The following is a 144,179-nucleotide window of genomic DNA, read 5'->3' as shown; positions in this document are numbered from 1 at the left end:
TTTGCGAATGCAACAGGAAAGGGAATGACTAGTAGTGGTACAAGATACCCTCCACCACACACCATATGATGGCCTGCGAAGTAAGCATATAGATGTAAGTTTAATCTACCTATAAAGCGTCAGTCCATACATTTATAGGCACACGAAAGTCATGGAAGAATGTTTTCTCTTAATTATTGAGAAAATAAAAGATCGAACTTTGCTGCTAATTGTCTGTCAGTGGAAATCTTCCTATTAGCCCCTAATTTTCCTGTTGCAGTCACTTTGTGAGAGGTTGTAATATAAAATACTTAGAAAAAACGGTATAGCGCTCGCATCTCAACTCATCTTTCGTCACACTATCGCTTACCTGCCGTATTCTCACGAATCGTCCAGGCTTCGATATATAGCATTTGAATCCACATCATTTCGACGAGTAAGAGATGTCGCCCACCAGGTTACAGACACCTGCTGATTCTCTCGAAATCCCATCACGTTCCAACAGCACTGTTCCATTAGGTGGAGGGCTGACTGGCAGAGAGCTATCACAACGAGAAAATGGCACACTAACGCACGGGAGGAAATTCATAACCATGTGCCGCGCGGGATTAGCCGAGCGGTCAAAGGCGCTGCAGTCATAGACAGTGCGGCTGGTCCCTGCAGAGGTTCGAGTCCCCCCTCGGGCATGGGTGAATGTGTTTGACCTTAGGATAATTTAGGTAAGCTTACGGACTGATGACCTTAGCAGTTAAGTCCCATAAGATTTCACACACATTTGAACATATTTGAACATAACCATATAAATATACATGAGCTGCACAAAGAAATTCAGATGGATAATACCTACAATCCACTCACATCGAATGACTAATAGTAAATATCCCGTGTGTACATACCTAATTCCTTCATCGTATTCCTATGATTAGCACCTTAGAAAGGCGACAGTGTAATGGTGTCCGAGTCTTCATTGAAAGCACAGTGCCTCTCTCCCCATTATTTTTGTAACACGTAACTGAATAAAACTACGAACTATACAAACTTTGCTAACGTCTCCTGATAGAGAACTCAGTAAGATTTTATCGCATCTCACTCTTTTGATATATGGGGAAACAAATACCGTCTGCATCTTGGCATCAACCGTATGTGGTGGTCGCATTAAATATACATGTATTGGTCCACTGGAGCAGGCGACCAGCGATCGAAGTCACTTCAGCGATCGAAGTCACTTCCAGGAACCTGTGTAAAGCTTTGTTGCCTATACTGGTGGAAGAGCAATGAACTACCAAATGAACAAAATACTACGACCAATACTTACCAATACACTGGCTTTTCAGGTCTATAGTGTTACGCTTTCTGATAGAAATGCTGTCTCCGTTCAACCACGTAATAGTGTTGGATCCTTAAGACGTTTAATAATTACAGTAACTGTGGCACTGTGGCACTCTCATCTCTCGAAACGACTCACCTATTTCGAACCTATCTGCTTAGAATCCGCAGCTCATGGTCTTGCGGTAGCGTTCTCGCTCCCCGCACATGGGGTCCTGGGTTCGATTCCCGGTGGGGTCAGGGATTGTTCCTGCCTCGAGATGACTGGGTGTTGTTGTGTCGTCTTTATCATCATGATTCAACCCCATTACGGTCGGAGGAAGGCAATGGCAATCCAGCTCCGCTAGGACTTTGATTAGTATGGCGGTGCGGCTCTCCCGCATCGTCCCCTGTGCTCCTTGGAGTATGGAACCTCATCTTCATTATCGTCATCCGCTAAGGACCCCGTACAGCAAAACTCCAGCGTGGGCTTAGTCTCTCCGCATCTTGTCACTGTTCCTCTATGTATGCCCCAACCTCCCTGCAGCATTGTCCATGTTACCATTCCAGTTGAAGTCGGAACTCAGTGGAAGTCAGATAGCGATATATCTAAGACCTTCTGCAGCCCATGGAGAAATGGGCTGAGCTGAGCTAATGTGATAGGGCCATGTTTTGATTACTGGGGGCAAATGAGAACATGTTGCCATAACTCCACCAACTGTGTACAGTCTTAAGGACAGCACCAAATGAAGTTTTCTCCAGCAACATGTATTAGGTCTTAAAACACCGAAACAGTCCTACACAGTGTCAAACACATGATCAGTTTTGTAGCTGTATGTTGCAGCCCCCCAGTTGGTAATACAACACTCTTTAGCTAAGGACACTTTATAAAAATCTATAAGGTTGCTGATTACTTTGGGGTTACAGCAGAGCTTGTGATCTGACAAATATTAATTTATTATACTACATTTGGTGGTCCTCAGCATTAGACATTCTGTTTCAGCCATCTTATTCCTGTCGACGAAAATTGACTGTTTCCCTGGATCTCAGTGCATCCATGTCAGCTTTTTCTCAGATTCCTTTTGGTGCCACATACTTGTCCAGATGTACAAGAATTTTCCTGCACCAAGCAGAAGGCATTCTCCCTTAATTTCACCATATTTCAGCGTATTCTTCCTCAATTTGCGAGGGTGGGAGTACCTCATATATTATTCAAGAGTTGGAGCATTAATCAGCCTTTTTTTTTTCATTGTGGTGAGATATTTTGAGAGAATCTACACAGGGCGAGTGAGATGATGATGATAATAAAATCAACTATATTATCCACTTTATAATTTGATACACATTGTACACATGGTATTTACAACTTCTCGGTGCTGTTCCTTGAGATACTTTGTATATGATGAGGTATTTGTCTGCTTTAAGAGAGTTCGAAAGTGGAGAGGCATCCTGTGACAAAGGTAGAGCATGCTCTTAGCTCTCTGTCATGAGCAAAAAATGAGTTTAATATTCTAGTCTTGTGATGCAGGACGTGGCAGATAAGAACCGATTTTTCTATCTTAGGAGGGAATACTTAGAGGAAATATAGCCCATGTCATAGTGTTGTAAAGGATTTTTACAAAAAGTAACGGCACTTAAGCGACATGAAAATGCATGTATGGTCAGATTTCTTCTATCTTCGAAAATAATTCTTATAAACTGGGAGTAATCTACATTTCATGTGAGAAATTCGAAGTTATTGATAAAACAACATCCCCAATTCGGATTTTGTGTACTGAAGAGTCTATGTCAGGGACGGGGCTGCAGTTAGCCGAGTCAGGCTGCATTGCCCCACAGCTGGCAGTGGCAGTGCTCTGGCAGCAGTGAGTAGTGGATTAGCATGGCTGGTGATGGGTGGCAGCTCCCTGACTGGCTGACTCTTCAGGTACACAATACACCTGGTAGATGTCTATGGACTAGACTGGAGGTGTTTTCTTTTTTGTCTTGAGACACTAAGTTCAGGTAAGATAATGACTGCTACATTCATAAAAAAAAATTAACGTAAAATATATTTCAGATGTTTCTGTTGGCTATGATGTGGCTTACAACTCATAAATAGGTATAAGTGTGTTTCATACTGAAATGGTGTTGCTGCAGGAGTTCTGTATATGGGATAGGCTGTTGCGTGTGCAGTGGGACAGTGGGTAGATGGTCAAATATTATTATTACCCATCCTTATGTTCCTTACAGCAGTGGCTACTCCCCTGTACTTCAGTGATAGCTTACTGTCCTATTATTATTTCCCATATAGGACCATTGGCCAGACTGCCTGCAGCAACTCTCCAGTGATAGACTAATGGCAAAAATATCCACTCCACATCCAGCAGCTAGTGATGAAACTCGATGGAGCTACTGTCTAGTGCTCAATGAAATGCAGCTCAAATTGTTTAAATAAGCAATATACCGCAATGCATACAAAATAATAAAGATTTACATCCATTCTATCCAGCAGCCCAGCACAGACTGAGGCCTTTTCCTGCCAGTTACCAGACAGTGAGGGGAGGAGGTAGGTGGGAGGAGAGTGGGGTTGGAGTTGGGATGGCAAACAGTGCCCTCTGGTGGTGGTGTTCTGAACTAGGTCAGTTGGTGTGACCTCAAGATGAAAACATAAAATTTTAGATTCCAATAAATTTGAATTTCCCAGGCTACTGTATTGGATTATGTTATGTGAGAGGAGGGGTAGGGAGTTTCCTGACAGGCACCCATGTGCCATCTGTGGAAAATCCATGATGTCATCAGTGGTTTGTGATAGTTGATTGATGGATTAATTAATTTGTGTAATTAATTTTCTATCAATTTGATATCAAAATTGTACCAGAACTGGCTTTATTCCACTACTCACAACCATATAGAGAGAGCGAAATTACAGCAATGGGCACACCTCTCCACCTTACTGCATTCAACAACTCAGCCATCACAGTATACTATATTGAACATGGGGTAAGAGCTGACCTGGGCTACAGTCGAAAGATCATATGGGGGTTATTGAGTGAATATGGACAGTGAGTTGGTCACAGGTAAAATGGACAAAACTGCTACCAATAACATTACAGTACCGAAAAATTCTATTGTGCTGGTGGCCAGACAAGTCGTTACCGGCTGCATAGGTAAAATACTGTGTACCACAGTGCACCACAATAAGACAACACACAGCCAAACAGTCTCTCAATGACAGAGGTGACTCGCACCCAACTGTTTTCCATGACAAAATCAGAATTTGAGGAAATTTTACAAATGGGTATCATACGCATATCCAACCGCCCATGGGGATCACCTTTACACCTAATGAGAAGAAAGATGCCACATGCTAAGACTATCATGTTTTGAATGCACACATCGCTCCTCACTGCTAGCCCATCCCCACTTTATACGATTTTACGAATGTATGAAACGGGTCTACCACTTTTAGCTTGATTAACTGTAAAGAAACTTATTACAGATTCCTGTGGCAGAAGTATATGTTCTCAAGGCCGAAGTGATAATATGCTTTGATTTTTTCGAATGCCTACGCATGCCATTTGGTCTATAAAAAATGCTGCCCAGTCTTGGCAGTGAAGTGCTACAAGGACTGCATTTCTGTTTCGTCTGTCTACACGATATTTTGGTGTTTTCCAGGACATCAGTATGACATCAGAGACACCTCACAGCAGTGTTCGACAGGATACAAGAATACAGTTTGATAATGAATTAAACAAATTGTGTTCTGCGCTAAAAACAAGTATCATTCCTTGGATACATGGTTTCTGTGGCCAGCATTTGTCCACTCAGAGAGAAGATGAGTTGCATAAAAACATTCCACGCCCAAAGAATTTTCAGAAGCTAAGAAAATTCCTACGAATTGTTAATTTCTACAGCCGACAGGTGCCAGGAGCAGCAGACACACAGATACCGCTGACAACTGCACTGACAGCTAGCAACGCCAAAAGCCAAAACCTCCTGCCATGGATGTCAGCGATGCAACACGCCTTTCAAATGGTAAAGGTCAGCTTACAGAAAGTAGTTCTCTTGTCTCACCTAGTCCATAATGTGCCTTTAGCAGTAGTGCTATAGTCCTAGCGCTCCATCAATGTCTATGGCAATGAGATGCAGTGAAATGATCACATGGCATTAATGGCCGGGAGTCCCTACCTGGGGAAGTTTGACCACCAAGTTGCAAGTCTTTTCAGATGACGCCACACTGGGCGACTTGCGTGGCGATGTTGATGAAATGATGATGAGGAAACACAACACGCAGTCACCGAGGGGAGGAAATATCCCACACGGCCTGTTATCAAACCCAGGCCCTCTTCACGGCCATCAGATGTGCTGACCACTTAGCTAAGGGAGCAGACTGTAGAGGAGTTTTGGAACCCATTAGATTTTTTGTCGCAGAAAGTGACAGATGTACAGGCCAATTGGAGTGCTCACAACAGAGAGCTGCCTGCCATCTATGAAGCTGTGTGGCACTTCTGCCCTTATGAAGAAGCCAGATCATTTGTAGTCTATACGGACCATAAACACCTGCGTTCGCCTTGTTTCAGAAACTTGATTATTCTCTCCGAAAATTTCGCCAACTAGAGTTCATTGGGAAATTTACGACAGATTTAAAACACATGGGAGGAGCAGAAAATTTAGTTGCTGAATTTTTCTCCAGGACTGATGCCATCTCTTGAACGATAAAATAGAATCATAATATTTTGAAGAATCAGCCTCAGTTGTGCAAATTTTCTGGTCTTCATCAGGTTTCCGCTAAATTAATCTAGCCCTCTTCAGAAGCATAAAATTACTATAACATGCCAGAGTAAGGCATAGTAAACATTAAAATTAAAACCTATAGTACCGTGGTACCATGTCGAATTAAAACCACTTAACTTAAATCCAGCCCCGGCACCTCTTCACCACGCGCCCGGTTGGCAGCAGCAACTACGTTGCCTCTGCTGGTGAAGAGATGCCAGATGTCAGTTGCTGACGGGGCTGCAATATGCTAAAAATTCTTAAATTAGAATCAGCTCATTTAAAAACAAGTCACAGGCAAGCAGCTACAGGAGTATTACGTAGCAATTCCAGTGATCTTCCGCTCACAACAAATACAGTTAATAAGTACCAAAGGCCTTATTTGGTTTGAAGTATCTCGATCCTCAACCACACCTTTCGTGTCTGAAATTCTATATCAGGCAGTATTTGACAACGTTCGTAACGTCGTCCATCCCAGGGCATAAACCACCATTAAGCCAACGACATGGAAATGTGTGTGGCCCAGCTTCAACAAATACTGTCAACAGTAGTTGAAAACACGAGTCTCATGTTAACAGCGTGAAGTTGGCAAATGTATACCCAAGCCAGTGGGAGAATTTCCAGGAGCAATAGCCAATTTTTCCTATGAACACATAGATCTTGCGAGGCTTGGTTTCGCCATCACAGGGGTATGTATAGAGGTATACAAGGTTACTACACTGAAGAGCCAAAAAACTGGTACACCTACCAAGTACCCTGTACGGCCCCTGCGAGCAAGTGGAAGTGCCGCAACACAACGAAGCATGAACGTCTCAAGTAGTTCTGGAGGGAATTGACACCATGAATCCTGCAGGGCTGTCTGTAAATACATAAGAGTGGGAGGGGGTGAAGACCTCTTCTGAACAGTACGTTGCAAGGCATCCCAGATATGCTCAATAATGTTCATGTCTGGAGAGTTTGGTGGCCAGCGGAAGCGTTGAAACTCAGAAGAGTGTTGCTGGAGCCATTCTGTAGAAATTCTGAACGTTTGAGGTGTCACATTGTCCTGCTGTAATTGTCCAAGTCCGCTGGAATGCACAATGGATAAGATTGGATGCAGGTGATCAGACAGGATGCTTACGTTCGTGTCACCTGTCAGAGTCGTATCTAGACGTAGCAGAGGTCCCAGATCACACCAACTGAACACGCCCCATACCATTGCAGAGCCTACACCAGCTTGAACAGTCCCCTGTTGACAGGCAGGGTCCATGGATTCATGAGGTTGTCTCCATACCCGTACATCTCCATCCGCTCGATATAATCTGAAACGAGACTCGTTCGACCAGGCAACATGTTTCCAGTCATCACCAATCCAATGTCGGTGTTGACGGGCCCAGATAAGGTGAAAAGCTTCGTGTCGTGAAGTCATCAAGGTTAGAGGAGTGGGCTTTCGGCTCCGAAAGCACATATTGATTATGTTTCGATTAATGGTTCACACGCTGACACTTGTTGATAGCCCAGCGTTGAAATCTGCAGCAAATTGCGGAAGGGTTGCACTTCTGTCACACTGAACGATTTTCTTCAGCCGTCTTTGGTGCTGTTCTTGCAGGATCTCTTTCCGTCCGAGACAGTGTGGAGATTTAATGTTTTACTGGATTTCTGATATACACGGTACACTTGTGAAATGGTCATACAGGAAAATCGCAACTTCATCGCTACTTCGGAGGTGCTGTGTCTCATCGCTCGTGCGCCTACTGTAACGCCACGTTTAAACTCACTTAAATCTTGATAAACTGCCATTGTAGCAGAAGTAACTGATCTAACAACTGGGCGAGACACTTGTCATATATAGGCGTTGCCGACCGCAGCGTCATATACTGCCAGTTTACATATCTTTGTATTTGAATACGCATGCCTATACCAGTTTCTTTGGCGCTTCAGTGTGTACATTCACTGTAGCTACATTAATTAATATATTGTCCCAAAACTCAACGCGCATATGGCAAAAAAGTTTTGCACTGTTGCAGCCGCACTTCAGATTTCTGTCACAAGAGCGCAATAGTAAGGAGCTTGGCAAGATGGCGACAGGCGCGGGAGTCGTGTATGTTGAGGGCGAAATGCATTTACATCAGTCTGCCATACCAGTACAACTACACTTCAGAAAGAAGTTCAACAGAGATGCGCCAACTCTTTATGGCGATGGTACGGATGGTTTGAAGTTTCAGGATGCCTCTGCAAGAGGTAATCAACGAGTCGGCCTGCAGTAAATGAAGAATCAGTTGATCACATGATCGTGAGTTTCGCACGTAGTCCACAGAAGTCGACGAAGAGAGCAACTAGGAAGGTGAACAAACCACAACCGACCGTTTGAAGATTTTAAGGACTAGACTGAAACTGAAGACTTCCGCTTGCAGGCGCTACAAAACCTGACTCTCTATGATGAACTCAGACGCTTTGAATTTTCGTTACAGTAGCAACGACTTACAAAAGAAGATGAGTTTTGTGAGAAACTCAACTTCAGAGATGAAGCTACATCTTTTTCGTGAGTGGCACAGTGAACAGGAACAATCGCTACAGGACTTGTGCTTTTGGACATGCTGGAAAACTGACTCATACCACAACTGGAGACCGACAGTGTGGACTTCACTCCCTTAAATTTCGAGTGTGTAACGTTCAGCTCTCGTTAGAGTAAGCCGAAAGACTGGCACTCCAGCACTCGTTTCGTCCTTTTAAATTCTCGGATCGTGCCAATGCGCATGCGGCCACAAACACTCAAACCCAAAGACGATGATCGGCGGCAAAGAAAGTACAATATGCATAAATTAGAGCTGTGGCTACGCGACAGATCAACGTGGGATGTTGACGTATCACTCTGAGCTGCACTGTCGCGACGGCCGGCAAGGGTGGCCGAGCGGTTCTAGGCGCTACAGTCTGGAACCGCGCGACCGCTACGGTCGCAGGTTCGAATCCTGCCTCGGGCATGGATGCGTGTGATGTCCTTAGGTTAGTTAGGTTTAAGTAGTTCTCAGTTCTAGGGGACTGATGACCACAGTAGTTAAGTCCCATAGTGCTCAGAGCCATCTGAACCATTTTGAACTGTCGCGACGTCTTTGTAAATTTATTACAGAAAGCGCTGCATTCCATGACTTACCAAAGCTGAAGCAGCTATCTGTATTAATTAAATTCGTCGCTAAGGGATTTCAGTTGCCTCTTGCACCATCGAGTCCCAGAGAGATGAAGCAGACGCTAAAACTTCGAAGTTCTTGTACCACATATAGCAACCAATTCGAGAGGGCTCTGCTACAGCCGACTTATTGGGCTGTAGAAGCCGGATGTACCTGCAATGTTCCATACATCTTTCATGGACCGTATGAGTCGTCTGTCCGATGTGTGAAAGGCAACATTCACAGGGTATCTGTAAACCCTAGCCTTCCCGAGCATCAAATCATCTTTATTGGGAACCAAGATTGCTGCTTTCTTCGGCGGAGGACGAAAAACAGCTTTTACTTGGTGCTTGCTGTGGATACATCGTGTTTTTGACGATGTGCTTCCAATATTTGGCAGGAAAGCCATGGATTTAAATATTTCTGTGTCTTCTTCTGCATTGCTTATGGCAACTTTTGGTCTCCTTCGTAGCACCTTATGTGTCTGCTGTGGAGAATACCCATCTGCTTCAGTGCAGAAGCTCGTCCTGCAGACTGCTCTCGTCACCAATGATGTATACTCTGTGAAATAAAATGCTGAGAACACCCACTGTACGCGCAGGATGGTGCCAGCTGTTTTCACATAAATATAAATCTGTATGTGACAGTTTCTGATATTGTGCAACATCTTTGCGCCAAACTAAAACTTTCAAAAGTGGAAGGTATAACTGCTTATCAGTTTCCATTGTGAACTGGATTTGTGCATGAATGGAAAGATTCACGATGTGGAATTCATCTACCAACAGAATGGTGCTCCACCAGCTTCCATAATGAAGTTCGTGAAGTGTTAAACAGGAAACTGAGAAGCTGATGGTGCGGTCGTGGTGGGATTGATGTTCAGTAATTCATGTCATGACCCCCATGCTTTCCCGATCTAACTCCATGCGATTTTTTGTGTGTGGTTGTGTGAAAGATTAGTGTTTACGTCTGCTCTTTCAACAAGTCTACCAGAATTGCGAGCCTGCGTCAAAAGTGCTTTTGAACAGATTGATACGGACATGCTGCGCCGAACTTGGGAAGAGCTCTGATTATCGATTTAATATCTGCAGAGTGAGTACGGGGACTTGTATTTACGGTTACTCATAGTTGCACTCGACGGGTTAAGGCGACAGCATTTAATGACATCTCAGTGGAAACAACAGCAAGAACCTTTTTAACAACATGGATTTCCCATTTCGGCTGTCCAGCTCAGGCTAGTAAGGATCAAGGACGGTAGTCTGCGTCGACGCTGTTCCTCGAACTGCCCAAGTTGTGGGTGTTCCAACACCACCATATGACCAGCTACCATTTTGCAAGCACCGGGTTGAGCGCTGATAGAGGACGCTAAAAGCAGCGCTTGTGTGCCAAGAGAACAACTGGACCACCACGGTGCCACTGGTCTTACTGGAGCTCCACACAGCTTCCAGACGAGACTGGAGCATCGAAAGCGGAAATAGTTTATGTAGAGACATTACTCCTGCTGCCTCAGTTTTCTTCGGCATGATAATTGTCGGTTGAACCAGAGCTTCCAATTTTACTGCAACAAGTCAATATCAAAACCTCGTAGCTACTCCCTTCGCCTGCATACTATAGGGAAAAACAAAGAACTTCCGTCCGCAAAGACCTTAAAACGTGCTTGCAAGTGATGATAACGACAGATGCTGTGTGCACACCCTTACAACGACCATTCTCTGGGCATTTCCAAGTACTTAAATGTGATGAACGTATTTGTTTTCTAAATACGCCACGCAAACAAACTCGTGATGAACGTACTTTGCAAATAATGTGCAGTGACATAAAACTAACGGCGACACTCGAACGGGTCAAGCTGGCGTATTTGCTGGCACTTGTGCATACCGGCAGAAAACGTGAGATTCCACATCAGCGACTTCAAGCCAACCCAGTAGTTGGCCTGGTCACCTAGTGTCGCGCTTGCCTCAACAAACTAACTCTCAGGGAGAACCAGACACCAAGACGTTACCCTAGAGCAGGCCGACGGGTGCGTTATAAATACTCGCACATTCCGGGAGCTCTGCGCTACCGCGGGAGGGAAGGGGACGGGAGAGGAAGGGGGGGCGGGAGGGGCATCGACTTTCAACAATGATTGAAAGTGTATATATTGTCCTTTGGTCTACCGACCCCACTTTGCTGATGTTACGTTTCCTATTTGTTTTCTAAGTAGTTTGTGTGTGTGACTTACCGTTATCGAATTGTCATTTCCCAGACCCGAAAATAAAATCAGTTTATTTGTTTCAGAGTATTAGTGAGTTATTACTGTCTGTATGATGAAACAACTCTGACGGTTTCGATATTGCCGAAATGAAATTTTCACTCTGTAGCGGAGTGTGCGCTGGTATGAAGCTTTCTGGCAGATTAAAACTGTGTGCTGGACAGAGACTCGAATTCGGGACCTTTGCCTTTCACGCGCAAGTGCTTTACCATCCTTTTTTTAATAAAAAAATGTCTCGTTTTTTTTTCGTTATGGTTCGTTGCGTTTGCTCGGCGCGGATGCCCAGTGACACCCATTCAAGTCCCTCGTTGACCCATTCACTCAATTTTTTTGTTACAGAGGGCAGCTAACACCATCTGAGCTACCCAAGCACGACTCAGCATGACCCGTCCTCACAGCTTTACTTACGCCAGTACGCCAGTACCTCGTCTACATTCGCAGGAGATCTTCTTTGAACTTTGAAAGGTAGGAGACGAGGTGCTGGCGGAAGTAAAGCTATGAGGTCGTGTCATGAGTTGTGCTTGGGTAGCTCAGATGGTAGAGCACTTGCCCGCGAAACGCAAAAGTTCCAAGTTCGAGTCTCGGTCCAGGACACAGGTTTAATTTGCCAGGAAGTTTCGGTTTAGATGTTGTGCCATCATCTCGGTATTAAAATATCAATTATTAAGCACTTGTCACATCATTTATCCATATGTCATGTGATTAATAACTGATCTTTTCACACAGAGATCACAGTACAATAACGAAATTGTTAATAATGAAAGACTGTTACTACACTTGGGTGTCACACATTTCAAAACATACGTTACCTCTGTTGGAAATTGCCTGCAAAAAATGTTAAAAATTTCATACGATATAAACTTGGTATGACCATGCAGTTTTGTCTGTCTATTAATCACTGCGACATAAAACTGCGCAGCTTAGATATTTGAGTAAGCCGTTTTTATTATACTTTACTCTGTCCCTATCGGTACAATTAATTTTTTAACATCCTGCTATGCCGCTACCATTCTTCCAGTCTCTTTTTCGCCAATTTTTCAACAATCGTGTTTACCCTATCCTAAGATCTGCACTGCTTCGAAAACATCTTCTTGAATTTCATGTTAATATCCACTACTAGTAGAGCTCTCTCACTGAATAATACTTTCCACACTCGCGTAAATTTAATAGCACCCTTGATCCCCCTTCTCGAGTAACATTTCTTATTAAAAACAAAATTCTTTTACTTCTACTTCGCCTTCGCCAGCTTTGAAATTTAGCGTTTCACTATTTCACAACACTCTTCCTTACTCTCATCGTTAATGGGTGTAACATGATTTATTTTTTGTACTAAGAAACTCTCCATCAAAATGTTTCTTACTATCGACAAGAAGGTCCATGCGTCCTAAGAACATCAGCACTGCTATCTGTTGCCCTAACACTGTTCTAACATTTTCTTCACTGACCACACTCGGCTTATGGTAGAGTGGTATTAAGGTGCTGGCAGTTGCATGGGCCATTTGGATTCTGGTTCTCTCCAGTGCTGAGGGACGCGTAATTAAGGAACCTCAACATGAACTCTACGATCTAGGTACTGGTACAAATGCCCAGTTTGATTCACAATCCCAAGAACGAGAGAATAGGACAGTAGCTTAAAGTACTATGCCTGTTTTTTTAACAACTCTTGCAAACTTTTAAATGTGAATACGTTGCAATGGCTTGCTAAAAATTTCATGAACCCATGATAGACAATTTTCTGGCTGGGTTCCATAAATGATGCTCTTGGAAAGGCCTTACTAAACGAGGTACGGGACTGCACTGCTGAACTCTGACGAACCTCACAACCGCTTAAAAGTACAGGCTTGGACTGCCAACCTTAGTGATATATAGGTCGATATAAAAGAAACGAAACATTGTATTACTGAGGACCTTTTGGTCATGATGTATTAGTATGTGGCTGCTTTAACATTCTGAACTTTGTCCTTAAACAATATATCAAGTCAATGGCACCAGGAGAACAATTTACTGCAGACGTGTTACGGTCTCCCCTGGACAAAGCTGCCTCCGAGGTCTCACATAAAAGGAAAGAAACAGACGTTTGCAAATCAGTGTTCGCGCCAAGCACGTTCAGTTAGTGGTGGTCGAAACCAAGGAGAACCCATCAGAGCCCACATATTGCTATATATCCTTCCTGGCCTAGCATGTGGGTTAGTCCTCTCGGTTATTGAGAATGCATGACCCGGTTTCAGGAGGAAGGATGAAGGGGATTTTGTCAAGCCTGGAGATGATAGATCAGTGTTTCTCCAATCCATCTAAGTAGTTTGCAATCGGCACCCACTATGTTGACTTACGAGTAAGCGACTTTCCCGTAGAAGCAGTTGTTTCCAACCGATAGGAAACATACTTGAGAGAAGTGCTAGTAGGGAGTAGGAGTGAGACTAAGAAATGACCGATGGAAGTGTGTGCGTTCTGCGTCTGCTGACAGCCCTCGTGGGTGCAGAGAATGTCATAAACCCGGTGGAATGGTGGTGATGTGTAAAAAGCGTTGTTCGTGTCTAATCAGGGCTAAGTGACCCTTCTTTATCTGAAATGTTAGTTTTTTGAGGACGTTCTCATCAAGTTACACATTTTGCCAATTAGTGAAGCGCAATGGCAGTAACAACGGGGCTTCTGGTCAGGTAAGCACACGGTCATCCTGTTCGACAACGCTGGATCTGCCATCATATGGGGAGAAGTGGGAACACTTAATGGACCCACGAACATAGTCGAATAAGATCGTTTTGACGGTACAGGTGCTATGGTGGCTTCTGTATACATAAATGATTTGGTGGACAAGGTGGACAGCAATCTGCGGTTGTTTGCTGATGATGCCGTGATGTACGATACGTTATCGACGCTGAGTGACTGTAGGAAAATACAAGACAACTTAGACAAAATTTTGGTATTGTGAATCGCAGCTAGCCCAAAATGTGGAAAAATGTAAGTTAATGCGAATGAGTAGGATGATGAAACCTCTATTGTTCGGGTACGGTATAACTAGTGTCCTGCTTGAAACAGTCAAGTCGTTTGAATGTCTGAGCGAACGTTGCAAAGCGATATGAGGTGGAACGAGCATGTGAGAACTGTGGTAGGGAAGGTGGATGGTCAACTTCGGTTTATTGGGAGAATTTTAGGAAAGAGTGGTTCACATATAAAGGAGACCGCATACAGAACGCTGGTACGCCCTATTCTTCAGTACTGCTCGAGTGTTTGGGATCCGTACCAGATCAGACTGAAGGAAGACATCGAAGCAATTCAGATGCGGGCCGCTAGATATGTTACCGGTAGGTAACACTTAAGTGTTACGGAGATGCTTCAGAACGCAAATGGAAATCACTGGAGGGAACGCGACGTTCTTTTCGAGACACATTGTTGAAAAATTTATAGAAACGGCATTTGGAGCTGACTGCCGAGCGGTTCTACTGCCACCAACATACATTGCGCGTAAGGACAACGATCATGAGGTACGAGAAATTCGGGCTCATACGGAGACATACATACAGGTGTTTCTCCCTCGCTCTATTTTCGAGTGGGACAGGAATGGAAATGATAAGTAGTGGTACAGGGTACCTTCAGCCACGCACCGTGCGATGGCTTGCGGAGTATCTATGTGGATGTAGATATGGATGTGTGAGGAGCACAGTGTTCCTTGGGCCTACAGCCATCCACACACTTGCGCGCGGTACATTCACCTGTCAACGTTATTGTGACGCTGTACTCCTTCCCCATTTGGTGTCCCTGTAGGGATAATTTGCCCATGACTTCATTGTTATGGATGACAAAGCGGAACCGCATCGAACAGAGCAGTTAGAGGAACTCAAAGAAGGAGAGAATTTTTAGCGAATGGACTGGCCAACCCTTTCCCCCGACTTCAGATCCGTCGGCCACTTATGGAATACGTTGGGGAGACGTATTTCAGCCCGCCCGTATGCACCAAAAACCTTCCAGCAGTTGTCAACCCTGCTGGTGGAGTAATGTGTTGCCTTGCAGTAACAACTCCTTACCAACCTTCTGGCCAGCTTGGGAGCACTTCGCAGAGCATGCGCTGCCGGCCTGGTGTCACTTACCCTAGTAAGAATAGTGACCCACGTTTTGCAGTGTCCAGTGGCCATCGTGAATCTCGGTGACTTCAGTGTAAGTATTGTCTTTGAATAAAAGTGTCGTATCTGTTACTCATATTGCGTATTTCTTTCTCTTACCTTCTGTACTACGCTGTAGCACTTCCTTCTATGTATGGTCCAAGATTAATCGAGACATGTTTGCTGGCAGTGAGACATAGCGCAAAAGTTACTTTTATGTTTTGCACACCAGTGTATTGTACGCAATACCATATGACTTCGTGAGCAGGTTACTTTTCAGTACCTGTGTAGCAGAATGTTATTTACCCTCTCGTGCTGTATTCAAGACGTCTTTTGGAGTGACACATGAGTGTAAAATCCCCCTGTTGTGTGGTCAACACCAGATAATATCCGTTGCGTTACAATTATGGCTCGCGGGTAACCCGAGAAGAGAGCAACAAAACTGGCTCTTTGAACGTAAATAGGAGAATTGTGTCGTCCCATACAGTATGCAACAGACTGCACACAAGTATCCGGACACACCCGCTAACATACGTTTTCATATTAAGTGCATTGTGCTGCCACTTACTGTCAGGTAGCTCATATCAGCGACATCAACAGTCATTAGACATTGTGACAGAGCAGAGTGTGGCGCTCCGCGCAACTCACGGACTTCGAACGTTGTCAGATGATTGGCGAGATTTCCACACTCCCAAACATGGCTAGATCTGCTGTTTCCGATGTGACAGTGATGTGGAAACGTGAAGCAACACGTACGGCACAAAAGCGTACAAGCCGACCTCGTCTGTTGACTGACAGAGACCGCCGACAGTTGAAGAGGGTCGTAATGTGTAATAGACAGACATCTATCCAGACCACCACACAGGAATTCCAAACTGCATCAGGATTCACTGCAAGGACTATGACAGGCGGGAGGTGAGAAAACAGATTTCATGGCCGAGCGGCTGCTCATAAGCGCACATCACGCCGGTGAATGCCAAACGACGCTTCGCTTGGTGTAAGGAGCGTAAACATTGGGCGATTGAACAGTGTGGAGTGACGAATCACGGTATACAATGTGGCAATCCGATGGCAGAGTGTAGGGATGGCAAATGCCCGGTTACCGTCATTTGCCGGCGTGTGTAGTGCCAACAGTAAAATCAGGCGGCGGTGGTGTTACGGTGTGGTTGTGTTTTTCATAGAGGGGGCTTGCACCCCTTGTTGTTTTGCGTGACACTATCACAGCACAGGCCTACATTGATGTTTTAAGCACCTTCTTGCTTCCCACTGTTGAAGAGCAATTCGGGGATGGCGACTGAATCTTTCAACACGAACGAGCACCTGTACATAATGCACGGCCTGTGTAGGAGTGGTTACCCGACAATAAGATCCCTGTAATTGACTGGCCTGCACAGTGTCCTGACCTGATCCTATAGAACACGTCTGGCATGTTTTGGAACTCCGGCTTCGTACCAGGTCTCACCGACCGACATCGATACGTCTCCTCAGTGCAGAACCCCGTGAAGAATGGGCTGCCATTCACCAAGAAATCTTCCAGCACCTGATTCAACGTATACCTGCGAGAGTGGAAGCTGTCACCAAGGCTAAGGGCGGGCCAACACCATATTTAATTCCAGCTTTACCGATGGAGGACGCCACGAACTCGTAAGTCATTTTCAGCCATGTGCCCGGATGCTTTTGATCACATAGTGTAAACTTAGCGGTTTATGTCCGTACGCTATGCCATCAGTTCGTTTTTGTACGTTTATAAGATTTATTCTCTGAACCAAGAATTAATTTGCAAGCCATTACAGGCCCATCATCAGATGGAGGTGTTACAGGAACGTCATCCGGACCGTGTTCGGGTATACGCTAGGTCGTGGTGCGGCGAAAATAACAAACATTCATTTAGCAAAATGGTGCGTATGGTGCATATAGTGCATGAAAAGAATAAACTCCCCAGCGCAGAGATTTGGGAAAATGGCGTCCACTTCTCTTCATCGAAGAGTGCAGAACTCGTCTGGCAGCTGATAACTTCGTAGAAGAGTGTGTAGGCCACTCTCGGACGGAGCTACGACAGGGAAAAAAGAATCGCTTCTCCACTTTTGACAAGCTAAATGACTAGTTTCATTTTAAAATGATGCATACACAATACAATCACTCGTAACTTTTAATTTCAGATATCAGCAGGTGCTTTCACCCATATAATAAAAGTATCACCAGGACTCAATTTACCCATACGTCTTGATGTAATACATAATAGTTTATCAACAGGAACACTTGCAGTAGGTTTAACAGAATATATCCACAGAGCTTCATTCAATAACAAAGTGTTGTAAGCTACAATATCACGAGGTGACTCACGCACCAAGATGGTAATTGTATTGGCGCTGTCCGAATCACAGGAACAACAACAATAGTAACCAGTTCTTAACACCATCAACATCAACTGAAGTTCAAGCAAAGTCAAACTTGGATCCGAGACACACAGCAGGCCTAGAGAACAATTGTTGACGGTTTGCACAACCAGTTGAAACACATAATTTAAGTTCAACACGATACAGTTGTTTATAAACTGTTGGACGCTAGCGATAGCCACGACGAATGTGATGGCGGGGGAGAGTGGTTGAACAGCCGGCTTTTGGACTCGTATCACGTACAGGCACTGAACACCTCACATCGATATTGAGCGTAATTTGAGGGGTGAGCAGTATTGGTACAAGACCCTCCAACATATTGTTCAGCCTTACAACCAGTATCTCGCCGATGAACTCGTATTTCAGGACGATAATGAACGATCACGCCGTACCCACCTCGTGAATGAATACATTCTCCAGGAGGCAGGGACCAACCCAGTAGAGTGGCCTTTGGTATCAACTAATAGGATCCCGATTGATCACGCTTGTGACGAATTAAAACTTTTCGTTTCAGGAATCCTCCTCGAACACCGAATGACCTCAGCTGGGCAACGTCGAAGAACAGAACAAGGGTGGGCAACGACGTTTTCACTGTCTTGTTCATTGTGGACAGCATACCAAGGAAGAACATCGAACAGTACACGACGTGGAGGAACAAGGGTTGAATGTTAACTGGCAGCGGATTTTTGATTTCACGGATCTTGTGTACGTCGAAGCTGCCTTATTTTGGTTATCGTGATGTTTATGTCTCGCATTTTTTCCCTTGAGACTTACTCTTTAATTCCTTGCTTCCCTCTAATCTGAATTTACAGCCGTTCGCAAACAAGCAGGTAGCGCAGTACTTTCGTTATGGGAAGTTTATATTGCCTGTCAAAAATAGTCCTTCACTTTACTTTTTACACATTACGATAACCGAACAAATCCGAGGTGTTCGAACTTCGACTTTATCTGACTAAATAAACGTAACAGAACACGTCTGTCTAGCTTAGGTCGCTGGCAACGCGGCGTTGGAGTTGCGACTAGGCATTTCGTATCCCGTTAGCAGAAGAAAGTTTAGAAACCGATATTTCTCGTCATAATGGAGGAGGTGATGGCGTACCGTTCCTCAGGATGATATTGTGCCCCAGTACCTTGAACTAAACAGACCTTTCTGCAATACCTCAAATAACCAAGGCCAATTATAATTTACATCCAGTCTCCATCTAATTCATTAGAAACAGGTGTCTAGTTTACTTGGACTAGTGGTCAGAAGAAAACCGACAGATTCATTTTTTAAAACACCGTCCTAGCAACTGACTTAATTGATTTAGAAAAACCATCAGAAAGGTAATTCAGAACGGCCCCATTCCACCAGCATACGAGACTGATTTCTTAAAAAGTATACCATATCGTTCGTTAGTGCGTCTTGGAATGAGAGCATGTGAATGTTGATTCTGTGGTGCTGTGAGAAAGGAGTGGGCAATATGACGGGCGTGAATTTCAGCATGCCCTTAAACACGCGTCACAATCGATTGCAGCTTTGTGATTCGAACTAATGCGTAGAAACTAGCTGGTGTACGCTATCCTACACCAGAAGCTTCACTACATATACTTAACTACAAAAGAGCACAAAAGAGGATTATTTTTAGGAAGTCTACGGTTTTCAGACATTTTACGTTGGTTCCGTGCTACAGCGTGCACTTGCGTGATATGATGTCGCTTATGAAAAGGAGAAGGAAGAGACGGGATCGGATGGGGAGGGGGGGGGGGGAGGGGAAGAAAAAGAGGGGGAGAGATGATTAATGGAGAGAGCGCTGGAGACTGAATATATAATTTAAGTCTCGCTGTAAAGTTTTAAACTTCTTTTGTTTGTTTTGCCCTTCAGTACTAAGTCTGTATGACTCCATAAAAGCTTCCAACCAAATTTATACCAGAGAGTGAATATAACTTCGTTCTGTATCGTTTTTGTTCCCTCGTTTTGGATATCTTTTTACAAAGACAAAGCAGAGTTGACGCAAAGGATCTTATCCTTCAACACGCTTACTTCGCTCTTTGTACCGCCTAGCTAAATGCTCTGCCACTGCAGAAAAAGATACAGCTGGGAGCCTCGGCGCTACATAAACGCAGCGTCCTTTGTAAACCTGATACATCGCGTCTTCAATAGACTCTCGAATTCCTGTCGTGCCTGATCGCACGCTGAAACTTCCAAACCGCATGCTGCACAAAGTACTGAGGTATTCTCCATGTAGCGCTCAAACGAATACCTCCACAATCGAACGAAGTTGACAAATCAGTGACTGTGATAACAACCGGATTGTGAGGCACCTAAGATAGTAATATGCAGAGTAAAAGAATTTAACAGTAATATAGGAGAGAGTGCTTACGACCCACAACTCAAGTCTTTAAAATGTTGCAAACTTAAAGTAAGATGAACTTCTCGCCTTGAATGATGAACCTTGGTCCTTGTTTTGGGGGAAGAGAAGGACAGAGCTGTTTCTGTAGGCAACATAGTGCTAGGTCTTTCAGTAGAGAGGTGGTAATAATCTCGTCTCGTATTTGAGAAGAGCAGGTAGCAAATTCCCGTGTGGACATTCGAAATAAGCTTTTCAATTATTTCCCTAAACGACTTCTGCAATAACAGGTAAATACCTTACATAGGTCGCCAAAACGCCAAAGCCATCTTCCCTAAACCATCCTGCAACTGACTTATAGCTGTGAATCTAATGATCTAGACATTGGCGAATCTAGAAGGGCGTGCTGAAAAGTAACGCCTCCGAATTTTTTATGTGAAAACTCTTAAAGCTTTTTATATAAAACAAACGTTATTAACTTTCTATTTATTTATTCCTCATGTCTACGTATTTCTTTCTCAAGTTAGTCACCCTGGCGACGAACACATTTCTCGCAACGAGAGACCAGTTTGTTGATCCTGTCAGTGTAGAATGTTGGGCGCTGTTGACGAGCCTCAACCTCACCTCTGCTTGCGCCACTTCATTACTATCAAAGGGAAGTCCTCGAAGGTGTTCTTTAAGCTTTGGAAACAGATGAAAATCGGATGGAGCCAAGTTGAAACTATGTGGGGGGTGACTGATGACAGTGAACCCAGGGCGTCGGAATGTTGCAGGCGTCGCGGAGCTCGTGCGTGGCCTAGCATTTTCATGCTGAAGGTGAGGACGCTCCATGTATGTGTGAACTCTTCGAATTCGAAACTCGGCTACAGTACGCTGTTTCTCATGTACTGACATAGTTATGTTACACACCGCCTTTTTATATGCTACGATTCTGAGCCTGCTAGTGGCAGGGTGCTGCAAATTTGTTGGCATGAAGAACAAAGATGTATAATGTTAATAACGTTTGTTTTATTTTAAAAGAGTTTCTGTAGGGGGTATGGGCAATTAAGAGCTTTCACATAAAAATTTCGGAGGCATTACTTTTCAGCACGCCATTGAAGATCTTTTTGTCTCGTATACGCCCCTACTACCCTCTTTGCTTTCCTTTTAGGGCTGAATCAGTAAATGACAAATATTTTTTCATCCGATTTTTACATCCCGTAGATCATTAGCTAAGTGTTATTTTGAACATAAATTGCGCCGCGTTAAAAGATAGGAAAAAACAGAAAAAACAACGCACGCATACTTCATTTATTCAGATTGGTGCTGCATGATTAAAATCACCTTAGAACATGCATATCGAAAAGGTACTGGGACAGGAAACGACCTGATGGTTTGGATAATACTCATCGTTCTTCGACTGAGTTGTCAAATACCAACACAGTTTAACGCTGTTGTGGGTCGCATAGACGAAGTAGGTCGCCCACAATGAAAAGCTCCAATTGCATATACTAAAACTCGCAGTCCACCTCTCCGAGATGGCTGTTTACCAGGATAGGGAGTAGAGGAACAAATATTTGCGTTGATTAGCTCCGCAGAAAGCACTCTCTGAGGAAGAAAAAAGGTTCTTATCAATATCCGCTAATCCCACGCCAGAACTGGGGTGACTGTTGACCTTGTTCTGGCAATCGCCGGCTCAGAAGTAATCCACATTGTCAACAACACTACGTGAGCCAACGTATATTTCTGAAATACGTAAAGCACATGTTATAGCGCAAGGCAGTTTATAGACGTACTGTAATGTTTCGTTCCTCCTCAGCTTTAAGATTCAATTAAGTCTAACGAAGAAGGTATAGATAACGTTTTCGGAAATCCAGAAAATCGGAATTTTCCTATCCATCTGCAGGTGTCAATTGCGTATTATAATGTTTAACACAAGTGGATTTTCCGGAGTGTGTGCAGATTTCCTTCCACGAAGTTTTCGAGATTATAATATCCAGCAACGGCTTAGAATGTCCATCAATAGCCCACTTTGTATCAGCGCAATAGTACTGCAGTGAAGTTTCACTATTAACGTTTCGCAGTGGTAAGCTGCTTCAGTTATCTTTTCTGCTTGCACTAGAGTGTCCATAGATGTTTATTCAACTACGAAGCTCTGGACACGTGCGTAATTTATGAACGGGAGACAACTACATACTTCTACATGTACATTTACGTACATACCTTCGAATCCACTCAAGTGCATGGGAAAGGATACTTACCAATGCTCCACATATTGGTATTCCTTTCAGTTCCATTCGCGTACGGAGCGCGAGGGTAATGGTTTTTTTAATGCTTTTCTGCGTGCTGTTATTAGTCTAATTTCGTCTTCGCGATCCCTGCGTGCGGTTGGTTGAGAGTGTAGTAGTATCCTTCTAGATTCCTCACTTAATGATGATTTACTAAACTGCGTAAGTAGGCTTTCGCGGGATAATTGGCACCTATCTTCAAACACCTAGTTTTCCAGCATATAAGTTGCGCTCTTTCATGCGTCAAACAGATTTGTGACCACTTGTGCTGCCCTTCTTCGTGTTCATTCAGTATCCTCTGTTAGTACTATCTGGTGTGGGTTCCACGCAAATGAGCGATTGAGACAAACAGGCGTTTTGTGCTCCATTTGCTTTGTAGACAAATCGCATGTCCAGTAAAGATACAAATGAACCCACATCTGCCACGTGCTTTACCACATCTGCCTCTGGGATCATTCCATTTGATTTCATACTTCCACGAACTGCTACAGCCAAATATTTTTATGAGTTAACTGACTCCAGCTGTAACTCATTTATACTGCAGTCACAGGATAACACTTTTCTATACTTTGTGAAGTACATTATTTTACATTTCTATACATTTAAAGTGAGGTACTACTCTTTGCACTACTCTGAAAAAGTTTATCAAGGTCTGACTGCAATTTTGTGCAATTTTGCTCATAGCACTTGATTACAAGTAACTGCAACATCTGTGAAAAATCTGCCGCTACTGTTATAATTGTTTGCTAGGTCATTAAATCACAACATGAACATCAAAGGTTCCATTACATATGCTTGAGGCACACATAAACTTGTTTCAGATGAGTTTTCATTTATGGTAACCCACTGCGTCTGCCTATTCAAGAAAGCCTCAATCCAGTACAAAATTTATTGTGTACTCTATATGACCTTAACTTCGCAAATAAATGTTGGTATGGTGCTGAATTAAACGCCTTCTTTCATTTAAGAGACACTGCATCCTTCTAACTGCCTTGACCCATAGTTTTGACGAAGTAGTGTACGAAAAGAATGAGTTGGGATTCCCATCACCAGTGTTTCCGAAACAATGCTAATTGGCATGAAGGAGATCACTCTCTTCAATATTCCTCAGTACGTCTGATCTCAGAATATTCTGTAAAAGTCTAAAAGAAATGGACGTCAGATGCATTGGATGGCAGTTTTTTGGATCAGTTTCATTATCAATTTCGTAGACAAATAAGACCAGTGCTTTCTTTCAGCCACTGGTTATAGGTTTTATTGAGAGGACCTGCAGTATTTACGATTAAAATGGGAGCTATGCCGCTAAAAATTCTTTACCAAGTATGACAGATATTCAATCGAATGCTATATACCTGTTCCGTTTTAGTGATTTCAGCTGTTACTCGATGCCAGTGACACTAATACCTATGGTGTCACATGAGAATTAAACATTAGCAGACTCTTGGATTTTCATTTGTAAAAGATCGATTTCAACTTGAACTCAGTATTACTCCTTTCCCTTTGCTACACTCATTTTCGGTTCCTGTGTCATATAAGAATACCTGTGCAGTAGGAGACAACACCTCAGATCAGTTGGTAAGATGGATGAGTGGGGTACCTTCAGTTCTCCCTGGTCCCTGCCTCCTCACTACAAGACCTTTAAGACATACTAACGAGTCACCACTCACAGTCTAGCTGATAAGCAGTAATGAAGTAATACATTCTTTATCTTCTAGAGAGGAGACAGCGTCCATCGAAGAAGAAACTGCTTGACGTTTCTTTGGTATCTCTGGTACATAACTCTCGGCAGTTCGTTCAACATACCAATTAGCAACAGTTTCCATTACTTAACAGCTCACAGTGATACTTGCTGCTTACGAACAGCAACTAATTCATCCTGCTTCCAAAGACAGTTTCACAGTTGGGCTGCATTACGCCTCGTCCAGGGCTTACCTGTAGAGTAAACAAATAACTTTAATTTAATCTCCCTGAACACTTTTAATTTCAGTATCTGATACGTTACAATGATTACAAGTTCCCTTTAAGAACTGAAGCTACTTTACACAGAAAAGTGGACAGAGTCTGAAATGTGCCCTTCGAAAAATTTATACACGACTGTGCTTAAACTGACACACAATAGTTTTTAGCGCAACGCAATCTGACTTTCAATAATCCCTACAAAAAAATGGCCCTGACTAACATTAACCTATATGTTTCACAAATCACTTACCTCACAAAAATCTTCGTTACTCGAACTATTGCAATACAGCGAGCTCCACTACTGCCAGCTAACTAAAAGATTCAAACTACGGAAGTCGCTAACTACTGATAGGCTCAGTTAGCAAATGGAAGATTTTAATAGAGAACAAACAATGTATTTACCTTTATAGTCATAATAGATATATCAGTTCATGACACCAATTCTTACAAATTTCAAAACTCCGCCATCTCTATCCCCACGTCCACCACTCATGGCGGCTCACCTCCAACTGCGCAACGCTACACGCTGTTAGCATCCAGCTGCCGCTGCCCAACACTACAATGGCAGACAACAATGCAAAACCAGCCACAGACTGCACACGGCACAGCCAGTGATTTTTCATACAGAGCGCTACGTGGCGTTACCAATAAGAAAACGTAAACAGCCTACTTACATAGCCTCCATGCTCCCCACAAAAAAATTTACAAATTGTTTTGGGCAGTGGCCAATACAGATTTGAAAATTTTTTTCACAATTATGATTACAATAGCAAAGAAATCAAATGCACACACTTATTGATACAATGTTGGTCAAAAGCTAAAATTTTCTCACAGTCCATATAGACAGTCCTGATCATTCATCACAGTAAAATAGTAGTGTTTTTCTCAAAGACTGAGCAATATAAGAAAATGCACACAGAAGTAATCGATTTCCATGCAGTCTTGAAGAAGTAGTGTTGTCCTTCCAACAGAAAGACAGTGCTGACTCTTGACATGCAGACAGGTAATGGGCCACAACAGAGCAAACCCACAGCAGAGTCAGTCGAAGTTTTCAAGAATATTGGTAGGTAGTTAGTCACAGACTAGACCCATTGTAGTCCTGGTAGAGATTACGGTATTGGTGGGCCACCAGAGGTGCAGACCCACTGCAGTCCTTGTAGAAATAATGGTATCGGTGGGTCATCAAAGGTGTAGACCCACTGTAGTCCTTGTAGAGATGGCCAGCAGCCATCTGTATGACTGTGCAGGTGCACAATCACCATTGAAGAGTCTTGCGGATAATATAGCAAGTCCATAACCACCACTTGTGCACTCACAAAAATTGTTTTTGAAATGTCCTTACAACCAGCAATGCTGTTATCCAGTCCCATACTGAATTATTAACACACGTGCAAACACTATCAGTCCCAACTTCTCACATATTGTCCATATACTATGACCAACAGAAACGTGTGCAGTGAAATGTAATTTACAAGTTACTTAATTTGATGAACTGGTGTCAATTACAATTTTATAACATAAGAATACAATAACAAAGGTACAAAATACATCATTAAAGAACATAACAATACAGATAACATTAGCACTAGTACAGGCTTTACAAAAGAATCGAAATAGCAAATACATCAGTGTTACAAAATTACGACATAAGTACATACATAAAAGATCAGAATAACTTTTGAAACATCAACTTCACACATGAGCATTAAAACAGAACAGAATAAATAATTTCTAAACATATTTACAAAGAAAACGACATATTATTAATGCAAATTATATTTGAGGATAACAGTATTCCTCATCACAGTGAATGTAGCTGAATATTAGAAAATTCTACAACATAAGTCTTATCAGATGAACATATTAAGACAGGAAGAACATAAATACACAAGGGTACACAAACACATAGTGGGATAACACAAGGAAAGGGCAGGGTTTGTTTTACTGCAGTATTTTGCAAACAAAACTTTCTTTACTTCTCAGAGATCTCCTTTCGTTCTTCATTATTTCCAAAAAGTCCTATCTATACCCGCTTTCTGTACTTTTCTCATATAACCTCTCAGTACATTTCTTCAAATTCATTGCAACTCATTCTCTTATATAGGTTACCCCCTCTTAAGCTAACTTAAATCTACTGAGCTCAGATGCTTAACTAAGCGACGAGGCAATGTAGCAGCACAAAACAATTTACACAAAAAGCAATGATAAAAAAATGGAAATTGGCAAAAAAAGGCAGCAATATTACAACTAATATAAGGCAATGTGCAGCAAACAAGAAAAATAAATCAGTAATAAAATTGGCTTAACCCAGTAATACAAAGTGACATTCAGTAGCACTATGAATGGCAAACAGCCGCAGCAAATGCTATAACTTATACCTAAAATTGACAAAGCTCAAGCAGAAAAAATGTTACACTAAAGACAAGAATGCAGATAAGGACAATGTCTATTCACATCTTAATGTCTATGCAATTAAAGTGGTACACCACAAAAACTAATGCCACAACAAATTGCCAAGTACTTGAAAAGAAAATTATATATATACAGTTACTGTTATTAGTCGCTTCTTATTGCTCTTTCCATTCCAAGAGCTCCTTTTTCGAAGAATGTGGATCATAAAATAATTATTTAATAGATCTGTCGACAGAAAGTGTTCATATTAGCAAATGCATTTAATTTTATAAAACCAATGCTGCAACACAGCTGGAAAACAGATATCAAATGAAATAAGCAACTATAGACAAAGCATAAAAATATCATTCAATAGTCATGTGACATTTCATAAGTTAGTAGAATTCTCTCAACTCTCGTAGAAAGACGTTTGTTATAATCAGGTGTCAGATGTAAGTATCTTTCTCAGTAATGAGCGTGTCGTATTTGCGGTGCTTTCTACAAAGGAATGTCAATAGCGAGGATAATGGCCTCCTTTTTTTCACCTGTGCCTCTGAAAGGCACACACTAATGGCTTTCTTTTGTCAGGTGGTTGTCGCGCAGCTGGGTGCCCACGACGCATTACGTGCAGGTGGTCACTTAACTGTCTTATCGAAATATTTACGACACCAGTTTCTGCTACAGTGGCAGTCTCATATAAAAAAATTCACAGGTCAAGAATTTGCGTTACACATCAGTAGAAACAAAATCCTATTGATATAACAGTGTCCGAAAAATTTTCGTCGGCATTGTAATACATTCACGCATTTACATACATTTCATAACTCTTAAAGTGCGATTCTTGGTTTCCAACAACCTTTTTCACAAACCAGAGACCCTAACCTCTACTCATTATTTCTTACCTTATTCGTCGACTCTTCTTCAATATTCCATCATAACAGATAAGTAGCATAATCAAATAACTCATATAGCATCAGCTTATTGATCATAAACATACCGCAACAGCATAATACACATAGTTATCGTAATAATAACATCATAACACCTCAGTCAAATCTCAAAAACGTCATAGCTTTCTGCAATAATTTCAAAACATAAAACAAATTCTCTGCTCATGTCAAAAGTGTCATCTGCCTCAAACGTACTCTAAAAATCGTCATCCCATACCAAATACATCATTCATAGCTCTCATAGTATCACAATGGTTCTGAAAAAATATGAACAGTTCATAAAGTACAGACAAATACAATTTCATAAGTGTGAAGTTATCCAACTGTGTAATTACGTAAACATCTGTCACTGATGTAGTAAAAAAAAAAGTTTGTCTCTCAGTTAAGTTATCAGATAGCTGTGTAATTTATGTGTTAGAGAAATATGGTACCGATGTGTAAAGTTGTATAAGTAAATACCATATTAGCTAGGGCTCCTTGTGCTTGCCAAACACATGGTACACAAAGTAAGCGTGTACCTCCCTGAGGATTCATGTAATTATACCCTCAGGTGTTACAGATTACAGCAATGGAATGAAATGTATCACGAAAAACTTTCTTTATAATTCAACAATCTTCAAAAAATAAATGGTTTAAGTACCAAATTAATCATTCAAATGCGTGCCCTGTAGTGCTGAACTTGCGTTTTGCTGTAAGATAATTCTGTGGAACTGTCGTAGTTGTCGTCCTCTGTAAACAAACTTCTGCTGAAGTCAATGTACTTACCTCATCATAAACGAAAGTGAAATGCTTTCCGTATAGATATCGTAGTTATTACATACCTTACCGTGATCAATAAAGTACTATAATGTAACGTATTGTTGTGCTACGGAAAAGGCTGTCTCATTGTAGCTATACCACAAAAGTTACTAGTAAAACATGTTTTCCTTTCCAGAAGAATTCAGAAAACTGTGCAGATATAAAACAGAAACACCGCAAAAGCAACATTGTAAATTGTCACTCATTAGTAGCGTCGTGAGATAATCGTGTAGCTGTCACATAAACTAACCACTGTGTCATCTGGTATCTCACAGAAAGTGCTTTAAATCCAGAATGTATTTTCAAGTAAACCAAAATGTTGCATTATTTGCAATAGTAATGTATTAGTGTCTGGAATCTGTTTTTCTATGCTTTTTGGCAGTGCATTTTCACCGGCAACATTTACATTTTGACAGGCAGAAAATGTGTCTTGACTCATTTGAGAAAACGGTGAGGAACCATAACCTGAATTTACAGTATTTGCAAGAATTTGTCCTGTCATTTCGGAATCCTGAGGCGAGCTGTTGCCAACCGATCGATCGATAATGCTTCCCTGTTCACTAATTGTTTCACTGTGTAAACCATTGTTTGTAGCCCACTCCATTTCCCTATGTACAATTACCAAATTACTACGTTGAACATTAGTTAATTCATTACATGGTGGCGCTAACACACTGCTTTCGTCTTCACTGTCATTTCTCAGTTTACTTTGGAGCCTAGTACTACGTTTTTCACACGCCATTATAGTCACAATATTTCACACGACAACACAGAAAAGCACAATTTGAAGAGCAAAATAAGAAAACACATTAACATAGCACTGAAAATAATAACTAGTTAATTGCAAGCGCAGCTGCGAAATACTTTGTGCAAAACTACATGCATGCCACAACTATTTTACTGTACAACAATGAAAGACTGCAACTATAAAGGAAATTCTCTCTATGATTATGCGCCAGCAATAAACAAAAGCTACACTAATTACACAAACTACAAGGAAAACATCAGAAGATTCCAGTGAGGTATCCTTGGCTAAGGTTCGACATATGAAACGTCCCCTTAGAAAAATTATACACGACTGGTCTATGTGAAACGCCCTCTTTGAACAATTATACACGAATGTGCTTAAACTGACACACAATAGTTTTTAGCGCAACGCAATCTGACTTTCAATAATCCCTACAAGAGAATGACCCTGACTAACATTAACCTATATGTTTCACAAATCACTTACCTCACAAAAATCTTCGTTACTCGAACTACTGCAATACAGCGAGCGCCACTACTGCCAGCTAACTAAAAGATTCAACCTAGGGAAGTCACTAACTACTGATAGGCACAGTTAGCAAATGAAAGATTTTAATAGAGAACAAACAATGTATTTACCTTTATAGTCATAATAGATATATCAGTTCATGACACCAATTCTTACAAATTTCAAAACTCTGCCATCTCTCTCCCCACGTCCACCACTGCTGTCGGCTCATCTCCAACTGCGCAACGCTACGTGCTGTTAGCATCCAGCTGCCGCTGCCCAACACTACAATGGCAGATAACAATGCAAACCAGCCACAGACTGCACACGGCACAGCCAGTGATTTTTCATACAGAGCGCTACGTGGCGTTACCAATAAGAAAACCTAAACAGCCTACTTACAAGTCATAACAATAAAAAATCGGTCATAAAATTTAATGATTTGCTGAAGTTAACTTCGTGTCTCGAAATTTCGTCATGGTTATGCTCACTAACAGACTCGAATAATAATGGCAACATTTGTGGTAAATTACAGCAAACATACATTACCGTTGAAGGAAGACTCTAAATGGAACTCGGTGGGACAGTAACAACATGCGCAAAACACAATATTACACCAGAGCACTCTGCCCAGCCACGTTATTATTATACTTGGCCTTCTATGGCCGTTGTGGGAAACATGCGGTGACCATGGTAAACAAATACAGCGATGATTAAGGAAACCCGTCACAATGTGAATGCTTTCATGACATTTGCACATGTACAATGAAATGGTTCAGCATGTCCTCGTGAAGTATCACGATGAACACTTGCGATAAGGCGACCGAAGGCCCTCACCACTAGTTTCAATAATACTCTGGCTGACTACTATTCCTTCAGAGCAATATTGACTTTTGAGCACACACTGTCAAACTCCGACTTAGAACCAACAATTAAAAAAGTTAAACGAGGAGGGGGGGAGTGGAAATATTGCACCAATCATTTAAGTACATCAACATCTACGTCTACATTTATACTCCGCAAGCTACCCAAGGTGTGTGGCGGAGGGCACTTTACGCGCCACTGTCATTACCTCCCTTTCCTGTTCCAGTCGCGTATGGTTTGCGAGAAGAACACTTGTCTGAAAGCCTCTGTGCCCGCTCGAATCTCTCTAATTTTACATACGAGATCCCCTCGGGAGGTATAAGTAGGGGGAAGCAATATATTCGATACGTCATCCAGAAACGCACCCTCTCGAAACCTGGCGAGCAAGCTACACCGCGATGCAGAGCGCCTCTTTTGCAGAGTCGGCCACTTGAGGTTGTTAAACATCTCCGTAACGCTATCACGGTTACCAAATAACCCTGTGACGAAACGCGCCGCTCTCTTTGGATCTTCTCTATCTCCTCCATCAACCCGATCTCGTACGGATCCCACACTGATGAACAATACTTAAGTATAGGTCGAACGAGTGTTTTGTAAGCCACCTCCTTTGTTGATGGACTACATTTTCTAAGGGCTCTCCCAATGAATCTCAACCTGGTACCCTTTTTACCAACAATTAATTTTATATGATTATTCCACTTCAAATCGTTCCGCACTCATACTCCCAGATATTTTACAGAAGTAACTGATATCAGTCTTTGTTCCGCTATCATATAATCATACAATAAAGGATCCTTCTTTCTATGTATTCGCAATACATTACATTTTTCTATGTTAAGGGTCAGTTGCCACTCCCTGTACCAAGTGCCTATACGGTGCAGATCTTCCTGCATTTCGCTACAATTTTCCAATTCTGCAACTTCTCTGTATACTACAGCATCATCCACGAAAAGCCGCATGGAACTTCCGACACTATCTACTAGGTCATTTATATATATTGTGAAAAGCAATGGTCCCATAACACTCCCCTGTAGCACGCCAGAGGTTACTTTAACGTCTGTAGACGTCTGTCCATTGATAACAACATGCTGTGTTCTGTTTGCTAAAAACTCTTCAATCCAGCCACATAGCTGGTCTGATATTCCGTAGGCTCTTACTTTGTTTATCAGGCGACAGTGCGGAACTCTATCGAACGCCTTCCGGAAGTCAAGAAAGATAGCATCTACCTGGGAGCCTGTATCTAATGTTTTCTGGGTCAGCTGCACTGTTACAAGGGAAACGATTTAACGAAAAGATACTGCTGTCAAAGTTTGCACAGTACAAATTTCTGCTCGAGACGAAATGTGAAACTTACGCGTTGGCATGTCTGCAATAAATTAAGGCGAAGTCAACGTGTGAACGTCCAACTTCCGCTGTTACGCACTTGTTCCATGAGGGAAGATGTGATACGCACGTTTTACAAAACAAATTACTTGCCGAATTTGCGCTCGACTACAGAAAACCTAAATTTTTATTTGTGGGGTCTGAATGTGAAAGGACGATCCTGGGAATAAACTTCTAACGTTGAGAAGATTTAAGTACTCCAGAAGAAATCTTCTTTCAGAAAACATAGCATCATATTGAATACGTTTTCTGTATTTATGATATTTTCCCGTCGCTTCACCATATACTTTATATTTAAAATTTAAAAGCTATAACTCAATATTTTCTATCTACATTTATTTCCCTTTTCAGCCTATATTCGGTTTACCGTTCTATCTTCAGATCGATAAGCAAGTTGGGCAGTCAGAACTTGGTATTTTGTTCCTTTACGTCAATATTTTTGTAAATGATAATCCTAGACGACTAGTGAGCCGTACCAACTAAGAAATTTAGTTAGAATGTATTGTCGATTAACCAATTAATATAGAATTTAGTGTATTATTTGAAACAAAGGTTTTCCGTGTGATCTGATGCATGTATCAGCCTCGATCTTTTCCCACCCTTTGCTACGTTTCTTATTTCTAAAAAACTGATCACCCATTATCCTCTATTCCCTGTTCCAGCGTATAACTTCTCGCGTTTACTGCTCTTTTCAGTAAAAAGTTAACTGCTTTCGGGTGACACTGCTACGCTTGTAAGGCGCCCATACCCCTATCCGTTAGATAACAAAGACAATGAAATCTTAAGTCCAACAACTAGAAAATAAGGCAGTCCGTTTCGAGTTACAGCCGAAACGAGATGGGAAAAGTACATCTACTGCCAAAAATGACAACCTACTCAATATCATGTAAAATAATCTTCGGAATATTGCACACCAAGCCACAACAAAACTGAATCAGCAAACCACAGGTACACGTAATTGATAAGCAAGCATGAAACATTTGAAACAGCATAATATCAGCAGAGGAAATAGTTTCAGATTACTTTAATGGCACCAAATACTTTCCAGTTTTAAGAATGATGATCTTTAGCAATTATTTAATTGTTGAACCAGTTCAGTAAGCATTAAATCAAATTCTAATTCCTGCTACTTTATCAGTATTGTAAAAATTTTGTGGCTCAATTTCATTATAATTTTGTGGGATATTTCGTTAAATTAAAGAAAGTCGGGTAGTAATTAGGAATAAGTACAGGATTGTATCCCAGGACATAATGACATGGAGATAATTACGGACACAAACTGCAACATTATAATTACGGGTAACACAATCCTGTTGTCCAAGTGTAACCAAAAAATTCACTGGGACTGCATTTTACATCTAAGCGGTGTAGATTATAAAAAAAAAAGCGGTAATTCATATTCATTGCCCGGCTGGAATATTCCTTCTCGAATTGAAAATCGTCAGTTATGTTACAACCACTGCGAAAGACAGCGTTTTCCATTGCTTCTTTAAAATCCTCTTTTTACTGTTTTGTTGGTAATGATTTCAGTCAACGACTTGTATATTGTGGAGAGAGGATTATACGTCTGTAATCTTTTGCGTCTTAACAGTCTCCTTTCTCGTTCAACAGAATAGCTTTTCTCCTCAGATACTCTGTAAATAATTTTATAGTTTGCTTTTGTATGACTTCATCTCCTAGTTCAGTCATTTGCAATGAAATTCTGTACTCCCTTCACACCTTTCTGGGCACATAGTTCATCGACATTTACTTCCAGAATATCGTTGTTTTCATTGTTAACTATTTGTGTTTGTAATTCGGCTCTTGAGCTAAACACACATTTTTTTAAAAATCTTATAATGTATCTACAATTTTTCCCTCTGTTTCTGATTTCTGTGGCGTTTGCTATCTTAAATGATGAAATGTTTACACAACACAAATATTTCTTTTAGTTTCTTGCTTCAATTATTTTTATTCTTAAATTTTCGTTACATAAAGTCAAATCCCTTCGAAGACATTTACGAATGGCTTTGTTTAATTCATCATTATCCAGCGTATTCACATTATTGTTTACTCGACGCTCTTGCTTCTCATGAATAATCGCCTTGTTCTGTTTGAGGTTTTTTTTCGTTACTAATGTGTTTAACTTTCTTAATCTACCTACTCTGGAATAAATGGCCATAATCTAAAATGTGAGTCTTATAAAATGACTAACAACAAGGCTCACTCCAGACATTGCAGAGTAACAACTGACGACATATTTGTATTAAATCATGTATTAGATGAACAAGAGAGTACAATAAAGAAACGAATGCTTCTGGTGTGGGTGTATAAAAAGCTTCCAACAGCGTAGCTACGCAGTGTCGAGAATCGAACCGGAAATCTTCAGATTGGGAGCAGAATTTGTTAACTAGTATACCAAAGAGCCTCGCTATACCTCTGTTGTCTATACTCTGTAACAGTTTTAGCAGAAGAGCATCTTCTACCCTCCCACTGTCGTTTTGTTGAGATATTTAACTCTCTTACATTGTTTCAATCGTTGCGGTTTCTAAACTCGCCCTCGAGCGCGCGCTCTCTCTCTGTATCTCCCCCCCCCCCCCTCCTCTCTCTCTCTCTTTCCTCTGTCTCTCTCTCTCTCCTTGCCCTTCCTTTTATCTGTCTGTCTCTCCGTCTCTCTCTCTCTCTCTCTCTCTCTCTCTGTATGTGTGTGTGTGTGTGTGTGTGTGAGAGAGAGAGAGACAGAGAGAGAGAGAGAGAGAGAGAGAGAGAGAGAGAGAAGAAAGATGGTTAGGGGGACAGGGAGGTAGAGAAACAGGATGTGTTCGTGCGACTTTAGCAGTTACAACTTGCCCCACTCGTACAGTGAATTTTCGAACAAGGAACAATAATTAAAATTCACGACACTTAATAACAGTGACTGTTGAACTTAGATTGAGCTGGCAGTTTACCGTGTCCTAAATACCGCTACCTCTGTACCGTCCACGGAAAAGACGTCGTTTAGAGTAGCCCGCGGTGTTAGCTCTGAAGACAGGGACTTGAGTGTGACGCTAATGGACACGCCGCTGAGCGCCTTACACACACACATGAACAGGGCATAACGTTAGCCAGACCCGGATCGAATTTGCGACGACTTTGATCACATAGTGTACCTCCACCAAAACTATCCAGCTATGCCAGCTCGAGTGGGAACTCAATATAATAAACCACGCACACATTAACATTGGATTTGCACTGTCACAGAATAATCTGTAGACACTAAGAGCCGCCAACCACCGCGCCAGCATCACTTGTATGCCACACATCTATACCATATTTAAAAATGTTGACAGTACTCACAAAGACACAACTTTCTAAAGTAGCCTATGGTCTTTCTCAGGGTTCCAGCTATCTACATACCAAATGCCACTTGAATCGGTACAAAGATGGAGTCGTGAAAACGTAACAGAATGAGTTACTTCCGCAGTTAGTATGGAAGTACGGGTTAAACACGTCGAGAACTGAATAAGCATTGCACTGATTATGTAGAATCAGGTTACGTAGAAAATATCAATCAATAATAGCATTTTCACAAAAATGATAAAAGTTCAAAAGAGAAAGAGCAATCAACTTCATGAAATAATAAATAATTTTCTTTAATTTGCGTTACATTCTTCATATCAGTAAATATCTAGTACAACACACTTTGGTAATTAGCCTGTTTTCTTCGCCAATTTTCAAGCTATCTCACGCTAAATTTCATGAAATCGGTTTAGCGGTATAGTTGTGAAAAGTAACAGACAGAATTACTTTCGCTTTATGGAAGTATGGATTGGCATGGATTAAACTCGTTGAGGATTGTATGAACATTGTATTCCAGCAGTTACCCACGACTGTGCTTGCGTATCAGTAAAGTGAAATGAAGTGTGCATATGCCTTTATTGGCCAGGAGGTCCCCGTTGTGATGTTCGGGAGCTTGGTGCAAGTCTTTTTATTTGACGCCACTTCGGTGACTCGCACGTCGATGATGATAAAATGATGATGATGTCATTATTATGGATTATGTGTCTGTTGCAGTTTTGTCGTGTAGGCCAAGACCGAAATATTTCCTCAGTGGCCAGAAATCTTAACTGTACTGCCAGTCTGTGTCAGAAAATAAACGCAAGCTACTTACTGGAAGAGACTCCCACTATGAAACTTTGTGTTATATATATATATATATATATATATATATATATATATATATATATATATATATATATATTTGCTTTAGGGACTGCCGCATGTCTGTATATTGGCGGTAATTGTCTTTTTCACTCATAGTGAACAGCTTCGAAAACAGCCTCCGCTTTTGTTGAATGAAATTACGAAAGGAATTTCGATTTTGAAACTTATGTGATGATGTATGTTACTTTAAAGCGGCGATAGGCAATACAATTAGGATGTTGTGCTTGCAGAAACTAACGTTAGACTCTCTACTTTAACTATAGTGAATTTAAAAACGAAAATGTGATGGAGATTCAATTAACGACTAACTTCAACGACAGGGATAACCAACCTTTTAGCTTACCTATTTTTGGGACGCACATAATGTACTTAACACTATCTATAACCACTGCAAAAAAAAGAGAGAGAGAGAGAGGAAGAGGAAGGAGGAGGAGGACGAGGAAGAGGAGGAGGAGAACGATCAGAGCTGGAAAAGACAAGCCAATGTTTAATGTTGTTATCAAAAATCTCTAAAATTTCTTGACCGATTTACTTCGAAATTTTACAAGATATTCTAATACATGTACGGAGGAACAGAGGCTACATACATTTTTAATATATGAGGTACATAAATATATATGTATAGTATGTAATTGGAAACGTTGTTGGAGAAAATTTCGAAAATTATTTACCGATTTACTTCAAATTTTTACATGACACTCTTTTAAACGTTCGGACGGACAGGCGCTACATATTTCTTTGATAGTTATTGTACACAAACACACAAATAAAATCTACACTATTGTATAAAGACACGTCGTTGTTTAAGGTTGTTATCAAAAATCTGGAAAGTTCTTGACCGATTCACCTCAGGTTTTTACACGATATTCTAATAAACAGTTGGACCGACTTAGGCCATATATATAAAGGAGAAATATTAGCAAAAATCTAGAGTAGTTCTTTAACGATTCACTTCAAATATTTATCTAATGCGCGATGCGCTAATAAGTGTTCGGGCAGACATAAGCTATGTTTATAAGAGGGAAATGTTGTTAGCTAAAACCCTGAAAAGTTATTTGCCAATTAACTTCTAAGTTTTGGACGATACTCTAATAAACTTTCAGACAGACAAAAGCTACATATTTTTAAACAGCAATGTGCAGATATTCGATCACAATAGACTATGATCATTAAAATTCTGTACCATGCTGTGCTGTGAAAATAAGACTACCTTGCAGTCAGTTTTTACTACGATAGTAGAGCACATTAAAACTACGCAAAATGCTCTAGTCACAGATCCAGCAGCGGGAGAGGTCTCTCATATACATGACAGTGATCCCCACTGATTTGCTCATTAATTTCAAGTAACTTAAATTCGCATCAAGGTTTTGTTGTCAATAACAATAAAGCAAGCACAAGGTCAGCGAGAGGGGGGTGGGGTATACATGCACAGGAAGGGGAGGAATGGACAGAAAGAGGGGAAGCAGAACGAAATGAGATTAGGACGTATATCCATTTCCCTTACATGTTTAGCAACTGCAAAGCAGGGCCAGGTTCGCTAGTTTTGTATTTTATAAGTAATTCCAATTCTTAAAATTGTAAGTAGGCTGTTTAGGTTTTTTTATTGGTAACACCACCTCTGTATGAAAATCACTGGCTGTGCTGTTTGCAGTCTGTGGCTGGTTGGCATTGTTGTAATACTCGCCATTGTAGCGTTGGGCAGTTGGCTGTTACCGGCGCGTAGCGTTGCGCAGTTGGAGGCGAGCCGCCAGCAGTGGTGGATGTGGGGAGAGAGATGGAAGAGTTTTGAAATTTGTAAGAATGGATGTCATGAACTGCTCTATATACATTATGACTTTTGATGATATTAAGATAAATACATTGTTTGTTCTCTATTAAAATCTTTCATTTGCTAACTATGCCTATCAGTAGCTAGTGCCTTCCGTAGTTTGAATCTTTTATTTAGTTGGCAGTAGTGGCGCTCGCTGTATTGCAGTAGTTCGAATAACGAAGATTTTTGTCAGGTAAGTGATTTGTGAAAGGTATAGGTTAATGTTAGGCAGGGCCATTCTTTTGTAGGGATTTTTGAAAGTCAGATTGCGTTGCGCTAAAAAATACTGTGTGTCAGTTTAAGCACAGTCTTGTATAATTTTTCAAAGGGGACGTTTCAAAATTAATGTGACATTTGACTGAATTTGGGAAACTAATGAATTAATATCACATTCGAAGTGGTAGCAATTCTCAGGATATTCTCAAAACGCCCATCTGAGATGTTGGTTCTATTTTTATCTGTGCTGTGCTTTACTCTAAAGTAACTGTTCACAAGTGTTCGTGCTTCCAGAGATGACATACATAATGCATGACTGTCCAGCAAGCGATATTTGTCCTTGGGCAGGCATGATTTGTAAAAATCCAACAGAGATATATGACCAAATTGTTCTTTTCATTAAATGTGCATTCCACTTGGAACTCTACTGGCAACGTATTTACGTTGTTTGTAAAAGGTGTCGCATAAATACAAAGAGTTTGATAGTTTTTTCGAAAATCCTGAAATGGATTTTCAAATTCTTGCATCACACCGAAAAGTATGGCTGCGTATTTCATTCCGTCTTTAGGATTGTGTTTGGCAAACGTGTTGAAATGAAAAATATTACTCCATGAAGTTTTGGGATTGCAGCCAGATAACATCAACTTCTTGTCACGATATGAGGGCTGACAGCCACTCAGCCATCTTGAGGTGAGTGTTTTGCATTGGGGATTGCTATTTTTCTGTGGGAGAATGCGGTACAGCGTCACCGGTTTAGAGGGTCTAACTGTCTTGGTGTAGGAGCAAAATTTTTGTATCTTTAATGACATCAGTGCATTGCATGTTGAAGGTGTGGCAGTAGGACTGGAAGCCCCGCGTCACCCTCCAACGGTCAGAGTTCAAATTTGTCGGTAAGAAGTGACACAACTACACTGTTAGTTATAGTGGTGGCCGTACCAAAGATTTCACATAATGAGTGGCCGTATCAAAACTGTAGCATTATTAGTGGCCATACGAGGGATGTCGTTAGCCATGACCCTAATCCAAGTCCTCGAGGATGTTAAGAGGAACAGAGTGCCTGCCCCAGCGCGGGGAGTCGTGGTACCAATGTGTTGCAAGCCAATGACCGAGTCGAGCAGGACGTTTACTTTGTCGTACAGCCGCCTCGCCTTCTCTCGATTGGTCGTCTTTGGAGGGACAATGTTCGTCTCCTCGTGCAGGATAACAATCCTCGTGAGTGGGACGGGGGGAGGGGCCGCATGTAGGTTGCACTGAGGCACCATATTCTGCAGACGCTAGAGGCACTAATCGTGGAGCATAGGTGAGGGGAGGGTAGACAACCATTTGGTACGTACGATATTGCAGTGCCTGAGTTGTTCCGTATTACAATGCAAAGTTCCTTCGGACAGGCATGCAATCATGCAGGAGCAGGCACTGCGGCGACTACAGCCGTTATGGAATACATGAAACGTTTTTCCAGCACAACTTTTCATGGTCGTCGTTCCATTATGCATCTGATGGTTGTTCATATTTGCAACTGCGAATACATTTCATGTGTACCATTCGGTACAGTAGGAACTTGGTGTCTTAGGTTGAAGTCCCTACTGGTAAGGAGCGGGTAAAATGGTTTTATCAGCTTCACCTAGATTTGGGTGACTATTTCGCATGACGGTGGAAAAACAGTTTCTTATCCACCCGGACTTGTCGGTATTTGGTGTCCGCCCCCGGTAGCTGAGTGGTGCCGGCACGGTAACTCAGCGTGTTCGGTCAGAGGGTTAGCTGCCCTCTGTAATAAAAAAACTGAGTTAATGGATCAACGACGAAGTGAAACGGGTGTCTAGCGACGTCCGCCCCGAGCAGATACAACGAACGAAAACGATCAAAATGAGATTTTTTTTTTAAAAAAAAGTGGTCAGCGCGACGGACTGTTAATCCTAAGGGCCCGGGTTCGATTCCTGGCTGGGTCGGAGATTTTCTCCGCTCAGGGACTGGATGTTGTGTTGTCCTAATATTGCCTAGGTGACGGGCAATATTATACCTATCTCTTCTCTATTCAATTCCTTCTTTCTTTCTAAATATTTAATTCCGTTTTGTTTATTGATATCTCACTTAATTTTGTATTAGTTATAAGTTTTTCTAATGTTTCACAAAAAAAGAAATCAAATGGATGTAAACAAATAGAGCCCGCCTCCACGTGGCGGGACACGGGCAACGGTGTGAGTGGGGACGGGAGCCGGTGTGGTGTTACTTTCAGTCACACCGGACCCTGGACCCAGTCATAGCGGCTAAGTGGCAACATACAACCCACCATAAGATATTAGACGGCAGGTCATAAAAAAATAAGCAGCTAGTGAAAAAAAGTGTCCTAATCATCATCATTTCATCCCCATCGAAGCGCAAGTCGCCGAAGTGGCGTCAACTCGAAAGACTTGCTCCAGGCAAAAGGTCTACTCGACGAGAGGCCCTCGTCACACGACATTTTTTTTTTTTTAGTTATTTGGTGTCCGGGAACTATGGGACCCGGATGCCTGCAATAGTAATGTTGTGGCGGAGAATATGGCGCAGTTTGGTGAAGTAGACTGCCGTAGTTTCGGCGGCATTGAGGATAATCCTGTTGGAACGACACCTGATGACCGTTGCGACCACCAGCCTGTGGAGACGAGCAATGAATAAGCTGGTCTGTGTTGCGGCGCGTCGTATAGAGCGCCGTATCGTCGGCGAATTGCGTCAGTTGGCACTGTGGGATGGCTGGCATATAGTTGACATACATAATAAAGAGCATTTGAGGCAACACACGGCCCTGAGTTTTACTCATCGACAGGTGACGTACAAATCGAGCGTTTTCGTTGCTCAGCAACCAGGAAGGCCTTATCGCGGATGAAATCATCCACGATCTTAACAGAAATCTCTGGGGTGGTCGTCTGTGTCAGGAATTTTGTAAAGTTGTTCCATTAATTTGTTCTGAAAGCGGTGCTGATATTCAAGACCATAAAAGTGGGTTAAAAGCTGTGAGCTATCTGAGGAAGTTAACCTTGCATTACTGAGCAGCTGTTTCACCAGGTATCCAGCCTAGCTTACCAAATTCCCAACCAGACTAACATTAATTATAATCTTTTAGTACTCATCTTACGATATATATATATATATATATATATATATATATATATATATATATACTCCTGGAAATTGAAATAAGAACACCGTGAATTCATTGTCCCCGGAAGGGGAAACTTTATTGACACATTCCTGGGGTCAGATACATCACATGATCACACTGACAGAACCACAGGCACATAGACACAGGCAACAGAGCATGCACAATGTCGGCACTAGTACAGTGTATATCCACCTTTCGCAGCAATGCAGGCTGCTATTCTCCCATGGAGACGATCGTAGAGATGCTAGATGTAGTCCTGTGGAACGGCTTGCCATGCAATTTCCACCTGGCGCCTCAGTTGGACCAGCGTTCGTGCAGGACGTGCAGACCGCGTGAGACGACGCTTCATCCAGTCCCAAACATGCTCCATGGGGGACAGATCCGGAGATCTTGCTGGTCAGGGTAGTTGACTTACACCTTCTAGAGCACGTTGGGTGGCACGGGATACATGCGGACGTGCATTGTCCTGTTGGAACAGCAAGTTCTCTTGCCGGTCTAGGAATGGTAGAACGATGGGTTCGATGACGGTTTGGATGTACTGTGCACTATTCAGTGTCCCCTCGACGATCACCAGAGGTGTACGGCCAGTGTAGGAGATCGCTCCCCACACCATGATGCCAGGTGTTGGCCCTGTGTGCCTTGGTCGTATGCAGTCCTGATTGTGGCTCTCACCTGCACGGCGCCAAACACGCATACGACCATCATTGGCACCAAGGCAGAAGCGACTCTCATCGCTGAAGACGACACATCTCCATTCGTCCCTCCATTCACGCCTGTCGCGACACCACTGGAGGAGGGCTGCACGATGTTGGGGTGTGAGCGGAAGACGGCCTAACGGTGTGCGGGACCGTAGCCCAGCTTCATGGAGACGGTTGCGAATGGTCCTCGCCGATACCCCAGGAGCAACAGTGTCCCTAATTTGCTGGGAAGTGGCGGTGCGGTCCCCTACGGCACTGGGCAGAATCCTACGGTCTTGGCGTGCATCTGTGCGTCGCTGTGGTCCGGTCGCAGGTCGACGGGCACGTGCACCTTCCACCGACCACTGGCGACAACATCGATGTACTGTGGAGACCTCACGCCCCACGTGTTGAGCAATTCGGCGGTGCGTCCACCCGGCCTCCCGCATGCCCACTATACGCCCTCGCTCAAAGTCCGTCAACTGCACATATGGTTCACGTCCACGCTGTCGCGGCATGCTACCAGTGTTAAAGACTGCGATGGAGCTCCGTATGCCACGGCAAACTGGCTGACACTGACGGCGGCGGTGCACAAATGCAGCGCAGCTAACGCCATTCGACGGCCAACACCGCGGTTCCTGGTGTGTCCGCTGTGCCGTGCGTCTGATCATTGCTTGTACAGCCCTCTCGCAGTGTCCGGAGCAAGTATGGTGGGTCTGACACAGCGGCGTCGATGTGTTCTTTTTTCCATTTCCAGGAGTGTATATATAAAGAGACAATCTAAATAAAAAGAAATAAATCAGTTTATATTTGGACATTTATTTTAACATTGATCATTGTTCTGTTAAAATTTCAGCATATTAAACTTGATTCATAGCTTAGCTGGTGCCTTATTTAGGATTGTGGAAAGGTGAGCTTGTAATCTTACGGAACACATCAAATAGGGAGCCAAGATTGGGAGAGTACATACAACACTGCATTCATAAAATAACACACGAAGAACGTTGAAACATATGCAAGAGGAAATTAACCACAACCAACCGATTCAATTTTCACCCAAAGAAGTTACGTTCGTAGCGCAATCCTGTCCGTCATGAAATTACCACACACTGGTATACTAAATTCATACTAACTCTCTGTGAAATCTTCCCGAAAAGAATAGCTGAGGGCTACTTTGATGCTTACACCACAAGCTTTACGTGGTCAACTGGGTTTACACAAAGAGTGTAACTCCACAATAATTTTGATAGTTAAAATAAATTACATCGAAACGCAATTTACAAAAGAAAAACCACGAACTGGTTACTATCGTCTTACTATTATCCTGATGGGTCAAACAATTGCATAAGCACGTGGTACTGGTCTCACAAAGTACACCCCACGTGAGTTGAACATAAAGAAAAGTTGCTATATTGCAAAATATTGCCAAGACGAGACGTTATAATCTCACGCACATTCGCATTTAAGATTGATGATCTTGGTTAGAGTTACTGATCAACACGTGGTTCCACTTTACTCACAAAAAGTAGTGACAAAGCAACTAACAGAAGATACTCTGAACTTCACACTCGACTTACACTGCACTGCAATTTTAAGATAACATTAGATATTTTAGAGCTAAACCTGAAATAAAGGTGACTAAATTTTCAGTTAGGCTGAACTTAAGAAATCCATTGTCCCACGGACTTAGCAGACACGCGCTTAGCCAGAGATCTTACCACTTCAGACGCTCGCCGCGGACAGACTGCCGTGGGTCCCTCCTGAGGGGTGCCTCACAAATACAAACGGAAGTGACCAGAGAGGCAGCTTCCTATACCAACATGACAAGGGACGGTCAGGACCATACTACGAATAGAAACCTCTCTGCTTCTAGAAAGCGTAGCTACCTGTTCCGCCGTTGGTCCTACTGTTCTCTAGCAGACATGCTTGTCTGCTACCATCAAGCATGCAACTAGAAATACATTTGCTCATTCATCCTCTCACACAGAAGGGAAGGGGGATGACAGTATATTGTCATGTACAGTGTATAAAAGAAAGCGGATGTAGGTTCCGTATGAGACTGTGTGACATAAATTACATATAAACTTTGTTTTAAAGTGTAGTAGTGTGTCAGATCGTTCTTGTTTATGTGTAAAAGTAACACGTTTCACTGCTCAGTCTCCTCCCATATAGTCAGAAACACCACAGTAAAATTAGAAGAGGAATTTATGCCGTAAATGACAAAAGATTTAAGAAATTAACATGAAAGGAATCGAACAGAGACATTTCAATTTGTACACGAGATTGTCCTGCGAAATACTGTAGTACGCTTTTTGAGGTCCACAAAAACCTCTGCTCTCGATATGGTGAACTTAATGAGCTTGCTGACGTGTTCTGTGATCCTAATAACTTGAAGTTCGGCTGACAGGTGGGAAGTGAAACCGAACAATTCTGGACGGACTGTCCCAGCCGCTACGATGGACTGAGAAATGCGGTATGGTATTTAAAAGGCTGATGGGCCTGTTATTAGTAATTACCGTAGGATCTTTCAATGTCCTTAAGATTGCTGTGAGTTTTGGCTAGAGGCTGCTAGTTCACAGCGCTATATTTATACCAAAAAATGACGCGAAGACGCTTGAGCAAAGGCAGCTGCTATATGCGCGACCTCTGTCCAGTTTCGCAACCTCTTCGCTTATTGCTCCGTCTATGCAGGCACGTGCGTAGTGTGAAACTACATGCGTGCTCTCTGTTGGAATGCGCATACGCGGATTTAAAATTTAGATGTCAAAATTAATAAAATTAAATGTCGATAGACGTGTCGTTGGTCATAAATCTAGGTGACATTTAACTTTATTAGTTTTCACATCTGAATTTTAAAACCGTGAGTGCGCATGTAGTTCCACATTACGCATGCGCCTGTGCGTCATGGATGGAGTAATATTCAAAGAGGGCGCGAACTCGACAGAGGTCGCTCATGTAGCGACTACCTTTGTGCATGCGTCCTCGCGGCGATGGTTGTTTGTAAGTAGGCTGTTTAGGTTTTTTATATTGGTAACGCCACCTAGCGCTCTGAAAATCACTGGCTGTGCTGTGTACAGTCTGTGGCTAGTTTCCATTGTTGTCTGCCATTGTAGTGTTGGGCAGCTGGATGTTAACAGCGCGTAGCGTTGCGCAGTTGAGGTGAGCCGCCAGCAGTGGTGGATGTGGGGAGAGAGATGGCGGAGTTTTGAAATTTGTAAGAATGGATGTCATGAACTGCTATATATATTATGACTATTAAGGTAAATACATTGTTTGTTCTCTATTAAAATCTTTCATTTGCTAACTATACCTATCAGTAGTTAGTGCCTTCCGTAGTTTGATTCTTTTATTTAGCTGGCAGTAGTGGCGCTCGCTGTATTGCAGTAGTTCGAGTAACGAAGATTTTTGTGAGGTAAGTGATTTGTGAAACGTATAGGTTAATGTTAGTCTGTGCCATTCTTTTGTAGGGATTTTTGAAAGTCAGATTGCGTTGTGCTAAAAATATTGTGTGTCAGTTTAAGCACAGTCATGTATAATTGTTCTAAGGGGACGTTTCATATGTCGACCCTTAGCCGAGGATACCTCACTGGAATCTTCTGATTTTTTCTTGTGTAATTAGTGTAGATTTTGTTTATTGCTAGCACGTAATTGTAGAGAGAATCTCCTTTGTAGTTGTAGTCTTTCATTGTTGTACAGTAAAACAGTTGTGGCATGAATGTAGATTTGCACTAAGTATTTCACAGCTGCGCTTGCAATTAAGTAGATATTGTTTGCTATGTTAATGTGTTTTCTTATTTTGCTCTTCAAATTGTGCTTTTCTGTGTTGTCGTGTGAAATATTGTGACTATAATGGCGTGTGAAAAACGTAATACTAGGCTCCAAAGTAAACTGAGAAATGACAGTGAAGACGAAAGCAGTGTGTTAGCGCCACCATGTAATGAATGAACTAATGTTCAAAGTAGTAATTTGGTAATTGTGCATAGGGAAATGGAGCGGGTTGCAAACAATGGTGTAGGCAGTGAAACAATTAGTGAACAGGGAAGCATTATCGATCGATCGGTCGGCAACAGCTCGCCTCAGGTTTCCGAAATGACGGGACACAATCTTGCAAATACTGTAGATTCACATTTTGCGTCCTCACCGTTTTCTCAAATAAATCAAGGCACATTTTCTGCTTTTCAAAATGCGAATATTGTCAGTTCAAATGCACTGCCGAATAGCACTGAGGAACATGTTTCAGACACCAGTGCACTGTTATTACAGTTCATGCAACAAATGGCACAAAGGCTACAAAAGTTAGACACAACGCTTGAACAAAATCAGAAACAAATGGGACAAAATCTTCAAAAGTTAGAAACAATGGAACAAAACCAGAGACAAACACAGCAAAAGCTTCAAAAGTTAGACACAATGGAACAAAATCTTCAAACGTTAGACACAATGGAACAACACCAGAGACAAACACAGCAACAATAGACACAATGGAACAAAAGGTTCAAAACTTAGACTCAGTGGAACATATGCTTGAACAAACACGTGAAGATTTAACTACTGAGTTTCATAAAATCGAATCGAAATGTCAAAAAGTCTGTAATGACGTAAAAACACAAATTTGTGAGCATTTTCAACCTATTTTTTTTTTTTTTTTTGCGGCGTGAACATGCATTACAGAATCACAAATCAGCCATAAAAGAATTGCAAACTATTGTTCATGAAAATCATGAGACCTTGCAAGCAAAAATTGACTCAGTTGCATCTACCGATTCGGTTGCGCAACTTGCAAAAACTCAAGAAATCTTAAAGGACACAGTAGATACTCTGAAAATTGGTTCAGAAAGACACATGGAGGAAATCAGTTCATTATCAGAGAAAGTAGTTGAACTTTCGGATCAGCTAAATAATTTATCTACGAAGGTAGATGATAATCTGAATGACACAAAACCGGTAGTCTTTAATGACACAGAAGAGTTCGAACAAATTACGAAATTCCAACAAAATCAGAATCGAATTAATACGCAACACCAAAGAGAAATCCGGGAAGTACAAGATCAGCTGACACAGGCAATACAAGAATTACGTATTTCAGAGGACACTCGCGCTCCAATACGGGAAGAGGGACATAGAAATACGGAACAGCCACAAAATAATAACACAGGGCACTTCGAAAATTATGAAAGAAATTGGCAAGGTACACCGAATTTTGAGTTGGAACCGCCGAAACGATGTAACAATGACCGACATGCGACTCGCTGACATGACATTTTGACTATAAGCTGTTCATTACTACACATAAATTCAAAACATTTAAGAATTCTAGCAACGATATTCATCCACAAGCGTGGCTCCATCAATTCTCTCATTGTTTCCTCCTAACTGGTCATTAGAGCACAGATTAGACTTTATGTGTGGCTACTTAGAGAATGAACCAGCTGTAAGAATGCGATAGGTCATTCACGATTGTCACAGTGAAGGAGAATTTTATCATGCCTTCCTCTTAGCATATTGGTCTCAAGCTACACAAGACCGAGTAAAACATAGCATCATTATGATGAAACATTTCGAACAATCTGAATTTTCCAGTCCTGTGAAATATTTTGAAGACATGTTACATAAGAATCAGTATCTTTCACATCCATACAACCCCTCAGAACTCATCCGCATTTGCTTAATCAAATTACCTGAACATTTACGACATATTATTTTGGCAGGACGTTGCAAAGACGACATTGAAGCTTTTCAGGGACTCTTACAAGAATTAGAAATTGACACTGACAATCGCGGAACGTGAAAACAGGAACACAACAATTACAGGTCACATCCGTCGCAATTCCACGATGAAAGAAATAATAACTGGACACGACAAGGCTATTCTCACAACACAAATCGTGACCAAAACAGACACCACCCTTATGACAACCGTTGGCAGAGTAGTAATAATTACAGGGAAAGATCACCTCTCTGCAGTAATGACTATCACAGAGACAGCCATAGAAACAGACAATGTGGGAACAAAAACAGTTATTATCAAGGGAGACAGAATAACTTCAGGCGCAACAGTTCAGTGCGCAGTTACAATTCAGGGAGAAATTCTCCACCACTTAACCGACAAGAAAGAAACTACAGGAAATACCGACATGACGACAGACGACATAATCATAACGACAGGCCTGAATTGCATCAGAACTGGCGAGCTTCAAACAGGGCACGGCCTGCTCGTCAAGGTGAATTTGTAGAAGTTAGGTCTCCAAATCCCAATAACGGCGCGCGCCAACAAAGAGACAGGCAATGACTCGCACCGCAAGCAGCCGCGTGAGCCGGCTGGCTCAGAGAAAAATAACATAGACGCTAACCTTGAGAAAAATTCCAGTATTCTTTACCGACGAATACCGCCTGATAATTGCGTTCAAGTTAAATCCGAGCACTAGGAAGAGTAAAGGATTGTACGACATTTCACATGTAAAACCGTTTATTGAAAGATAATCTGCTTTTTAACTTTGTCTTTGCCATATAACTTTTCACTTTACATTAGTAGTATGCTTTGACACACTTAAGAAATTGTTAACATGCAACAATGTTTGAAGTTAAATATTCAGTCAAGAACCAAGAGAACTTATTCAAACAGAAATTACGAATGCATTGTTATTGTGAACAGAGGGCACAGTGTTACTGTGTGTGTACATTCTTGCTTGTTAGTTGCACGATTACGTAACGACTATAAGGCTTACATACTTAGAACATATACTGTTAATGAGATTTTAATGCAACATTTTGGTTTAGTTGAAAATACATTCTTTAATTGAAGTACTTTCTGTGAGATTAAAGATGACTTAGCATTTGGTTTCTTTGATAGCTACACGATTATATCACGACGCTACTAATGTGTGACACAATTTACATTGTGCTTTTGCGGTATTTCTGTTTTATATGTGCACAGTTTTTCTGAATTCTTCTGGAAAGGAAAACATGTTCTAGTAGTTACTTTTGTGGTATAGCTACAATGAGACAGCCTTTTCCATTGCACAGCAATACGTTACAGCACCGTACTTTCTTCATCACAGCAATAAGCGTAATAACTAAGATATTTATACGCAAAGCATTTCACTTTGGTTTATCATGAGGTAAGTACATTGACTTCTGCAGAACTTAGCTTTCGGAGGACTTTAACTATGACACTTCCACGGAGATTATCTTACAACAAGACGCACAGTTTAGCGCTACAGTACACGTATTTGAGTGATTAATTTTGTACTTAAAACATTTATTTTTAAAGATATTTGAAGTACAATGATACAAAGGTTTTCCGTGATACATTTCATTCCATTGCTGTAATCTGTAACACCTGAGGATATAATTACATTAATCCTCAGGGGGTACACTCTTACTTTGTGTATCATGTGTTTGGCAAGCACAAGGAGCCTTAGCTAATATGGTATTTGCTTATACAATTTTACACATCGGTACCATATTTCTCTAACACAGAATTACACACACTTCACACTTATGAAATTGTATTTTGTCTGTACTTTGTGAAATGTTCAAATTTTTTCGGAACCATTGTGATACTATGAGAGCTCTCAATGCTGTATTTGGTATGAGATCATGATTTTTAAAGTACATTTGAGGTAGATGACACTTTTGACATGAGCAGAGAACTTTTGTAGGTTTTGAAATTATTACAGAAAGCTATGACTTTTTGAGATTCGACTGAGGTGTTATGATGTTATTATTACGACGACGATGTTAATTATGCTGCTGAGGTATGTTTAAGCTGATGCTATATGAGTTATTTGGTTATGCTACATATGTGTTATGATGAAATATTGAAGAAGTGTCGACGAATATGTATATGTGTAACAAGGTAAGGAATAATGAGTAGTGGTTAGGGACTCTGGTTTGTGAAAACGGATGTTGGAAACCGAGAATCGTACTTTAAGAGTTGTGAAATGTGTGTATATGCGTGAATGTATCACTATGCTGGCGAAAATTTTTTGGACACTATTATGTTTAAAGGATTTAGTTTCTACAGATTTGTAACGCAAATTCTTGACGTGTGAAATATTTTTATATGAGACTGTCACTGTAGCGGAAACTGCTGTCGTAAATATTTCGGTAAAAAAGTTAAGTGACCACATGCACGTAATGCGTCGTGGGCACCCAGCTGCGCGACAGACGCCTTGAAAAAAGCCATTAGTGTGTACTTGTCAGAGGCACAGGTGGAGAGAAAAAGAAAAGAGGTCATTATCCTCACTATTGACATTCCTTTGTAGAAAGCATCGTAAATACGACACCCTCAAACTTGAAAACATGATTACAGTGTAGAGTTCTTAATTTATGATATGTACTGAAATGAAATAATGAGAAACGTTTCATGTCTATTGTCTTGCTAGTTGGAAGTTTACTGCATTATGAAATGCCTTATGGCTAGCGAATGACGTTTCACGCCTTGCTTTGCCTATTTTGTTTAATATCTAGCTTCTAGCTGCATTGCAGCATTGGTTAAAATAAAATTTTATAGATGTACTAATATAAATATTTTCTGTCTACAGCTCCAGCATATAATAATAATGTGATATACTTCCAAAAAAATTAGGGAGCAAAAAAAGACATTTCCCTTCACAGGAACAGCATACATAATTTTCTTTTCAAGTACTTTCTATACATTCATGGTGGTGTCTGTTTGTCTTATATATCGTGTCTCCCTACTACTTTCGCGCAACGACGCTCTGAGCGTGTTTTTTAGGGAATTAACTAGTTTGAACCTGGGACCTGTTGCTGGTAAGGAGACGCCAGACCACACATGACATGTAGAATTCAGAAAAGTTCAGTGAGACTAGCGATGATATAACCAAATATTAAATGATCTCAGCGTCAGCTCCACTGCACTCCCTGTAAAAGAATCTTAATACTAACTAAATTTAGTGGAAAGGGTTCAAGGCTTTCCTATTTTTAGTTAGCTGGTAAAATAACGTCGAAAAAGCAGTTAAGTATACCACTGGAAATTTTATTCTACTCACAAAACATCGTTTATAAATTGCAATATAGATAAAAGGAAATGTTTTAATACAGGATGGTAAAAACCAACTGCGTTCAACAAAAATGTGAACGAATATTCCCTAAATGGGTTTCCAAGTTCTACAATAGATCGAAGGATGACCTATGCCATATCACATCTATAATCTAGGTTTAAATTAAGTTTCACAAAAGAGAAAACTATCAAAATGGTCTACAGTGACCCTCAATTATCTTGAATTACTTATCTAACCTGTCGTAAATTACAGTGGCTGATGTGGCTTCTCAATAACTATAAAATAGAAAAATCATCGCGTTTCAGATCTTTACTTCAAATTGCAATTGTGAACACCATGAGTTTTAATTAACGATCGACACTAGTATTACGCAAAAACGGGGTGTAACAGATGAGTCTTCTGCAGTTCTGAGTGAAGCCTTATGCGCTCAAAAATGCGGCATCGCGTGCGTTCATTACCTTGCCGGTGTTTAGGCAGCGTCAGGGCGACAGCGGCCGGCGCAGCAGCCATCCAGCTCGCCGTCTCGGAACCAACTCTCTAACTTCTCCTTACTACAATTTACCGAAGTTAGTTAAAAAAAAACTATCTGGCTATGTTTTCATCTGACCAATCAGGGTCTCAATGTTAACCTTAAGCTCCGCCTACAAAAATTCTGTCTATCCAATGAGAAACGTTATACTTCTCGTGGTGGGGCAATGTTTTTTAAAGTTTGCAACGTAACAGAGACGCTAAAAAGTCTCACGCTAAAACCTGCAGCTGGTGTGGTCCTTTTGGCGTTATCGTGAGATCTATACTGTTCTTCTGGAGGGCTCTATCTTTTAACATGGGCTGGAGGATTGTCCTAATGTAACAGACACGCGAAAAAGTCTCACGCTAAAACCTGCGGGTGGTAGTGGCCCTTTTTGTGTTATCGTAAGATCTATACTGCTTTTCTGGAGGGCTCTAGCTTTTAACATGGGCTGGGGGTGGTCCTTGACGTACCTGAGACGCGAAAAAGCCTCACGCTAAGACGTGCGGGTTGTGTAGTCGTACAGGTAGTCTGGCGGCGTGGGTGTCCAGCCCCTCCCTTATGGTAGGGCCTTCTAGCTTAACACGGTTCTGCTCTCGGCTTCTGTCCTCGTTTCTCCCCTCGGAACTGCGTCTGTCTCGCGGTGGGAAGGTACGACATGCATTTAGGCATTCTTGTGTTAGTCTGTGGTATTCCATTTGCTCACTCGTTACTCGTATTACTTTGGTTAATTTAATGTCACGATTTATTTGGAGCTATGTGACATACTAGTAGAATTGCTTATTATGTCAGGGTTTTCATGGAAGGTGTTGGATTTGCCTGACACTTTACATATCACCACCCTTCGAACTTAATTTTTGTACTGAATTTAGGCAATGATTGAATCGTAGTCTAAGTCAGTCAAAAATTTTCTAATTTATCGAAATTTGTTGCATATTGTTCAGCCACGTTATTCTGTTCTATGCTATGTTGTATTACTAATTTATATTTTTATATTCTTCCACATTATAGTTAAAAATGACAAGAGAAGAATATTTTTATTCTATAATTAATTTTTAATTATTTTCTTTCTCTATTTAAGTGTGAAGTTTGTTTTTTAAGAAGTTTGTTATCGAAAGTGAGGAGTCTTTCACATCGATTTTCTTAGAAATATTGTTTTTATAAATGTAGTAATTAAGTAAAATCTATTCCTAACACATTTTCTAAATATCATGTACAAGTAAAATGTTTTTGTTTCTAGACACACATTTCAACATTGTTACACTAACAAATAAGAATTATTTCCAAGAATTGCTTTGACGAAGAAATATACATACACAAGTATTGAGATATTATCCTAACAAATTTTACAAATGCTAAAAAAAATTGCTTTGACAAAGAAATATACATACACAGGTATGGAGGTTTTATCCTAATAAATGGTACAAATGTTAAAGAAAGGGAAAACATCCAACAAAATAATTTTTTATTCCTTGTTTTTATAAGGAGAAAATAAGTAAAATATAGTTATTCTTTTATTTTTATGAGGAGAAAATAAGTGGCATATTGTTTCTTTATATATTGTCCATTTCAGAACTAATGACTTATTTTTATCGATAGTCTATTTTTTATTTAAGTCCATAGTCAATGACCATTATTTTTCTTTTTTTTTTATTAGCTGTATGGTGTGCTTAACTTATTTAATTTTTCACACGTTTCTTTTGCACAATTCCTACATCACATAATTTGATTTCACACAATTTTATGAATGTTGAAGCATGAGGTTGGCGAATTTTTTTTTTTTTTTTGCACGTAGGTGATGTACTTGAGCGAGATGGATGTAGGCAAGCATTTGATGTACAGCTTCGTTCGTCGTTCCTTGTTGGCTTTGCAAGTATGTGTTGCTGTTGTGGAGGTCCCATAATGGAATGGAGCTGTGAGTGCAAAATCTCGTGGTTTACTGGCTTTGTATGCGTGAAAGTCATCGTTATGTGTCGCTGAAAGCGGTCGTTTTTCGTTGTAATTCTTCACAGACGACTAGTTTACAATAGGATAGGGATTTGGGAAGGTATGTCGTCTATTCTTCACCCATCTTCTTTCTTGGTCTCAATCTTGCGAATCTTCAACTTCTGTTCTTCCCGCTTTTTCTCCGCTTCTTACTTGCTTCTTGGTTCTTCTCTGGGCAGGATATGGAAATATTTATTGATAACTAGTCGCTTTGAAGTTCTCCTCCTAGTAACAGTTTGATAAATTGTTTGGACGCGTCATTTTTAATTTGTGGAAGTTCTTCTTCAGTTTCGTGCATCAGCGTGCTGTTTAATAGCAGTAGTGTGACTTTTACGCATATTTTTTTGCCAGTGGTGGCTTGCCCAAGCGGTCTTCTCGTCCGGCCGTTTTTTGCTCGCTCCGCTCATTTGGGGCTCGGAGACCCTTCCGGCGTTCGCCGTCCCAGCGCCGTCCCGCCGCGTCTCAGCAGGGGTCTGTCACTGTGCGGCTCAGTGTTCCATCCCAGCAAGGTTCCACCTAGCAGGCAAATTTATTTCCCACTTTCGCTACAAGGGCCTTCTGTCCTTTCCCTTCTGTCGAAGCTCCTGCTATATAGGAATCGTGTCTTGTTAATTACGTCCTTTTTTTTCTTGATACATCTCGCGTTGCAACTTGTGGGTCATTGCATCTCTTCCTTGCTGGAGTTTTTACAATGGTTCTTACAAAAAGTTTTACTTATAATCATCTAACATACATCTAGTATCTACTTGTTTTACGCCTACTTAAAAAAAAATTTACAAATTTCGGCGCCCTTTCCATGTTATAATTCTAAGATATTTGGAGTCTTAACGTCTACTCAAGAATCCTCAAATTCGTTTTTTATTTTTGTGTAGTGTTGTGGTGTATAGCATTTTAGTATTTAATGCTGTTAGACTATCTACGCTTTATCCCTTCACCTTAATCTATGGTACTATTGATGTTATTATTGAAACTACTTTCTTTTTCCCACCTTCCTCTCTCTTCATTCTTCTTTCTCCTGGCCATCTTATCTGCAACATAATCTTGAAATATTGTGCTGATTATTTACTAGTAATGAAAGTAATCTTCAAACTTGTACTGAAAGTGTTTAATACTTCCAGTCTTAGGTAAAAATACCTCTGCTTTATCTCGTAAAATACCCTCTAATTCCCTTTCACTGTGTTCCGAAATACCTTGAACTTCTTGCAATTTTTCGTTGATTTCTTTATGGACTTCTAACATGAGTTGAGGCGATTCCTTCTTTTGTGGATACCATTCTAATTCTTCATCCTTTTTATCTCGCATCATTCTTAATTGTTTGTTTATAACTGGTATTTCTTCTAATTTTAGCTTTTGCTCAAAGAGAAGTGTGACTTTCCCGAATGTTACGCTACCTTTCCCCATATCTATTATCGCTCATCTCTCATTTAAAAAATCTGCACCTATAATCAAATCTACAGTTAGTTTAGGTATAATCACGAAGTTGGTTTCGATCTTTTGACCTTGGCACAAAAGAGTTAACCTTGTTTGTCTCGTAACTTCCGCAGCATTGTTTCTAATAGGACCTCTTACTTTAATCTTATGTGTTTTCAGAACTGGCAATTCCTCATTGGCATTACACTGCATGAATAAATTTTCTGAGATCTGAGTCAGTTCACTTCCACTATCAATTACAATATTGACTGGGATATGCTTCACCATAGCCTTCACAACTGGTTGAATTTGAAAGGGTTGGTTCTGTTCTTCTTCTTCTTGCATCAACGAATCCTCCACTGAATCATACATGAGTCTTTTTAGGAATTTCCCTTGTGAATTCGAACTTTCTGTAGGATAAGCTTCGACTGCTACTTCTCTCTCTTTCATTTCCTCTTCTCTATTTCTTCCTTCATTTACGCTTTCTTCTGCATCCTCTACTTTTTCCTCATCCTCGTCTATCTTCTCCTTCTTCGTCGCTACTTCCACATAATCGCATCTAAATGCACTAATTATCGTTTCATAACTTCCTTCATTATATACGTTGGGTTGTGTGCCCACTCGTAAATTATTTTCAACTTCTGTCGACTGTGCATTATCCTCACTGAATTCGCTTTCCCTGGTTTCCATCTCAGATAGCTCTGCAATACTCATTACTTCGTCCTTTCCTCCTACATTCGTTGTGCATGCCTCTGGTAATTCATCTTCCTCGTCAGTATTCTCCCGATTAATTTCGTCCCAACACGGTATTGTTATTTTCTTGTCTTCGTTTTCGTCTGGTCCCTGCGGATTTGTTTCTTCCTTCTTCTCTTCTCGTGATAAGATTTTGACTTCTCTGTTCAAGGTGCTGCAATTGCCCTGCGTCGGTGCGTCATTTTCTTTGGCATGGGCACTTAGCTGTCAATTCGAACTTTTATTGGGGTTTGGTGGTCTTAACTCCACCTCTTCTATCTGTGTTCGCTTTTCTTGTTCAGCTTGTTGATAGTGATTTCTTTGTTGATAATTTGTCGGTCTATTGGTTCTCCAGTATCCGTTCCAGTTGTCGTTATTCCCTCTGTAATAGTTGTTGCCGTTCCTGGGCGAATTATAGTTATTGCCATATTCTCTTCTAAATCCATAACCGGTTCTTTGCTGAAATCTATGGTCGTTTCTTGGTGCGAAGTTATCACGTGGTTCGTAATTATTTTTTCTTCGTACTGTGTCTTGTGGATTCCACTGCTTTTTGCTTTCGTTTTCACGTGCGCTTCGTTTTTTTCTTGCGTCATCTTCCGAAAATATGAACTCTAGTTCCCTTAGAATACCTTTAAATGCTTCGACGTCATTGCCTCCGCGACCTACTAATGATTGCTGGTATTTCAATGGTAGCTTCATCGCTCATAATTTAATCAACTCTCCGTCACTGTATGGTACATCTAAGCATTGATTTTTGTTTGCCATTACTTCGAAAAATTTCACGGGACTCTTCTCTCCTGAATTTTCAAAATATGGGTTCTGTAATAATTCGTACTTCACTCTGTTCTGTGCTTCGCTGGACCAATATCGTGAGAGAAACTTCTCTCTGAAATCTTCGTACGATCGGCATGTCGCTGCAACATCCTGCATGGTTTCTGCGACTGTTCCTGACATGTGTGCACATATAAAGTCTAATTTGTGTGCTAGCGTTCAGTGTTCTGGTAATCCTACTCGGAATTGATCAATAAAAGTTCGTGGATGTAATGAGTTTCCTTTGCGAAAGTGTTGAAATTTTCTGACTGTGAAGAAATGATCGTTGTCGTACTTCGTCATAGTACCATATGAAATTCGCGATTCTTCGCCACTTTTGTTTCTGATCATTTCTCCCGTCGTTCTTTCCTGTTGTGGTAGATCCATTGGATATTGTTCACTGTAACTTTCGCGTACCCACGGTGCAGGCTGTCTGATTTCACATATGCTACTTTCCGCCTGTGATTGGAATCGCAAATGCATAATGTCTTCCTTAATTACTTGTTTTTCCGGTGCTGTTACAGATACGGACGTGGTTGCAGATTCTGTGCTTATTCGATCCTGTTCACTACGCTCTTCAATGGTTTGCAACAACTCTGTTCGCAATTTCTGAAATAGTCGCTTCGTTTGCGCTTCTATTTTGACTATGCGGTTATCATATCTTTTCAGCGCTGCTTTTGTGATACGTTTGTGTAACATACTGTTTTCAACATTTTCACGCGCTGTACCTGCTGCTTGTCTAGTAATTACGTTTATCTGTTTCTTTAGTTTCTTGACTTCTCCCTGGGTGTTGTTACGTAATGTTTTGATCTCGTCCTGAATGTCATTACGCAATGTTTGTACGTCCACTCGTACCTTGTCAATGTCTGTTCTCAATTGATTGTGACCTATTATTAAGTTTCCTATCACTTCTCGAGATTCTTTTGCCTCGTCTTCAATATGACTTAGGTGTAACTGAATTTTTTTGTTTTGTTCTTTAATCTCATGCATTTGTCTCGTGGTTTCCGCATTCTGAATTTTAATTTGGTTCGCAATTTCTTTATTTTGCCTTGTCATGGTTTCCGTAATTTGTTGTAATAATTCTGCCAGATTGGTGAGTCCTATTGCGTTTTCTTCCGACGTCCTACGCTCTGTGTTTTCGCCAAAGTGTTGGTTCGCAGCCGATTGCATTGACCTCTGCTGTGACACGTTTCTACTCGCATTCCTTGTACTCTGTGGTGAGGGAGCTCTGATTACTTGTACTATGGGTTCTACGTATTCAAGACGCAAGTTACAATCGTCATCGACTGTCTCTCTACTTTCCTGCTCCTCTGTCGTATGCTGACCTAGGTTTTCTGTGCCTTGGCGTACATTATCCTCGTTATGGTGCGTTATATGTCCTATTTATCGCGATACTGCATCGTCTGTTGCATTTTCCTCTATTCTCCGTCCATTTTCATACTGGGTCTCTACCTCAATTCGGTCAAGGTCTCGATCTGCCATTGCTAATCTTTCCAAATCCCTTATTTTCTGTTTTAAAAGTAATTCACGCGCCCTACTTCGCGTCAAAATGCGCTCATACAATCCCACGTGTTTCATAAACTTTTTGTTCACATGACTTGACACTACCAAGACTGACAATCCATTCACTTACTTGTTGGGTCAGAACCAACTTGTCAACGATGTATCCGCCACCTGTGCGCTTGCATTGGAGAGAAAACTTAATTCAAACAATTTTCAAATTCATAACTTAATTATGCTATTGCCACTGCTAGACTAATTTCTGTTTAATACTTTTACTATCAATCGATGCAGCTACTGTTTTGACTATGTATAACTTTAGAAATTTTTTCTTACAAAAATTTTTCAACGAGATATATTTCTGACCTAGTTAGGCATGTGGTCGACCTTCAATCATGCTATTTTACCATCCTGCAGGATCGCCATTTTCTAAACATTCATGGTGGTGTCTGTTTGTCTTATATATCATGTCTCCCTACTACTTTCGCGCAACGATGCTCTGAGCGTGTTTTTTAGGGAATTAACTAGTTTGAACCTGGGACCTGTTGCTGGTAAGGAGACGCCAGACCACACATGACATGTAGAATTCAGAAGAGTTCAGTGAGACTAGCGATGATATAACCAAATATTAAATGATCTCAGCGTCAGCTCCACTGCACTCCCTGTAAAAGAATCTTAATACTAACTAAATTTAGTGGAAAGGGTTCAAGGCTTTCCTATTTTTAGTTAGCTGGTAAAATAACGTCGAAAAAGCAGTTAAGTTTACCACTGGAAATTTTATTCTACTCACAAAACATCGTTTATAAATTGCAATATAGATAAAAGGAAATGTTTTAATACAGGATGGTAAAAACCAACTGCGTTCAACAAAAATGTGAACGAATATTCCCTAAATGGGTTTCCAAGTTCTACAATAGATCGAAGGATGACCTATGCCATATCACATCTATAATCTAGGTTTAAATTAAGTTTCACAAAAGAGAAAACTATCAAAATGGTCTACAGTGACCCTCAATTATCTTGAATTACTTATCTAACCTGTCGTAAATTACAGTGGCTGATGTGGCTTCTCAATAACTATAAAATAGAAAAATCATCGCGTTTCAGATCTTTACTTCAAATTGCAATTGTGAACACCATGAGTTTTAATTAACGATCGACACTAGTATTACGCAAAAACGGGGTGTAACAGATGAGTCTTCTGCAGTTCTGAGTGAAGCCTTATGAGCTCAAAAATGCGGCATCGCGTGCGTTCATTACCTTGCCGGTGTTTAGGCAGCGTCAGGGCGACAGCGGCCGGCGCAGCAGCCATCCAGCTCGCCGTCTCGGAACCAACTCTCTAACTTCTCCTTACTACAATTTACCGAAGTTAGTTAAAAAAAAACTATCTGGCTATGTTTTCATCTGACCAATCAGGGTCTCAATGTTAACCTTAAGCTCCGCCTACAAAAATTCTGTCTATCCAATGAGAAACGTTATACTTCTCGTGGTGGGGCAATGTTTTTTAAAGTTTGCAACGTAACAGAGACGCTAAAAAGTCTCACGCTAAAACCTGCAGCTGGTGTGGTCCTTTTGGCGTTATCGTGAGATCTATACTGTTCTTCTGGAGGGCTCTATCTTTTAACATGGGCTGGAGGATTGTCCTAATGTAACAGACACGCGAAAAAGTCTCACGCTAAAACCTGCGGGTGGTAGTGGCCCTTTTTGTGTTATCGTAAGATCTATACTGCTTTTCTGGAAGGCTCTAGCTTTTAACATGGGCTGGGGGTGGTCCTTGATGTACCTGAGACGCGAAAAAGCCTCACGCTAAGACGTGCGGGTTGTGTAGTCGTACAGGTAGTCTGGCGGCGTGGGTGTCCAGCCCCTCCCTTATGGTAGGGCCTTCTAGCTTAACACGGTTCTGCTCTCGGCTTCTGTCCTCGTTTCTCCCCTCGGAACTGCGTCTGCCTCGCGGTGGGAAGGTACGACATGCATTTAGGCATTCTTGTGTTAGTCTGTGGTATTCCATTTGCCCACTCGTTACTCGTATTACTTTGGTTAATTTAATGTTACGATTTATTTGGAGCTATGTGACATACTAGTAGAATTGCTTATTATGTCAGGGTTTTCATGGAAGGTGTTGGATTTGCCTGACACCTTACAACTTGGTAATTTATTTCATAGAATAAGTTTTTGTGGTGCACCACATTAATAATATAGACATTAAGATGTGAATATACATTTCCCGTATCTGCGTTGTTGTCTTTAGTGTACTATTTTTTCTGCTTGTGGGTTTGTCATGTTTAGGTATAAGTTATTAATTTATTGCTGCTTGCTTAGCTTACTTGCATTTTTTTCCATTGCTGTTTGTATTAATTGTTTTGTGCTGCTGCATTGCCTCGTCCCTTAGTTAAGCATTTGAGCTCAGTAGATTTAAGTTAGCTTAAGAGGGGGTAGACTATATAAGAGAATGAGTTGCGATGAATTGGAAAGAATGCATTGAGAAGCTTTAAGAAAATGGTTTTGGCCAAAAAAGTATTTTGAAAGAGGATAGGAACAAAAATTAGGGTTTAGGGACAACAAACAGGTTTAGGTAGGATTTTCTTGGAAATAAATGATGATGTAAGATGATGGAAAATAAATAATGAGGTAAGAAATATGTGAATATATAAATACAGAAAGCATGCTTGGATAGGATTTTTTTTGGCTGGAGCAAATGTTGAAATAGGAGGGACGATCTATGGAATGAAGTTTTGGGTTTGGCTGCAGTACCAAATGTGACACTGAAACGAACCCTGTCCTTTCCTTTTGTGTTATCCCACTATGTGTTTGTGTACCCATGTGTATTTGTTTCCTTCCTATCTCTGTGTACTGATTCATAGAATTTTTTCTCTTCTGATACTAAGCTACATTCATCATGGTGAGGTATACTGTCATCCTCAAATATAATTTGCATTAATAATATGTTATTTACTTCATAAAGATGTTTAGCCATTAATTGTTCTGTTTTGTTTTAATGCTCACGTGTGAAGCTGATGTTTCTTAAGTTATTCTGATCTTTTATGTATTTACTTATGACATAATTCCTGTAACACTGATGTGTATGTTTATTTCTATTCTTTTGTAAAGCCCGTATTACTAGAAATGTTATCTGTATTACTATGTTTTAATGATGTATTTTGTACCTTTGTTATTGTATTCTTATGTTATAAAATTGTAATTGACACCAGTTCATCAAATTAAGTAAGTTGTAAGTTACATTTCACTGCAAACGTTTCTGTTGGTCATAGTATATGGACAATATATGAGAAGAAGAACTCATAGTGTTTGCACGTGTGTTAATAATTCAGTAAGGGACTGGATAACAGCATTGCTGGTTCTAAGGACAATTCCAAAAACTTTGTGAGTGCACAAGTGGTGGTTTATGGACCTGCTATATTCTGCGCAAGACACTTCGATGGTGATTGTGCACCTTCACAGTCGTAACAGATGGCTGCTGGCCATCTCTACAAGGACTACAGTGGGTCTACACCTTTGATGACTCACTAATACCATTATTTCTACAACGACTGCATTGGGTCTGCACCTCTGGTGGCCCACCAATAACATAATCTCTACCAGGACTACAGTGGGTCTGCTCTGTGATGACCTACCTACCAATATTCTTCAACTTCGGCTGACTCTGCTGTGGGTTTGCTCTGTTGTGGCCCATTACCTGTCTGCATGTCAAGCGTCAGCACTGTCTTTCCGTTGGAAGGACAACACTACTTCCTGAAGACTGCATGGAAATCCAATACTTCCGAGTGCATTTTCTTTTATTGCTCAGCCTTTGAGGAAAACACTGCAATTTTACTGTGATGGATGATCAGGACTGTCTTTATGGACTGTGAGAAAATTTTAGCTTTTGAGCAACATTGTATCAATAAGTGTGTGCATTTGATATCTTTGTTATTGTAATTATGAAAAATTTTATCAAATCATTATTGGCCACTGCCCAAAACAATTTGTAAAATTTTTGTGGGGAGCATGGGGGCTATGTAAGTAGGCTGTTTAGGTTTTTTATATTGGTAACGCCACGTAGCGCTCTGAAATCACTGGCTGTGCTAAGTGCAGTCTGTGGCTAGTTTGCATTGTTGGCTGCCAGTGTAGTGTTGGGCAGCTGGATGTTAACAGCGCATAGCGTTGTGCAGTTGGAGGTGAGCCGCCAGCAGTGGTGGATGTGGGGAGAGAGATGGCGGAGTTTTGAAATTTGTAAGAATGGATGTCATGAACTGCTATATATATTATGACTATTAAGGTAAATACATTGTTTGTTCTATATTAAAATCTTCCATTTGCTAACTATACCTATCAGTAGTTAGTGCCTTCCGTAGTTTGAATCTTTTATTTAGCTGGCAGTAGTGGCGCTCGTTGTATTGCAGTAGTTCGAGTAACGAAGATTTTTTGAGGTAAGTGATTTGTGAAAGGTATAGGTTAATGTTAGTCAGGGCCATTTTTTGTAGGGGTTTTTGAAAGTCAGATTGCGTTGCGCTAAAAATATTGTGTGTCAGTTTAAGCATAGTCATGCACAATTTTTCTAAGGGGACGTTTCACGCGGATTTAAAATTTAGATGTCAAAATTAATAAAATTAAATGTCGCTAGACGTGTCGTTGGTCATAAATCTAGGTGATATTTAACTTTATTAGTTTTGACATCTGAATTTTAAAACCGTGAGTGCGCATGTAGTTCCACATTACGCATGCGCCTGTGCGTCATGGATGGAGTAATATTCAAAGAGGGCGCGAACTCGACAGAGGTCGCTCATGTAGCGACTACCTTTGTGCATGCGTCCTCGCGCCGATGGTTGTTGGTTGTTTTGTGGAAGCGAAGTCATCGGTCTCATCGGATTAGAGAAGGACGGGGAAGGACGTCGGCTTTGCCCTTTGAAAGGAACCATCCCGACATTTGCCTGGAGCGATTTAGGGAAATCACGGGAAACCTAAATCTGGATGGCAGGACGCGGGATTGAACCGTCGTCCTCCCGAATGTGAGTCCAGTGTCTAACCACTGCGCCACCTCGCTCGGTCCTCGCGCCGATTTTTGGTATAAAAGTACTGGTATGAAGTAGAGTACCGGTGTGAAGTAGCAGTCTCCAGTACAAAACACTGTCCTGAAAATGGCTGAATGATTGTCAGCCGAAATAGCTTGGTAAGAAATCGATGTGCCTACCTTGAAGAGTCCTGTTTAAGTAACCTAAATGAACAGCCGAATCTACCAAAAATGCTAAATCTGCCACCCAGTTGCCGTCCTCAAACTCTGGAACATATTTTGCTTTTGATATCTTGAACGATTTTATTTCTTTAATTGTGCTATAAAATCTTTTTAACTTCTGGCTTCGACTGAGCCACCTTATTTCTGTAATATTTACGATGTCACCATACTCAGCACCCGTAATTGTGACGAATTTCTGGAACTGGTGATGATTCAATCCACTAGCGACTATAAAATTCAGTCTTCACGACGATTTGTATAAGGTGAACCATTTTTAAAGCTTTTCCGCATAAATTTTCTTGTTATATTATGCGATAGTATTTTATCAAATGAGAGTTACACACTTTACATAATTGCCAATCATGTGAACAGCTGTCTGATGATGAACTTGCCAGTTCGAAACCGGTTACGGCGCTATTTACCTAAATAAATAGCAGTATTAATAGGGGCTGGTTGCTGTCTTCTTCTTTGTAAGATTTAACGTATGTTAATTGTATACAGCCACGGTTTCACCATGTCAGTTCTAGACAAAATAGCAGGAGCAAGCATGTTTTCAGCACCAGAAATACATTCACCGTGCACGTTTCTATTGTACAGAGTTCCAAACACAATTCTTGCAAATTTTAAGAGGTCGAAACTACTACTTTTTACATAAAATAAAACATTGATTAAGTCTGACAAAAATGATTTACAGGTTGCTGTAGCGGTACATTGTTCCTATACCACATGTACAGTGTTCCTGATGGCGCTAGCATCACAGCGCGGTGTGACTGAAGTTAAAATGCCACAGGAATTAGAGAATGCGAAATAACATATTTGCTTCAAACTGAATTGAGAGAAAGGCGTTAAGTAATATATAACCCTCACCAGTGAAATTTTAAAAATCAGTGTCTAGAACTGATCATACGTGCATCCTCTGTGGTATTTCCTTTATAGTGCACCACAGCGCCCCATCTCTCATCAGCTAGAAAGTTATCAAAACAATTTTTTATGTCTGTGTGCAGGCGTTCCTTTCGTGAGACGTTATGGAGAACAATACGATATTAAATTGACAGAATCGACAGCAATACACGAGTAATGCTACCTCACATTAGCCACGACTACAAATTGATAAACACCATCGACGTAGGAAGCAGGAACTCAGCGCAACACAAAACTCCTTTCCTCATCCCGGATACATGCAAGCCAAATGACCCAACTTAAATCGATTAATATTTTACCAAAGGAATTAAATTGTGTGCCATACCGTGAAACTTTTGTCTGCGCTATAACTGATAAGCCAAAACATTATGAACACTGCTCACCGTGACGTTGGATGCCGTCTGGTGGCGTTGCGGGCACGCGACGTGGTAAAAAAAGTATGTAAGTGGGGCAGACACGGACAAGGATCACCCTAGCAAAAATATGGGCTGCAAATGTGGAAATCCGTTGAAATAAGAGAGTCTGACAAAGGGCGGATTATTATCATGCAGAGCCTGTGAACGCATATCTCGAAAACAGCGAAGATTGTCGAATGTTCACGTGCTACTGTCGTGAGCATCTATGCAAAGACGTAGAAGGACAGTTAAGATCCTTAGACGCCAGAATGGCATCTGGCCCAGACAGTACCCCGTAATATTTTATGTGGCTATGCTACAAATATAGCACCATTCTTATCCGTCATCTATCAGAGATCATTGGAACGGCGGAAAGTTCCACGGGACTGTGAAACGGTACAATAGTTTCCGCTCTATAAGCATCAGGTTTCGCTGCTCGCTCGCACCGGGAAATACACACCTGGAAATTGAAATAAGAACACCGTGAATTCATTGTCCCAGGAAGGGGAAACTTTATTGACACATTCCTGGGGTCAGATACATCACATGATCACACTGACAGAACCACAGGCACATCGACACAGGCAACAGAGCATGCACAATGTCGGCACTAGTACAGTGTATATCCACCTTTCGCAGCAATGCAGGCTGCTATTCTCCCATGGAGACGATCGTAGAGATGCTGGATGTAGTCCTGTGGAACGGCTTGCCATGCCATTTCCACCTGGCGCCTCAGTTGGACCAGCGTTCGTGCTGGACGTGCAGACCGCGTGAGACGACGCTTCATCCAGTCCCAAACATGCTCAATGGGGGACAGATCCGGAGATCTTGCTGGCCAGGGTAGTTGACTTACACTTCTAGAGCACGTTGGGTGGCACGGGATACATGCGGACGTGCATTGTCCTGTTGGAACAGCAAGTTCCCTTGCCGGTCTAGGAATGGTAGAACGATGGGTTCGATGACGGTTTGGATGTACCATGCACTATTCAGTGTCCCCTCGACGATCACCAGAGGTGTACGGCCAGTGTAGGAGATCGCTCCCCACACCATGATGCCAGGTGTTGGCCCTGTGTGCCTCGGTCCTATGCAGTCCTGATTGTGGCGCTCACCTGCACGGCGCCAAACACGCATACGACCATCATTGGCACCAAGGCAGAAGCGACTCTCATCGCTGAAGACGACACGTCACCATTCGTCCCTCCATTCACGCCTGTCGCGACACCACTGGAGGCGGGCTGCACGATGTTGGGGCGTGAGCGGAAGACGGCCTAACGGTGTGCGGGACCGTAGCCCAGCTTCATGGAGACGGTTGCGAATGGTCCTCGCCGATACCCCAGGAGCAACAGTGTCCCTAATTTGCTGGGAAGTGGCGGTGCGGTCCCCTACGGCACTGCGTAGGATCCTACGGTCTTGGCGTGCATCCGTGCGTCGCTGCGGTCCGGTCCCAGGTCGACGGGCACGTGCACCTTCCGCCGACCACTGGCGACAACATCGATGTACTGTGGAGACCTCACGCCCCACGTGTTGAGCAATTCGGCGGTACGTCCACCTGGCCTCCCACATGCCCACTGTACGCCCTCGCCCAAAGTCCGTCAACTGCACATACGGTTCACGTCCACGCTGTCGCGGCATGCTACCAGGGTTAAAGACTGCGATGCAGCTCCGTATGCCACGACAAACTGGTTGACACTGACGGCGGCGGTGCACAAATGCAGCGCAGCTAGCGCCATTCGACGGCCAACACCGCAGTTCCTGGTGTGTCCGCTGTGCCGTGCGTGTGATCATCGCTTGTAGAGCCCTCTCGCAGTGTCCGGAGCAAGTATGGTGGGTCTGACACACCGGTGTCAATGTGTTCTTTTTTCCATTTCCAGGAGTGTAGAAACAGAGGCGGCTCCGCAGCCAATTTTATTACACGACGCGGCCGGCCGCGGGTGCAACAGAACCCATGTGGACGGGTGGAAAGAAATGTGTCAGGCTTCGTAATACGTATTTATATGTATCTGGTACGTGAATGTGAATCTGCACATGAACTTTCCTAAACCTCCTCACACCTTTTCGTAAAGCGTGGCCAAATCTTTGTTGGGAAGTAGTTCTGTAGTATAGTAGTGCCAACCTTACTCCTGGGGAGGGGATCAGAGAGACAGCACAGGCAGGTAAAAGTCAAAGACTTTCCAATGTCACAAGATTTGGGATGGAGAGGTTGGTCACGACCAAGTGGTTCGACCACCCCCTCCACCAGCGCCCAGGAAGACCTTCGGGTACCCGCCATATTCGGCGGAGTGTTACACAAGACGGGTAAGTGAGCAGACGTGCCCTCAGTGCGTCTGTCTCAATGTTCACGCATGGAAGAGAGGTATTTGAATATTTGTACTAATTCTTTTATTTACAACTTCGGATTGTGTAAGGAAATGAATGTGCTCGTTTAATTCCGGAAATTTGACCCCCTGTATTAAAGCATCTGGTCCCCAGTTTGCCCGTTATCCTCCTGACATATTGAATGTCCTATGTAAAATATCGGGAGACTTTGGTGGTATACATTTGCCCAACGCAGTTCCGTCTTACCCGTAGAAATGTGCGTGCAGATTAGTATATAATATACCCGAGCTATAAGTTGTAAAACTGTAATATCTGTAAACTGGAGCAATTGCTGCAATCGCTGTAAAATCGAGTGATAATATTTAAAATAAATACGTAATCAATTGTCATCAATCTTTAACATACCTTAAAAATCACATAGGAGTCCAGATAAAGGGATTCATTTAAAAATAGAAGATATAGGTAGCGCTCTCAAGCTCCCCTCCGTTGCGCAATTTTTCATTCAGGGCTTGACGACATCAACTTTCATCTGGCGTCCCTAGGCAAGGAGGTTAGACGGCCCAGGTCGTAGCAATCTATAAAAATGGTAGAAAAACGGATGCACATAATTACAGCCCAATTTCACTAACATCGATTAGTTGTAGAATCATGGAACATATTTTGTGCTCAGACATAATGATCCTTCTATGCTGAGAAGCTCGTCTGCAGAAACCAGCACGGTTTTAGGAAACAGAGTTCATGCGAGACACAGCTGGCCCTCTTTGTGCATAAGATATACAACAGGCTCTAGATACCGGCTCCCAGGTTGATGCCACATTTCTCGACTTTCGAAAGGCGTTCGACTCAGTTCCGCTTTGTCGCTTGCTACAAAAAGTGCCCGCTTACGGTCGATCCAATGACATATGCGGTTGGATAGAAGAAGACAGGGAGCAGTATTTCGTCCTAAACGGGGTAACTTCAACAGAAACAAGAGTAACTTCAGGTGTGCCCCAGGGCAGCGTAATAGGTCCTCTGCTTTTTACGATTTACATGAACGATCTGGTTGATGGTATAGACAGCGGCCTTAGACTGTTTGCCGATGTTGCTGTAGTCTACAGGAAAGTAGTATCACACGAAAGTTGTGAACAAATCAATGAGGATTTGCAGAAAATAAATGCGTAGTGTAATGACTGGCAGTTACCTCTCAATATTAGTAAGTGCAACCTACTGCGTGTAACAAAGCGAAAACCCCCACTGATGTATGAGTACAAAATAAATGATCAGTCTTTGGAAAAGCGCTAACATCAGTCAAGTATCTGGGTGTGACTATTCGAAATGATCTCAAATGGAATGATCAGATTACACAAGTAACGGGTAAGGCGAACTCTAGATTGCAGTCCTTCAACAAAGGAAATAGCTTACAATACGTTAGTTCGTTCAGTCATATTGTTCGTCTGTATGGGATCCTTACCAGTTGGATCTGATTCAAGAGATTGAGAAGGTCCAAAGAAGAGCGGCAAGATTCGTGACTGGCATATTTAGCCATCGGGAGAGCGTTACAAATCTCATAGAAAGTTTGAGGTGGGACACACTTGCAGATAGACGACGCGCTAAACAGAAGGGGCTGCTCACTAAATCCCGAAATCCATTCTTCACCGAGGAGCATATATTATTACCACCAACTTTCAAATCGCGTAATGATCATCATTTTAAGATAAGAGAAATAAGAGCTCGTTCAGACAGTCGTTTTTCCCTCGCCCTTCCGCGAGTGGAACAGAGGGGGGGAAATATGACTTTGGCGCGAATTGTGCCCTCCGCCACACACCGCGTGGTGGCTAGCGAAGTATATATGTGGGTGTAAAGCTACCACTAGGCACCAAATGGCTAGGCGTCCATTACTCTTGACAGAACGTGGGGTTCTGAGGCTTGTCTGCTCTATAAATTAGGTTAGGTGGTGATCTGTGTTATCTCCGCCAAAAGAGCAGAATAGTGGTGAACCCACAAGTGTTTTGGAGCACACCGTTCATTGTATATTGTTGAATATGGAGTTTCTCAGCAGACCATCCATACGTCTTCCCATGTTGACCACCAACATCGTCAATTACGACTGCAGCAGGCCCAAGAGCATCGGGATTAGACCGTCGCCCAATAGAAACCTGTCGCCTCTTCGGATGAATCACATTTTTGCTACGCTAAGTCAATGGTCGCCTCGAAACGTGAGAGCGCCACGGATGCAGGCTGATGTGAGCATTGTTACGCTATGGGAGACGTTCTCTTGCACTTGAATGGGAACTGTGGTACCAATGGAACACTCGCTGACAGCTCTAAATAACCTGTACTTCTTTATGTTTGATGTCTTCCCCCGACGGCGATGTCATGTTGCAGCAGTATAATTGTTTGTGTCTCGGAGCCAAAACCATGTTACAACGGTTTGTAGAGCATTGTAATGATCTCATGAAGATGTTTCCGAGACCAAAGTTACCTGTCGTAAATCCTATGAAACCTATCTTGGGCTCTGTCATCACTGCATATATAAATCAACGGTCCGTTATTTACCCGAATTACATGACCTGTGCGTAGACATCTAATGCCAGATACATCTACAAACTTACCAACGAACTGTCGGATACATGATACGTAGAATCAGTGACGTATTTCGTTCCAAAGACGGACAAACAAGCTATTAAGCTGGTGGTCATAACATTTTAGCCCATCACTGTACATAAACGCTATGATCTAAATAAGATGTCTACGATTTCTTTCAATATCCGTTTGTCATGCACTCTAAAGCTGGTCGTACTAGCTTTCTCCTTCACAAAGCCTGTTATTATCGGTGTGTGTGTGTGTGTGTGAGTCTGTGTTTGTTGTATGATATAATAGTGGGAAATTAGAATTCAGAAGAAATAACAGCTATGCTCAACTATCAATTGCTGATAGTGTTACTGGATTACAATGTGTAAGAACCATCCAAGGACAGCAAAGATATACATCAATAACAAGAGTACCATGCAGTGAGGGATTCACATTTCATGTACGGACCTTGGTGAAATATTGTTACTCCATGGTTTGGTATGTTTTATGCAAAGCATAATGACATCAGAGCTTTCCAATTATCTATGTTATCAGAATCGAATATGGCAACGTAAGCTGGCTGACCTGGAAAACTAGCTCTATGCTGTTGTAATCCAAGACTTGGTATTCTGGTACAGCTCTATGAGATAAGAATACAAGACTTGGAATACTGGCACTAGCTCTATGACTTCACAATTCAGCTCAGATCTGTTAGGCTGTTTATAACTGCAAAATTCCAGGATACTGGCCTCTCATAGGTGTATGGCCCCTGCATAGTGTTTCTCCAAACTCAAAGTTTGGATATGCAGGCTTCTATCTTAAACAAACACTGGGGAGGGAGAGACACTTCTGCCCCATGCCAGCTCGCTTTCCCCACCCAAAGGTCACTTGTGCTATACTCCAACAGCACTCCACACTCCCTATGACATTACAGTCTAAACAATTTACCCCATCCACGTGATCTACTATAAGTTCAAATGGTGGTAAAATCCACTTACCACAAGGTTAAAATAAAGTCTGTCAAACAATAGAGCACTCATCCTAAGTTTAAAACTGAATAGCCCACTGATGCAGTCTGTGTGGTTGTCAAATGCTAATAACTTTAATATGAAGTTGGGGGAAAGGAATAGGAGGGGTACTCACCTACATCTTTATTTAACCACCTCTAAATCCATAACAAGCCGAATGTCAATCATGTCATGGCACCAGCTCACATCACTTAAGTCACACCTCACTGCACGTGCCACAAAGAGTAATGATACAAAAGATTTTGGACACCACCTGTCTAGGAGGAGGCACAACACTTAAGACCATCAGTCAGTATGTTGTAGGATTGAATTGGACGAGACCGTGTAAACTACCTGAAAAGACACTGTGAGCTGAGATCGCCAAACAGCGCACCACGTATTTAATATGGACCGGAAGTCAGGAATGCTAATTTTATATTCCAACAAATACTTGACAGCATAATCGAAGAGTAGTTCAAGATATGTCCACCACTGATTTAGTCTCACCAAAATTTAGAGTACAAGTCGCACAGATTCACTACACTTTTAAGCATAAAGTTACTTGATAGAGGCAAATATCCATTCTCCTAATGCTCCATATGCAAATGGAATAGCAAAATACACTGACTAGCACCGATATTAGATATTCTGCACAGTGTGTCGTATGCAGGCTTACTACACATCAATAATATATTGGAGCAGTACAGTGTCAACGTCTTTAACACCACACACAACACATATTAGAGATTGCACATCACACCTCTCATTTCTGAAGAATTGTAAGGATACCTGTACAGAAAAATAGGCTATAATAGCTACACAGCAGTGAAAACTGCTTCTCAGCTTCTAGACGCACCATGCGGTCTTCTTACAACACTGAAGACACATCAGAGAACGCTGTTACACCGTCTACATCACATAAGGTGTACGCCATGGTTTCTTGTTCTTAGTGTGAAAAAATACCTAACAGCGCCGTGGAGCTGCAAGTAGTAGCTTAATAATATATTCCTTCAGTCATGGAACTTTATAAATTCACCTATAAACCACAACCATCTAGGCTGAAGTCAGACCGCAACAAAGGCGCAGAAGCATATAGCAATCCTCTATGCCGTAAGGAATACGATGTAACTATTGTGAGACCTATTTCCAGCGATGCACCTCCCGCTAACGCTATTTATGGGGCACAAACCTTCCATTGTGATGTTTCTAGGGGGAAATTACGACAGTAGGAAGATCCTGAGGAAATGCAGAAAAACAAGGACAAAGAGCATGATAATGGCTATAACATGACTCCAAAGGAAAGGGTGAGAGACTTTTCCTGGGGCCGAGCGAGGTGGCGCAGTGGTAGCACACTGGACTGGCATTTGGGAGGACGACGGTTCAATCCCGCGTCCGGCCATCCTGATTTAGGATTTCCGTGATTTCCCTAAATAGCACCAGGCAAATACCTGGATGGTTCCTTTGAAAGGGCACTGGCGACTTCTTTCCCCATCCTTCCTAACACCGATGACCTCGCTGTTTGGTCTCTTCCTCCAAACAACCCAACTAAACCAACTTGTTCTGGGAACTTTGGAATTCCATGGCAGAACGACGTTGTAGTCCTAGCAAAACCATTTTAGGAAAAGAGGTGTGAAATCAGGCTGGGAGAAAGACATTATTAGCAAGAGTGACTTAAAAATCCAAAATTAAATGTCTGTATGCAGTATGGTACATAAAGCGAATTTTACTACAAATTTAGGCAGTTTTATTGTGTTTCCTATATGACTACAGTGATACTGTTCAGCATTATGCAGAGAACTCTCAAAACTATGCATAATCATGAAAGATGTAGCAGATAGATTTTCTGCTACAGCTTTCCACCATTTCATCCAGCTGATGCTTTCAGTCGACCTCTTGTCTGGAGCATAATTTCCAATTATATGTTAAGTACCAGAATTGCAATTTTAAGTGAATACTCACGTAAATTATAGGTGTTTTAATTTATACATAAGACTGGAAACACCACAGTGAGCAGTGATGTGAGGTATCAGATGTAAAAGTCGTTCCACACAAATGAAAGCTGTTGATGGAGATGTCATCTATCTGTGGAAGGACATAGCCGCATGGCACACGCTAGAACGGTTGCCATACACTCCACATAAATGGATCTTAATGAGTCGTAAATCTTACAAAAGGCTGAAGGAAATCTTTGGGTGTGATCTTAAACACCCAAGTACTTTGTGCGCAATGCACGGAAGAATTTGAGATATTCTGAAACATCATATTCGAAACACTTTACATCTTTACCAGAGAAACATTTAATTAATAGAATACAGTGGAGTGTAATTCCAGATCGCCAGTTAGACACACGCTTGATACTGCAGCCGTCAGTGCATCTGTTGCCATTAATAATCGGTACTAACAAACCTGAACGAGGGCAAAACAGAACGTCACATTCTACTAGAAGCGTAGATAGGTACCACATCTAGTGTAATGCCAACATGCATAGTTCCAGAATACATTGGAACAAGACACACAGAATTGACTCCAGACTTTGCTTTGACGAAGCATGCTATTTCTAGTCTATTCCTATTCATCACCCCATAGTTAGTAACAAGCACGACCATATTTAAAGTAGAAGCACATTCCATCAGCAATTTATAGCTGCACTACTTACATCCCAATACTATTTGAAGTTTACAGACACGTTCCTCGCCTGCCTGGAAAGTAACAGTAACTCACGTGGCATGGTACTAACTTTCACAGCCATGTTCCATAGACTTGTCTTATAGCTTTCACTGTAATAACAGCAATAGCCAGCCACCGACAAACGTACTTTAACTTGTTTGTTAAGCCAGTAGTACTCACAAATGTGCTAGCACAAATCACTATGTATTTTTGTAAATAATACCAGAAACCATCGTGGTCTATGTACTTTTATGGAACGAAACGTCTAAGAGTTAAATTTCGTTACAGAGTCTTGCAGTTTCCTCCAACACATGACCATTACCGGGTATCTTCCTATCACACTGCTGCAATGGTGGGACGAGCCTGGGACACATTCGACTGTCAAGAGGGAGTGAACAGATATTTGAAATCCTAAGACAAACAAGCATAGGCTGTGGGGGAACGTATTCTAATAAACGACATGTGGAAAAAACTGTCTATCGGAATGTAAGTTCAAGAGCGAAATGGCTGGACTGATAGTTGGTATGACAAATTTACAGCTCTACTAACTTATAGTTGATCATCTATACCGAACAACAACTAAGACTTACAGCTATATTCCAGACATTGGCTCCATCAGAGCACCGATCTTAACATCAGCCAACTCCAATGATATGGTTCGATCATGGGTCTTTTAGATACTTTCCAGTTGATTTTACCTAGTTTCCTTCCTGCTACCGCACTGCCATCCCTATGTTGGACCTTGACAGAGCTGAACTAGATGAACTTACCAAGTAGTTAGCTGTTACATGTATCACACACACACACACATTTCCTAAGTGTTTTTCAGTTAAACTCTCATCATCTTGCCAAGAAGATGAAAGCTGGTAGAACAGTCGTGCATAACTGTATCTAAGACATTGGAATTAAAGCAAAACATTTAGGTATAGAACAGAGAAAAGTGCAGGGGTATATTGTGAAGTACACTTCTATCGGTAAAATTTTCATCGATTTAAGCACCAAGCTGGAAGATTTGGCTTGTATGTGTGCTGCGTGAGCGAAGGAGCTTTGTGTAGCACTGTGTTCTTTCTCCCTGCAACGATGGTACTGGTCAGTTTGTAATTGTGGCAAATGTGGAGTAGCATTACTTGTGAGCAGCTGTTGAGAGTGTCAGCTTAATATCTAATCGTTCTCAATAACATCCCAGGAAAACAACGCCTGCACACACACCCTAATACCTAGCGGGCTGGCGCAGTGGATAACACACTGGACTCGCATTCAGGAGGACGACGGTTCAAACCCGCGTCCGACCATCCTGATTTCCCTAAATCGCTTCAGGTAAATGCTGGGATGGTTCTTTTGAAAGGGCGCGGCCAATTTCCTTTCATACTCTGATGGGACCGATGACCTCACTGTTTGTTCCTTTCCCCCCAAACCAACCAACACACCCAAGAAGGAATTGTTTCCATCTCATCCTAGTTGATATAAGGTTGGGTGCAATTGTCTACAATAAGGGGAATAGTGCAGAGGACGCAGGTATGAGCATTCCGGAAATCGTTTGCGTTAGACTTAATCACTGTTTTATTTCACATAAAAAGTAGTACTTTCATCCTCTTAAAATTTTCAAGCGTTGTGTTTGGAGCTGTGTACAAGAAAAACATGCTAGGTGAATGTGTAACTGAAATGGATTTGTTCCTAATATACAGCACACCGATAGTGGCAGGCATTTGGCGCATATCGGGGAAAATGCGTGAGATGTGGCTTTGGGTTCCTCGCTGTATGACACGGCGCCTGCTGCTCTGGAGTTGTACTGGGAAGGTTAAAGCAGCCAGATACAGACTACGCAGTCCGCTCAAGCATCTGATGGCCAGCTGGAAACATGAAACGCGCTGTGTGACTGTCCGAGGTTGGGAACAGAAGATTCCATTTCTCAGTGAGTAGGGGCGTGCCGTGGAGCTGTCGAGGTGACTGCGGTAGCAGTCTAAAGAGATACTCTAGTTGTGGAACGTCAGAGCCGTTCCATTGCATTCCTCTATCACAGGAGGACAAGGTCCTGTTCCAAAATTAGACTAAATTTCAGTGTAAAATCGTGCAGTCTTAGGAATAAGTCAGAAAGCATGTGGACTGTTGTGTGGATGCACTGCACTAGCTGACAATGGGCTTGGAGTTGGCCAGCTCATGTACGTGTCTACTGCAGGCAAAAGCACCCTCTGTGTAGTGTTGAGTTCAGGGACCGTGTGACGTCATGCTGTGCACTCCGATCAATATCGGTGATGATTTACACATAGTCTGTCAGCCTAAGAGGATGTTTCAGACGTGGAATACGACCCAGCACAGCACAGCACAGCCTTGCACTGCACAGTGAGTTGCAGTGGAGAGGACAAGAGACGGCGTCCGGAAGTCGACCGGTGGTTGGTGCGATGTAGTGTGGAATGGGAGACAGTGATGTTCAAATAAAGATGCAAGTGAAGACCTCTCCTTCTCCTCCCCCTCCCCCCTCCAGCCACATACGGCAGTGACAAGTATTTGACAACCATATGGGCTGTATCAGTGGGCTATTCTGTATAAACGCTAGGATAAGTGCTCTATAATTTGATTCCTATCAGACTTCCCATCACTTTAAACTCGTGGTAAATTGATTTTTAATTTGTTTTTCCCTGTAATTTGGGTTAAAGTGAAAGCGTGACTCTTGTATTTGTCATGTTTACCGCCATTTTAGCTCTAGTCGTGCAGACTGTGGCTGCAGTACTGTCGCAACAACATACTAGTGCATCACAACTTCTAAACTCCATTCAGTGTTAGGTTACCGAAATGGTAGTGTGTGTCTTTGTGATGTCTATCTGAATGGCGCTATCACCAGTGCATGTTTATGTGTTTCTAGCGCAATTTGGCTCTTAGCGGGCGGTACCGCAGATGGTGTGATGGCAGACTTGTCATACTGTGTGGTGATCCTGAACTTTGCAGAATAGCGAGCTTTCCTGGTATGGTGTTAGTTTAAATAAAAGTAGAACATAAGAGTTCTTACTGCATAGCGTACAATTTGGGCTGTAACTTAGGGGAATACGTTAGGGCTGATGCCCAGCGGTGGTGGCAGCCCAGGTGGGGCACCTGCCACGCTCACCGCACATTACAGAGTAGCAGCAAAGATGGGATGTGCAGACAGTCAGGAGCCATGGCATGCATTGTTGGGGGAAGGCGTGTAGTCGGCGTGGGAGTGAGAGTCCTTTCCCTTCTCTCAATGGTGTTTAAATAACAATGCAAGTGGATAGATTCAAACTTAGAGCAAGCATTGATCGCACACCTCAGTGAATATTAACTTGGAGGCAAAACATCTCAGAAAGGTCAGCAGATAGGCCTGGACCTGCACAAATACCCTTTGTCCCTAACACCAAAGTGGTAGTATTCCAGAACTTTGATTCTGACATCATAGAATCTGTCCAAATGTCTCAAGCCTGGGCAGTATGCCAGAATTCCACACTGTTATAAATAGAACGGAAGGTCTGTCGTAGAGCCAGGCCAGTATTCCAGCTCTGTGACACATGCCCCAGTATCTCAAGTCAAGGCCAGTATACTGCACCATTCCCACCATTTTGTACATAGGGCAATTGGGCTTTTGTCAGCGTCAGGAGGAGATGGGGTTGGGAAAAACCCCATGAAGCAACAATGGTGTCGTAAGGGGTAGCATCTTTTGTTGGGTCTGTTCTCTCTCCACATATCTACTAACGTGTCATTCACAATAGCAGTTCTTCCAGGATTGTGTCATAATAGCACATATCCCCAGGCCACACACAGACTATTAAAAATAGTCTCCACTGTCCCCACACAGCCAGAGGTACAGACTGCAACGTGACTTCCAGTGCATCTGGCGCCAAATCAGCTTTTCTCAAAGCACTGTCCAGTCTGAGCACCTGGTAAGTTCCCTTGCACACTTCTGAGTGGCTTAGCAGACTTTCCATAAATTTTGCTGGGGCTGTTTGTCCTGCCGGTTTACGACTAATAGTGCGTCCCCTTGCCTGTTACCAAGTACAATATGCCATAGGAACTTCTTATTAACATGTGGACGCACTTCCATACAGGAAATTATAATCTTCATAGGTAAGTGCTGGTAACATTGGTTTTGATTCATTTTTCATTTACTGATGGAGATTATTTTATTCCAAGTTGATTTGTCCTTTTATCTTGGATTTTACATCAGTTATGGGACAATTTGGGAAAAACAGTAGCATAACATCACCCCCTCCTGCTCTTTTACACTCTTTATTTGGAGGAATATAGCCGGTTCTAGGTGCTTCAGTCCGGAACCGCGCGAGTGCTACGGTCGCAGGTTCGAATCCTGCCTTGGGCATGGATATGTGTGATGTCCTTAGGTTAGTTAGGTTTAAGTAGTTCTAAGTTCTGGGGGACGGATGACGTCAGGTGTTACATCCCATAGTGCTCAGAGTCATTTGAACCATTTTTGAGGAATATAGGATTTTGCCATGGGTACAGGTCATCATTTATTACATTTCTTACGAATCTAATAACCCAACACACACACACACACATTTTTTCTTGCTGGTGTAAAGTGTGAGCTTCATTTACTAAACATGTTCATCTAATGTATAAACACACAACTCATTCACTCTCCTTTTAAAATTAACGTTATAATCTATGCTCTTGCCTTGACTTACATTCAAATTCAACCATTTTATAAAAACAATGTGTCATTACTTTTCTTGCTCATTCATTCACTGGTGGGTTAGGAACACTCACTTTTTCGTTCTTTAGACATCAAAATGGTTCAAATGGCTCTGAGCACTATGGGACTCAACTGCCGTGGTTATCAGTCCCCTAGAACTTAGAACTACTTAAACCTAACTAACCTAAGGACATCACACACATCCATGCCCGAGGCAGGATTCGAACCTGCGACTGTAGCAGTCGCACGGTTCCGGACTGCGTGCCTAGAACCGCGAGACCACTGCGGCCGGCCTTTTAGACATCAGTTACTCATTCATTGTCACTTAAAACATTTTTTTAAACTTTAACTCGTTCACGATTTTAAAAATGTGTACACATTAAGATATGGCAAATATACTAAATCACTTGAAAGTACATCATCACTCAGTAACATACATAGTAAAAAATGTACTTAAAACTCAAGTTATATAGCAATATACTCGACCAAAACAATGTAAAACTCAGAACATGTATGTAGCACAATTTGTATGTAAAACTCCAGGCACATATAATAGCAGATACCTGACTTGTGTTATTGTGTATAAAACAGTGTACACATCTGCAAATGGTTATAAAATGGTGTGTTCAGACATTAACTAAATAGTAATCCATAACTGGAGGAGTCAAACATTACATCATACATTTTTTATCTAAGCAGCATCATATTTAAACAAGTTAAAACAACCAAATTTTAAGAAGATCTTAGTTGTGTTCATATTCCTTATAATCAAGACCTACAGGCCAGTTTCTGTCATACAAGAATAAATTAAATTTTACCCGAAAGAAAAGCACACAAAACTATCGTCAGGTTGAGGCACAAGCAGGTTTGTCATACGAGATTGGTGAAGTCACTGTTTTGTATGAACTGTACGGTAATAGTTTCGGTGTTTCAGATTCATGGTAACGAGTATAGTTTGTTTTGACACATTGACGTCAGTTTGGCCAGAAGGTGAACTGTTTTCAAAACAAGATTTTTCTTAACCTAAAATTTCTCCCTATTGAATTTGCTGCACACATATACTTCACGTGTCCTAATTTCAGGTGTGTATGGTGACATAATCTATTTTAAAAGAAGTTCAAGTCTTTGATGCAATAACAGTTATTCACGATAGTTTTAGGTGTAGTTGTAGAATCAAAGTTGAAATAATGTCTCTTTCTCCTTGGTTATCATTATAATGTACACCAAAACTGAGTGGTTAAGGTCTTTTCACTCGACCAACCTTGTGAATAATTTTGAATAGTGTTCACTTGAGAAGCGACCAACGACCTCTATCAGTCGCAAAGCATTCGATTCCATCCACGGGGTCCTACATTAAAGTCAAAAGTATATATTTTTCATGAGAATATCCTTGGGATACATGAATATGACTGTCATTATCTCAGAGTTCATTATGGATGAAAACACAGTACATTTATCACAAGGGCAACACATAGTAGTTTGTTGACAGTAGCTAGGTGCAGGCCCCAATGACATCATCATTTTGCATAGGTAAACAGAGCTGCTGGAGCACGCCTGTCTTGCTGTAGTCCAATACCGGAATATGCAGCGGTGTGTTCGCCCGTGCGAGACAGTGATGCGTTCCTGGGATTACCTTGAGACCTCCGCTTGCATGGCGGACTCTTTCAGCAGCGAGCAGGTAAATGCCGAGTGTATTGTCCTCACATAATGTTATCTTGGTTGGCGGGCAGTGACCGAGCCACGGCACGTAACCTCAGTTGGTCAGTCTGCTGTGCTAATATCTTGTGCCACTGGGAATGTGTCTGACTGTGGCCGGGCCATAGCACACCATTTACTTGTTCCAACTCTCCCTTCCCATGTGCCATCTGCAGTTCTCTCGTACCTTCTTCCAACATGTGACTGGTGTGACCTCAAACAGTTCACAATACATATATTAATGATACAATCCTCATAAAATACAAACATATTCTGCTCTTATTCCTCCTTCTTCAATAATAAATTGTTTTAAATTCCTTTTTAATTTAACTGAATTATTTTATGAGTTTTATCACTTTTAGTTCTTAAATGAGTTTATATTCTTTCAAAGATTTACCATTATACACAGAATTTACAGCAGTTCTTTTACAAATTGCTCTTATCTATTGATCTAAGTTCTTAGGTCTCATATTTACATTTAATTTATTCCATCAAAGTTAAGTTGCAGTCACAGTTCTCTTACTAAAATTTTCCAGACTAATTTTCAGTTATATCATGACAGTTTTCTCAACATTCTTTTGGTTGGGAGCTCAAGTGAGGTTTGTTAGTGCTTAATTATTTTCATGCACTACTGTTGAAACGTCCCCTTACAACAATTGTACACAACTGTGCTTAAACTGACACACAATAGTATTTAGCACAACGCAAGCTGACTTTCAAAAATCCCTACAAAAGAATGGCCCTGACTAACATTAACCTATACCTTTCACAAATCACTTACCTCACAAAAATCTTCGTTACTCGAACTACTGCAATACAACGAGCGCCACTACTGCCAGCTAACTAAAAGATTCAAACTACGGAAGTCACTAACTACTGATAGGCACAGTTAGCAAATGAAAGATTTTAATAGAGAACAAACAATGTATTTACCTTTATAGTCATAATATATATATATCAGTTCATGACACCAATTCTTACAAATTTCAAAACTCCACCATCTCTCCCCCCACGTCCACCACTGCTGGCGGCTCACCTCCAACTGCGCAACGCTACGCCCTGTTAGCATCCAGCTGCCGCTGCCCAACACTACAATGGCGAGTATTACAACAATGCCAACCAGCCACAGACTGCACACGGCACAGTCAGTGATTTTCATACAGAGTGCTACGTGGCGGCGGTGTTACCAATAAAAAAACCTAAACAGCCTACTTACATAGCCCCCATGCTCTCCACAAAAAATTTTACAAATTGTTTTGGGCAGTGGCCAATACAGATGTGAAAAAAAATGTCATGATTACAATAACAAACATATGAAATGCACACACTTATTGATACAATGTTGGTCAAAAGCTAAAATTTTCTCACAGTCCATAAAGACAGTCCTGATCGTTCATCACTGTAAAATAGCAGTGTTTTTGCTGAATGTCTGAGCAGTAAAAGAAAATGCACGCGGAACTAGTGGATTTCCATGCAGTCTTGAGGAAGTAGTGTTGTCCTTCCAGGGAAAAGACAGTGCTAACACTCGACATGGTGACAGGTAATGGGCCACAACAGAGCAAACCCACAGCAGAGTCAGTCGAAGTTGAAGAATATTGGTAGGTAGGTCGTCACAGAGTAGACCCATTGCAGTCGTGGTAGAGATTACAGTATTGGTGGGCCACCAGAGGTGCAGACCCACTGCAGTCCTTGTTGAAATAATGGTATTGGTGGGTCATCAAAGGTGTAGACCCACTGTAGTCCTTGTAGAGAATGCCAGCAGCCATCTGTTTGACTGTGTAAGCGCACAATCACCATTGAAGAGTCTTGCGGATAATATAGCAAGTCCATAACCACCAATTGTGCACTCACAAAAATTGTTTTTGAAAAGTCCTTAGAAGTAGCAATGCTGTTATCCAGTCCCTTACTGAATTATTAACACATGTGCAAACACTATCAGTTCTTCTTCTCATATATTGTCCATATACTATGACCAACAGAAACGTGCGCAGTGAAATGTAACTTACAAGTTACTTAATTTGATCAACTGGTGTCAATTACAATTTTATAACATGAGAATACAATAACAAAGGTACAAAATACATTATAAAAGAACATAACAATACAGATAAATTTGTAGTAGTACAGGCTTTACAAAAGAATAGAAATAAACATGCACATCAGTGTTACAGGAATTATGAGATAAGTACATATATAAAATAATGAGAATGGTTTTCGAAACATTAGTTTCACATATGAGCATTAAAACAGAATAGAATAAATAATGTCTAAAGATCTTTACAAAGAAAATAGCATGTTATTAATGCAAATTATATTTGCGGATAACAGTATTTCTCATCATAGTCAATGTAGCTTAGTATTAGAAGAGAAAAAATTCTATGAAACAGTACACAGAGACAGGAAGAAAACAAATACACAAGGGTACACAAACACATAGTGGGATACACAAAAGGAAAGGACAGGGTTTGTTTTCAGGGCAACATTTGGTACTGCAGTCCAACCCAAAACTTCATTCTGTAGATCTTTCGTCGTATCTCAACATTTGTTTCCACCAAAAAAATGCTATCCAAGCATGCTTTCTGTATTTGTATGTTCACATATTTCTTACCTCATCATTTATTTTCCAGTATCTTACCTCATCATTTATTTCCAAGAAAATCCTACCTATACCTGCTTTCTGTACATTTTTCATATAACTTCTCAATGCATTTCTTCCAATTCATCACAACTCGTTCTCTCATATAGTCTACCCCCTCTTAAGCTAATTTAAATCTACTGAGCTCAGATGCTAAACTAAGGGACGAGGCAATGCAGCAGCACAAAACAATTAATACAAACAGCAATGGCAAAAAAATGCAAGTAAGCAAAGCAAGCACCAATAAATGTAATAACTTATACCTAAACATGACAAACCCACAAGCAGAAAAAATAGTACACTAAAGACAACAACGCAGATAAGGGAAATGTATATTCACATCTTAATGTCTATATAGTTAAAGTGGTGCACCACAACTTATGCTATAAAAGAAATTACCAAGTACTTGAAAAGAAAATTCTGTATGCAATTCTTGCGAAGGGAAATGTCTTTTTGTGCTCCCTCGTTTTTTTGAAGTAGATTATAAAATTATTATGTACTGGATAAAATATTTATATTAGTACAACCATAAAATTTTATTTAAACCAATGCTGCAGTGCATCTAGAAACTAGATATTAAACAAAATAGACAAAGCAAGGGGTGAAACGTCATTCACTAGCCATATGACCTTTCATAGTGCAGTAAACAATCTTTCAACTAGCAAGACAATAGACGTGAAATGTTTCTCATCAATTCATTTCAGTAAATATCATAAATTAAGAACTCTACAATGTAATCATGTTTTCAAGTTTGAGGGTGTCGTATTTACTATGCTTTCTACAAAGGAATGTCAATAGCGAGGATAATGGCTTTTTTTTTACCTGTGCCTCTGAAAGGCACACACTAATGGCTTTTTTCCCAGGCTACTGTCGCACAGCTGGGTGCCCACGACGCATTACGTGCAGGTGGCCACTTACCTTTCTTACTGAAAAATTTACGACAGCAGTTTCCGCTACAGTGACAGTCTCATGTAAAAAAAATTCACAGGTCAAGAATTTGCGTTACAAATATGTGGAAACAAAAATCCTATTGATATAACAGTGTCCAAAAAATTTTCATCGGCATTGTAATACATTCACGCATTTACATACATTTCATAGCTCTTAAAGTACGATTCTTGGTTTCCAACAACCTTTTTCACAAACCAGAGTCCCTAACCACTACTCTTTATTCCTTACCTTATTCGTCGACATTTCTTCAATATTTCATCATAACAGATACGTAGCATAATCAAATAACTCATACAGCTTATTGATCATAAACATACCACAACAGCATAATACACATAGTCATCGTAATAATAACATCATAACACCTCAGTCAAATTCTCAAACTCGTCATAGTTTCCTCCAATAATTTCAAAACCTAAAAAAATTCTCTGCTCATTTCAAAAGTGTCATCTACCTCAAACGTACTTTAAAAATCATGATCCAGTACCAAATATGTCATTCGAAGCTCTCATGGTATCACAATGGTTCCGAAAAATATGAACAGTTCACAAAGTACAGACAAAATACAATTTCGTAAGTGTGAAGTTATCCAACAGTGTAATTACGTAAACATGTGTCAGTGATGTAGTAAAAAAAATGTTTGTCTCTCGGTTAAATGATCAGATAGCTGTGTAATTTATGTGTTAGATAAATATGGTACCGATGTGTAAAGTTGTATAAGCAAATACTATATTAGCTAGGGCTCCTTGTGCTTGCCAAACACATGGTACACAAAGTAAGCGTGTACCCCCCTGAGGATTAATGCAATTATATCCTCAGGTGTTGCAGATTACAGCAATGGAATGAAATGTATCACGTAAACCTTTGTATCATTGTACTTCAAATATCTTTAAACATAAATGTTTTAAGTACAAAATTAATCAGTCAAATACGTGTACTGTAGCGCTAAACTGTGTGTCTTGTTGTAAGATAATCTCTGTGGATGTGTCGTAGTTATCGTCTTCCGAAAGCTAAGTTCTGCAGAAGTCAATGTACTTACCTCATGATAAACAAAAGTGAAATGCTTTGCGTATAGATATCGTAGTTACTACGCTTATTGCCGTGATGAAGTAAGTACTGTACTGTAACGTATTGTTGTGCTTCGATAAAGGCTGTCTCATTGTAGCTATACCCAAAAAGTTACTACTAAAACATGTTTTACTTTCCAGAATAATACAGAAATACTGTGCAGATATAAAACAGACACACCGCAAAAGCAATAATATAAACTGTGTCACTCATTACTAGCGTCGTGATATAATCATGTAGTTATCAAAGAAACCAAATGCTAAGTCATCTTCAATCTCACAGAAAGTACTTCAAATAAAGAATGTCTTTTCAACTAAACCAAAATGTTGCATTAAAATCTCATTAACAGTATATGTTCTAAGTATGTAAGCCTTATAGTCGTCACGTAATCGTGCAACTAACAAGCAAGAATGTACAAATAACAACACTGTGTCGTCTGTTCACTATAACAATGCATTCGTAATTTCTGTTTAAAAATGTTTCCTAGGTTCTAGACTGGATAGTTAACTTCAAAACATTGTTGCATGTTAACAGTTTCTCAGTGTGACAAAGCATACTAGTAACATGAAGTGAAAAATTTTATGGCAGAGACTAAGTTATAAAGCACTTTATCTTTCAATGAACGGTTTTACATGTGGAATGTGGAACGATCTTTTACCCTTTCTAGTGAGCACTGTTTCAGGTTGAAAGTAATTATCATGCTATATCCGTCGCTAAAGAATGCTAAAATTATTCTCAAGGTTAGCGTCTATGTTATTTTTCTCTGAGCCAGCCGGCGCACGCGGCTGCCTGCAGTGCGAGTCATTGTCTGTCTCTTTTTGGCGCGCGCCGTTATTGGGATTAGGTGACCTAACTTCTACAAATTCACCTTGTCGAGAGGGCCCAGCTCTGTTTGAATCCCTCCAGTTCTGATGAAATTCCGGTCTGTCGTTATGATTACATCGTCTGTCGTCATGTCGGTAGTTCCTGTAGTTTCTTTCTTGTCGGTTAAGTGGTGGAGAATTTCTGCCTGAATCGTAACTGCGCGCTGGACCGTTGAGTCTGACGTTATTCTGTCTCCCTTGATAATAATTGTTTTTGTTCCCACATTGTCTGTTTCTATGGCTGTCTCTGTGATAGTCATTACTGCAGAGAGGTGATCTTTCCCTGTAATTATTACTACTCTGCCAACGGTTGTCATACGGGTGGTGTCTGTTTTGGTCACGATTTGTGTTGTGAGAATAGCCTTGTCGTGTCCAGTTATTATTTCTTTCATCGTGGAATTGCGACGGATGTGACCTGTAATTGTTGAGTTCCTGTTTTCACGTTCCGCGATAGTCAGTGTCAATTTCTAATTCTTGTAAGAGTCCCTGAAAAGCTTCAGTGTCGTCTTTGCAACGTCCTGCCAAAATAATATGTCGTAAATGTTCAGGTAATTTGATTAAGCAAATGCGGATGAGTTCTGAGGGGTTGTATGGATGTGAAAGATACTGATTCTTATGTAACATGTCTTCAAAATATTTCACAGGACTGGAAAATTCAGATTGTTCGAAACGTTTCATCATTATGATGCTATGTTTTACCCGGTCTGAAATACGTAACTCTTGTGTTACAGTGTCAGCTGATCATGCACTTCCCGGATTTCTCTTTGGTGCTGTGTATTAATTTGATTCTGATTTTGTTTGAATTTCCTAATTTGTTCGCACTCTTCTGTATCATTCAGATCATCATCTACCTTTGTAGATAAGTTAGTGAACTGATCTGAAAGTTCGGCTACTTTCTCCGATAGTGAACACATTTCCTCAGTATGTTTTTGTGAACCAAGTTTCAGAGTGTCCATTTGTGTTGAAATCGAATCTACTGTGTCCTTTAAGTTTTCCTGAGTTCTTGGAAGTTGCGTAACCGAATCGGGGGATGCAACTGAGTCCATTTTAGCTTGCAAGGTGTCGTGATTTTCACGAACAATAGTTTGCAGTTCTTTTATGGCTGCTTCATGATTCTGTAATGCATTTTCATGCCGCGAAAAAATAGGTTGAAAATGCTCACAAATTTGTGTTTTTACCTCATTACAGATTTTTTGGCATTTCCATTCAATGTTATGTAACTCAGTTGTTAAATCGTCACGTGTTTGTTCAAGTGCGGTGTCTAACTTTTGAAGCTTTTGCTGTGTTTGTCTCTGATTTTGTTCCATTCTGTCTAACTGTTGCTGTGTTTGTCTCTGGTGTTGTTCCATTGTGTCCAACTTTTGAAGATTTTGTTCCATTGTGTCTAACTTTTGAAGATTTTGTCCCATTTGTTTCTGATTTTGTTCAAGTGTTGTGTCTAACTTTTGTAGCCTTTGTCCCATTTGTTGCATTAACAGTAATAACAGTGCACTGGTGTCTGAAACATGTTCCTCAGTGCTTTTCGGCAGTGCATTTGAACCGGCAATATTCGCATTTTGAAAAGCGAAAATATGTCTTGATTTATTTGAGAGAATGGTGAGGACGCAAAATCTGAATCTACAGTATTTGCTAGATTGTGTCCTGTCATTTCGGAATCCTGAGGCGAGCTGTTGCCGACCGATCGATCGATAATGCTTCCCTGTTCACTAATTGTTTCACTGCCTACACCATTGTTTGCAACCCGCTCCATTTCCCTATGCACAATTACCAAATTACTACTTTGAACATTAGTTAATTCATTACATGGTGGCGCTAACACACTGCTTTCGTCTTCACTGTCATTTCTCAGTTTACTTTGGAGCCTAGTATTACGTTTTTCACACGCCATTATAGTCACAATATTTCACACGACAACACAGAAAAGCACAATTTGAAGAGCAAAATAAGAAAACACATTAACATAGCAAACAATGTCTACTTAATTGCAAGCGCAGCTGTGAAATACTTGGTGCAAATCTACATTCATGCCACAACTGTTTTACTGTACAACAATGAAAGACTACAACTACAAAGGAGATTCTCTCTACAATTACGCGCTAGCAATAAACAAAATCTACACTAATTACACAAGAAAAAATCAGAAGATTCCAGTGAGGTATCCTCGGCTAACGGTCGACATATGAAACGTCCCCTTAGAACAATTATACGTGACTGTGCTTAAACTGACACACAATATTTTTAGCACAACGCAATCTGACTTTCAAAAATCCCTACAAAAGAATGGCCCTGACTAACATTAACCTATACCTTCCACAAATCACTTACCTCACAAAAATCTTCGTTACTCGAACTACTGCAATACAACGAGCGCCACTACTGCCAGCTAACTAAAAGATTCAAACTACGGAAGTCACTAACTACTGATAGGCACAGTTAGCAAATGAAAGATTTTAATAGAGAACAAACAATGTATTTACCTTTATAGTCATAATATATATATATCAGTTCATGACACCAATTCTTACAAATTTCAAAACTCCGCCATCTCTCTCCCCACGTCCACCACTGCTGGTGGCTCACCTCCAACTGCGCAACGCTACGCGCTGTTAGCATCCAGCTGCCGCTGCCCGACACTACAATGGCGAGTATTACAACAATGCCAACCAGCCACAGACTGCACACGGCACAGCCAGTGATTTTCATACAGAGTGCTACGTGGCGGCGGTGTTACCAATAAAAAAACCTAAAGAGCCTACTTACATTGTTTAGATCAGAGAGGACTATCGATACCTCTTAGATACCTCACAATTACCTATCACCCAAATCTACTGTGACCACCCTTCATATTCCACTATTAACCATCTCTTATCCTCTTAATTTGCTATTTTTCCTCCGATGAGTTAAATACTCCGTTAATGCAACATCTTCCACCTTATGAATTCGTTTTATCGCTTGTATTATGGGTCCTTTAAGTTGTGGCGATCGCTAAACTAAAACATAAACACAAGCACAATATGTTTCTCGAGCTACAAATGCAAAATTAAAATTCAAAATTTCTACTACAGTGGTTCGTACCTCGTCATCTCTTACCCTTGCGAGGACTCGTTGTCTGTCTATCTTTTACTGAAAATACTAACTTAACATACGCCTTCCTTCAACCTGGGTCAGATCAAATTCAATGTTTTCTCATCTCTTATCTTTTCGTTTATGTCATGGTTTTCCTGCAAAAGAACATCTCCCGTACACAGTACCTGGATATGCACAAAAGTTATCAAATCATACTCTCATCACACTAGCAAATACTCATGTAAATCGGTATACCGTTTTATGCATCTGCTGTCCCCCTATTATAACGTTGCTCTACGCCTCCAAAATCCTCACAGTGTAATGATCTTTAGCTCCTACTGTCCTCCAACTCTCGTCATCTCGGTTCTACCTAACATCACTTACATGAACTCGAATTATCAAACTCCATGGTTTCTTGCTCAGTGCTCTTGCTCAGTGAACATATAAAAAAATAAGCCTCAACTAATGCGCACATCTTCATCAATGAGCAACTACAGCCAATGATCCATTTAATGCTTCTCTTCTCAGTACCTCTTACACTATCTTCCTGCCTTCTGCTGATGGCAGTTGGACTTGATCCATGCGAAAACTCCCTTTTACGATCTCATGATAGTTCTACATTTACATAGAATTCCTTCACATTATTACATCTTCTTGCAGAAGACCTGAGACTGGATGTCATATCTCTGATCATTTTTCCTATTCTTATTCTCAGTTCTTAAATAACTTGACTTGTGAAATGTGGTGATTTCTAATTGATTTGCGTCTTCATAAAGTTTCTAATTCTACTAGCTTGTGATGGAAAATTTTGTAAACGTAACACCCTGAGCAAGTTGTGGAAATAAGGTTTTTTATCATTTCAATGATGAGTTTATCTGGATTTTCATAATCGTCATCAAACTAACGGTAATCTATATCTTGTGTTTCGGTCATTTCTGGGTCAGGGTTCCCTATGCCAAATTGATACACCTGCCTGTCTCCATCTTATGTGAAACTTCGTATCACAATCACGGAAGCACTCCTCAGCACAAAGTTAACGCCTGCGACAGCCGCAAGGTGTAGAATCACACGGTACAGAATCATCCTAGGGGGCGAGCTTCCCTGAATACAGAAACAAAATTTCAGCGAAAGGACACACGACAACATGTTAGACGCGATGCTATAAAGTGTGTATTTCCCCTTCTTACTGGGCTCTGGACGAGCACTGGCAAAGTTACAAACGTATTTCTGTTATTTACTACGTTTTAGTTTGTAAATTATTGCCTATTAAAACTATTCACATAAAATACAGAATTAATTATACGTAACAAAGACTAGCACGTGTTTCCACATCTTCGTTCCGAAAAAGAACATCCGGCAGTGCTAAGAAATATACTATGTCTTTCCGTATTATGTGATTCGTGGTCCAGTCACTATTTTATCCGTGTTGTTGTTGGTATTCAGTTTTACTTTTAACGTGACTCTACGTTACTGTAGGACACAGTGTACCTATAATGTTGTTATTTCATTTTTTGGCCTAAGAAAATACACACATTTCTTTTGGTTCCGAGAGTTCCTGAACCTGTACAGAAAATTGGAAAAGAAATCCACATAAACATCATTTCCGCCCTTTTTATTGCTCTGGAAACCACACATTGCATATTGTACGACCACACAGTGAGACCTTTAGAGGTGGTAGTCCAGATTGCTGATTGCTGTACACACCGGTACCTCTAATATCCAGTAGCACGCCCTCTTGCATTGATACATGCCTGTATTCGTCGTGGCATACTATCCACAAATTCATCAAGGCACTGTTGGTCCAAATTGTCCAACTCTTAAACGGCGATTCGGCGTAGATCCCTCAGAGTGGTTGGTGCGACACGTTGTCCAGAAACAGCCCTTTACAGTCTATCCCAGGCATGTTCGATAGGGTTCTTTTCTGGAGAACATGCTGGCCACTCTAGCCGAACGATGTCGTTATCCTGAAGGAAGGCATTCACAAGATGTGCACGATGGGGGCGCGAATTTTCGTTCATGAAGACGAATGCTTCTCCAATATGCTGCCGATATGGTTGCACTATCGGTCGGAGGATGGCATTTACGTATCGTACAGCCGTTGCGACGCCTTCCATGACCACCAGCAGCGTACGTCGGCCCCACATAATGCCACCCCAAAACAGCAGGGAATATCCCCCTCGCTGCACTCGCTGGACAGTGTGTATAAGGCGTTCAACCTGACCGGGTTGCCTCCAAACACGTTTTCGACGATTGTCTGGTTGAAATCATATGCCACGCTCATCGGTGAAGAGAACGTGATGCCAATTCTGAGCGGTCCATTCGGCATGTTTTTGGGCCCATCTGTACCAAGTTGTATGGTGTCGTAGTTGCAAAGATGGACCTCGACGTGGACGTCGGGAGTGAAGTTGCGCATCATGCAGCCTATTGCGCACAGTTTGGATCGTAACACGACGTCCTGTGGCTGCGCGAAAACCATTATTCAACATGATGGCGTTGCTGTCAGGGTTCCTTAGAGTCATAATCCGTAGGTAGCGGTCATCCACTGGTCGGCCTGAGCGAGGCATGCCATCGACAGTTCCTGCCTCTCTGTATCTCCTCCATGTCCAAACAACATCGCTTTAGTTCACTCTGAGACGCGTGGACCCTTCCTTGTTGAGAGCCCTTCCTGGCACAAAGTAACAATGCGGACGCTATCGAACAGCGGTATTGACCGGCTAGGCATGGTTGAACTACACGAGCCGTGTACTTCCTTCCCGATGAAACGACTGGAACTGATGGGCTGTCGGACCTCCTCCGTCTAATAGGCGCTGCTCATACATGATTGTTTACATCTTTGGGAGGGCTTAGTGACATCTCTGAACAGTCAAAGGGAATGTGTCTGTGGTACAATATCCACAGTCAACGTCTATCTTCATGAGTTCTGGGAAGCGGAGTGATGCAAAACTTTTTTTGATGTGTGTGTATGGGCTGATTAATTGTCCATAACTTCCCAATTAATTATCGAAAACGTCTCATTTTTGATAGTTTAATAGTTTATTGTTCTGCCAGTTACCACACAGGCGTTGTTTTGTTTTGTTAAGCGAATTCGCCACTTAAGCGTTGCTTTGTTTTGTTTTATTGTGTGATAGTGTTTCATTTTGTTTTCAGCTAAATGAGTAAACGTGGCTGACATTCCATGAAAGGAAGGCAGTTTCTAAGTGGTACATTCTGAACTATATCTACACCTGTACTTACACTCTGCAAACCACTGTGAAGTGCATGGCAGAGGATACGGCCCTTTGTACCATTTATTGGTGTTTCTTCCAGTTCCATTCACTTATGGAGCGAGGAAAGCATGATTTTTAATTGCCTCTGTGTGCGCTGTAATTAATCTAATTAGGAGCACATTCCTAGAACCATCATCTAAAGCCGGTTCTTGAAACTTTGTAAGTAGGCTTTCTTGGGATAGTTTACACCTATCTTCAAGAATCTGTCAGTTCAGTTTCTTCCGCACCAAACAATCCTGTGACCATTCACGCTGCATCTCGCTGTACACTTTCAATATCACCTGTTAGTCCCATTTGGTATGGGTACCACACACTTGAGCACTATTTTCGTAGAAGGGTCAAACGAGTGATTTATAAGGAATCTCTTTTGTAGATTGATTACATTCTTCCAGTGTTCTACCAACGAACCAAAGTCTGTCACCCGCTGCTTTACCCACGGCTTAGCCCACGTGATCATTCCTTTTCATATCCACATAAGGTATTACACTATGTTATTTATAGGAGTTGGACGATTCTAGTTGTGACTCACTGATATTATAGTCATAGAGTACTACGTTATTTCGTTTTGTGAAATATAACTTTTTAAATTTCCGAATATTTAAAGCAAGTTGCCAATACTTGAACACTTCGAAATCTTATCAAGATCTGATTGAATATTAATGCATTTTTCATCGACCAGTAATACACTATAACTAACTGCGACATTTGCAAAAGTCTGGGGTTACTATTCATATTGTCCGCATAGTCATTAATACCCAACATTAACAGTAAGGGTCCAGTCACACTTCTCTGGGGCACACGTGAAGATATTTTTACATCTGACAATGATTTCATCCAAGATGACATGCTGCGTCCTCTTTACTATAGAATCGTCAATCCAGTCATATACACTCCTGGAAATGGAAAAAAGAACACATTGACACCGGTGTGTCAGACCCACCATACTTGCTCCGGACACTGCGAGAGGGCTGTACAAGCAATGATCACACGCACGGCACAGCGGACACACCAGGAACCGCGGTGTTGGCCGTCGAATGGCGCTAGCTGCGCAGCATTTGTGCACCGCCGCCGTCAGTGTCAGCCAGTTTGCCGTGGCATACAGAGCTCCATCGCAGTCTTTAACACTGGTAGCATGCCGCGACAGCATGGACGTGAACCGTATGTGCAGTTGACGGACTTTGAGCGAGGGCGTATAGTGGGCATGCGGGAGGCCGGGTGGACGTACCGCCGAATTGCTCAACACGTGGGGCGTGAGGTCTCCACAGTACATCGATGTTGTCGCCAGTGGTCGGCGGAAGGTGCACGTGCCCGTCGACCTGGGGCCGGACCGCAGCGACTCTCGGATGCACGCCAAGACCGTAGGATCCTACACAGTGCCGTAGGGGACCGCACCGCCACTTCCCAGCAAATTAGGGACACTGTTGCTCCTGGAGTATCGGCGAGGACCATTCGCAACCGTCTTCATGAAGCTGGGCTACGGTCCCGCACACCGTTAGGCCGTCTTCCGCTCACGCCCCAACATCGTGCAGCCCGCCTCCAGTGGTGCCGCGACAGGCGTGAATGGAGGGACGGATGGAGACGTGTCGTCTTCAGCGATGAGAGTCGCTTCTGCCTTGGTGCCAATGATGGTCGTATACGTGTTTGGCGCCGTGCAGGTGAGCGCCACAATCAAGACTGCATACGACCGAGGCACACAGGGCCAACACCCGGCATCATGGTGTGGGGAGCAATCTCCTACACTGGCCGTACACCTCTGGTGATCGTCGAGGGGACACTGAATAGTGCATGGTACATCCAAACCGTCATCGAACCCATCGTTCTACCATTCCTAGACTGGCAAGGGAACTTGCTGTTCCAACAGGACAATGCACGTCCGCATGTATCCCGTGCCACCCAACGTGCTCTAGAAGGTGTAAGTCAACTACCCTGGCCAGCAAGATCTCCGGATCAGTCCCCCATTGAGCATGTTTGGGACTGGAAGAAGCGTCGTCTCACGCGGTCTGCACGTCCAGCACGAACGCTGGTCCAACTGAGGCGCCAGGTGGAAATGGCATGGCAAGCCGTTCCACAGGACTACATCCAGCATCTTTACGATCGTCTCCATGGGAGAATAGAAGCCTGCATTGTTGCGTTAGGTGGATATACACTGTACTAGTGCCGACATTGTGCATGCTCTGTTGCCTGTGTCTATGTGCCTGTGGATCTGTCAGTGTGATCGTGTGATGTATCTGACCCCAGGAATGTGTCAATAAAGTTTCCCCTTCCTGGGACAATGAATTCACGGTGTTCTTATTTCAATTTCCAGGAGTGTATTTCGCTTGATACGCTATATGCTCGTACAATAAGCGTAGATGTGCTACGAGCCATACACTTTTCGGAAATCAAGAAATACTGCGTCTAACTGACTGCTTTGATCCAAAGCTTTCAGTATGTCATGTAAGAGAAATGCGAGTTGGGTTTCTCATAATCGATGTTTTCGGAATCCATACTGGATGGCACGAAGGAGATCATTCTGTTTGAGATACCTCATCATATTGCATTAAGTACGAAAACATTAATGCAGTCGAACGCCAACGGTCAAATGACTTTCAAACGGAGCCACCGACGCGTATAACAAGACAAGTCGGAGGCTATGTTACAGATGTGCACGAAGAACGATGTGGACGACATGGAACAGCAGAAAGGCCAGTGAACTCTCATGCTGTGTTAGAACAATTCGCTCGCTCAAACACAGAAGTCTGTGAGACAGTGTGCCAGTGGGATCTTGGTTGAGTCGCTCAGTGGTTCAGCGCATTTTGAAGACTACGAAGTTCAAGGGCTACAGCCGAATATTCCTTCACGCAATGAAAGAGGACGGCCCGTATCCTGGAATGGAGTACTGCGATTTGTTCAATGGCGTGCTCCGCAACAGTGAAGTGTTTGCAGAGGGTGTGGTCCGATGAGGCGCACTGCAGTAAATCGTCCAACTGGATCTGCTGGGCCGCCACATATCCGCACGTTAACGCAGATAAAGGCGTGAATTTATTGGGAGTGAATGTGTGGTTTGAATTATCTTATTGTGGTTCGACTGGACCTTTCTTCTTTGCTGGCGCAGTACCCGGTGAGAGGTACCTAGAGGAGCTTGAGACATCCATTTTACCTGCCATTCCTGAGTTGTATCGGAACTAAAATTTTGGTTTCACCAAAATAGTGCCGCAACTCGCTACTATAATCTTGTCTGCCCGCACGCTGGATAGATCGAAAATATGCTGTTGAGTACCCACCACGATCTGCAGACTTAATGCTTCTGGAATTTTACCTTTGGAAAGCACTGCAGGAGGCTGTTTATCGAGAAAAAGGACGCAATTTGGATAAACCTCGAAAATGTATTGAACATTCCTGTGCAGGTATCAAACTGGAGACGTTGCAGTCGGTAGTTCCGTAGTTATTGCAGCAGTTCTGCGGCATCGCCGGTGTATGGATGTTAATCGTGACCATTTTGAACACCTACAATGATTTCAATGACTTACCATTTAAACTACTCTTTCACCGAAAATGCACCGTTTGACTGGCCGTGTTACAGCTGTATGATAACAACAATGAATAGCTAATAGATTTTGTTCGTGTCGTAGTGAGAGCACGCTTGAAAATTGGTCCGTCGCATGACAGGCCGCTTATCGATGACACGCTCTCGGTTGTCTGTTAACAGGGTGTTACAAAAAGGTACGGCCAAACTTTCATGAAACATTCCTCATACACAAATAAAGAAAAGATGTTATGTGGACGTGTGTCCGGAAACGCTTAATTTCCGTGTTAGAGCTCATTTAAGTTTCGTCAGTATGTACTGTACTTCCTCGATTCACCGCCAGTTGGCCCAATTCAAGGAAGGCAATGTTGACTTCGGTGCTTGTGTTGACATGCGACTCATTGTTCTACAGTACTAGCATCAAGCACATCAGTACGTGTCATCAACAGGTTAGTGTTCATCACGAACGTGGTTTTGCAGTCAATGCAATGTTTACAAATGCGGAGTTGTCAGATGCCCATTTGATGTATGGATTAGCACGGGGCAATAGCCGTGGCGCGGTACGTTTGTATCGAGACAGATTTCCAGAACGAAGGTGTCCCGACAGGAAGACGTTCGAAGCAATTGATCGGCGTCTTAGGGAGCACGGAACGTTCCAGCCTATGACTCGCGACTGGGGAAGACCTAGAACGACGAGGACACCTGCAATGGACGAGGCAATTCTTCGTGCAGTTGACGATAACCCTAATGTCAGCGTCAGAGAAGTTGCTGCTGTACAAGGTAACGTTGACCACGTCACTGTATGGAGAGTGCTACGGGAGAACCAGTTGTTTCCGTACCATGTACAGCGTGTGCAGGCACTATCAGCAGCTGATTGGCCTCCACGGGTACACTTCTGCGAATGGTTCATCCAACAATATGTCAATCCTCATTTCAGTGCAAATGTTCTCTTTGCGGATGAGACTCCATTCCAACGTGATCAAATTGTAAATTTTCACAGTCAACATGTGTGGGCTGACGAGAATCCGCACGCAATTGTGCAATCACGTCACCAACACAGATTTTCTGTGAACGTTTGGGCAGGCGTGGTTGGTGATGTCTTGATTGGGCCCCATGTTCTTCCACCTACGCTCAATGGAGCACGTTACATTATTTCATACGGGATACATGTGCTGCTAGAACATGTGCGTTTACAAGGACAACACAACATGTGGTTCATGCACGATGGAGCTCCTGCACATTTCAGTGGAAGTGTTCGTACGCTTCTCAACAACAGATTCGGTGACCGATGGACTGGTAGAGGCGGACCAATTCCATGGCCTCCACGCTCTCCTGACCTCAACCCTCTTGACTTTCATTTATGGGGGCATTTGAAAGTTCTTGTCTACGCAACCCCGGTACCAAATGTAGAGACTCTTCGTGCTGGTATTGTGGACGACTGTGATAGAATACGCTACTCTCCAGGGCTGCATCAGCGCATCAGGGATTCCATGCGACGGAGGGTGGATGCGTGTATCCTCGCTAACGGAGGACATTTTGAACATTCCCTGTAACAAAATGTTTGAAGTCACGCTGGTACGTTCTGTTGCTTTGTGTTTCCATTACATGATTAATGTGATTTGAAGAGAAGTAATAAAATGAGCTCTAACATGGAAAGTAAGCGTTTCCGGACACATGTCCACATAACATTTTTTTTTCTTTGTGTGTGAGGAATGTTTCCTGAAAGTTTGGTCGTACCTTTTTGTAACACTCTGTGTACTGTGTCTCGTGCTCCAATTTTTGTAGCACAAAAAGAGCAACATGCATTTGGGAAGACCAAGGGAGAATCGGAGCGATAAAACAGAACACTTCCAGAGATCTATTTCATGTAGGATATTATGATGATGATACTGCTGAGCACCGACAGCCTCTGAAACGTCATATGCTGAGAAAAGCAGCTTACGTCACTGCAAACGCCTACGGCGTTAAACTTAGGTGGTGTGTGCTCCTACAGCATGAGAATGGGAGTGAAGAGAGTGAGTGTGACAGTTTTAGTGCCGCAGTGCGAACCGGCAGCGAATAATTCGGCCGGCTGGCCTTGCTAGACGAGGCGAGTTATTGCCCGTAAACTGCCGACAGGCGGCGGGCGGGCCGGGTCAGATTCGCTCGTTCGCACTTGTCGCTCCGCCACGCGCCGGGCGCGACCCGCCGCCGCAATAGCAGCAGAGCAGGACACCGCTCGCCCACCCCAACCGGCGCCCCCACCGGCTTTCGGCCGCCTCCTCCACCCCTCTCTATCCTCCTGCCACCCGCTGCTTCGCCTCTCCGCTTCGTTGGAAACTGCATCCGACTGCTCAGCAGGCGAAGACAAGTTTACAACGCAGGTTTTCAGCAAGCCTAATCCCGCGATTCGTTCTGCGTCCCGGCGCGCGCCAGTCTTTGTGTCCGAGTTCCTTCTTTTGAGGGCTGGACTAACCGGAACCGATTGTGGAGAGCTCTGCGGGCGCGAGAAAAAGGAAGAGGCCGCGCGCCGGGCGAGGCGAGCCCGTGCCCCTGGCCGTCACAACACCCCCCCCACCCTGCCACAGCCCACACTCACACACCTCTGTCGTCCAGGCCCCACCTCTGCTTGTGCTTCGTCAGTCCGTAAAGGGAAACCGTACACGAGTTAAACTGCAACAAAAGTACGGGCTTCGTTTAGAAGCACGAAGTATCTATTCTGTCTCAAAAAAATTTCTCTGAGCACTATGGGACTCAACATCTGAGGTCAGCAGTCCCCTAGAACTTAGAACTACTTAAACCTAACTAACCTAAGGACACCACACACATCCATGCCCGAGGCAGGATTCGAACCTGCGACCGTAACAGTCGCGCGGTTCCAGACTGAAGCGCCTAGAACAGCTCGGCCACCCCGGCCGGCTATTCTGTCTCACGTAGTGTCTTAGCAACAATGGATATGCCGATTCTGCAGTGTCATAGCAGTTGGAACCGCCTGCGACAATGCAACTGGACCTACTCACCTCGCCTTTCAATAGCCATTATCATACTTCCTAAAGAAATAACACACGTAACAACGCTACTGTCGACTGTGCCGTATGGACGTCAAACATGGATCTCCTATGGAAAGGGTAAAACAGACAGACAGCTGAAACGAAGGTATTGCAGAAAGTGAAAGACTCCTCTCCACCAGACAGACATAAAAATGAAGAACTATGTAAACAGGTGTCTGTATAGGCCCGTCCTATATGGTAAAAGGCGGAAAAATAACAGAAATTTTGAAAAGCGAGAGCTAATGGGTGAGGGCAAATTATTTAAACAAATTAAGGAACGGTATCCTACGCTCCCCAGCAACATTAATATAACCACCTGTCAAAAGCCTTCTGCAGTGCACACCACTGCGAGACGTGCTGGAAGAGTCAGTGAGGGTATGGAAAGTACCGAAGAGGAAGTGGAGCCATAACGGCACCAGTCTCGTGGCCAGCTTCGCTAGGTTTCTCGGTTGAGTATCCATGGCGCGAACAGCCCGGTCAACGTGGTCCCATTGAGTCTTGGATTGGGTTTGAATTCGGGGTATGGGGTAGCCAGGGAAGTAGGTAAACTCATCCTGATACCATTCCAGCCACGCACGCACATTGTGAGCTGTGTGACAAGTTCCACTGTCCTGCTGGTAGATGCCATAGTGCCAAGAAAACACAAAGCTCAAGCAGGGGTGGACATAGTTGCATACTTGTGTTTATTCACTGTACCTTCCAGAATGATGACATCTGCAGGAAGTGCCACGAAAACATTTCCCAGACGATAATGTTGTCTCCTCCGGCCTCCGATTATTGCAGGATATTTCCTTTCACTCAGCAGACGCCAACGGCCATTTACCCGATGGAGCATAAAACGTGATTCCTCCGAAAAGGCCACTTGTCGCCGCTCAGTACACGTCTAATTGCGGTACTGGCGTGCAAAAAAACTGCAAATATGCGGTAAGGTACTATGGGACCAAACTGCTGAGGTCATCGGTCCCACTTAATCTAACCTAAACTAACTTAAGCTAAGGACAACACAGACACACCCATGCCCGGGGGAGGAGCCACGCGAGCCATGATAAGGCCATGATAGGCCATGAGAAGCCATGATAGGATTCGAGTATGGCGCAGACCCCACGAAGCCATGGACCCAAGTTGTCAACGAAGCAATGTGCAAACTGGTGGTGGCTCAATAATGGTGTGGGCTGTGGTTGTCATATAATGGACTGGGTCCTCTAGTCCAACTGAACCGATCATTGACTGGAAATGGTCATGTTCGGCTGCTTAGAGAACATTTGCAGCCATTCACGCACTTCATGTTCCCAAATAACGATGGAATTTTTATGGATGACAGTGCACCACGTCACCTGGCCACAATTGTTCGCGATTGGTTTGAAGAACATTCTGGAAAATTCGAGCGAATGATTGGGCCCCATAGATCGCCTGGCATGAATCCCATCGAACATTTATGGGAGATAATCAAGAGGTCAATTCGTGCATACAATCCTGCAACGGCAACACTTTCGCAATTACTAACGGATACAGAGGCAGCATGACTCAGTATTTCTGCAGGGGACTTCCAGCGACTTGTTGAGTCCTTCCCACGTCCAACTGCTGCACTACACCTCCAAAAGGAGATCCGACACGATATTAGGAGGCATCCCATGACTTTTGTCAACTCAGCGTAACTTGTGGCTCGTACTAGAGTGCCGAGCACCCTCACTCTGACGTAACAAGACATCGTCCAGAGGCGTCGCTACGATTACAGTTTACTTGTCTGATAACATAGAAGTACACGTTACTTTCCTTGACATTTCCCTGCTGACAGTGAGCCAGGATTATAATGATTTACATGAAGTTACGAAGGATGTTGCAATTAGTTCTACAAAATGAATATCAAATACAAAACACATTCGTGGCGCATTCACAGCTGAAATAACAAAACTAAAGAAAAACAAATATTATTTCTCGCACAAAATTATGTGATATTTAAGAAAAAAGTTAAAAAAATACATCACAACTCTGTTGTGGTGGTACAAGATCCTGTGTTGCTGGAGATCCTAATGTTGTTCGAGCGACGACGGAGCGAGTTAGATGCTGTTGTGTTTTACCATGTAGCCAACAAGACGTTTGAATGATAGATCGGTCTCTTACAAAACAGAATCTGTTGTTTGGGAAATTAGCCTTTCTCATATTCAGTACGCTCTTCCCATTCGTTTCGAATACGGCATTTGTCTGTGCCCCGCGCATATATGTTGCTTCAGTGCTCGTATTTGCAAGTGCTCAACTTTCATGCCGGCCGTCGTGACCGAGCGGTTCTAGGCGCTTCAGCCTGGAACCGCGCGACCCTAAGGTCGCACTTTCGAATCCTGCCTCGGGCATGGATGAGTGTGACGTCAGGTTAGTTAGGTTTAAGAAGTTCTAGCTTCTAGGCGACTGATGACCTCAGATGTTAAGTCTCATAGTGCTCAGAGCCATTTGAACCATTTGTTTCAACTTTCATTTTCCAGTATCATGTATTAATAACACAGTAGGATAAGCAATTACAGACTGATAGCCAACTCACGTCAAGACACTTTATAGGAGAGAGTACATAGTTCTTTACGGGAGCTGGAAATAAACGAACAGTGACTATAGCCTTATGAGTAGGGGTCGGAGCGAGGGTCCACAGTCATACCTGTTTTGAGGTCAAAAGTCTGCATCGATGCGGATATCTGCAGTAATAATTGCTCTGTGGCTATAAATTTAAAGACAGTGCCAGGCTTGCGATTTTTGCCAGTATGCTACACATGAGATCGATAATAATAAGTACTATAGTTTTAAGATATTGTTGTAATCCATTGCAGCCGGATGCAACTATAATGGCTCTGATACAGCGTAAGGGAAAGGAAAGATGCTATAAGGCCTAATGATGAAAGTATTCTTTCTTCTTAAGTTTCCTTACAATTATTCATACTTTCTGTTTCCGTCACGCCAGCCCTATGTCTATGCTATTTCGTTTGCAGTAACAAAGTTAGTTGACTGTCTGCGTGTGCCCTCTGTCTGCCTCGTTCCATGAAAGCCACATCCAATGGCTGAGCATTTGATCGCCTATTTTTCATTAATCTTTCATGTCTACTGTCCCCAATGCTACAGTTAGCTATGATCAGATTTTTATATAATATGATTTTTAGACGTGTTTTTTTAACTGTGAACCATAATATCGGTCGATTACGTATATGATGGTTGACTTGAACAAAACGAACAACATAGTAACACTGAAGCTGTTATATGTATGGGAAATATAACAACAAAGCCACTGAACACAAACAAAGGAGTACGACGAAAATGCCGCATTTCTCTCTCTTCAAAATATATGTACGGTATACGAAATTATCAGTAAATGGAAAACGTTGGAGGTAAATGGAGTTATTTTATATTGTGATGCTAGACGAAATGTAATTATCTATATACCTGTAGATGAACTAAATCTGATTTTACTTCCATATATGGAACATTGTAAAAATATTGCAGAGTAAAGCTAGGAAAGAAACCCGTCAAAAATTTTACAAAATAATAGCAGTACCAGTCCTTACCTATGGAAGTGAGTCAGGGGCAACGACAAGACACCAAAAAAGTAGAATACAGGTTCAATAAATGAGATTTCCAAGAATGGAAGAATGTACAACAGAATAGTGGAAAAAGTGAAGATGTAAGGAAAGATTTAGGATTATAAAACCAAAACGAGAAAATAAAAGAAAATAAGAGAAACTGGAAAGAACATGTAGACCGTATGGGTGAAGAAAGGTTCCCGGTAAAAGCTCCAAATCATAAAGGTACTGGAAGAAGATTTGTAGAAAGACTATGCAAGAGATTGGTATCGTAACGGGCAATCTGCCTAATACATAAAGTGAAGAAGGTGATATTAACAAGGCAAAAGAACACACCTTCTTCGAAGGACAACTGTAATTGTTGTGTAACGCACGACAAAGTATGGAGCCTTTACTCCCGATAATTATTATTGGACATGGCTCATCGATACAAGAAAGAAGCAGTACTTTCATTTACCTAAGCGCCCGTGATTTAGGACAACATTACGTGAGCAGGAGAGATAGGAGGACATACAAGGCAATTAGAGGGCAAAAAAAACATTCATTCGTCAGTCCATATGCACAGTAATAGTAAGAACATCAAACTTCACCGCTGTTTGTAACCACAAATGTACAGCATGTCCACCAGCCAGGGTGTTGCTATTCCACGTGGACGCAAGTACTTAGAAAAGCTGATACGCGGAGGAAGAGTCGCTACCCAAAGGTTGGCTAGTGTTCCCCTCTAGCAAGCAACGGTTAGAATCTGTGGCCCCGGCTGGTCTGTATTTCTTTGTACTACGATGACTGCCACATTTCTTTCACGTTGGCACAATTCTTCCTCAATGCAAACTCAAATCAAAAATAATACTTCGTAGAACCCAAACCCAGGCATAAACGCGCTCACGGCATACAAAAACCACTGAAGTCTTCCTTTACTCAAGAATCATATTTGCTATCTGCTCAGCTGAAATATTTGTATGACTCGACTTCCTTCACCACTCTGTAGCCTTAAATCCTGAATTCGGTAAATTTACCCGTTCATAGATATCGGACTACTACACTCCTGGAAATAGAAAAAAGAACACATTGACACCGGTGTGTCAGACCCACCATACTTGCTCCGGACACTGCGAGAGGGCTGTACAAGCAATAATCACACGCACGGCACAGCGGACACACCAGGAACCGCGGTGTTGGCCGTCGAATGGCGCTAGCTGCGCAGCATTTGTGCACCGCCGCCGTCAGTGTCAGCCAGTTTGCCGTGGCATACGGAGCTCCATCGCAGTCTTTAACACTGGTAGCATGCCGCGACAGCGTGAACGTGAACCGTATGTGCAGTTGACGGACTTTGAGCGAGGGCGTATAGTGGGCATGCGGGAGGCCTGGTGGATGTACCGCCGAATTGCTCAACACGTGGGGCGTGAGGTCTCCACAGTACATCGATGTTGTCGCCAGTGGTCGGCGGAAGGTGCACGTGCCCGTCGACCTGGGACCGGACCGCAGCGACGCACGGATGCACGCCAAGATCGTAGGATCCTACACAGTGCCGTAGGGGACCGCACCGCCACTTCCCAAGCAAATTAGGGACACTGTTGCTCCTGGGGTATCGGCGAGGACCATTCGCAACCGTCTCCATGAAGCTGGGCTACGGTCCCGCACACCGTTAGGCCGTCTGCCGCTCAAGCCCCAACATTGTGCAGCCCGCCTCCAGTGGTGTCGCGACAGGCGTGAATGGAGGGACGAATGGAGACGTGTCGTCATCAGCGATGAGAGCGCTTCTGCCTTGGTGCCAATGATGGTCGTATGCGTATTTTTCGCCGTGCAGGTGAGCGCCACAATCAGGACTGCATACGACCAAGGCACACAGGGCCAATACCTGGCATCATGGTGTGGGGAGCGATCTCCTACACTGGTCGTACACCTCTGGTGATCGTCGAGGGGACACTGAATAGTGCACGGTACATCCAAACCGTCATCGAACCCATCGTTCTACCATTCCTAGACCGGTAAGGGAACTTGCTGTTCCAACACGACAATGCACGTCCGCATGTATCCCGTGCCACCCTACGTGCTCTAGAAGGTGTAAGTCAACTACCCTGGCCAGCAAGATCTCCGGATCTGTCCCCCATTGAGCATTTTTGGGACTGGAAGAAGCGTCGTCTCACGCGGTCTGCACGTCCAGCACGAACGCTGGTCTAACTGAGGCGCCAGGTGGAAATGTCATGGCAAGCCGTTCCACAGGACTACATCCAGCATCTCTGCGATTGTCTCCATGGGAGAATAGCAGCCTGCATTGCTGCGAAAGGTGGATATACACTGTACTAGTGCCGACATTGTGCATGCTCTGTTGCCTGTGTCTATGTGCCTGTGGTTCTGTCAGTGTGATCATGTGATGTATCTGACCCCAGGAATGTGTCAATAAAGTTTCCTCTTCCTGGGACAATGAATTCACGGTGTTCTTATTTCAATTTCCAGGAGTGTAGTTGCTGAGCAGTTCAAAGAAAACTTGAATCTCATTTCAAATAGGTACCTCACTCATACAATTATAGTCAATGGCGACTTCAATCTACTCTCGATATGCTGTAAAAAGTATGTGTTTAAAGCCGGCGGCAGGCATAAAATGTCATCCGAAACTTTACTGAACGCTTTCTCAGAAAATTATTTTGAACAATTAGTTCATGAGTCTACACGAAGCGTATATGGTTGAAAGGTCTCTGTTGGATTCCTTTCATGTTAATTTCTTAAATCTGTTGTCATTTACGGCATACATTCCACTTCTAAATTTACTGTGGTGTTTCTGACTATCTGGGAGGAGACTAAGCAGTGAAACATGTTACTTTTAAACATAACCAAGAACGACCTATCACACTACTACACTTTAAAACACAGTTTATATGTAATTCATGTCACACAGTCTCATACGGAACCTACATCCGCTTTCTTTTATATACTGTATATGATAAGATACTGTCATCCCCCTTCCCTTCTGTGTGAAAGAATGAATGAGCAAATGTATTTCTAGTTGCATGCTCGATGGTAGCAGACAAGCATGTCTGCTAGAGAACAGTAGGACCAACGGCGGAACAGGTAGCTACGCTTTCTAGAAGCAAAGAGGTCTCTATTCTTAGTATGGTCCTGACCGTCCCTTGTCATGTTGGTATAGGAAGCTGCATCTCTGGTCACTTCCGTTTGTATTTGTGAGGCACCCCTCAGGAGGGAACCACGGCAGTCTGTCCGCGGCGAGCGTCTGAAGTGGTAAGATCTCCGGCTAAGCGCGTGTCTGCTAAGTCCGTGGGACAATGGATTTCTTAAGTTCAGCCTAACTGAAAATGTAATCACCTTTATTTCAGGTTTAGCTCTAAAATATCTAATGTTATCTTAAAATTGCAACGCAGTGTAAGTCGAGTGTGAAGTTCAGAGTATCTTCCGTTAGTTGCTTTGTCACTACTTTGTGAGTAAAGTGGAACCACGTGTTGATCAGTAACTCTAACCAAGATCATCAATCTTAAATGCGAATGTGCGTAAGATTATAACGTCTCGTCTTGACAATATTTTTCAATATACCAACTTTTCTTTACGTTCAACCCACGAGGGGTGCACTTTGTGAGACCAGTACCACGTGCTTACACATTTGTTTGACTCATCAGGTTAATAGTAAGACGATAGTAAACAGTTACAGGTTTTTCTTTTGTAAATTGCGTTTCGATGTAATTTATTTTAATTATCAAAATTATTGTGGAGTTACACTCTTTGTGTAAACCAAGTTGATCACGTGAAGCATGTGGTGTAAGCATCAAACTAGCCCTCAGCTATTCTTTTCGGGAAGATTTCACACAGAGTTAGTATGAATTTAGTATACCAGTGTGTGGTAATTTCATGACGGACAGGATTGCGCCACGAACGTAACTTCTTTGGGTGAAAATTAAAAGGGTTGGTTGTGGTTAATTTCCTCTTGCATATGTTTCAACGTTCTTCGTGTGTTATTTTATGAATGCAGTGTTGTATGCAGTCTCTCAATCTTGGCTCTATATTTGGTGTGTTCCATAAGATTACAAACTCACGTTTTCACAATCCTAAATAAGGCGCCAGTTTAGTTATGAATCAAGTTTAATATGCTGAAATTTCAATGATCAATGTTAAAATAAATGTCCAAATATAAACTGATTTATTTCTTTTTTATTTAAATTGTCTTTATATATATATATATATATATATATATATATATATATATATATATATATATATATATATATATATCACCGTTTATCGTAAGATGAGTACTAAAAGATTATAATTAATGTTAGTCTGGTTGGGAATTTGGTAAGCTAGACTGGATACGTGGTGAAACAGTTGCGCAGTAATGCAACGTTAACTTCCTCAGATAGCTCACAGCTTTTAACCCACTTTTATGGTCTTGAACATCAGCACCGCTTTCAGAACAAATTAATCCAACAACATTGCATGGTTGTGAAAGCATATTTGAGCTCCTGTACAAATAGGGAGTATCATGACGAATACAGGGATTAGCGACCACAAGGCAGTTGCTGCTAGGCTGAATACCATAACACCCACAACCATCAAAAACAAACGCAAAATACATCTACTTAAAAAAACTGATAAAAATTCTCTTAACGCCATTTTAAAAGACAGTTTTCTCTCCTTCCGATCTGATCACGTAAGCGTAGAAAAGATGTACAATGATTTCAAAGAGATAGGATCGACGGCAATGGAGAGATATATACCACATACATTAATAAGTGATGGTACTGATCCCCGACGGTACACAAAACGGGTCAGATCGCTGTTGCAGACCAACGAAACAAACATGCCAAATTTAAAAGAACGCAAAATCTCGAAGATTGATAAAGTTTTGCAGATGTTTGAAATATAGCGCATGCTTCAATGCGAGAAGCTTTTAAAAATTTCCATAACGAAAGTCTCTAGCGGAATCTGGTAGAAAACCCAAAGAAATTCTGGTCATATATAAAGCACGCCAATGGCAAGACGCAATCAATACCTTCACTGCGCGGTAACAACGGTGAATCCACTGATGACACTGCCACCTAAGCAGAGTTATTAAACACGGTTTTCCGAAACTCCTTCACCAAAGGAGACGAAGTAAAAATTCTAGAATTCCAATCAAGACAACTGAGAAGATGAGAAACATAGACATAGATATCCTCGGTGTAGCAAAACAGCTTAAATCACTTAATAAAGGCAAGGGATCCGGTCCAGATGGTATACCAGTCAGGTTCCTTTCAGAGTATGCAGATGCAATAGCAATTAAATACAACCGCTCGCTCACGGAAAGTTCCGTACCGAAAGACTGGGAAGTTGCTCAAGTCACACCAGTACCCAAAAAGGGAAATGGGAGAAATCCACTGAATTACAGGTCCATACCACTAACGTCGATTTGCAGTAGGGTTTTGGAACATATACTGTATTCGAACACTATGAAAGTACCTCGAAGAAAACGATTTACTGACACATTGTCAGCACGGATTCAGAAAATATCGCTCTTGCGAAACACATCTACAGGGGATGTCAAATTGATTCCATATTTTTAGATTTTCAGAAGGCTTTCGACACCGTTACTCACAAGCGTCTTCTAACCACACTGAATGCCTGTGGAATATCGCCTCAGCTGTACGATTGGATTCCTTATTTCCTGTCAGAAAGGTCATGGTTCGTAGTAATGGACGGAAAGTCATCGAGTAAAACAGAGGTAATATCCGGCGTTCCCCAAGGAAGTGTTACAGGCCCTCTATTGTTCCTGATCTATATTAACGACATAGGTGACAATCTGAATAGTCCTCTTAGATTATTTGCAGATGATGCTGTAATTTACCGTCTTGTAAAGTCATCAGATGACCAAAGCAAATTGCAAAATGATTTAGATAAGATATCTGTGTGGCGCGAAAAGTGGCAATTGACCCTGAATAAAGAAAAGTGTGAAGTTATTCACATGAGTACTAAAAGAAATCCGCTAAATTTCGATTACACGGTAAGTTACACAAATCTGAAGGCTGTTAATTCTATTACATACTTAGGGATTACAATTACAAATAACCTAAGTTGGAACGACCACACAGATAAAGTTGTGGGTAGAGCAAACGAAAGACTGCGATTCACTGGCAAAACACTTAGAAGGTGCAACAGATCTACTAGAGACTGCTTACACTACACTTTTCAGCCCTATTCTAGAGTATTGCTGTGCGGTGTGGGATCCTCATCAGGTGTGACTGACGGATGATATGAAAAAATTCAAAGAAGGGCGGCTCGTTTTGTATTAGCGCGACATAGGGGAGATAGTGCCACACACATGATACGTGAATTGGAGTGGCAATCATTAAAACAAAGGCGTTTTTCGTTGCGACGAGATCTTCTCATGAAATTTCAATCACAAGTTTTCTCCTCCGATTGCGAAAACATTCTGCTGGCACCCACCTACATAGGAACAAATTATCATAACAAGAGAAATCAGGGCTGACACTGAAAAATTTAAGTGCTCGTTTTTCACGAGCGCCATTCGAGAGTGGAACGGTAAAGGGACAGCTTGAAGATGATTCATTGAACCCTCTCTCAGGCACTTAATTGTGAATGGCAGAGTAGTCAGTAGATTTAGATGCAGAGAGAGCAGAATGGGGATCTCTGCAGGAGTCACGGACTTCGAACGTGGTCAGGTGATTGGGTGTCACTTGTGTCATACGTCTGTAAGCCAGATTTCCACACTCCTAAACATAACTAGGTCCATTGTTTCCGATGTTACAGTGAAGTGGAAACTTGAAGAGACACATACAGCACAAAAGCGTACAGGCCGACCTCGTCTGTCAACTGACAGAGACGGCCGACACTTGAACACAGGAATTCCAAACTGCATCAGGACCCACTGTAAGCACTATGACAGTTAGGTGGGGGATGAGAAAACTTGGATTTCATGGTCGAGCGGCTGATCATAAGCCACATGTCACGCCGGTAAATGCCAACCGACGGCTCGCTTGGAGTAAGGAGCGTAAACATTGGACGATTGAAGAGTAGAAAAACGTTGTGTGGAGTGACGAATCACGGTACAGAATGTGGCGATCCGATGGCAGGGTGTGGGTATGGTGAATGTCCGGTGAACGTCATCTGCCAGCGTGTCTAGTGCCAACAGCAAAATTCAGAGGCGGTAGAGTTATGGTGTGGTCGTGTTTCTCATGGAAAGGGCTTGCACCCCTTGTTGTTTCGTGTGGCACAATCGCTGAACAGGCCTACATTGATGTTTTAAGCACCTTCTTGCTTCCCACTGTCGAAGAGCAATTCGGGGATGGCGATTGCATCTTTCAACACGATCGAGCACCTGTTGACAATGCACGGCCTGTGGCGGAGTGGTTACACGACAATAACATTCCTGTAATGGAATGGCCTGCACAGAGTCCTGGCCTGAATCTTATAGAACACCTTTGGTATGTTTTGGAACGCCGAATTCATGTCAGGCCACACTGTCCGACAACGATACCTGTCCTCAGTTCAGCATTCCGTGAAGAATGGGCTGCCATTCCCCAAGAAACCTTCCAGCACCTGACTGAGTGTATGTCTGCGAGAGGGTGGGCCAACACCATATTGAATTCCAGCACTACAGATGGGAGGGGGGGGGGTGAGCCGCGCACCGTGACAAGGCGCCTCACAACGCGCGACTACCCCGCGCGGCCATTATCGATGGAGGTCGCCACGAACTAGTAAATCATTTTCAGCCTGGTGTCCGCGTACTTTTGATCACATAGTGTACATCACCTTTTTTGCAAATGGAGCATACCTCTATAATTCGTATCTAACAGTATCACAGTGCTTCCAATTCACAAACCATTGAATCATTTACATTGGTGCATCAGCATCACACCTCCATGCATAATTCTGAGCTACTGCAAGAGTAGGGGGAGATTTGGGACTTAATTATAGCATTGCTCACCTTTTACACTGTATTCTACCTAGAGCTGAGTATGTCCACGTGGATAGTATGCATACGCATAGTTTTAATTATTTATTTAGAAGCAAATCCAGTACTTCCACAGTTATCCAACTATCGTACATCTAGGGTCAATTAATCAACAAGTACAATCCAGACCAAATCAATGTCAATGTTTCCTCCAGCAACAGCAGCCATCTTAGTAAATCTTACTTCTTGATCCGAATCATAGTACAACAGTCTCTAGGTGACATACCGATGGGATTAGCGGTCACTCACCTCCTACACCATCATGTGTTAATGACCAGATCACATCTCTTTTAAAAATCTATGCAACTGAATTTGAGCCTGACGTATTCTTCTGCTTTATCTCTCTGACTTGTTAGTTCTTAGTGTCTGGGTTGCTTTCCTGAAGATTCCAACAAATGAATCTGGATCTGACATATTCATTCCACTTCAACTCGCTCCAGATGCTAACATCTAGCTGTTTTACCGCAGGTGACGCTTCTGATGACAGTGTGTGGGATTGCTAATCTTATAGATGTGCAATAGATTGGTTATGTTAAGGGTAACTACCACGTTCACCACAGGTCTTCCTGCCTACTGGCAGACAACACCACCTACGACCATTCCACATCTCAAACAAATACACTGCAAGCGGCTGTACTGTACATGGTGGAGGATACATCCCACCAACTTTATCAACTGCCCACCTATCTCAATTTCACACGTTAATCGAGTTGTTTATGTACTTGCACACATATCCTAATCCACCCCTATGTTTCTGGGAGAAATATGTCGTCTTTCCCAGAGATTTTTTTTCTGTCACATATTCGAATGGAGTATGGCAAACTATATAATCCTAGGTGCATTCACATGATGCTTTTGCTTCATGGATCAGTCACGTAACATAAACACTATGTAGTGTCAAGCTGTCAAACTGACGTTACTGTTCATCAGTACATATGATTTAACCGATGACTTTTCTATGCATGTTAATGACGGGATAGGAGCTGACAATGACCTCTATGTTATAATGGAAATTGAGAATGTGTAGTGAGATATGAAAGTGGGGCTCATTGGCATAAAGTGTGGTGAGGTGTGCAGCAAACTGACGTATATGTACATATATTGAGGGACAGTTGACAGGTAAATATAATACATTTCGTCTTCGCATTCCCATCTTCGATAGCAGCAGTTTTAGTGCATCGATACTCATTGTCCTTGGTGTTGCTACATTAAAATTAACATATCAAGAGACATCACAGGACCTATTTCTTAAGCAACAAAGTGCCGTAAACACACGTGGTTTGCACGAAGCTGTAACCACTGCAGTGGAGTGAAAGTAGATCTGTGGTATTGTTTTGCTATGATAGTGGGAGCACTGATATAGAGATGTGCTGTTCGTGATTTCGGTCACTCAATCATTCTAAGATCAATGAAAGTTCTTTGGAAGATGGCATATTTACTCCAACAGGTTTTGCAAGTAAAAAATGTGGCATTCAAAGCATAGGAAAAACCATTCCGAACATTTTTCAGGGCTATCTAAGTAAAGTGATGCTGTGTGTTGTGCTCTCTCTCACTATTAACAGTCTTCCATTAAATATATGTGCATTTAGATCCGCTTCTGATTTTGAAATGTAACTTGCGTAGGAAGAAAAAAAATCCAGGAATCCAGCAGGGCAATCTCCAAACGTCTCTCATAGCTATTTATGCACAGTGATGCTATATTTGTTACTCCCTGCCACCATTATCAAATGTTCAACTACACTAGAGTCTTCCGTGTCATATATAAGCACATTGACTCCATTCTAATTTCTAAATGTAATTTGCCCACAAAGAAATAAATAGCGAGTAATCATATGGTGCATTGTAATCAGATGCATTTAACATAGGTCCCAAACGACTGTCAGGGCTATTTAAGTACAGCGAATATAAAAATATAAATTAGTAATACAAACTAGCATAGAACAGGATAACGTGGCTAAACAGTACGCAACAAAATTTAGATAAATTAGAAAATTTTTGACTGACTTAGACAACGATTCAATCAATGCCTAAATTCAGTGCAAAAATTAAGTTCGAAGGGTGGTGATATGTAAGGTGTCAGGAAAATCCAACACCTTCCATGAAAACCCTGACCTGATAAGCAAATCCAGTAGTATGTCACATAGCTCCGAATAAATCGTGACATTAAATTAACCTAAGTAATACGAGTAACGAGTGAGCAAATGGAATACCACAGACTAACACAAGAATGCCTACATGCATGTCATACCTTCCCACTGTGAGACAGATGCAGTTCCGAGGGGAGAAACGAGAACAGAAGCCGAGAGCAGAACCGTGTTAAGTTAGAAGGCCCTACGATAAGGGACTGACACCCACGTCACCAGCTAACTATTAGGACCACCCTCCAGCCCATGTTAAAAGCTAGAGCCCTCCAGAACAACAGTATAGATCTTACAATAACGCTAAAAGGACCACACCAGCTGCAAGTTTTAGTGTGAGACTTTTTCGCGTCTCTGTTACGTTGCAAACTTTAAAAACATTGCCCCACCACGAAAAGTATAACGTTTCTCATTGGATTGACAGAATTTTTGTACGCGGAGCTTAAGGTTAACATTGAGGCCCAGATTGGTCAGATGAAAACTGCAACGTCCCCTTCGCAAAATTTATACACAACTGTGCTTAAACTGACACACAATAGTTTTTAGCGCAACGCAATCTGACTTTCAATAATCCCTACAAGAGAATGGCCCTGACTAACATTAACCTATATGTTTCACAAATCACTTACCTCACAAAAATCTTCGTTACTCGAACTACTGCAATACAGCGAGCGCCACTACTGCCAGCTAACTAAAAGATTCAAACTACGGAAGTCACTAACTACTGATAGGCACAGTTAGCAAATGAAAGATTTTAATAGAGAACAAACAATGTATTTACCTTTATAGTCATAATAGATATATCAGTTCATGACACCAATTCTTACAAATTTCCAAAGTCCGCCATCTCTTTCCCCACGTCCACCACTGCTGGCGGCTCACCTCCAACTGCGCAATGCTACGCGCTGTTAGCATCCAGGTGCCGCTGCCCGACACTACAATGGCGAGTATTACAACAATACCAACCAGCCACAGACTGCACATGGCACAGCCAGTGATTTTTATACAGAGTGCTACGTGGCGGCGGCGTTACCAATAAAAAAACCTAAACAGCCTACTTACATAGCCCCCATGCTCTCCACAAAAATTTACAAATTGTTTTGGGCAGTGGCCAATACAGATGTGAAAATTTTTTTCATAATTACAATAACAAAGAAATGAAATGCACACACTTATCGATACAATGTTGGTCAAAAGCTAAAATTTTGTCACAGTCCATAAAGACAGTCCTGATCATTCATCAAAGTAAAATTGCAGTGTTTTTCTCAGAGTCTGAGCAATAAAAGAAATTGCACTTGGAAGTAGTGGATTTCTATGCAGTCTTGAAGAAGTAGTGTTGTCCTTCCAATGGGAAGACAGTGCTGACTCTTGACATGCAGACATTAATGGGCCACAACAGAGTCAGTCGACGTTGAAGTCTATCGGTAGGTAGGTCATCACAGAGCAGACCCACTGTAGTCCTGGTAGAGATTACTATTGGTGGGCCACCAGAGGTGCAGACCCATTGCAGTCCTTGTAGAAATAATGGTATTGGTGGGTCATCAAAGGTGTAGACCCACTGTAGTCCTTGTAGAGATGGCCAGCAGCCATCTGTTTGACTGTGCAGGTGCACAATCACCATTGAAGAGTCTTGTGGATAATATAACAAGTCCATAACCACCACTTGTGCACTCAGAAAAATTGTTTTTGAAATGTCCTTAGAACCAGCAATGCTGTTATCCAGTCCCTTACTGAGTTATTAACACACGTGCAAACACTATCAGTCCCTACTTCTCACATATTGTCCATATACAATGACCAACAGAAACGTGTGCAGTGAAATGTAATTTACAAGTTACTTAATTTGATGAACTGGTGTCAATTACAATTTTATAACATGAGAATACAATAACAAAGGTACAAAATACATCTTTAAAGAACATAACAATACAGATAACATTTGCAGTAGTACAGGCTTTACAAAAGAAGCAAAATAGCAAATACATCAGTGTTACAAAAATTTCGACATACGTACATACATAAAAGATCAGAGTAACTTTTGAAACATCAACTTCACACATGAGCATTAAAACAAAACACAATAAATAATGTCTGAACATATTTACAAAGAAAATAACATAGTATTTGAAAAATTCTACAACATAAATCTTATTAGCTAAACACATAAAGACAGGAAAAAGACAAATACACATAGAGGGATAATACGAAAGGAAAGGATAGGGTTTGTTTTACTGCAGTATTTTGCATAGAGATCTCCCTTAGTTCATCATTATTCCCAAAAAGTCCTATCTAAACCTGCTTTCTGTATTCTGTTCACATCCTCTTTCAAAAATAGTTTTCCTCCACTGTACACTACTTTTTTGGCCAAAACATTTTCTTATAGCTTCTCAATGCTTTTCTTTCAATTCATCATAGTTAGTTTCTTATATAGTCTACCCCCTCTTAAGCTAACTTAAAGCTACTGAGCTCAGATGCTAAACTAAGGGACGAGGCAATGCAGCAGCGCAAAACAATTTATACAAACAACAATGAAATAAAATGGAAGTTGTCAAAGAAGCAGCAATATTAAAACTAATATAAGGCAATGCACAGCAAACAAGAAAAATAAATCCGTAGTAAAACTGGCTTAACAGAGTAATACAAAGTGAAATTCAGTAGCACTATGCCTGGCACACAGTAGAAGCAAATGCAACAGCTTATAACTAAACATGACAAAGCTCAAGCAGAAAAAATATTACAGTAAAGACAACAATGCAGAAAAGGGAGATGTTGATTCACATCTTAATGTCTATATAATTAAAGTGGTGCACCACAACTTATTCTACCATAAAAATTACCAAGTACTTGAAAAGAAAATTATGTATGCAGTTCCTGTGAAGGGAAGTCTTTTTGTGCTCCTTCGTTTTTTTAAGTACATCACAATTATTTACTGGATCTGTAGGCATAAAATATCTATATTAGTACATCCATTAAATTTTACTGTAACCAGTGCTGCAGTGCAGCTAGAAACTAGATATTTAACAAAATAGGCAAAGCAAGGCGTGAAACATCATTCGCTAGCCATAAGTCATTTCATAATGCACTAAACCATCTTCCAACTAGCAAGACAATAGACATGAAATGTTTCTCATCATTTCATTTCAGTAAATATCATAAATTAAGAACTCCAAAGTGTAATCATATGTTTTCAAGTTTGAGCATGTCGTATTTGTGACGCTTTCTACAAAGAAATGTCAATAGCGAGGTTAATGGCCTCCTTTTTTTCTCCACTTGTGCCTCTGAAAGGCACACACTAATGACTTTTTCTCAAGGCGGCTGGCACACCTGGCCGCTCACAACGCATTATGTCACGGTCACTTACCTTTCATACCAAAATATTTACGACAGCAGTTTCCGCTGCAGTGATAGTCTCATATAAAAATATTTTCACAGGTTGAGAATTTGCGTTACAAATGTGTACAAAATAAAATCCTATAAACATAACAAGTGTCCAAAAAATTTTCGTCGGCATTGTAATACATTCACGCGTGTACACACATTTCATAATTCTTAAAGTACGATTCTTGGTTTCCAACATCCTTTTCCATAAATCAGAGTCCCTAACCACTACTCATTATTCCTTACCTTATTATACATATACATATTCGTAGACACTTGTTCAATATTTCATCATAACAGATACGTAGCATAACAACATAACTCATATAGCATCAGCTTAAACATACCTCAGCAGCATAATTCACATCGTCGTCGTAATAATATAACACCTCAGTCAAATCTCAAAAACGTCATAGCTTTCTCCAATAATTTCAAAACCTAAAAAAAATTCTCTGCTCATGTCAAAAGTCTCAACTACCTCAAACGTACTTTAAAAATCATGAACCCATACCAAATACATCATTCAAAGCTCTCATAGTATGGTTCCGAAAAACTATGAACAGTTCACAAAGTACAGACAAATACAATTTCATAAGTGTGACGTCATCCAACGGTGTAATTACGTAAACATCTGTCACTGATGAAGTAAAATAAATGTTTGTCTCTCTCAGTTAAATGACCAGATAGCTGTGTAATTTATGTTTTAGAGAAATATGGTACCGATGTGTAAAGTTGTATAAGTAAATACCATATTAGCTAGGGCTCCTCGTGCTTGCCAAACACATGGTACACAAAGTAAGCGTGTACCCCCTGAGGATTAATGTACTTATATCCTCAGGTGTTACAGGTTATAGCAATGGAATGAAATGTATCATGGAAACCTTTGTATCATTGTACTTCAAATATCTTTAACGTTTTAAGTACAAAATTAGTCACTCAAATACGCGTACTGTAGCGTTAAACTGTGCGTCGTGTTGTAAGATAATCTCTGTGGAAGTGTCATAGTTATCGTCCTCCGAAAGCTAAGTTCTACAGAAGTCAATGTACTTACCTCATGATAAACAAAAGTGAAATGCTTTGCGTATAGATATCGTAGTTACTACGCTTATTGCCGTGATGAAGTAAGTACTGTACTGTAACGTATTGTTGTGCTACAGAAAAGGCTGTCTCATTGTAGCAATACCACAAAGTTTCTACTAAAACATGTTTCACTTTCCAGAATAATACAGAAAAACTGTGCATATATAAAACAGATTCAGTGCAAAAGCAACATTGTAAATTGTCACTCATTAGTAGCGTCGTGATAAAATCGTGTAGCTGTCACATAAACTAACCACTGAGTCATCTGGTATCTCACAGAAAGTACTTTAAATCCAGAATTTATTTTCAAGTAAACCAAAATGTTGCATTAAAATCTCATTAGCAGTACTGGTAACTGTTCTAAGTATGTCAGCCTTATAGTCGTTACGTAATCGTACAACTAACAAGCAAGAATGTACATTCACAATAACACTGTGACGTCTGTTCACTATAACAATGCATTCGTAATTTCTGTTTAAATAAGTTCTCTTGGTTCTTGACTGGATATTTAACTTCAAACATGGTTGCATGTTAACAGATTCAAAGTCTGACAAATTGTACTAGTAGCGTGAAGTGAAAAATTTTATGGCAAAGACGAAGTTAAAAAGCAGATTATCTTTCAATAAACGGTTTTACATGTGAAATGTGGTGTAAACCTTTACTCTTCCTAGTACGCAGAGTTTCAACTTCAATGCAATTATCATGTGGTATACATCGAATTCTGTAAGGTCCATTGTAAACTAGAAAGAATTTGTGACTCAAGTGTTACAAGTGTTACAATGTGGTGAGTACAATGAAATAAAAACAGATTTGATTTTATGGTTACGAAGCATGCGTAACCAAACAGCAGATCTGAATTGCGGTCCGTTATCTGAAATGACTTTACTAACGTGTCCAACTTCACGTAAGAAATTTTTAACAAAGGCGTTGGATACAGACCGTCCAGTGGCTTTACGTAACGGAGTGAAAGAAACAAATTTTGAAGTAAGGTCAACAGCGACTAGAACGCACGAAAATCCATTAGATGTTCTGACAAGCGGTCCCAAGAGATCAACAGCAGCAAATTCTGTTAATTCAGAAGGAATGATAGAAAACAATGGAGCACGATGCGAGACAGTAGATGGTTTCGCCTTTTGACAAAGTTTACAAATAGACAAGACTCTTCGAATTCTCTTTTCCATATTGTTAAAATAACAAGTCGTTCGAAGAATATTGTAACATTTTCGTGGACCAAAATGTGCATAGCTGAAATGAATGTACCAAATGAGCTTATTAACGAAATCGTCTGGAATGCAAAGTACCCATAGCTTGTCATCAACAGTGCAGCGTTTGAACAGTATGTTGTTTCTAACCAGATAATAATGCCGAATCTGTGTGTGTGTCTTTTCATGCCATTTACTTTTGATGTCTTTCCAAATCGGATCTTTATCTTGTTCATGAGCAATGTCCTTTAAAGATGTGGTGATGAAGTTTTCAAAGGCGACTTTCTGAATGTAAAGAATACTGAAATTTTTCTCGAGATTGCTTTCTGTGTTACTTTTCTCAAGCCCAGCCGGTGCGCGTGACAGTGCGTCCGCAACAATGTTCTCCTTGCCGGGAATGTAGACTATTGTGAAGTGGAATTCTTGCAGAAACAATGCCCAACGTTTTAACCTGTCATGATTTAATTTTGACGACATAAGAAATTCTAATGCACGATGATCACTGTATACTTTTACGTGCTTACCATAAAGAAAGAAACGGAATTTGTTAAATGCCCAAACGATAGCTAAAGCTTCTAATTCAGTAACGGAATAATTTTTTTCAGATTTTGTTAGCACTCGGCTAGCAAAAGCAACGGTTTTCTGAATAGTAATGTCATTTTCTGTGGTTTCTTGAAAAAAATGGGCACCAAGACCGACTTTAGAAGAATCTGTGCTAAGGCAAAAATCTTGTGAGATCTGGATGAGCTAGTATTGGCGCGTTAAGTAGCGATTCTTTCAAAGAATTGAATTCCAACTGTGCTTATTCGTCCCAGTTCCAAATAGTATTTTTTCCAGTGAGAGAACAAAGTTTTGGTGTAACTAGAATTTGCATATTCAGAAAACGACGGTAAAAATTTACGAGGCCTAGAAAACTGCGGACTTGTTTTTTTGTAGATGGAACTGGAATGGCTCTGATTGCTTCTAACTTTTCAGGATTCGACTGAATGCCTTCAGAAGAAATAATATGTCCCAAAAACTTCACCTTTGTCCTACCGAATTCAGACTTTTCCAAGTTAACTGTAATTCCAGATTTTGCCAAAATATGTAACACGCTGTTGAGGATGCGATTATGTTGTTCCCATGAGGCTTCTGCTATCAGAATATCGTCCACATATAATGTGATGTGACGTTTTAAGAACTCAGGTAATATGGAATTTAGCCCGCGAATGAATGCTGCCGAAGAAATGTTCAAACCAAAAGGAAGTTTCCGAAACTGATAACAAACACCGAAACAAAGGAAAGCTGTGTATTTTCTACATTCTGGGTGAAGTTCGATCTGATAAAAGCTGGATATGAGATCAATGGAAGACAACACTTTTACACCATTAAAATTTTGAAGTAGTTCTTACAACGTTTGCGGGCCTGTCTGTTTCAGGAATAATGATAGTATTAATTTGTCTCGAATCTAAGACAAGCCTGATCGTTCCATTTTTCTTCTCAACAACATGTGATGGATTGTTGTATGAGCTTACTGCAGGCTCAATAATGCCCTCGTCAAGCATAGATTGTATTTCTGTTCTAACACGGTCCCTATAACGTGCTGGAATTACGTATGGTCTAACACAAAATTTAGTATGCTCACGAACACGAAGTTGGTACTGAAATCCCTTGATTGTTCCTGTATTATGTGTAAAAACTGTGTAATGTGCTTGTAAAATCTCAAAAAGGTCCTGCCTATCAGTGTCATTACAATTCTCAATTGTTTGAATTTTATTCTGAATTAACTCATTAGTTTCAAATATGCCGTCGATATCATCTCTGTCAGTACTTGCAGAGTGATCATTAGTGTCTAGTTCCGTAGAAAATTCCGAACTGTTGTCTAACAGAAGGTAAAGCCGATTAATTTCCTCGTCATGGTTTGAGAGACAATCTTCAAATTTCAAAGCTATTGACTTACCTTCCTTCTGTAAACTTATTTCAGCACCGTGAAAGTTTAAGATTGCTTTGTACTCATTCAAAAAGTCTACTCCCAGTATAATTTCCGTCGACAATAATGGAACAATAAGGAAGTTCATAGGGAAGCTGTGGCTTTGACAAAAGAATTCTAAGTTGGTTTGTTGACGTACATCTACACTTTTTCCAATGACTGCACCTTGTAATTTAATCTTGCGTAACGGAAGTGTGGGGCAATCTTTCGATTTGCTGCATTTACTAAAAGCTGTTTCACTAATTACTGAAATGGGACTGCTTGAGTCAAGTACTGCCGTAAATTTTACGTCATTTACTGTAATGTGAATCACAGGATATGCAATGTTGTTATGTTTTACGTCCTGTTCCTGGAGTAAGATGTCCCTAATGTCTTCCATTTTTACGTAATTACTAGCTACGGCAGCTGCGTCGTCAGTTTCATGCGTACGTTTTGTGGCTGCCAGCGGTATGAGTCATTGCCTATTGTGTCTTTGTTGGCGCGAGTCGTTAATGGGATTTGGAGACCTAACTTCTACAAATTCACCTTGTCGAGAGGGCCCTGCTCTGTTTGAATCCCGCCAGTTCTGCTGCAATTCAGGTCTGTCGTTACGATCATATCGTGTGTCGTCATGTCGGTAGATTCCATAGTTTCTTTCTTGTCGGTCACGTGGTGGAGAATTTCTCCCTGAATCGTAACTGCGCGCTGAATCGTTGCGTCTTAAGTTATTCCGTCTCCCTTGATAATAATTATTTTGGTTTCCATATTGTCTGTTTCTCTGATTGTCTCTGTGATAGTCATTACCGCGGAGAGGTGATCTTTCCCTGTAATAATTACTACTCTGCCAAAGGTTGTCGTACGGGTGGTGTCTGTTTTGGTCACGATTTACGTTGTACGAATAGCCTTGTCGTGTATTATTTCTGTCATCGCGGAATTGAGACAGGTGTGACCTGTAATTGTTGTGCTCCTGTTATCGCGTTCCGCGATTGTCAGTGTCAATTTCCAGTTCTTGTAACAGTCCCTGAAAAGCTTCAATGTCGTCTTTGCATCGTCCTGCTAAAATAATCTGTCGTAAATGTTCAGGTAATTTGATTAAGCAAATGCGGATGAGTTCTGAGGGGCTGTATGGGTTTGAAAGATACTGATTCTTATGTAACATGTCTTCAAAATATTTGAGAAGACTGGAAAATTCATATTGTTCGAAATGTTTCATCATTATGATGCTATGTTTTACTCGGTCTTGTGTAGCTTGAGACCAATATGCTGAGAGGAAAGCATGATAAAATTCTCCTTCACTGTGACAATCGTGAATGACCGATCGCATTCTTACAGCTGGTTCATTCTCCAAGTAGCCACACATAAATTCTAATCTGTGTTCTAATGACCAGTTGGGAGGAAAACAATGACAGAATTGATGAAGCCACGCTTGTGGATGAATGTCATTGCCAGAATTCTTAAATGTTTTGAATTTACGTGTAGTAATGAACAGCTTATAGTCAAAATCATCATGTCGGCGAGTCGCATGTCGGTCATTGTTACGTCGTTTCGGCGGTTCCATCTCATAATTCGGTGTACCTTGCCAATTTCTTTCATAATTTCCGAAGTGCCCTGTGTTATTATTTTGTGGCTGTTCCGTATTTCTATTGCCCTCTTCCCGTATTGGAGCGCGAGTGTCTTCTGAAATACGTATTTGGTGTATTACCTGTGTCAGCTGATCTTGTACTTCCCGGATTTCTCTTTGGTATTGCGTACTAATTTGATTCAGACTTTGTTTGAATTTTCTAATTTGTTCGCACTCTTCTGTGTCATTAAAGACTACCGGTTTTGTGTCATTCAGATTATCATCTACCTTCGTAGATAAATTAGTGAACTGATCCGAAAATTCCGCTACTTTCTCCGATAGTGAACACATTTCCTCAGTGTGTTTTTCTGAACCAAGTTTCAGAGTGTCCATTTGTGTTGAAATCGAATCTACTGTGTCCTTTAAGTTTTCCTGAGTTCTTGGAAGTTGTGTAACCGAATCTGTGGATGCAACTGAGTCCATTATAGCTGGCAAGGTGTCGTGATTTTCACGAACAACAGTTTGCAATTCTTTTATGGCTGCTTCATGATTCTGTAATGCGTTTTCATGCCGCAAAAAAATAGGTTGAAAATGCTCACAAATTTGTGTTTTTACGTCATTACAGATTTTTTGACATTTCGATTCAATGTTATGTAACTCAGTAGTTAAATCTTCACTTGTTTGTTCAAGTGTGGTGTCTAACTTCCGAAGATTATGTTCCATTGTGCCCAACTGTTGCTGTGTTTGTCTCTGATTTTGTTCCATTGTGTCTAACTTTTGAAGCTTTTGCTGTGTTTGTCTCTGATTTTGTTCCATTTGTTGCATTATTTGCAATAATAATGTATTAGTGTCTGGAATCTGTTTTTCTATGCTTTTTGGCAGTGCATTTTCACCGGCAACATTTACATTTTGACATGCAGAAAATGTGTCTTGACTCATTTGAGAAAACGGTGAGGACCCATAACCTGAATCTACAGTATTTGCAAGAATGTGTCCTGTCATTTCGGAATCCTGAGGCGAGCTGTTGCCAACCGATCGATCGATAATGCTTCCCTGTTCACTAATTGTTACACTGTGTAAACCATTGTTTGCAACCCGCTCCATTTCCCTATGTACAATTACCAAATTACTACTTTGAACATTAGTTAATTCATTAAATGGTGGCGCTAACACACTGCTTTCGTCTTCACTGTCATTTCTCAGTTTACTTTGGAGCCTAGTACTACGTTTTTCACACGCCATTATAGTCACAATATTTCACACGACAACACAGAAAAGCACAATTTGAAGAGCAAAATAAGAAAACACATTAACATAGCACTGAAAATAATAACTAGTTAATTGCAAGCGCAGCTGCGAAATACTTCGTGCAAAACTAAATGCATGCCACAACTATTTTCCTGTACAACAATGAAAGACTGCAACTACAAAGGAAATTCTCTCTATGATTACGCGCTAGCAATAAACAAAAGCTGCACTAATTACACAAACTACAAGGAAAAAATCAGAAGATTCCAGTGAGGTATCCTTGGCTAAGGGTCGACATATGCAACGTCCCCTTCGCAAAATTTATACACGACTGTGCTTAAACTGACACACAATAGTTTTTAGCGCAACGCAATCTGACTTTCAATAATCCCTACAAGAGAATGGCCCTGACTAACATTAACCTATCTATATGTTTCACAAATCACTTACCTCACAAAAATCTTCGTTACTCGAACTACTGCAATACAGCGAGCGCCACTACTGCCAGCTAACTAAAAGATTCAAACTACGGAAGTCACTAACTACTGATAGGCACAGCTAGCAAATGAAAGATTTTAATAGAGAACAAACAATGTATTTACCTTTATAGTCATAATAGATATAGCAGTTCATGACACCAATTCTTACAAATTTCCAAAGTCCGCCATCTCTCTCCCCACGTCCACCACTGCTGGCGGCTCACCTCCAACTGCGCAACGCTACGCGCTGTTAGCATCCAGCTGCCGCTGCCCAACACTACAATGGCAGACAACAATGCAAACCAGCCACAGACTGCACATGGCACAGCCAGTGATTTTTATACAGAGCGCTACGTGGCGGCGGCGTTACCAATAAAAAAACCTAAACAGCCTACTTACAAAACACAGCCAGATCTGAAACGCGATGATTTTTCTGTTATATAGTTATTGAGAAGCCACATCAGCCACTGTAATTTACGACAAGTTAGATAAGTAATTAAAGATAATTGAGGGTCACTGTAGACCATTTTGATAGTTTTCTCTTTTGTGAAACTTAATTTAAACCTAGATTATAGATGTTATTTGGCATAGGTCATCCTTCGATCCATTGTAGAACTGGGAAACCCATTCAGGGAATATTCGTTCACATTTTTGTTGAACGCAGTTGGTTTTTACCGTCCTGTATTAAAACATCTCCTTTTATCAGTAGTGCAATTTATAAACAATGTTTTGTGAGTAGAATAAAATTTCCAGTGGTAAACTTAACAGCTTTTTCGACGTTATTTTACCAGCTGACTAAAAATAGGAAAGCCTTGAACCCCTTCCACTAAATTTAGTTAGTATTAAGATTCTTTTACAGGGAGTGCAGTGGAGCTGACGCTGAAATCATTAAGTATTTGGTTATATCATCGCTAGTCTCAATGAACTCTTCTGAATTCTACATGTCATTTGGGGTCTGGCTTCTCCTTACCAGCAACAGGTCTCAGGTTCAAACTAGTCAATTCCCTAAAAAACACGCTCAGAGTGTTGTTGCGCGAAAGTGGTAGGGAGACACGATGTAGAACAAACAGACACCACGCAGAATGTTAGAAGGGTACTCCCTTCCATAATTAAAAAATTTTCCTTTAAAACTACAGTCTTCTGCACCATATACATCCCATGCTGATTCTAGAGAGACATGGTGACAAAACGAATGTGCCATAGTCCCATTAGCCCTGTGTGTATAGGAAAACAGTAATGTTTCTTTTATCTGAAATCTATGGTATCATCCCCTAAAAGATGCGAGCTGCAAATCATATGTACTCGGTATTGTAAGAATATTTGGACACAATGTAAAGTGACATGAGTCCAGAACAGATACACCTGGATTGCATATTGACTGTTACTATATATGAAATCACAAGAAGTTCACAATATATCTATATGAATTAGATTAGCACATAATACTATTATTGCTCACTGTTTGTCTAATTTATTTAAGTAAGCAATTACACCCTTGCTATAAGGCGGACCTGGAAAACACTGAAAATGATTTTACTTCATTAGTATGCATTTTGAGTAACGCTAAGCATACCAGAAATATCACATTCAAATTATTTGTCTTTGAAATCGATTACACAAACTTGTGCTAATAAAAAACCAAAGCTCGAGTCATAAACACTTCTCTCAGTATGCTACTGATAAAAGCTTTCAGGTTTTTCCATATATTTTTTAAAACACATTTGAGGCTGGTAATAGTTTGATACAGCCACACTCCTCTATCTCCAGATAATGGTAGCAGGCTCGTGGGTGGGCGTTGCACGATAGCAGCTGTGCGATGTCTCTGTGGGGTCTGCAAGGCCATTATGAGTCCTTGTTGGTGGTAAGATTTTATGGGACCAAACTACTTAGGTCATCGTTCCCTAAACTTACACACTACTTAATCTAACGTAAAAACTATGGACAACACACACACCCATGCCCGAGGGAGGAGTCGAACTTCCGACGGGGGCAGCCGGGCGGACAGTGACAAGACGCCCTAGACCGAGCGGCTACCCGGCGTGGCAGTCTTTACTGAATTAAAAAAATTATTCTCATTACCTTTCATTACCATTATTAATATTATTGCGTCAGACACGCATGAATGTTTACATTGATGATTTCTGCACTAGTCTGGAAAAGGCACATTACTAAAATGTGCATTTTAGTCCTTGAGAATGATATCTGATGTGATGGTAGTTTGCTGCAGATAGCGGTTGTGATGCAAAGTAAGTCTCAAAGTGTTGGTGAATACTTGTTACTCTCTGAAAAGCGGAAGTGATGCCTGTGTAATAGGCCAGTGTGCATACCTGCACTGAAACATAATACTAGATTTAAGAACACTGGTGGAAGAGGTATGAGATAGCAGTTCACACAGCCATGAGCACGTGCTATCATGCCTAAGAACCCACTACTTGACTAGAGATAGGAATACTTATTTCGCATTGGATAAATATGCAAAAGTATATGGCGACATACCAACTGACTTTCGGAAAAGCATCATCCACACAATTCCGAAGACAGCAAGAACTGACAAGTGCGAGAATTATTGAACAATCAGCTTAACACCTCATGCATCGAAGCTGCTTACAAGAATAATATACAGATGAATGGAAAAGAAAATTGAGAATGCGCTAGGTGACGATCAGTTTGGCTTTAGGAAAAGTAAAGGCACGAGAGAGGCAATTCTGACGTTACGGCTAATAATGGAAGCAAGGCTGAAGAAAAATCAAGACACGTTCATAGGATTTGTCGACCTGGAAAAAGCGTTCGACAATATAAAATGGTGCAAGCTGTTCGAGATTCTGAAAAACGTAGCGGTAAGCTATAGGGAGAGACGGAGCATATACAATATGTACAACAACCAAGAGGGAATCTTAAGAGTGGACGATCAAGAACGAAGTGCTCGCATTAAGAAGGGAGTAAGACAAGGCTGTAGCCTTTCGCCCCTACTCTTCAATCTGTACATCGAGGAAGCAATGATGGAAATAAAAGAAAGGTTCAAGAGTGGAATTAAAATACATGGTGAAAGGATATCAATGATACGATTCGCTGATGACATTGCTATCCTGAGTGAAAGTAAAGAAGAATTAAATGATATGCTGAACAGAATGAACAATCTAATGAGTACACAGTATGGTTTGAGAGTAAATCGGAGAAAGACGAAGGTAATGAGAAGTAGTAGAAATGAGAACAGCGAGAAACTTAACATCAGGATTGATGGTCTCGAAGTCAATGAAGTTAAGGAATTCTGCTACCTAGGCAGTAAAATAACCAATGACAGACGGAGCAAGGAGGACATCAAAAGCAGACTCGCTATGGCAAAAAAGGCATTTCTGGCCAAGAGAAGTCTACTAATATCAAATACCGGCCTTAATTTGAGGAAGAAATTTCTGAGGATGTACGTCTGGAGCACAGCATTATATGGTAGTGAAACATGGACTGTGGGAAAACCGGAACAGAAGAGAATCGAAGCATTTGAGATGTGGTGCTATAGACGAATGTTGAAAATTAGGTGGACTGATAAGGTAAGGAATGAGGAGGTTCTACGCAGAATCGGAGAGGAAAGGAATATGTGGAAAACACTGATAAGGAGAAGGGACAGGATGATAGGACATCTGCTAAGACATGAAGGAATGACTTCCATGGCACGAGAGGGAGCTGTAGAGGGCAACAACTGTAGAGGAAGACAGAGATTGGAATACGTCATGCAAATAATTGAGGACGTAGGTTGCAAGTGCTACTCTGAGATGAAGAGGTTAGCACAGGGGAGGAATTCGTGGCGGGCCGCATCAAACCAGTCAGTAGACTGATGACCCAAAAAAATGGTTTTTGGCCAGAAATGCGAGTCATTTTGGAGTGAAAACTCATTCCAGTCTGAAACTTGTTAGCAGCAACATCAACAATGCTGATTCAATCGTCAGAGTTGAAATGCTATAATGGAAATGATGTCACAGGAAGGGCTAACAAGCGACCCCAATTTGACTCCAGTGACCCTGCAGTACGTATTTAAGATGATTTTATGTTTTTGCATCTGTTTAAGTGTACTTTTTATAGCTGCATTCTCGTGATTAATTTCTTGCTCTTCCTCTTTTTCTTCTTCTGTTGCAGGTATGATGGATGTGTGTGGACTCAAAGATGTGCCTGTAGTAATTACTCCACGACCTGACAAGCTGATAATGAGTTGCTCACTCCAGCTTGTTTCATCTACTATGTATTCACCGCATCTCGAAACGCCACCATCATAGTGTGGTGTATCATTACCACCAATGTTGTATTATCTGATGATACCAGTTTATTTATGCAGCCATGTCCCGGACTTTCGTTTCTAGATACACTTGATCATAATATTCATCGGATCAGCCGGACATGATATCATGACAGACCACTGGAAACAAGTGATGAAGGATTCATGAATTTATTCAGATGACAGTAATGTAGAAGGTGAATAAGCTACCATGGACTCTTGCACATCTCTTTCTTAAATTATGCATGAGAGTCGTCATTTTTTTTCTTTCTTTGTAGATCAGATGGCGACCATATGGAGACTTGAATTTGCACCTGCAGCGGTGGACCTGAAAATGATGTATTTGTTACCACAGGCCAGGTTCATCAGTAATGTATTAGCTGAGCCTACAAACACCACTGCTGCTGGGTCTGTCACCATCAATATGGTACAAGCTAATGACACCAGCTCATTTGTTAAACAGCTGCACCCTGGATCATCTTACAATTGTCGTTGATTTACACAGCATCACTCTGTGCCTAGCAGCAGCAACACCCTTGCTTGCTCTGTTATGTAAGTCCTGCACCACAGTGGACTACAACTGTGTTTGCTAACGCTTTTGGGGACAGGATCCACAAGCCCACACTGATAACTCAAATGCAGGCTACAGAGATTCCATCAGTTTTCTCAATGCTTGCTTAGATGTTTTGGACAGGATGCTCCAAAACTTGCCAATGACCCGTGCGAGCCAGAAGAAGGTGCAGAACAAAGATGTCAAGCATAAAGTACTTAGTCACCAGTACTTAGTTGGTCACCACCACAAACAGGTAGATCTGTTGCTATTCTCCAATGGTGAGAAGCGACATTACATCTGAATCAAAAGTATGTCCTGGCTACTGCCTACTTTTGTCCTAATTATCAAAACATAAAAGGGCTGAGGCATCTGTGACAAAAAAGTCATGTGATACATAACATTTTTTGTCACAAATGCCTCAACCATTTTGTCAAGAGAGAGTATCTAGAAAGACACCTTAGTGATTGCTAGAGTCAGTAACCTGTACATGTGGAAATGCCTACCAAGGATAAAAAGTTCTTGCAGTTTAAGAATGCCCACTACAATGAGTAGTGTTCTTTCATCATATATGCCAAGTTCCAGTACGCCCTAGACCATGTAGTGTATTGTGAAGATGACATCACTGCCCCCCATACAACATTCACAGAGTGATGTATACGACATGTGGCAGTGCATGCTCGTATGATTCCAGTTGTAGCAATCACACATGGGGGATAAACATGTAAGATGATTGCTTGTTCAACCCGAAAAATTTGTGTGGGAAGTTGATGTGATTTATGGCAACGCCATTCTCAAGATCAACTCGCAGGGTAATGATGCCTTGCATGGGCAGGCAGTTAATTGTCATCATTGGATAGAGAAGCCGAAACCCCATGTAGAGTCCATTGTCATCTATCAGGGATGTTCTGCAGCACAGCTCACAACACATGCAACTTGAAGCACCAACTGCCATGGCACATACCTGTCTTACTACACAATTTAAGGAGATATGATGCTCAATTTCTCGTTCAGCACTTGGCTGACTTCGGTTTGAAGGATGATAACCTTAGTGTCATACCTGACACTGTTGAAAAGTACATTTCTTTTGCAATATAATCACACCAAGGATAACTCTTCGATTCCTGGATTTGCTTTGCTTCATGCACATGTCTATTCAGAAACTTGTTGAGATCGTGCACCAGGAGGATATGAATATCACCATCACCTCAATGATGCAAAGTTTCAGTTTATGACGAAGAAGAGAGTCTTTCCATATGGGTACTTGCATTCGATGGGAAAACTGCACAAAGTCTCATTACCCAACAAAACTGCATTCCTCAGTAAACTAACAGGGACTGCCACGGCAGATGCAGAGTATGAGCATGATGTGAATGTTTGACAGGAGTTCAGAATCTCTTATTTAAGAGAATATGCCAGATTACACATGAACACCAGTGTGCAAATGCCCATCGACTTTTACGAGAGGTTTAAAAGTGGTTGCCTGGGCGCATATGTTCCTGTTACTGCCTCCAGTTATGCTGTGCCGGGGCTTTTGTGAGACACAGTCAAGGAAAACGAAAACGTGTGTCAGCATCGAACTGTTGGTTGATGTTGATGTGTTTCTTTTCTCTGAATGAGGGATTCACAGCGACTTTGCCAGTGCATGCACAGGTGCGCCAAGGCAAATGATGCACAAATGAGTGAGATGGAGGAAAGGCCATATGATGAGTTTATTTACATCCTTTACTTGGATGAAAACAACTTCTATGTGTGTGCCATGCAACAAAGTCAACATTACAAAAAGGTGCCTGCTTGAGAGCATTGGCACTGCTCCACATGTAATGCATTAGGTTATATTTCGAGAGAAAAGCCATGAGGCACACACTACACTGCAGCTGAAAATAAGGCTCTCCCATCACGACTAGAAACGGGTCCTCTGAGGGAATGGGACTGGCACCCTACCATAATGACACTATTTATGTGAGTGACGGTATGACTATGTACACTCCTGGAAATTGAAATAAGAACACCGTGAATTCATTGTCCCAGGAAGGGGAAACTTTATTGACACATTCCTGGGGTCAGATACATCACATGATCACACTGACAGAACCACAAGCACATAGACACAGGCAACAGAGCATGCACAATGTCGGCACTAGTACAGTGTATATCCACCTTTCGCAGCAATGCAGGCTGCTATTCTCCCATGGAGACGATCGCAGAGATGCTGGATGTAGTCCTATGGAACGGCTTGCCATGCCATTTCCACCTGGCGCCTCAGTTGGACCAGCGTTCGTGCTGCACGTGCAGACCGCGTGAGACGACGCTTCATCCAGTCCCAAATATGCTCAATGGGGGACTGATCCGGAGATCTTGCTGGCCAGGGTAGTTGACTTACACCTTCTAGAGCACGTAGGGTGGCACGGGATACATGCGGACGTGCATTGTCCTGTTGGAACAGCAAGTTCCCTTGCCGTTCTAGGAATGGTAGAACGATGGGTTCGATGACGGTTTGGATGTACCATGCACTATTCAGTGTCCCCTCGACGATCACCAGAGGTGTACGGCCAGTGTAGGAGATCGCTCCCCACACCATGATGCCGGGTGTTGGCCCTGTGTGCCTCGGTCGTATGCAGTCCTGATTGTGGCGCTCACCTGCACGGCGCCAAACACGTATACGACCATCATTGGCACCAAGGCAGAAGCGACTCTCATCGCTGAAGACGACACGTCTCCATTCGTCCCTCCATTCACGGCTGTCGCGATACCACTGCAGGCGGGCTGCACGATGTTGGGGCGTGAGCGGAAGACGGCCTAACAGTGTGCGGGACCGTAGCCCAGCTTCATGGAGACGGTAGCGAATGGTCCTCGCCGATACCCCAGGAGCAACAGTGTCCCTAATTAGCTGGGAAGTGGCGGTGCGGTCCCCTACGACACTGCGTAGGATCCTACGGTCTTGGCGTGCATCCGTGCGTTCCTGCGGTCCGGTCCCAGGTCGACGGGCACGTGCACCTTCCGCCGATCACTGGCGACAACATCGATGTACTGTGGAGACCTCACGGCATGCTACCAGTGTTAAAGACTGCGATGGAGCTCCGTATGCCACGGCAAACTGGCTGACACTGACGGCGGCGGTGCACAAATGCTGCGCAGCGAGCGCCATTCGACGGCCAACATCGCGGTTCCTGGCGTGTCGGCTGTGCCGTGCGTGTGATCATTGCTTGTACAGCCCTCTCGCAGTGTCCGGAGCAAGTATGGTGGGTCTGACACACCGGTGTCAATGTGTTCTTTTTTCCATTTCCAGGAGTGTATTTATTTCTGTATGTGCTACTGTGTGCGGAATGGTTAGATAAATCGCTAGTCATAGTTGTGTGTGTGCGTGTGTGTGTGCGTGTGTGTGTGTGTGTGTGTGTGTATGAGAGAGAGAGAGAGAGAGAGAGAGAGAGAGACTGCTGAACTGCACACTATGGGCGCTTACACTATGTGCCACACACACACACAACTGAACACTAATTGTCCATGTAAATATTATGCATTTTAAATACAAGAGAAAGAAGTTTAATATACAACAAAAAGCTATTGTAAATCATTGTATTTAAGGAAAGAAGTCGGTAATAACAAATCATAAAGGTACTTCGTGATAACATTGTTCTTACTTCTTAACCCTTTCACTACACAATTATTTGTTTATAAGAAACCTAAACCTATCAGCATTTGAGCTAGTTATAAAGAAAATTTGGAAATTTGTGGTAAGGTCGTATGGGACCAAACTGCTGAGGTCATCGGTCCCTAAGCTTACCTAAACTTATGCATTACTTAATCTAACTTAAACTAACTTACACTAAGGACAACACACACTCACACAAACACAAACATACACACACACACACACACACACACACACACACACACACACACACACACACATGCACCAGGGAAGACTCGGACCTCCGAAGGGGGGAGCCACCTGGACCGTGTCAAGACACCCTAGACCGCGTGGCTACCCCCGCGCGGCAGCTGGTTATAAAGGATGATAAGAGTGAGAAGGGGCAGCTTGAATCTTATTGGTCCATTTGCGGGGTGTGGGTGGGTGTTGGGTGGACGCAGGCTTCTTCCTTTTTTCCCCTTACATATTGTATGTAAAAAACTGATCAGAAAAAAATTATTAAAATGTAAATACTGTAAACAGCACGGACAGAAAGAAAATGTAAATACTGTACATAGGATGATCAGAAGAAAAATATAAATATTCTGTAAAAGAGTAACAAGTGTGTATAATAACAAGATGGGAATTATAGTGCTTAAGTTCTTCTAATCTATACTAGCTTTAGTCGACATAAATGTATCTGTAGCTCTGGAAATAAAATCAATGTACATGAATTTTATTTCCATTACATAGAAAATGGCTCTGTAAATACATCAACAGAAAAATGTAAAAAAAACTAGCTTTGCAGATCATTATATATAAGAAAAAATAAGTTTGTAAAAAAGTCTGTGAGATGTATCATAAAAAATAAATAGCATTTTAAATAAAATATAAAGATTCTTAATATGCAACAAAAATTATTGCAAGAACTTGTATTTAAGAAATCAAGTTGTTAATAATAAATCATAAAGGTACTTTGTGATAACATTGTTATTACTTCTAAACCTTTTCTCTACAGAATTATTGTTTACGACAAATCGGATCCTATCCTCATGATGCCCAGACTAACACTTGAGCTGGTTATAAAGGATGATCGGAGGGAGGAGGGACAGCTTGAATCTTATTGCTCCACGGGTTTCCTGCCCTGTTAATGTGTTCTTATTGGTCCAGAGGTTTCCCTCCAATTGTATATCGTGTGACCAGTATCGTGTTATAACTTTAAAAACAATGCATACAATTGTCTAAGGTGTATGCAGGGTTCACTTTAGTGACCATGCTCAATTCCTGGTGGTTCCTTGAGGTGGCAGTAGGGAGGGGGTAAGTGAAGAGGTGATCTTGTTATAAGTGTGTGTAACCCGACACCAGATGTGCAACCTGATAACTGCCTTATCTTATCAGTTACCTTTTTTGAGATAAATCACGTCCCTTTAAATCACATCCCTTTAAATCACGTCCCTTTAAATCACGTCCGTTTAAATTGCGTCCCTTTAAATCCTATTAACTTGAGGTGAGTGCCCCTTTAGATGTAGAAGAGACAATGGAGTGCTACTGGATGTTTTTATTTACTTTTCTTTTGAAAATTTTAGGTGTTTCTTTTAATTTTTTTATTGTTTTATATGTTCATGTCACCCTCCTCATTCTACATATTCCTGGTATTAAGTCCACCTGATGTTTACGTGATGCAGAAATGACTACCGCGCGATATTTAAATCACATGCCAGTTTTACCTTACTCATACAATATCGTGCTATAATATACTTGGCAGCTCTTCATATTTTTATATTTCTGTAATTTAGTAAATTCACATCTTAGTGTTACGATTAGAGGCGTTTTTCGTAGCACTTGCTCATTGTTGTAACACATGCGTATCTAGAATTTATTGTTTTTATTTTTGTGTCTGTTCCTTTTAAATATACAGGTATAATTTTCGCCTGACAGTGACGATGTAACTGCAGTTCGGTCTTGTTATATGCATCAAGAATTACGTGCGAGGTTCTGTATCCACTTTCCTCATTATCTTCGCATTACTAGGATCATACTGACTTTGAAGAAATCTCCAGACTGCCCAGCTGTTACTTTTGCTATCCAACGTCGGTGGGACTTTGCGAAAGGGGGAAATGTGTTATTGTCGTGGTTCTTATCTGGTTTTGCGTGTATTTGTGAATACTGTAATTTGGGCACTGCTTGTACTCGCTTGATGTCGGACTAGCGGCTGTATTTGTGTCTGTGTGCATATTTGCTTATATGATTTTTTACGAATCACACGCCGTATCTAGTATTTAGTGTAGAAACATTCTTCTTTTGTGAGCTATTGTACGCTCTGATTCGTGGTAAGCTTTCTGTTGTCTAAAGATGAGTATTGCTCGAAACTGCAGTGCCAATAAATAAGAATAAATATTGCTTTTGACAAATGTATGCGCAAACGAACATGTTTAATAATTACACGAAGGTTTTGGAACCATCCCACAACAAACTACTGTAGCCGTGACTCCCAAGGCCTTCAGACCGTTTGTATCTCGCTAAACGCGTTTACTGCAGTGTACACTTGTAACGATGGTGTGATTTCATCAGTCTAAGCAACAAGATACTTTTAAATGACAGCAGAACTTCCTGCCAGACAGAGGACTGTTCGGCAGTGTCTGATCAAGCCTTGTTATACAAGGTCATTTGCCAGTTCTGTCTACTAAGTTGCATGCATATCACTCATTATTCATCCCTCGAACTACATTCATCTCTTCTCCTTCCCAGTGCCAATAAATGCCACTTTTTATTGACACCTGTCTCTGTCCTTGATTTTCTGCCACCAATTAACTGTCAGTTCCCGGTTATTTTTTCACTGAAATAAGCGTGTCCCTTCCGTCGATTCCATTTGCTAATTCAGCCCGCCTAATTACAGTCAAGTTGATTGGTCGAAAGCCGTAACTACTTTAATTTTATGCATATTCCAGCATTTTTCATTATTTCGAATATTTCCTCTGTTTGTGTGCTAGTCCTGCAATTGAGAATTATATATTTATAAAGCAATACATCCTAGTCACATATGAAAGAAAAAAGTTAAAGCAACCGGACTCACTATTGCAAGTAGAACGTTCCTGTAAAGCATGCACTAACTATCAAAGCAATTGAGAGATTGCTCTGCACAACATATAAACTGTCGAATATGTTTACAGTTTTTAAATGCCTTAGAAGTAGAGAAATGAGGAGACGAACCTTGCTAATTTTGACGAGGTTTAAGAACCCTGGATGCACTCACAAGAATTACTCAGTAGTTATACAAATTATCCATAATTCATGAGGAAAGAAGCCATTTTGCGCCAGTTCAGAAATTTCTGAGGATCGTCCAACACACTCCCCTTTCCTTTGATGTTGTTCAGGAAGAAGGCAGGTGATGTTTGACGTAGTTCAGGAACAAGGCAGGTGATCTTTATACTCACTGACTTTGTTTTGGGAACGATTAATGGATCTGGTTTTGTATTTGGAATGCAAAAGCAAAACACTGAATATGTTTGTGTGCAAAAAACGAAGCAACTGCACAACGTAAACGTATGGATAAAAATTTGTTCCCCCCCCCCTCCCCCGTCATTAGATGAGCGTTGAGTAGGTGATCTGAAGATGACAATATGAGAACCAAGAAGTTTAGTGTACGTGCCGACGGCCGGGCAAACCTACACAGTGTCATTAAAGTAAATACTGCTGCTTGGCGTTTGTGCTTCATTTAGACATGAGAGTAGTGAAGAATTAATGGGTCACTATTAGACCATCGGTAAATTAATTTCAGAAAGTAGTATATGAAATCATAGTATCACAGAAATTTAGAATGTTCTGACTTTATTCAGGCTATGCCCTTCGTACACTTATTTCCTACCTCTTTTTTCTTGTTTCTTCACACTTTTCAGGAATTAGCTTCGGCTCTTAGACATCGTAGCTGGTAGGTTAACAATGGCAATACGATTACCTTCGTGTTTGAAACTTCTTCGTACATTCTTCTTAAGCTCATTACTTAATGCTACCGTGAAAGACGTGTTCCTCCTCAAGACCGGGGCGTCAGTGTTAAAACCAGGTAGTAATACTGAGTAAAACAGGGCTTAAGGAAAGTTCTCTGGTATCAGTGTATTTGAAATACTTTATCGAAGGCAGTACAGTAAAATATTGTTTATATAAGCCGAAGTGAGCCAGTAAATATAAAATCAAGGAAATTAAAATAATATGCAAGTTGTAACTTTCCGACTGGAGGAGCCGGCCCTCAACCGGTATTTTACGACGTACTACGAAGATAGTTGGCGGTATCGCAAGGTGTTTGTGATTGATTGTTGGGAAGTGCGTCAAACGAATGACGAAACAATGACAAGAAATTTATCAAATGAGAGAAAGTAACAATATGGCAGTTATTAACAACTGAGCCGTATAATTATTTTTGCTCCCAGAAATAGTAGCACCTGAAATCCAATAATAGCAGACGAAATCAGACGGGATACGCAAAGCGCAGCGTTCACTCCTCCCACGAATTTTCATGCCTCTGCGGGACGGACATATTGTACGAATACGCGCGAATAACTACAACACGGTTCTCCCTGAACTGTTCTAGGGCATTCAGTAAATTGATATGGTTAAGAGTTTGCAGTATCGGGAAGGTGAATTGTTGCGATCCTGAAGCGGTCTTGATGACTAACCAAGACAACCCGAGGATGGCAGGAAGTCAGGTTGTCTAATCCAGTGTTCCGCAACCGGTGTGCTGCGGCACAAAGTAAAAGGTGCGACGCGAACTTTTACGTGTTATTGTAAGAAATTAATGAATTTCGATTTTAGATATGGCGCGAAGTTTTTTGTTTTTAAAGAAATTAAATACAATTTATTTGCTGTTATTGTTGTTATACTTCGCTTATCTTAAGTTAATTGTATTTTCGCCCGTACCACTGCACCGGCCGTGCCGTTAGGGTAGGATTGGTTTGCAATACCGCATCTTTTGTATGCGTCTGGCTGTAGGCCTGCGTGCTTTCCCCTAAAATTCCAGAGATTAGCAAAAATGTCCGTCTCTTTTTATTTTTAATGCCTTGTTTTGAAATCTGTTCGGGTTTGCAACGGCGTCGTAAACTTTAGGGCCTTTTTCATTCGCCGCCAAAGGGCGCAAACATTGTAAGACAATAACATAGTATTCCAGCTCCATCCTGGACTTCATATTGTTTGATAACTTCAGTTCAATTTTATCATAGCTGTGCTCTGGATTAGTGAGAGTTTTTTCTATTAAAGGGCTATTAAACTTTTTTCGATATGGGTGAGTTCACCTTATGGAGTAGTCAGTCATCGAGCGCAAGTAGTGATACCACCTAACCGAAAAAAATGAAAGCAGTTCAAAGGCAATATAGTTTTAATTATTTATCTTACCCCTTAGTTGGTAACATGTGAAAAATGTGCGTTAATGGTAACATCCGTATGGGAGAGTAAGATTAACAAATTTTGCAGTTTATATCCACTTTAATGAATACGAAACTAAATAACAGTTTAAAAGCGTGATGAAATATTCATGCTCATATTTTTATTGTGTGTAAGTCATAATTTGCGTTACAATATGGAAACATCATATCTTTTCTCCGTGAAATAGTTTACAAACTTGATTATTCTTTTGCAAAATACAAAAAATTGAATATTAGTGGTTCCAAGAAAACAGATTGAAATGTTGACATGTTTTCTCAGATATATTGATACGTATGGAAGTAGAGAAAAAAAGTACAAACTTTCTGTGCATATTTTCCATTTTTCATAGATCATTGTAAGCAACAGGATTTATCACATTTCACGCTATTGTATGCCGCCATTCTGTTCAATGTGTAGGAGCAGTAACGACAGTTTTTTCTCGTTTCTAGCTGGTCACTTCTTTCTCTTTTTGTTGGATCACCATCTCGCCACTCTTCACCCAAAGTATTTGAAACAATTTTCCGAAGTTTATGTCTTCTGATTAAGATAATTCATATGCCCTTCATGAACTCAAATCTTGACGTTGTACCATTATCGAAATATGTAACACAGGCATTTGCGCAGTTCACTGATATTAGAAAGTAAATATTGCCAGCGGCCACCTCCTCGTTCACCAGTTAGCTGTGTAGTTGCTGCACTTGATATCTGGAGTGTCTGTGCCAAGATTTCGTGGCACTATAGAAATTAATAATTTCTGATTTTTTTTTCATCTAAATGCAAAGAGTGGTGCATTGAAGAAAGCATTATAACTGCCTTAGATTTTTTTGGAACAAAAGACAAAATGCAAGACCTTTACTGGTACCATAAACAATGGATTACACTTCTTTCTTTGGGTCAGGAAGGAGTTCTTACGAAAGTTCTCGTTGTTGTATTTTAGAGTTCTAACATACTTCAGCTTGTTCTCACACAGTTCAATAGAGGAAAATCAGTTGTCTTCTGTGATATTACTGCTTGTTCCATACATACATTTGGAAAGAGGAGTCAGAGACTAAGTCGCCTTTTGGAACATTTTCTCTTCTTCTGATAGTGTTGCTTTATCGCCATATTTCCCTTCGTAATTATAAACTTCTATAGTTACGATGAATGTGCATCTGTAAGACACATGACGTTTATCCCATATTTAGCAGGTTTCTTCAGCATATATATTCTGAATTGGCATCTACTTCTAAATGGGGCTAGACAAGCATGAGGGACTGATGATCTCCCCGTTTAATCCCATGAACCACTTCCCCTCAATCAATCAATCAATCAATACAAACATGAGCTCCAATGGAGCATGCCTTCTGACAGAAATAAAGATGTTGAAAATGTTGGACACGCCTACTGCACGATCATCTCTTTTCCTTTGTTTGCGAATAGATACCTCATCAAATCTGAGAGCCACGAGTAAAAGTTCACATCATTTTAGAGACATGGTTGGGCGAAAAGTCCGATGTCGGGTACAGTCATTTGCAAAACGTGATTCCAATTTTTCGCCTGCATGCTAGAAAATGGAGCAAGAACCATCAAACCACTCAATGCCTCAATTTCAGTCTGTGTCTTTATAACTGGAGGGGGAAGAATTCTTTAATTTATTCCTTAAGACTTGCAGTTTTGAGCTGGTTTGTAGTACAATCTCATCCGAAACCATAGTGTTGAAAAACAACCGACACGCTTCTTCTGGATCTAAATCGTTACCTTAGTGATTGACAGGGCCTAAGCATGACGACAATCTAATTTTTATCATACTTTTGTGTAGTGTCTTAGTGCAACTAGTGGACGGGGATGAGGTTACCTGTATTTTTTACTACTGAGGGGCATGAGCACGCGGATTTATTTGCAGTTAGTGACTGGGTATCTAAGTTGGAATGTTTTCTTACACTTAATGAACTAAACAGAAAAATTATTGTAGAAACGAAAATATTCTGATCAGTGTGCATAATATACAAGAATTTTGTTAATAAGTTACATGTGTGGATACAGACAATTGAAAATGGGTCGCGTGAGATGTTCCCTGCTGTATATCCCCTTAGTGATGGTAATGAGGTGTCGATGCACTTAAGTAAAGAACATTTGAAACGTCCCCTTAGAAAAATTATACAAGACTGTGCTTAAACTGACACACAATATTTTTAGCACAACGCAATCTGACTTTCAATAATCCCTACAAAAAATGGCCCTGACTAACATTAACCTATACATTTCACAAATCACTTACCTCACCAAAAATCTTCGTTACTCGAACTACTGCAATACAGCGAGCGAAACTACTGGCAGCTAAATAAAAGATTCAAACTACGGAGGTCACTAACTACTGATAGGCACAGTTAGCAAATGAAAGATTTTAATAGAGAACAAACAATGTATTTACCTTAATAGTCATAATATATATATATATCAGTTCATGACATCCATTCTTACAAAATTCAAAACTCCGCCATCTCTCTCCCCACGTCCACCACTGCTGGCGGCTCACCTCCAACTGCGCAACGCTACGCGCCGCTAACAGCCAACTGCCCAACGCTATAATGGCAGACAACAATGCAAACCAGCCACAGACTGCACATGGCACAGCCAATGATTTTCATACAGAGCGCTACGTGGCGGCGGCGTTACCAATAAAAAAACCTAAACAGCCTACTTACACAGTTAGTATGGCTGCAGCAAAATTAAAGAGAAAAATAATTGAGCGACTTTTTTGAGTCGATTCGTGAACCATTTGTGGATTCGAAACGTCTTCCGAGTATTTTAGGTTTGGATTACAGGAACTAAACAGAAAAATATTGTAGAAACGAAAATGTTCTGATCACTGTGCATAATATACAAGAATTTATTAAGAAGTTTAATTTGTGGATACAGACAATTTAAAACGGGTCGTGTGAGATGTTCCCAGCTGCATATCCCCTTATTGGTGGTAATGAGGTGTTGATGCACTTAATTAAAGAACATTTAGTATGGCTGCATCAAAATTTAAAAAAAAACAATTGAGCGACAGTTTTGAGTGGATTCGTGAACCATTTGTGAATTCGAGACATCTTCCGAGTAGTTTAGCTTTGGATTACAGGAGGAACTGGCAGATTTTAAAGCAGACAGAATGCTAAAATCAAAATTTTTCGAAGTGCTTTTGGATACATTTTGGTTGTCAATAAGCAGTGAATACCCCGCTGTCTCCCAGATGGCAGTTGATGTGTCATTATCATTTTAAACTACATACCGGGAGGTTATAACTAAACTGATGGTGTTCCGAGTGCAACAGCGTGGGCTACTCACATTGCAGGACGCTGAAACATCGTAGGTATGTTCATTACTCTATGTACTGTTTGTCACTTAGTGATGCGTGTAGATTCCTTTTGTACAGTGACTGTTGATGTTAAGAGTTAAGAATGTTGAAGTTTTCCGTGTGCAACGCAGTGCTGATTGAGAAGAAAGACCGTGCACTGCTGGTAAAGTTATTTTTTCAGAGCGGCAGCAACAGAAGTGCTGTATGGGGAAATATCGCCGACAGAAGTAGCTGCAAAAAGCCCCCACACCAAGAAATGGGCTAGATAATATGATCAAGAAACAGATGAATTGGGTGGTGCAGCAGGGAGAGAGATGCGGCAGACTCCCATGGCAACTGATGAAGTTGCTGTAGCTATAGCCGACCGTGCAGTACATGTCTCAAATTCTACAGCCAGTGTTCGAGCTGTGTCGCTGGTATTGTCACTCCCCTCGTCAACATTTCAAAAGATTTTGCGGCGCATTTTACACTTGTATCCCTACAAGGTTCCGAATGCGCACCAAACGAAGCCCAAAGATAATCTACAACGATGCGAATTTGCCCTTCGTTGTCTGGCACGCATGAAAAGTGATGATATGTCATCGGGGAATATTCGTTTTACGGACAATTCACATTTTACTCTGCATAGTGCCGCGAATGAACAGAACTGAGGCATACGGGGTTCCTCTTCGCCACATGTTGTACAGGGACATCCACTGCTTTCAGCCTATGTGAGTGTGTGGTGTGGTCTTATACGATCCTTCATTCTCAGCCCGTTTTTCTTTGAGGAGATGGTACCTAGCGGGCCTGTCAGGTGAACAGTGAATCCGATATGAGGACCTCTTTGTAACATCTGATTCCAGCTTTGCAGAACGCAACTGTGTCCACACAACTGTTTCAAGCAAGACGGGGCGACACTACTCGTCGTTTGCCAGGTGAAGATTTGCTCAGAGAACCCTCCGGTAACGATCGCATCATCTGTACACAATTTCAAGATGTATGGCCTTCCACATCCCCCGAACTAAATCCATACGACTTCTGGTTGTGGTTATATCTGAAAGATAGTAGCTATCAGGTATGTCTCTGGACTCTTCTTTATCTGAAGGATAGCATACAATGACATATCGCTCTTATTACACTGGATACGGTGCGAGCAACTGTTGACCATGCCGTGTTACGGATGCTGCATTTTGCTGTCGAGAGACCATACTGAACACATGTTGGAATTTGCTATCGTATGCTAAGAAACGTGCCACAACCACCGTTATCATAACTTTGATCGTTCAGCCTCATTTCTTTCACTCACGCCACATTCTGACTGTTTACAGTGCCATATTTTCCCCTGGTGGCAGAAACTGGAACTATTATTTTTTCTACCTGCTGGTAAACCTTTTGGGATGTGAGGTCGTGGTCCAAGAAACTCTTCTGTTCCTAACGTTTCGTCCAGGACTGCACTGGACATCCTCAGAGGCGCTCCTCCGGTGAGTATTGTCGACTGACCGGTCGGACGTCCGAGAGCGACATAAATACTGTAGGAAAGGGGACGTGGTCAAAGTAACACCTGATGAGCAGAGATAATCCTTGTCAGCGTTAAAACTTAACTATGGATTGTCGTCTTTTCAAAGATAAAACCGTCTAGTGATTCTGCAGAGTTATTGTCCATATGTCGCTAAGTTTCCCTGCCTCCTCTTTCCTATTAAAATTATCCTGATGCTTATAAATTTCAGTGGCTTCTTTACATAGTCGTCGATAATAATTTGACGTTGTAGATAAAATTTCTGCTTCAGAAAACTTCATTTCGTGGTTTCTTGACTGAAGAACACGCTCTGCTACAGCAGATTTCTCTATTTTTCCTAGTCAGCTAAGACTTTTGTGCTGCTTTAGCGGCCTATTTACGCTCCTACTGGCAGTTCCAATATGAACTTTACCACACGTACACGGAATTTTGTATACATTACATGTCGACAGAAGAGGGTATTTATCCTTCACGGATCGGAGTACTTGACTTATTTGCTTTTTTGGTCTAAACGTTGTTTGCAGATAACACTGTCGTTTATCGACTAATCAACACATAAGAACATCAAAACAAATTGCAAAACATTTATAAAAGATATCATCATTATGACAGGGTCAGTACAGGCATACATATAACTACTTTTAATCACTGTTGTATTGTAGTGCAATGGTTAGTGTATTACCGTGACATGTGAAAGCTCGTAGGTTCGAATCTCGTCGAAAGTAGCGAAGTTTTCTATTTTTAAATCCAAGCAAAGGAGTTAGATAATTATTTTTATCCAGTTAATTGGTTCAAATGTATTTTTATATGAAATTCCTTGCCAAGTCATTTTCATTATTGTGTTGATTTTGTTATTTGCCCTTGCCCTAGATTTTCTTTCAATTATTCTTTTTTCGTCTGAAATCTGTCTGTGTCGCCTATAATACATAAGCAAGTACCAACCACGGCTGGTCATCGATGGGTAGCGCAGCAGCTCGTGTAGCCAGTGTGAGGATAGTTTCAGGCAATAAATGATAGCGAAAAATAACAGTTTGCTTTTAGCTCCGAAATTGAATTTTTCTGCCTTGAGTTTGTTCGTAGAGGTTAGCTATAATCGCCATGAACAAATCGATCGTGATTATAGTTCTGCCGCAGACACATTGCATATCACAAGGTTGTGGTTACCTTAGCACATGAACTTAAATTCAGAGCTACGAAGCGAGTCGTGTGTCGCAGTTCAGTCGCTGGTCACTTAAAATCAACTGTCGATAGAGCATCTCGCATTTCCGTTATACCTCGCGGCGGGCGCTTCCGACATTACCCCGCGTTACACATTTAACAGCATTTGTGAAGTGACCCGCCGTGTTTGTGTGCAGCTTGTAACCGAGCGGTAGCCGGCAGCGGATGTGGCAACAGTGTAGCGGCAAGTGATAGACGTCAACTACCAGACAATTTTAATCGGACTACAGTTCTCACAGTCATCCATGTGAATGGTCCTGTATTATAAATGATGAGTCCTGAGTATAAAGGCACCCCATCAGTAGGATTTAACAAGTTTGTAATTGTCTCTAAATAATCTCTGACCTTTTGCGTAGAGTTTCAGCTTCAGGCCATATTATCTCTACATTGCAAGATGCGTCAGTGATCACAGCAATTACGATGTTATCTTGCGTTCAAGTTTAAGCTTGAATCTTTCATTGAACCTGTTCCTGGAAATTGGGAAATAAAATTTCGTACGTTTTGCGAGAATCACATTGACGTAAGCATTTTTCAATCAATTACGGTATTTTAGTTGTAGTCACGCTCCCAAAAACAACAAAAGTCCCGTGGTTTGAGGCAAAGACCGCTGTGCCGTTGTCCCGATTATGCAGGGTGTTTCAAAAATGACCAGTATATTTGAAACGGCAATACAAACTAAACGAGCAGCGATAGAAATACACCGTTTGTTGCAATATGCTTGGGACAACAGTACATTTTCAGGCAGACAATTTTTCGAAATTACAGTAGTTACAATTGTCAACAACAGATGGCGCTGCGGTTTGGGAAACTCAATAGTACGATATTTTCCACATATCCACCATGCGTAGCAATAATATGACGTAATCTCTGAATGAAATTACCCGAAACCTTTGACAACGTGTCTGGCGGAATGGCTTCACTTGCCGATGAGATGTACTGCTTCAGCTGTTCAATTGTTTCTGGATTCTGGCGGTACACCTGGCCTTCAAGTGTCCCCACAGAAAGAAGTCACAGGGGTTTATGTCTGGCGAATAGGGAGGCCAATCCACGCCGCCTCCTGTATGTTTCACACGATCATCGAAATATTCATTCAGGAAATTAAAGACGTCGGCCGTGCGATCTGGCCGGGCACCATCTTGCATAAACCACGAGGTGTTCGCAGTGTCTTCTAAGGCAGTTTGTACCGCCACAAATTCACGAAGAATGTCTAGATAGCGTGATGCAGTAATAGTTTCGGATCTGAAAAATGGGCCAATGATTCCTTTGGAAGAAATGGCGGCCCCGACCAGTACTTTTTGAGGATGCAGGGAAGATGGGACTGCAACAGGGGGCTTTTCGGTTCCCCATATGCGCCAGTTCTGTTTATTGACGAAGCCGTCCAGGTAAAAATAAGCTTCGTCAGTAAATCAAATGCTGCCCACATTCATATCGCCGTCATCAATCCTGTGCACTATATCGTTAGCGAATGTCTCTCGTGCAGCAATGGTAGCGGCGCTGAGGGGTTGCCGCGTTTGAATTTTGTATGGATAGAGGTGTAAACTCTGGCGCATGAGACGATACGTGGACGTTGGCGTCATTTGGACCGCAGCTGCAACATGGCGAACGGAAACCCGAGGCCGCTGTTGGATCACCTGCTGCACTAGCTACACGTTGCCCTCTGTGGTTGCCGTACGCGGTCGCCCTACCTTTCCAGCACGTTCATCCGTCACGTTCCCAGTCCGTTGAAATTTTTCAAACAGATCCTTTATTGTATCGCTTTTCGGTCCTTTGGTTACATTAAACCTCCGTTGAAAACTTCGTCTTGTTGCAACAAC

The sequence above is a fragment of the Schistocerca gregaria genome, chromosome 1 (assembly GCF_023897955.1).
Source record: "Schistocerca gregaria isolate iqSchGreg1 chromosome 1, iqSchGreg1.2, whole genome shotgun sequence".
Classification (NCBI taxonomy): domain Eukaryota; kingdom Metazoa; phylum Arthropoda; class Insecta; order Orthoptera; family Acrididae; genus Schistocerca; species Schistocerca gregaria.
The sequence above is the reverse complement of the archived record's forward strand: the minus strand, read 5'-3'. Positions refer to the sequence as shown.